Source organism: Emys orbicularis, chromosome 4 (assembly GCF_028017835.1).
Source record: "Emys orbicularis isolate rEmyOrb1 chromosome 4, rEmyOrb1.hap1, whole genome shotgun sequence".
Classification (NCBI taxonomy): Eukaryota; Metazoa; Chordata; order Testudines; family Emydidae; genus Emys; species Emys orbicularis.
Window position 1 is genome coordinate 6,828,094 of NC_088686.1, and position 144,179 is coordinate 6,972,272.

The 144,179-nt window shown below is 41.4% G+C and overlaps 4 protein-coding genes across 4 annotated transcripts in view; 2 read left to right on the forward strand and 2 right to left on the reverse strand.

The window, feature by feature from the left end:
• Positions 1-3,805: 3,805 nt before the first annotated feature.
• On the reverse strand, positions 3,806-28,980 carry POLE2 (DNA polymerase epsilon 2, accessory subunit). The gene is made up of 19 exons (XM_065403616.1): positions 28,913-28,980; positions 26,081-26,181; positions 24,803-24,878; positions 23,170-23,247; positions 21,915-22,008; positions 19,841-19,915; positions 18,549-18,632; positions 16,858-16,914; positions 16,376-16,424; positions 15,457-15,529; positions 13,935-14,107; positions 11,811-11,900; positions 11,566-11,620; positions 9,866-9,925; positions 9,691-9,768; positions 9,039-9,147; positions 6,443-6,619; positions 6,136-6,203; positions 3,806-4,452 (listed from the first exon to the last, which is right to left on the reverse strand). The coding sequence occupies exons 1-19, from the start codon at positions 28,978-28,980 to the stop codon at positions 4,434-4,436; spliced, it is 1,584 nt and encodes a 527-aa protein (XP_065259688.1). The 3' UTR covers positions 3,806-4,433.
• Positions 28,981-30,606: 1,626 nt separating this feature from the next.
• Positions 30,607-93,204, forward strand: KLHDC1 (kelch domain containing 1). Its single transcript, XM_065404141.1, has 13 exons — positions 30,607-30,955; positions 45,884-45,954; positions 47,076-47,193; positions 48,205-48,323; positions 50,008-50,086; positions 60,768-60,851; positions 62,782-62,865; positions 72,815-72,873; positions 83,655-83,767; positions 87,171-87,243; positions 91,041-91,125; positions 92,650-92,702; positions 93,030-93,204. The coding sequence occupies exons 1-13, from the start codon at positions 30,848-30,850 to the stop codon at positions 93,202-93,204; spliced, it is 1,221 nt and encodes a 406-aa protein (XP_065260213.1). The 5' UTR covers positions 30,607-30,847.
• Positions 93,205-101,452: 8,248 nt separating this feature from the next.
• On the forward strand, positions 101,453-115,241 carry KLHDC2 (kelch domain containing 2). The gene is made up of 14 exons (XM_065403227.1): positions 101,453-101,526; positions 102,185-102,358; positions 103,465-103,544; positions 105,835-105,952; positions 107,327-107,442; positions 107,803-107,884; positions 108,002-108,085; positions 108,791-108,871; positions 108,955-109,013; positions 109,508-109,617; positions 111,127-111,199; positions 113,225-113,312; positions 113,599-113,651; positions 113,990-115,241. Exons 2-14 carry the CDS (start codon positions 102,203-102,205, stop codon positions 114,111-114,113), a joined length of 1,224 nt encoding a protein of 407 aa, XP_065259299.1. The 5' UTR covers positions 101,453-101,526; positions 102,185-102,202; the 3' UTR covers positions 114,114-115,241.
• A 665-nt stretch (positions 115,242-115,906) lies between these two features.
• Positions 115,907-144,179, reverse strand: part of NEMF (nuclear export mediator factor) — a 37,628-nt gene continuing 9,355 nt past the window's right edge. The window contains exons 9-33 of the mRNA XM_065402698.1: positions 138,831-138,901; positions 138,665-138,740; positions 137,402-137,464; positions 136,406-136,483; positions 135,831-136,039; positions 133,316-133,501; positions 132,738-132,801; positions 132,098-132,186; positions 131,272-131,375; positions 130,178-130,240; positions 129,735-129,847; positions 126,977-127,034; positions 126,784-126,842; positions 125,636-125,756; positions 125,205-125,490; positions 122,504-122,555; positions 122,361-122,410; positions 120,955-121,102; positions 120,497-120,574; positions 120,211-120,408; positions 119,512-119,544; positions 118,158-118,264; positions 117,995-118,038; positions 117,823-117,902; positions 115,907-116,249 (exon numbers count right to left, since the gene is read on the reverse strand). Of these exons, the coding sequence (XP_065258770.1) occupies positions 116,172-116,249; positions 117,823-117,902; positions 117,995-118,038; positions 118,158-118,264; positions 119,512-119,544; positions 120,211-120,408; positions 120,497-120,574; positions 120,955-121,102; positions 122,361-122,410; positions 122,504-122,555; positions 125,205-125,490; positions 125,636-125,756; positions 126,784-126,842; positions 126,977-127,034; positions 129,735-129,847; positions 130,178-130,240; positions 131,272-131,375; positions 132,098-132,186; positions 132,738-132,801; positions 133,316-133,501; positions 135,831-136,039; positions 136,406-136,483; positions 137,402-137,464; positions 138,665-138,740; positions 138,831-138,901 (2,508 nt within the window). The 3' untranslated portion in view covers positions 115,907-116,171. The remainder of the gene's footprint in view (positions 116,250-117,822; positions 117,903-117,994; positions 118,039-118,157; positions 118,265-119,511; positions 119,545-120,210; positions 120,409-120,496; positions 120,575-120,954; positions 121,103-122,360; positions 122,411-122,503; positions 122,556-125,204; positions 125,491-125,635; positions 125,757-126,783; positions 126,843-126,976; positions 127,035-129,734; positions 129,848-130,177; positions 130,241-131,271; positions 131,376-132,097; positions 132,187-132,737; positions 132,802-133,315; positions 133,502-135,830; positions 136,040-136,405; positions 136,484-137,401; positions 137,465-138,664; positions 138,741-138,830; positions 138,902-144,179) is intronic.

Sequence of the window (144,179 nt, forward strand, 5' to 3'; positions counted from 1 at the left end):
CTTGGATTTATATAGTGCAATTATGATATTTGCTGTCTATCCCTTTCCTAATGGTTCCTAACATTGTGCTAGTTTTTTTGACTGCCGCTGCACATCGAGTGGGATGTTTTCAGAGAACTAGCCACAATGACTCCAAGATCCCTTTCTTGAGTGGTAACAGCTAATTTAGAACCTATCATTTTGTATGTATAGTTAGGATGTTTTTCAATGTGTATTACTTTCCATGTATCAACATTGAATTTCATGTCTTTTTGCCGCCCAGCCACCCAGATGTATGAGATCCCTATGTAACTCTTTAGTTAGCTTTGGACTTGAGTATCTTGAGTAATTTTTTATCAACTGCAGACTTGCCACCTTACTGTTTACCTCTTTGTCCAGATAATTTATTAATATGTTTAACGTAACAGGTCCCAGTACAGATTTGAGGGATCCCATTGTTTACCACATTCCATTATGAAAACTGACCATTCCTCTCCTTCGCTTCCTATCTTTCAGCCAGTTATTGATCCAAGAGAGAACCTTCCCTCTTATCCCATGACTGCTTACTTTGCTTAAGAGCCTTTGGTGTGGAACTTTGTCAAAGGCTTTCTGAAGGTCCATGCACCCTATATCAACTGCTTCACTCTTGTCCACATGGTTGTTGACACTCTCAAAGAATTCTAATAGATTGGTGAGGCATGAGTTCCCTTTACAAAAGCCATGTTGATCCTTCCCCAACATATCGTATCCATCTTTGGGTCTGATACTTCTGTTCTTTACTATTGTGTGAACCACTTTGCCTGGTACAGCAGTTAGGCTTACCAGCCTGTAATTACCAAGATCGCCTCTGGAGCTTTTTCTTAAAAACGGTGTCACGTGACATTAGCTATCCTCCAGTCATCTGGTACTGAGGCTGATTTAAACAAACAGTTACATACCGTTAGTAGTTCTGCAGTTTCATATTTGAGTTCCTTCAGAACTCAGGTGAATACCATCTGGTCCTGGTTACTTATTACTGTTTAAATTATCCATTTGTTCCAAAATCTCCTCTACAGCCACCTCAATCTGGGACATGTCCTCAGATTTGTAACCTAAAAAAAAAAAAAAAAAAGTTAATGTGTGGGAATCTCCCTCACATCCTCTGCAGTAAAGACCAGTGCAAATAATTCATTTAGCTTCTTGGCAACAGCCTTGTCTTGGTTGAGTGCTTCTTTGGCACCTTGATCATCCAGGTGCCCCACTGATGGGCAGGCTTCCTGCTTCTCATGTACTTAAAATTTTTTTGCTCGCTTCAAATTCTTTTTTGGCCTCCATCATATTACCTTTACACTTGACTTGCTAGAATTTGGGCTCCTTTCTATTCTCCTCAGTAGGATTTGACTTCCAATTTTTAAAGGATGCATTTTTGTCTCTGTCTGCCTCTTTATGTGGTCTAGCTACGGCATTTTTTTGGCCCTCTTACTGATTTGTTTGGTTTTTTTAATTTGAGGTATACATTCAGTCCGAGGGCAATTCTACACTAGAAACGCTACATTGGCGCAGCTGCACTGGGTCTGGTGAAGACTGTCTATGCCAACAGGAGAGCACTCTTCCATCAGCATAATTACTTCACCTCCATGAGAGGCAGAAGCTATGTCGGTGGGAGAGTATCTTCCGCCGACATAGTACCAGTGTGGACAGCACTTGGGTTGCTGTAACTTGCATTGCACAGGAGAGGGTGTCTTTTCCTAGGCAACGTTAGTTAGATCAGCTTAAGCAGTAGTGTAGTCCTGCCCCAAGCCTCTGTTTTGGTGTTGCCTGCAAGTTTCATGGAAACTATTTAACATGTCACTCCTGTGACTATTTCTTTTAATTTCCATTTAACTAGCTCTCATTTTTTGGTAATTCGCCTTTTTGAAGCTAAATGCTACTGTGGTGGGTTTCTTTGGTATTTCCCCCCCTACAAGGATGTTAAATTTAATTACATTATAGTTGCTATTACTGAGTGACTCAGCTATATTCACCTCTTGGGCCAGATCCTGTGCTCCACTTAGGACTAAATCAAGAATTGCCTCTTCTCTTGTGGGTTCCAGGATTAGCTGCTCCAAGAAGCAGTCCTTAATGGTGTCCAGACATTTTATCTCTGCATCCCATCCCGAGGTACGTTTTTGTAGCCTCTACTCTCCCTGAGCATTTCACAGTCACTGTCACCATCCTGGTCATGTGGTTGGTAATGTATTCCTACTACTATACTCTTACTAACTATTCAAGCAGGGAACTTCTGTCCATAGAGATTCTATGGTACTGTTTGATTCATCTAAGATTTTTACTATATGTGACTATGCCTTCTTTCACACACTGTGCCACTTACCCACCAACGCAACCTACTCTGTCATTTTTGTCTTTTGTACCCTGTATAAGCGTGTTCCACTGAGTTTCTGTGATGCCTGTTGTATGAACATCCTCCTTTAATACCAAACACTTAAGTTCACCCATCTCAGTCAGTATTTAGACTTCTAGCATTTGTATACAAGCACATATAAAATGTGTCAGTATTTAGTTGTCTGCATTCATGTGATGTAATTGAATGGGACTCTTTCGTTTGACTGTTTCTGCCTCTCCTCTTCACTAGGATATAGGGAGGATTTATTAAAGGGAATACTCTAAGGCAGTGGTTCTCAACCAGGGATGTGTGTACCTCTGGGGGTACTCAGAGGTCTTCCAGGAGGTACTCATCTAGATGAGTGTTTCTAGATGGGGGGGTTGCAGCCCCAAGGGGGTCACAGGATGGGTTTGGGGGAGTTGCAAGGCCGGCATTAGGGGATGGCAAGCAGGGCAGTTGCCTGCCATACCTTAGGGGGCGCCACAAAGCTCAGTTACATGGTTCAGCCCCGGGCGGTGGGGCTTTGCCTTCGGACAAAACTCGTAAGGGAAAAACAGGCTCAAGTATCACACTGAAATGTAAATACAATATTTATATTCCAATAGATTTATTTTATAATTATATGGTAAAAATGAAAGTCAGCCATTTTTCAGTAATACTGTGCTGTGACACTTGTATTTTTATGTCTGATTTTGTAAGCAAGTAGTTTTTAAGTGAGGTGAAACTTGGGGTACACAGACAAATCACACTCTTGAAAGGGGTATGGTAGTCTAGAAAGGTTAAGAACCACTGCTCTAAGGGATGTCTCTGTCCAAACCGTGTGCTCTTCCACAATTGTTGGCTTTCCCCTAGTTCTTAGTTTAAAAAGTCCTCTATGACCTTTTAATTCTGCATGCCAGCAATCTGGTTCCGTTTTGGTTTAGGTCCTTCCTGTACAGGCTCCTCCTTTCCCAAAAGGTTCCCCAGTTTCTAATAAACCGAAATCCCTCTTCCCAACACTGTCGTCTCATCCACGCATTGAGCCTCTGCCTTTCTGCCTGTCTAACTGGCCCTGCGTGTGGGACTGGAAGCATTTCAGAGAATGCTACTAAATTTGGCCTCCAGAACCTGTCTCCTACCTTTCCCTATGTCCTTGGTACCTACCAAAACAAGGTCAAGCAGTTAGATACTTTAATGTTCCTGCTTGTTTCCAAGGTGTCTTTATTGGATCAGGTGCAAGAATGGTGTTAGTGCAGAAATGTCAACATTACTACAGTTTAAAATATTTTTGCAGCTGCTCTTCAAAGAAGATTCTGCCTCACACAAATAATTTTGTCTATCATGTGATTCAGTGTCTGTCCAAATGCCTCTAACACTTACATTTCAAAGATTTTTCTAATTCTGTACAGACACTATGGCATAAAATACTTCAGTGAGGAAACGTTTTATGTCACACTCTTTTGCAGCCAAGCTCAAATCTTTCTGTGTATGCCAAAGGAAGCCTTTGATTGCCAGTACTTTTTCCCCTCACTGGTATTTCACTGGATTTCATCAAACACGGCAATATAGCCAAGACAAGGTGCAGGCTACTCTGTGCTGGTTTCAAAGGAGACTAAGCAAATATTTAAGGCACATACTTATTTTTAAACTGTCAAATCAAGTGTAGAATAAATCATACAAAACTGCTCAAGAAAGAGGTCTTCTATATCTGTGTGTCAGAAGTAAATCCTGACTTAAAAAAGACTAGCACAAGGTTAAAAAACAAAATTCTCGGAAGAGGCACACAATTTTGAATACGTACTTAATGTTTAAATATAAAATATATCCAGTTTGAGTATCTGTTTTAATTGCATCCCCACTTCTAGTTTTCGATCTTGCAGGTTAACTCAAACACACAGTATATTATGAATCCTTCATTCTTCTAAGAAACTAACACTGACATTTTTTTCCTGTAAAATTTATTTACAAAATTTCAGTCTTTTGCATTGACATTTAAATATGAATAATCTAACACACAATAAAATAAATCCATAACCATATGAAACAATCTAAAATTAGTTCTGCAATATGTTGGAACAGAATATTTGACTTCTTCATGCAGTCTTTCAGAAATTCAGAGATCTTGAAGTTTGCTGAAAATATTAAAAACAATATTTAGTTTTTATAACATGCATCATTGTTTCTTGAAACTAATTCACTTACTATCATTATGCTCTTTCATACCTGAAAGGTTTAATAAAGTCTCAAATATTTGAACAGATTTACTGCCTTTTAGTGGGGTATTTTCTACATTCTGGTCAAAGTTGTCTGAACATTTCTATTATAGACTCCCGTATTTTTAAGGGTTTATACCAGCCATTTAAAAAAAAAAAAAAATCTAGACAGACTTATTAACTGAATCACAGAGCTCTATCTAATACAAGAAATATTTTTCACATTTCTCCTAAGCTTCTATTGTAATTGATTCAAAATGAAGCAGATCTCATCACAACAGTAAACCTACTATACGAAGCTTTCTCTTTCCAGTACATTCTGACTGGCCTTTTTTCCAATCACTGTCTGGACCAGATGAAGTTTACAGGTGTAAAATACTGGAAATCTAAAACTAACCCACAACCACTTGTTGACTAGATCTAGGCACAATACAGCACCACCTCCACTGAGGTTGCCAGATGTCCGTTTTTTTAACCAGAAAATCCAGTCGAAAGGGGACGTGTAGTGTCTTGATTGGACACCAAAAGTCCAGTTATTGGGGGGGGGGGGGGAGAGAGAGAGAGAGAGAGAGCGAGGAGCACCCGGTCATCAACCTGCGCCAGACCCTGCTCAACCAGGGCGGACTCCTACCTGCATCTCGTGGGCAGGCAGGCTCCCCATCAGGGGCTGCAGTTCTCTGCCAGCGCAGGAGCAGAGGGAGCCCAGGTGGGGGCAGAGGATTGAGGGATGATGAGGGGGGAGAGCAGGGGGTTGGGCATGGGAGAAGAGGCAGGACAGGGGGAGGTTCCGGCACCCCTGCGGTAGTGTCTGGTTTTCAGAAATTAGAAAGTTGGCAACCCTAACCTCCATAAGTTAATTACTTACTTTCAGCATCGCCATTGGGCTTGAGGTACTGAAAAGTATAAGGTACTTTTTTTGTGTGTTAAACTTACTGATTTTACTATTTTATCACCTAAATTTTTACTATAATTTGCAAATTTATGGTTTGTTTTGTAGGGATTCAGGACCCTGAATACACATATACACGTCTACCCCAATATAACGCGACCCGATATAACACAAATTCGGATATAAAGCAGTGCTCCGGGGGAGCAGGGCTGCGCTCTCCGGTGGATCAAAGCAAGTCCGATATAATGCGGTTTCACCTATAACGCGGTAAGATTTTTTGGCTCCCGAGGACAGCGTTATATCGAGGTAGAGGTGTATTTATGTATAAAGTATAAGTAAAAAATTATGTGTTAGTTATTGGAACATTTGATTTGCGTCCAGCTACTGTTAAGATATTGTTGCATTTAAAAAATAAATAAGCAAATACAAATTCATGTTAGTGGAAAATGGCCTGTTCCTGCCCTGAGGTTTGTGTACTTCACTCCCATTAGCTTCAATGGGAGCTGCATGTTTGTTTCTGAAGACAAAATCTGGCCTTCGCTTCACTGTCCCCAAGAACGCTATGTATGGGTACAAGTAGACCCCTGTGGGGTAACCAGAGATTATGTTCTTTTGTCTATATCATTAAATATTCCTGTTCATTCTGAGAAGAAAGCAAGCAGAAAGTGGTTGTTAATCATTTGTTAATAACATCAGGTCCTGAAGCTATTTACCTGTCTTCTACTGTTTTGTTGGAGGGATAGAACACTTTGAATGAAAATCCACTTCTTGGAAAAGAACCCTATAATGAAAAATACACCAAACTTGTGTCAGCATTTGTACTGTTATTGTGCAAAGAACAAAGTGTAACTGCTTTCTTTTTGTCTGTTAACCATACAATAGTTTCCCTGCTATATTTGGCCTACTAAGAATACTTAAAATAATTTCATTGAATAAATTCAATTTTAAAGATATCATACAATTCTCTGCTTATTGGCGATGTACAGTCCTTATTTTGGTAAAGCATAAAGAAAATCTTACAGGATTTATGCAAAGGCAGTCAGTATTAGTAACGGTGAAAGGATCATATTTATCTGCAGTGACGATCAGATCTGGCACAGGGTACACTCTCAAGGTGTAATCATATGCCCAAAATACAGGGCTGACAAAAAGTGGAAGTGGAGTCAGATGTCCTTGTGATAATATAGTCTTTACAAACTGCAAGACAAAAAGAAAAGAAAATCAAAATGAAATGTTCAATCAACCAAAATTCATGTTTGCCATAATTAGTTACCAATTCTCCATCTTAAAAGCAACTCAGAGATGCTTATAGTTTTCATGTATTTCTCCTCTCTTGTTTATTAATCAGTGACACTTGAAGAAAGGCACATGTGTTTGTGAAAAGAGCATCTATTTCTGCTTATGTCTCACTAGAAATCCTAATCCTTCTGCACCACAACTCCATAACAACTAAGTGTGAGGTCTCAGTTACAATCTCAAGTAATGAACAGTAAGATTAATAGACACATATATATAGTCAAATCAGAATTATTCCATGGATCATACTGTGTTTGAAGAACCACCAACCACTGTTAATGGAAACATTACATACATGTGACTCTATGGTTCCACTGATATTAATGAAGACCTGAATATGCCATAAAGTCAATATGATGGCAAGGTTTTCCCCGCCCATTAAATTGCTTTAATGCCGCAGACTGAAAAGGAGGAGGGCACTATGGGTACAACGCAATGCAGCTCTCAGAGGGAAAATGCTGTGGAGTCATGCAGAAAGCATCCTTGCTGACAAATACAATAGGAGGGAGAAAGGTGTTTTTGTCATTAATATAGAAAGTAAAGATTTGTGGCATGCATGCACACACAATGAAGATTTCTAAATTTTGTTTTTGACTGGGTTGCTCTTGACACAAAAAGGCTCCACTGTTGTGTGATCCAGTAAGGGAAGGAAACCTCAGAGACAAATACGTGCCAAGTTGTGCAAGCCTTGGGTACCCACAAACAAAACTATATAAACTCAGCCACCATTCTGACCCCTGGAATATCAAGGCACAACAGGATATATTGTGCTAAACCTTTCATTAAGAAGTCAGAATTTCTTGGCACAATGGCTATTACTGGCAACATACACACCCAGAACACTAGCTGCTAGAAAGTTCCAAACTTGTGCACATAGGTGCCTGGACCCCAGCAATGGGATCCAGAGAGACAAGGACTCAAAGAACTCTGAATGCTGCCAGTTTGTGTTAGATCTTCAGTTATTTTACTATAGAACTTGCTTCTGAAGTAGTAACATACGCACTGAACTCTTTTTACAATACTGTCCTCGGTCATCAAACATTCTGACTATTATGAGGTTTTGTTATACTGAGGTCAGTGATATGGAACTAAAAGGTACATAAATCTTGTATAAAACACTGTAAATCAAGGAGAACTTAACAAGAAATGTTGGGCATTGTAGCCAATGATTATTTTTAGTATTCATATATCATGTGATGCGATAATCAGTATGTTATATGATATATATTCATTATATGTTAATTAGAGTTGATTTGTAGGATGATAAAAGTATAAGATTAATCAGTATTTAGAGGAACCAAGTATTAGACATGAGTAAGACAAGCTGAAATGCAAGACCTGTAGGCCGAAGCCTGCAAGACTTTAGCTTAGCTATTTTAGGCTTTGGAGACAAGAAATTATTGCGCAAGACAATGACTGAGAAATAACTCAAGAGATGATGGGAAAGAGGGATTAATCAGTAACATTGCGAAAGTACAGCTGGGAAGATTAAAATTAAATAATAAAATGCTGAAACAACAAATATTGCTTCTTAACACGTGCCCTAACCGCAGACAAAGGTGGTACGTCAATGTTGACAAGAACCTACCCAGCCTATAGAATTTGGGGTCCCTTGTGTTTCCAGGGGACACAAATCAATAAGAAAGAGAGGGTTGACACTTTTATGGACATACGCAGAATGTGGGTATAGATCAGTGGTTCTCAAACTTTTGTACTAGTGACCCCTTTCACATATCAAGCCTCTAAGTGCGACCCCCCCTTATAAATTAAAAACACTTTATGTATTTAACACCATTGTAAATGCTGAATGCAAAGCAGGGTTTGGGCTGCAGGCTGACAGCTCATGACCCCCCATATAATAACCTCAACCCCCTGAGGGGTCCCGACCCCCAGTTTGAGAACCCCTGGTATAGACAGACTCTCAGTATAAAAGGGGTGCCCAGAGCAGGAAAATTGGGCTTCCTATGGGAAACTCCAGCAGGAACCACTCTTGTATTGATAGTCCAATCCATGAGAGGGCCATCAGACTCTAATACCATCTAGGAGGATGCGAGTATGTCTGTAGGTATAACTAGTTCATTATACGCGTCTATAGGAACTGTATATGTTGTGACGTTTACAGCTTTGTTGGTAACTTTAATAAAACTACTAAAAGATAGATGCTCTTGTTGTTATTTGCCTATGGTTTCATGTGTTCCTATGAACTCTAATTCTAGAACTAACAGAGGTGACTCTGTGGAATTTGAGCCGCAGAGCTGAACCCACTGAGGGATAATTAACATTGAATAGAATAAAAGGCTACAGCATACTCTTAACTTACATGGTTAGGAATATCCAAGTTGGTGCTTGGAAAGCGGACGCAATTTCTGCACATTTTATTTACTAAGTCTTCACGAAAGATGATGATTTCTTGTGTGCAGTATTGAACCCTGAATAGAAAATACTGAATGAAATTTTAATTTTCCTGGCATTGGAATGAAGTAATACATGTTAAGAAAGCCTGGAAAAATATTTCAATGTCAATCTCTTCCCTATTGTTTATACCTACAAAAATTAAAGATAAATTGCAATTAAAACCACTTTCTCCAAATCCTGACATCACATCTCCCTTCCTTTCAAATATAGAAAAGTAAACACATTGGATCTGAGCTGTCTTTGTTTATATTTCTGCAACTGAACTTTTAGGTGAGGGAAGAATACAAGATAATTGCACACTATGTATAGATACTAATTTTAAAGGATACATAGACTTCTTTATTCCTCAATAAATAACAAGTAGAAAAGGTTTCAAGGTAAAATGTACCTTTTACTGCTAATGTTTAAAACTAATTTCCCTCTAATATATTTATTGTAGCTATCACACATTTTAAGAATGTTACTTCTACACACAAACTGGTCACTCATTAAAACAATATGAAAAATAGCAATAAGTGTTTGGCATTCTCTAGTTACTATAAAAGTCACACATTTACCTGCAAGGATTTGTAGTGAAAACTGAAAATGGCACCTGCTGTCTGAATTCACTAGTGATGTTTTCGGCTAGTGGTGGCCTACAACAAAGAGTAACATTGCAGAAGATTTGTATGCTCTTTAGCAATATTGTACTAGAAAGTTCTTAAAATTAGAAAAACCATGTAGCAAACTTGCCTTGGCAAAATTGGACCAGGACCAGGATCTTCAGGACCAGGAACAAACACAAATCGACTGCTATAAACAATTTAATGCATAACTTATGTTTAATATAGTCATAACTGCAATTATCTAAATTTAAGCTACATATTATTAATCAAACTACACAGACGCTTAAGTAATGTTACTCTATGGGTACCCACTTTGGGGACCAGCTCCAGTAAATTGAGTGCTGTTATTACAAATTCAGAGCATCAGAAGATGGAGAGGATGAGCTTGGCTATCCCTGCCTTGCCCTCCATACCCTCAAATCCATGTAGTAGTATTATTTATTTGTATGACCATAGTCACAGACCAGGGCCCCATTGTGTTAGGTGCTGTACAAACACAAAACAAAACGAATCCGTGCTCAAAGAGCTTACGTCGAAGTATAAGATGAAACAACAGATGAACAAACAGACAAGTGAGCACAAGGAAACAACGAGAATATGGGTCAGCATGATTGGCAATGGTGTCAGCAAAGCAATGGCCTAACCACTGTCAAGTTTTTTGTAGGCATCACAGCAAAGATGAGTTTTAAAGAGGGTTTTGTGGGGAGCGTCAGCCCCACAGCCATGGAAGGAGGCTTTGAAAGACCAGAGAAACAGGAACAACCAAGTGTAGGGAGATCATTTACAGGAGCTTGCCTTCTACTACATTGCTCCTAAAATAATGGCTGTGGAAAGCTGTTTGGGGGAGAGGAGGAAAGGAAGTGGGTCTGTATCAAGCCAATATTTCTGATGAAGCTTTCTGGGGCTTGCACAGCTTGAAGGCCTGCAGTTGCTTCCAGCAGTGTAAGATCTTACATTTGAATTTATAAAATCCAACTTAGGCCCTGATCGTGCAGCAAGCTTTGCATGGGCAGACCCCCCACTGGGCACCAGGCAGGCACAGAAGGTCACCTGAATATCACTCTGGCAAGATCAGGGGCTATAACTAGTATACATGAAAACAGTTCCAGAGCTGGAGAATTGGTCTAACCTTTGTTCAACAAACTAGCTCACATTACAGAGCTATCACAGGCTGGATCCAAACCTTACACACCTCCCAAAATAAAATTTTTATTAAGATGATGTTAAAAAAAATAGTGAACAGAGTTTGAGCATAGAAGTTTCTGGTTATCAGGGAATAACATACAGATTATTGGGGGTGCAAAGTTTGGTTTAAGATAAGGTGGCATGAGGAATACATAATCTGCAATATCCCCGATTGGGGGTAAAAGGTTGATGGATCAAAGTACAGACATTGAGATATGAGGGTATGAAGTTCATAAAGTGGCTATGTTCGGGTGTGGATAATAATGAGTGGATATGATGATGAGGATGGATTGACCATCATTTGGTGAGATTTAATGTTCAGGGAGTTTATGGTTCCAGTTCATATGATCCAACGGAGAAGGTCACTTAGTCCCTTTCTTGTAATGGGAGAACGATGTCACTCTGGCTCACAGCTCCTGGTACTGTCGGTGGCCGGTGATGTGCTCGATGTAGATGTCCCTGGACCATCGGATGTAATATGACCTTGTTTCAACACTGTGGCATGGTACTGTGAACAGCTACACAATCATAGCTGACCCATAGTAATTATGGAAGTATTTAAAAGTCATTAGCACAACTATTCTGTTAACTTTTTCACATAATAAACATAACATTACCATTATGTAGCATTTTGATACATACCTTTTATGAATGCTGGGGTATTCACATATTATGTCAGCAAGAGCCTTGAGGGAATCTGAAGTCAGAAAAAAATGCATTTAAGGATTTCTTATGACACTATCTGTTTGGACACGTTTTAATATGTCTAAAATACAGTCTCTCCTAAAACATTCAAAATGTAATACAAGTGAAAAAGTATATATTTTAATCAATATTTGTTGCCCATTTAATGTACAATAAATATCCGACTACAAAGACTTTCATACCTTTTAGGGATTGAATTTGATTTTTTCCATATGGTGCAGATGAAAAATTTCCACAAAAGAAAAAGCAAGTTGGAGGCACAGAGGAGTAACCTGGGAAAGATACATGGACATTACACTCAGTATTACTTTGTACTTTAGTATTCTTCACTGATGAACAGTTCACCCTCCAGTCTGTTTCATTAGGATCAGAAGCTGGGGCAGTGCTTCCAGCTTTATCACTGTTAACGTGGCCAAGCAATTATTTTAAAGCAGGAATTTAGGAGACAGCTTGCTTATTTATTTATAACTATTTAGAGGGGAACGGGATTGAGATGCACCACCTCATTTACAGGGAATCCTCTGTTCTCTGCAGCAACAACAACACAGGGTCTGGCTCCAGCTCCAGACTTCAGTAGGAGCAGATTAGGCCAATAGTTAGTATTTCTACACAAAAGCAATCAAATCACACCAGATTTATTCAAAATAAATACACTAATTTTAAAAATGCCTACTTTCCCTTTACAATAGTAAAAAGGACAGATACGCTTACAGTATCTGTAAGATGTGTGTATATATATGTTCCAAAGTTTGAGTGCGCGAACACACGCCTCTCTCTCTCTCCACTAAAAGGTAATTCCAACATACTACAGTGTACTTATTCTTTCTTTAGATTGTTAATTAGAGGTACCTCTCTAAACAGTCTAAGTCTCTCTGACAAATATTTTAAATTCAACAAATCACAAAAAGAAACAGCAACCTGATAACACAAAATACTAGTAAGTAATCCAACAAATTAAAATAACCAAAATAAACCAAATTACCAATAAAAATTAACAAGAACAAGTACTGAGGCTTTCTTATATATCTCTAATTTACATCCCAATTTTTTAAATTATTCTATTCCAGGCTCAAGTTTTGTTCCACTGGCTTAAAATTCAATTGATAAATGAAGCATCTAACAAAAGGTTTTATGTCAAGAAAAATTTAACTCCTAACCAATGTCTCTATTCTGACATTTCTCCCAAATATTACTGTATGTTTTTAAAAAGTATGCCATATTTATTTATCTATAAATAAAACTCTTATTTGACCTAATTTTTGAAATAGTAAATCTATTACATGCATCCTAAAAAGTAGGATACTTAACTGATCAAGATCCCTTTATTACTTTATCATATGCAGTCTTACACCAGTTTAATTATTTTGACAAATGTTGACAAGAAGTGACTTAATTGGTTTCCATAATGTCTGATACTAGGATAGAGTTTGATAATTTGTCTCCAATTATCAATAAATTAACAGTAATTTCCCACCTATGATTTTGTTTTTTCCACCTCCAAACATTTGCATTCTATCCAAGGCAGAGAATACATTTTGTTCCAAAAGTATTTTGGAACACCAAGAGGCAACTCATGGATCACTCAGACATTTGCTATACAAGACCTGTCAACACTACTAATGTAATGATGTGTGTGTGGGGGCGGGGGGGGAAAGAAGAAACAGTGCATATTTTAAGAATAAATCATAGCATGTTCTTACTGCTAAAACCAGCAAGGGCACAAGAGGCAGTATTAGATTCCATAAAGGAAAAGGTTTCTTAAAAAAAAAAAAAAAAAAGGCCAAGGAAGAAACAAGGCAAACATTCTTGTCACATCACATAACATGTCTACAACTCAAAATAATATTGTTACTAAAGGAAATATAGAGAACTCTCTGAGCTCACAACTTTTTGCAAAAACACAATGCAGATCAATTTTAAAAACTGTTAGAGAGGGGTCCAAATAAGAAAAATAATACAAGCCATGAAGCAGAGCTGCAACCACTTAAAGAAAGATCGACTTTTCATCAGAACTGGGTATAGATTTGGCAGGGTTCTACGTAACTCTCTCTAAAAATGTAAGGTTATCCAGTCATGTGTTCATGTTGACAGTGGCATGTGGCTAGTGACTATTATGCTGCTGCCCCAGCTTTTCTCAGCATCTGCTTAACAGTGACAGATTAGTTGTCATATCACAACTTGACGAAAAAACACCACAACTCCTTTTTTGGCAAAAGAACCTATTTAAAGTCATAAAGCCAAACCAAACTGCTGAAACATTCTTCAACATAAGGGTCAGCTAAAAAAGCAAACAACACTGCACGTACCTGAAAACATAGTGTGAAGCTTTTCTAACACTTCCACTTGGTCCAGCCAAACATCAGAAACAAAAACAAACATGGCATCTTCATTTTCATCCTCCAGTTGTTTCAGTTTTGCAGAAGCTTTTACTGAAGTTGAAGAAGGCCCTCCAAAAAAGTTTATGTTCCCAAAATATGCCCTACATAATTAAAAACAATATTTTGTCATTCTTCAGGTTTTTATTTATTTTAACATGTTTACTGCCGTAGTAATTAAGGGCCACTCAAGAGTGGGACCCCACTGTGGTAGGCATTGTACAGAGTAGTAGATGGTCCCTGGCCTTAAGAGCTTACAATCTAAATATAGCAGGCAGACACAGGACGGGAAAGGGGTAGAACATACGAGCAGAGTGAACAATGTGGTAGCAGCAAACAGCATCTTGGTTCCACAATTTAATTAAATAAATTTATTTATTTTGGGTGAGTTTACCTTAGGAGGGGATCAGCTAAATAGAAAGAAATGGGAAGGGGAGAAGAGGATAATGGGCAGGTGTGGAGTGAAGAGACTGTGAAGGAGGAGTCGGGGGAATGGAAGGGTCGGAGCAAAGAGCTAATCAGCACAGGGCAGAGAAAGTACCGTCAAACTGTAGAAAGTTCTTTGAATGTCCAGAGATCTAAAAGGTCTCTGCTTTGGCTTCTTCCACCCCTGCCAGCTTGAATCTCTAGCTGGCTCCTCTTGCAGTCCACATGGGGGCACCACCTGGATCCTGAGACCTAATGCCTGCCAGAGTAGGGGGGTTCTACACTGCACAGTTCTGGATTCAGAAGGCTGCTGGGGGAAAGGGTGGCCCCAGCTGATTGCCATTTTACCCCTTACTTCCCCCTCCACTCCCTCCTACTGTGCAGCAGTCCCTGGTTTGGCTGCTTCTGCCTCTACTTGGTGGAGTTTCTGCCTGAAGTCTCTGGTTAACCCCTTCTTCTTCCCAAATCATTTTTGGCTTCTGGCTATGACCCATTTTCCTGATTAATATAAACTTTTATTATGAAAAATCTTTGCTAATTGAAAATTAGACAAGATGACATTCAGTATCTATATGGGGGGGAAATCAAAGGGTGAAGACAGAAAAGGCAGTCATCCAGACATTAAGCTTGGGCTTTGACTTGCTAAACTTTAACACGTTCTCATTGGTGTCTTGGTCCTGGGTTCTCTTTCACATTCATCCTCAGAGCAATCCTTGCATCCCATTTCCTCATTCCCATGCAGTAGTTTCCCAATCTCTATCTAGCAAGGGCTTATATCATTATCAATATTAATGCACAAAAGGCCCGATCCAAAGCCCCTTAACCACTGGGACTCTTTCCACTGACACAATGGCGCTTGGATCAGGCTCAAATGGACCAGCAAGATATAAAAGTCAATGCAACATTTTTAAGAAAGAAAGGAAAGCACACCGTTGATGTTCTACAAATAACAAACAATAGCAGTACTTTGAAAGGTATAACAAAATATGAGAAGTCAGAATGAAGTAATTAAAAGTCATTTTTATACCTAGTGGTAGCAGAAGGCTCAGTAGGTGGAAATCCAAAAGCATTCACATGAAATACTTGATCCTCATACCAGCCTAGGAAGTTTAATCCCCGCCCCACAGAAATACATTTTAGTAAATTGAACATATCTTTAACACTGTATTTTATACTAACATTGTTTCAATTTAATAAAAAGCAAAAGCTCAAAAATATGAAAATGACACTACTTCCACCCTTTCTTATTTATTTTCCATTTAGTTAATTATGAAATCTTTAAAACATTATATATCATAAAATAAGAAATTGTTGATATTATGTAGATTATATTATGCATGTTGAAATTATTTATGTTTTATAAAGTAAAGTGCTACCAATAAGAAAAGTTGTCCACCTGAATTTATGCCAACATAGACACCAAAAGCCCCAATTCTGCACTTAGACACACGTGCTCAAATTTACTACTGTGTGTAGTCCCACCACAGTGTTTGCAGGATTAGGGCATTACTAACAAGATAAAGCATTTTGCAATATGAAAATACTGTATTTGCCTCATTAAATTATTTTCTAGTCCACACCGACGTTGCCACTATTTTCTTTCCCCAGTTTAATTCATTTTTTCTTCATGCACATCCTCTCCACACAAACTGAACATCCAGTCTTGAGAGGTGCTAAGCACTGTTGGGTCCCACTGATTTCACTGGAAAAAGAGTACTCAGAACCTCTCGGGGTTGAACCCCATAAGACAGCGATTGGCTGTGAAAGATCCAAGCTCAGGGGCAAGAGTTTCAATCACCCTCTCAGTTCACAGACAAACCTCATTAGCATAAATACTGACTTAAATCATTGGCTTCTTTATCCACCTCAAGAGAGTATATTGTTATAATAATGGTCCGAAGAGAAAGGATAATATTTTAAAAGTTAGCAAAAAATTTTTGTTTTACCTTCTGCCAAAACAAAGCATGACTCAGTATATAAGCCACTGTGGAACTGGTGCAAAGCTGTTAAGGACAATGTTCTTGTTAGATGGGGATACTGAAAGAAAATCTATTTTACAGGTGGTGTAGAGTAAGGCTGGTTGGGGGCAGTGAAATGCATTACATGCTGAATGAGAGTAAGGTGATCAACCTGGTAGTTGGCTGCATGGATAGCATGTGAACAGGAACATCCCCTAACTCCAGACAGGTTTCCAAGAGGCAGAATACAAACCCCACTGCAACAAGCCCAACTCTATTACAACAACCCCTTTTTATGTCTTTGAGCTGAGGCAAACTCAGTTATTATCATGGAAAAAAGTGGAGGACTGCAGTTGTGTATGTGTACTTTTAAAATGTAATTGTTCGCCTTTTTAAAGTGTGAAATGATACAGTTTTACAGTAATTTTTCTGAAAACCTCTTAAATCCCTAAGTTGCATAGAAAGGATATTGCTTTACTAAGGTCTAGCTGAACAACTCCTGTAGGATCTTCCAAGAAAAATTTCCCCTAAAAAGTAAAATTAAAAAAAAAAAGCATATCAAAACAATGTATACCTCTTGATCAATGGAGATTATGCTATCACACTCCAGAGAGAAGCAAAGAGTCCACACTATTATCAGGGACCCTTTTGACCCCCAAATCAGAGCTGATAACAGGGTAAAAGCATCTCATTTCCCCATCTTCAGCAAGTGCTGCATGTGGCTGCATACTGGGGAAGACATTATGGGAAAATGGGTTAACCCTTTTTCCTATATTTGTTAGGCACCTACTTATTCTTAGACACTGGTTCAGAGAATTCATGACTCCAATGGCAATCACCCTTTGCTAGAATGTTGGCCAAAGGAGATCTCACACAAACTCCCAAACCATTCTCACAAAACGGATTACTCAGGCACCAACAGAACCTATTGCTGGATTCTTCATAACAAAAACAAAGATTTTCATTGTGCTAGTCCATGCCAAACAAACCAATTTCCAAAACCAACCCTCAACCTAACCACCTCTGATTTTAGCCAACAACTTACATCAGTGACGGAACCAGATTATCATTAGGCACACTGCATATTTTTGGCTTCAATCTTGATTTTTAACAAGTTTCAGGACATATAAAGGGAAAGCATTTGATACACTTATTCAAGAAAAATCATGTCAGATGTTTAAATTTAGAGACTATGTCGTTTTACCTTTCCTAGATACTTGAAACATACCATATTGCAAAAAATGCTTCTAGTTTATGAATCTAGCAATGACTTAAGCAAATGTTTTTATTTCAAACATTGCAACCTTAGAGAATTAAAAACAATCATCTGATAAAGGATGAAATTGTAAAATATTTTATCTGCAGAAGTTGTTTTGATTTTTATATCCTTCTTTATCGCAAGAGGTATAAAAAATGCACTGGCAAGTTCAGACATAACATTTCAGGATTTCAGTGGTTGAAGTTGGAACTCTCTAGAAACTGTCTGACTAAGGCCTGGTCTACACTACGACTTTAATTCGGATTTAGCTGCTTTAATTCGAATTAACGCTTGACCCGTCCACACAACGAAGCCATTTAATTCGAATTAAAGAGCCCTTTAATTCGATTTCTGTACTCCTCCTCGACGAGAGGAGTAGCGTCAAAATCGGTATTGTTAATCCGAATTAAGGTTAGTGTGGCCGCAATTCGATGTTATTGGCAATTAGAGGTTATTGGCTACCCACAATGCAACGCTCTGGAAATCGATGCTACTACGGTAGCTTGGACGCACACCACCGAATTAATGGTGCCTAGTGTGGCCGAATACATTCGAATTTATAAAATCGGTTTCCTAAATTCGAATTATATAAATTCGGATTAATCCTGTAGTGTAGACATACCCTAACAGTCCAGATTTACAGGAAGTTGAAGTGCTACAAAATTCTGTCCTTTGAAGAGAAAAATGCAGTTACCCTTATGTGTAAGTTATTGACTGTTCCTAAGAAAGCATTCCGTATAAAAGATTTTTCCTGCATCATTTAAGTCAATGGGGGTTTTGCCATCGACTTAAATAGAAGCAGGATCAGGCCATAATTGAGATATTTAAGCCATATAATTTTTTAAAATATTGTATTGCTGAAAGCATGACAACTAAAAGACTCCACAATAAAATGTATCCTACCTCTTTTAGCTGTGTTATCATCCCAAGAACAATCACTTCCCCAACTTTAGCTGTATTGCCCAACAGAGTTTCTATTGTTTTAAGCTGGAATCAAAGAGTGAAGTAGGTGAGATTTAAATTACACCTTCTATAAGTCTGTTCTTAAGTAAGCAAGTTAAGTACTGCATAGTACATGCTATAGTTTGTATACATAAATTAGTTATAATATGATTCAGTTTTACTGGTAACTTGAGGATACATTTGTGTGTCATATGCACCAGTGTTTAGGGAGAAAAAGTTGTTAATAATGGCTACTATCTTAAAATTGTTCAGTGGGTGAAACAAAAATGGCAAAAATATGAGAAGTTTAATTTACAAATGGATTAAAATTAAACATATGGGGCCAAATTTCTGCCCTAGAATAAATTTTGTCAATGATAGCAACATACATTTATCAGCAGAACAGAATTTGAATCACAGAGCTAGCCCACGAGTCATTTGGTAACACCAGTCGCTTTTAGTTAAGAGTCATGGTTAGAAGAACTCAAGACAACACCTGATTCTCCAGAGTTCTGGAAATGTGACACAGCTGATACCAAAAGTCCTGTGCAAGGAAGGTGCAGTCTATATCACTACCGAGAAACCGTATTTTGTTGGGCCAGATTGGCATTATACTCTAATCAGAAGAAGCAACCTTCTTAGTGTCAGCATACACATTATGCATGCTCCTGGTGACGGGGGAGACGTAGCAGTCAAGAAAGTAATATACTAGTATAGAATTAAGAGGGATTTATTCCAACTCAATTTAGATCTATTTATTTTGCTCTTTCAAAGCCCTTGCAGCGCTTTCGATATGGAGAAAAAGGAAGGGTCAGGACAGTGGATAACTGAAAGGCTACAATTTGGTACCTGAAGCTCCCAACCCACAGAAAAAGAGAGCGAGCTTATTGGTAGTAGGCTGATGACTTTATTAGCTCTAAATTTGTGAATTTAGTGCTTATGAAAGTGAGGGATGGGGAAAATATCTCAAGCTTAATGGAAGCAGTGTGGGAAGGTTCTCTGCCAATGCACCTCATCCAGACCTCTCTTCCAGTTAAAAGTTGTTTTTGAGCAGCCTGCTCCTCATGTTGAATTGAGCCAGATACAAAGATTTTGTGAAGTAGAAAGAGACTAAGACAATAGCAAATATCTCATGTTCATTGGGTACAAAAGTCAGGATTAACACCTGGGTATCAAGTGGGGAAATATTAATGAATTAAACCACACTGAGCATACACTTCTCCCCCACCCCAAGAAAATACTAATATTTTTACCTGGAATTTACTCCTGCTGTCATCAGGATGAGCACCAATCGCTGAAGGAGTAAACAACTCATGTCTATGAGTCCTCTAGAAAAACCGAGATTAATGTGATCTGGTTAAAAATGATCACCACCACCCAAAAAAAGGAAAAGTCGACTCACTACATACACACTATATGAAATGCTATTTTTAAATTCTCTTATTCAGTTTCAGCCAACATCTTGTGATTTGGAAACCACAATATTTTTTAACAAGAATTTACTTCCAAATAATAAAGCATAAATAATACCTGCAATAAAACAGAAGTTTGAGAGGTAACTTTTTAAAGACATGCAAGATGTCTTGTTATATATTATTTATAACAACATTAGTACCTTGGCAGGGAAGAGGTCCCAGTGATGGACCTATTGTACGAAATGCTGTATACAAACATATAGTAAAGAGGCAGTCCCTGCCCTAAAGAGCTTACAATCTAAAAAGTTAAGCTCCTGCATTAATCTTTGAATGATGGGGCCTACGTTTACCAGGCAATGCTTTAAAAGTGAATGGCAAAGAGAATGAAGAAAAGTTTTCAGCTTTACAATGGTATTTGTTTCTTTTAATGGCTTTTATGCACCCACTAACATGGCACTTGAACACCTGACCCAAAAATAAATGCAACAACAAATAAAACTGAATTCCAATCGGCAACTCAAACTGCTCTAACCCCAGACCATCCCAGCATAGTGCAGCAAGCAATAACCCAACAAGGTCCACAGGCTAATAAATCCCTGACCAAAACAAAATGTGATTGGCACCTCTAGTTTAAGATTAAAAAATCCCAGCCTTCTGGAGAACCAAAAAGAGTGAGTTACATAACCAAAGCCCCCTCTATTGAAAATGCCCTGCCTCCAGCAATCAGGAATGCACATCTAAAGCTCTCAGAAGAAGTGCCTCAGTTTATCACAGATACCATGATATTGCATAGGAAAAGAGGAGGCATCTATGGTAGTCAGATTCCACATGATCTGGAACTTCACAGATCAGAACCTACACCTTGAATTGCACCTAGTACACTTCATGGAACCCAGGGATCATGTGTTCAGATCAACAAATTCTACTAATCAGATAGATGGCTGCATCTGCACCAAATAAAGCTTCCAAGTGGTCTTCTAAGGGGTATCTCCCAATAGAGCGCATAGCACAAATCTAACCAGGCTATGACAAACATATGGATGGCTGTGAGGAGATTCTCCATCCAAAGGAAGAAAGCCAGAGCCTGGAATAGTACATTTTGTAAATTAAAAGATGACTAAATAAAATATCTTGGCAAACAAGAATGCCTCAAATATTAAAGAAAGTATGGGGTTTTTCGTCTTTTAACCTGCCAGAGTCCCAGCCCACACTATACTAATGACATTACACTCAGTGAAACATGGAGCCAGCCTACGTGAGAATTAAAGAGTCACACACATTCCTCCCTCACAAAAATACATTTCAATTTTTAATGGTTTCTATTAAAAAAAGTCAGAGAAAAGTTTGGTGCATGCTACTAGTTTGCAAAGTTTTTATTGTACCCATAAGGTACATAGGCTTTTCTATTAATAGTCTTACTTTCCAAACCTGCACAATATAAATTTATTAAGGAACAAATTCCATCTCCACTTCCCACCCTAAACCTTCCCCCCCGCCATCTCCAAACTCTAGCAGTTTCCATTATGCATGTGATGTTGCCAGTGCAGCACTGCCTGCAACATCGCTTGAAGCAGTAGCTTGTAGTCCACAGTTTCAGTGGACCTTAAATTTTAAGGCTAAGATAGAATCTGTTTGGTGCATTCAGCATATAGTTCAAAAGTTGGTATGTGATTCTTAATGTTATTCACAGATCACCTTTCAAACACAGTAACAGATACCAAAACACATCAGAATCCATAATGCCATATAATTTCATAGGATAGTCAATTCAACCTGTAACATCCTGATTTTATAAGTTTACAACTGTGGCTCATACTAGCTGCTCCACTATAAATGCCTTACTATACATATATGTCTCTCTCAGAACATGAGATGATAGCATTAAACAAATCAAAACCTTTCTTTCGCTCACCTGCTGCAAGATGGTGTAGCGTTCACGAAACAACTCTGCTTTATCCCTGGCAGTTCCAAATAAATTTGGTGCAGGATGATTGGTCATTGATAGACTGGAAGAAAGTTAGTCATGATTTATTTATTTGTTTATTTTTTTTAAAACAAAGACCCAATGATATTTTAATCTAAATCTCTATATAAGTAGGAAGCTACAAAGTCTTCAATGCTATTGCATATTTTATTTGGTCAGTGAGGGAGTTTTCTGCTAGGAATCCCATTTATTTATATATACACTGAAGATTGCACTCATTTTCTCCCCTTTAACACCAGCACTTCTTTGTCACATCTTTCCATCTGAGCAGCACTGGACACAACTCTGTTTCTTAAATGAATAAAGATATTATCCTTGTTCTGGCTTAGCAGCACATCTTCACAGAACTCCCAGCTCCTGCCAACCTTGGAAGCTACAGAGTGGGATTCAGAATTAAAAATCTACAGCAACCATGCAGGATGCTTTCAGTAGGCCAGCAGAATCATGAACAAAAGTTAAGAAAGGATTCTACTCTAAAGGAAAATAGGTGTAAATTCCTTCACACATATCAGTTAGCTATGAATAGATTTCTGTGTGCTACAACATAAGCAACTTGTCTATAGAGTTTACTACAAAATCAGACAAATAGGAAAAAAACACACACACTTTGTGAGGCATGAAAGCCATCTCATCGAAGGGGATGGATTAAGTGCTATATGGACTTCTTCTGTCCCTCATCAAATAGCATATAACAAAATGTTCAAACCAAAAAACTGATAGACAAATACATACAACTTAGGGCCAATATCATCACCAGCAGTACTGCATATATTGTACCAATCATCACAGAACAAAGATTACCTATTTTGACTCCATGCTACTGAAAGAGAAAGACTTGACCCATGGCCCAGTTGTAAATATATTTACCTGCCATTATTTACCATGACCTTTAAAACAGAGTAACCTAATGAGTTCAACTAATTTTGTATAGAAGTAAACCCTATTTAACAACAAAAAAACCTCTCTCAAAAAGAGTTTGTTATAATCAGTTTTCTAAAGGCAGCGTGTCCACAACATATTCACTCTTGAATCACATATCATCCATCTTGAGACCAGCACACAATCCAAGAGTGAAAGTTTGTAGATGGCAATGTTAACTATACAATAATAAAGGCTTTGATACATGGACAATTAGTAATGTCAGAAAAATAGCAGCTGAGACTTAAGAAATGGAAAGACTTACGGTAGAAACTTCTTCCTTTCTGAATTATAAACATAACGTGGAACGTCAAAGGCCCCGATAATATTGAAAATGTGTTCTCTGAAACCACAATACATTTAAAGCTTTATTTGAGAAAAGAACTATTCCAAGGAAACAGCTAACTTCAGTGCTCCACAGAAACCTCGTTTTGAGTAAAAGAATGTTAACACATCCCTTTTGTTAACTCTTTCAGTCTTTTCCTTTCCAGTCCCCTCCCCCGACCACTGACCATTGTATCTGCATCTTATTTACAGAAAATATTGTTTTTAAATTCTGAATGGAAATTAAAGAGAAAATAAATTGTGTGCTCCTTTTTCTTTCTGTCTTTAATTAACAAAAATTGCCAAAATTTTCAAACAGAATTTGTCAAGATTATTTATTAATATGCACTGGTACCTAGTTGAAATAAAATAGTTTTGGTACGGTTAAGATAATTTTTAAAAAGTGGCTACTACATATGCATGCTACTTTTCATACCATTTCATGGAAGGGTTGTATGCCACTGAATTTATTGTTGATTCCCTTCCAACAATTAATCTAAGTTTTTAATCCTTTTATTATAATTGTATCAGCTTCAGAGTTGATAAAAATTACAGCATTGACTTGTAATGTCAGGACGTATTGAATCTTACAGGCAGAAAACATCCATGGTTGCCTAAGGGAGAAAATGCCTTTGTTATGGAACAACATGGCTCTCTGACGGATGCTTTGTCTTTGAGTTTATCACAACAGAATTCAAGAGATACAGGAAGGGAGACTCTTTGGTCCACAGAGCTCTATTGACTTCAGAGGTACTCTGCACCAGGATCTACCCACACAGATTTCTCTTCAGGATTGAGACCTAAATATGTAAGAGCAAGTATGTGAAACAAACTACTTATGTTGTTACAGTTCTAATAAACTGGCAAAAGAGAAAGTATTCCAAGTCAAATGGGGATATGCCCTCATATCTCGGAACTATGGAGTTACACCACCTTATTGACTTTCTTAATCATTTATCTGCTTTAGTCAGTTTGTATTACAATCCCAATAAACACAATTTTAAATAAATCCTTTCATATTATCTATAGCTATGTGTGTGTATCACACAAACACACATAATACTCTCAACAGCCCCAACAATGGGTCACAGTTTTCAAAATTCAGTAACAGTCTAGTAAAAGCAAAACTGAGTAGAAAAGAGCATCATTAAATGTTTCAAGAACAAAAGATATTGTAAGAAATGCCAAAAAAAATAATTTTGATGAGTAATAATGGAAAAGAGAAAGTTCAACTGAAAATGCACAAAAATAAAGTTCATTCTCAAAAATGTTTATTTCTATTTTTGTTGGTAGATATTCAATATATACTATGTATAACAAAAACCTATAGCATTTTAATTTCAGAATGTTAGAATCATATCACAATCCCTACAGATCTATACTTGGGAAGAAAATTTCCTAAGAAAGAATATTACTCAGTTTTAAATTAAATATCAGGAGACAAAAAACACAGAGCAATTACTGTGTTATTAGCATTGCAGAAAACATCTGACATTTATTCCCCAAGAAGAAATCAGTGAATGCACACTATATAGCCATAAATTTAAAATAAAAATAAATGTGTATCACCGTACATAGTTTCATCTAATGACTGGCTACATTCCTGGACTGCGGCTTCCACTGTGGCCCGTTCAATCATATTAGATGACACTGAAAAGAACATTTCAAAAGATTAAAATTACAGCCTATGGAAAATGACAAGTATCAAATTAAATACACCTCTACCCCGATATAACGCTGTCCTCGGGAGCCAAAAAAATCTTACTGCGTTATAGGTGAAACCGCATTATATCGAACTTGCTTTGATCCACCGGAGCACGCAGCCCCCCCCGGAGCGATGCTTTACCGCGTTATATCCGAATCCGTGTTATATCGGGTCGCGTTATATTGGAGTAGAGGTGTATGTTTCAAATATTTTACAAAAATGGTTCAATATCCTCCTTCACAGTGTCTCTTAAATATTCTTTACAAATCATTATATTTTCAGTAAGTTACATATGGTACCCTAAATTTTCTATGGCAAATTTCTAAAGGCAGTTCATTAAATATATTTGCCAGAAAGCTACATCTCTACACAAATCTTCATACTGTTATCTGTAGTTAATTCACTCAGAATTTAGAACAAGATCATTATAGTTAGTCCCTGTCAGCCTGCCAGAATAGCCTACAGAAGTTTCATATACTGCAGGTTCATTGTTTCAGAAGCTTTTTATACAGGTTCACATAATCTGGGCATTCAACAAACTGTAGTCTTCACTGTGTCCAACTGAGATATTTTTATATTTTTGAAGTTAAATTCTATCACTAGTGATAGTGCTGTCACTTTAAGAGTGGTACCTTCCTTGTAGGAAAAAGTGCATAGTTTTACTGGGTCCCAAAGAAAGCACAAAATTCCTAAAGGATTTTTCAGACAGCATTAATCCCTGAGGCTGCTTAAAGGTTTAAAAATTGTATTTTCAATTGCACAGACACATGTACACACGCACATACATAGGCAGTACTTAAACATGAAGAAAATTTAAAATTTAGTTTTCAAAGCTTTAAAATTGATAAAGTTTTTGTTCTAAATCCAAGATGGAAGCCATGACCTGGAATTAAATAATTTCACTACTACTGGGACAGTCAGGAGAAGCAGGGCTGCCAGACTTCTGAAGTGGCAAAATTACATTGGTTTTTGATGAAGTGATAAACCTTAATATTTAGCAAAACAGGAAGTCAACAGTAAATATATGTAACATGCATCTATGTTCAAACAGCTTGACTAGAACAAACACCTTAGTGAGCTGTCAGTAGGTTTTTCTTTTTACAGATAACATAAAGGCAGGATTGGTTTAGAAAAAAAAGTTACTTACAAGGCTGTTTTTCAACAGCATCAATGATGTTTTCTATTACATCTTCAAGCTCTAATTCATTGACAGACTGAAGAGCTTCAATAAGGTATTTATTAGCTTCACTAATTGGAATGAAAAAATAAGTTAGCCAAGATAAGAAATTAATATTCAATAAATAAATTATATGCTTTATAGCCACTATTATAATATTGGCACGTGCACACACAACTGCTATAAGGCTTGTGGTTATTAGCGAGAAAGAGCATAGAAATAATTATCCTGATCCCATCTAAATCAAAGATGCTCTGAAATTAAAAAAGCTCCAAGAATAGAAAAATTAAGTATAAAGCAGCAGGCATTGGTGATCTCAATAGATCCTAAAGGCAGGATGCTCACTGAACAATCTAATGTCCTACCCTACTATGTAGGCTTTTAAGGAGAAGGCAACACAAAGTCTGATCTATCCTAGCGACATCATCATCTTTGGGAAGGCTTATTATCTTGACACAGTGGAAGTATGATGCTCTGAATACTATCCATGGAAACGTTAAAAATAAAAGGGAGAGAAGACAGACATATAAAAGGGAAGGGAATGAAGGAAGAAAGGAGAGAAAACACAGGGAAAAATATTCCTTCCACTTGGACCAGAAACTCAAATTATTATATTCAAAATACCACTGACTCGTTCCCACAGTTCTGGAGTTCCCACTCATCTGAAGGAAGTATTGAAAAGGAAGGATAGAAGCTCTCTTCTTACAAAAAAAAAAAATTGACAATCATAGTTCTAAGATGTGTATCTATAGACAGGGCTGTCAGATGCCTCACACTGCCAGTATAACTATTATTTTGCAATAGAAAGGGGGGGGGGAATCAATATAAGAGCTATTTTAAAAAGCAATATATAATTCCACTTAAAGTAAGATTTTTTCATCTGCAGTCCTTCCCTAAAACTCATACTAAAGGCCAGTATTTAAAGAAAAGCAATTCTGTGATTAATGTCATCTAACAGCTGATCAAAAATTCCATTTTTGTCAACAGTATGAACTTCAAAATATTTCACAACATTTAACCCCTGGGTCCCAGGAGCTCTGAACTTAGAATCCTCAGAAATCTCAGTAATGAAATAACTGTAGGACACTGTCCAAAATAATTGTATTTAAAAAATGTTTTTAAAAAAAAGTAATGCCCTGCATAACTGAATCCCCTGTCCAAGCCAAAAGGAAAAGAGAATCACTATTGTAATAAGTTCTCTAGACAAACAAATATGAGCAACAGAACCACATTATTGTAAATAATTGAGCACTGAAACGAGGATATTAGTGGTTGGGTGTAAGTCTCCTGTTAGGCTTTGTCTATAGTGGAACCTGAACGACAAAACTTTTGTTGTTCAGGGGTGGGGGGAAAAAACACACCCTGAACGACAAAAGTTTTGCAGACAAAAAGCGCCCGTGTGAAAAGCACTTTGTCAGCGGGAGAGCTCTCCTGCTGACAAAGCTACCGCCGCTCATTGGAGGTGGAAGTTTTTTGACGGCGGGAGAACTCTCTCCTGCCGACAAACAGCGGCTACACTGCGCGCCTTTTAGCGGCAGGGCTGTAGTGGCACAGCTGTGTCGCTAAAAGGTGCATAGGGTAGACATAGCCTTAGATTCTTTCTAGACTAACCCTAGGCCTGCCCTCAGATCAGGCTACCAATGGTGTTGAGATGCATAGAATGCTCTACACAGCCATGTTAATTTCCATGAGGAACCTACTTGAAAATAAACTCATTTCCTTTGCAACCATAGGCCCTAATCCTGAAAAAAAATTAGGTACATGAATGACTTTATGCACTGTGAACCCCATGGGACTACTCACAGTGTGCAAACTAAGCATCTGCCTAAGTCTTTGTAGGGCCTAATTATTTGAGATTTAAACCATAGTTAATACATTTTATACTCATGTAAAGGGAGATCATAGGTCATAAATCTCACACACAAAGTTTATGATGAACACTAATCTGTAGCATGAACCTACTCCTATTCTCAAGGCTTTTATTCAGTAAGCCACAAGTAAGTACTCTATTATTTCTGTTTACAATACTTCTAAGTGCAAGAGAAATAAAAGTCTGCCAGCTGGGTTGCAGGAACAGAAGTGACACCAGATAGTATAAAGCTTATGCACCCCAAGCACGTCTGGTGAGTGATAGCTGGACTAGTGGTTCCATACTGAGGACTGTATTTAAAATGACAAAGGATTCCTTCAACCACTAGCAGGAGGAGTTTTACTTCTGTTCCAGTATAACACCAAGATTAAGGCCCAGATCCTCACAGGTACTTAGGCTCCTAACTTCCACTGATTTCAATGGAAGTCAGGAGCCTAAATACCTGTGCAGCTCTGGGCTGAAGCCCATAAGATCTGTACCAAGTATTCTCATTATTGGGCAGAAAAGACATTACACGTTAAAGTGCCTAACTGCTGCTGTCTCTAGCCTGGAAGGACGTATTTTCCACCTCCCAGATTTTTATATGGGCCCATTATCGTGGTCTGGGAACACCACTGAGGAGTATGGTTCTGAGTATCAGTGTCTCCCACTGGTGATGGAGGACGGTGGGTCACTCGCGGGCGGGCCAGGCTCTCCCCACTTGGGGCTACCACGGTCGGGAGGAGGAACAGAGTGGCCTTGGGACGGGGTCGGAGTCGCTGTTATCAGACGCTCCCCGCCCCCCTGGCACGGGAAGGGGGCGCTGCATGTCCCCGCCTCTCCCCCCTGGGGGACTGCCACTCCCCACGCTCGCTCTGTGCCACGCCGAGCCGAGCCGGGCCCGGCCGCGGGCGGAGAGCGGGCCCCGAGCCTCTAACGGGCCGGCTACTCACGCTCGGAGCAGCAAACCGTGCATCTTGAAGGCAGAGCCCACTTTGCTCCTCAGCTTCTCTGCAGCCATCTTGAACAGTTGGCGCCACCGGGCGACGGCCCCGCCTCTAGGGGCTGGGCCGGGCCTGTCCCCTGCCAATGAGGCGGGGCGGCGGACGCAACGGCTCCCGTGGACGTCGGCAAGCGGGTCTCAAGCTTTGCTCTAAGTTCCCCTCAGCTGGGGCAGGCGCCGGGCATTGGTCAGCTCGGATGGGCAGGGCAGTGCTTGTTGGGAGGGTCATGCCAGAGACCTGTATCCCCTGCCATCAGCATCTTTGTTACAATCGCCTCCGTTCCCAGTAGCAGCAGACCCAGGCCTTGGTCCTATTCGGGGGGGCATTCCTACACATCATCTCTGATATTGAGCCATGGGAAGGGGGAGCATTTTTTTTCCTCCTCAAAACTCAAAAAAGCAGAATCAATATATTGAATTCATTGCAGTTTTAAGGCACATAATATTTATCAGAGCCAGTACACATCTGAGAGGTTTTTACACTCCCCTGTAGATTCTACACTATCTTTTTTGGTCATATAAGTGAAACATTTCAGCAGGTCTTTTCACAATGATGATCTAAGAGTTGGAATTAAACTTATTTCTCTTTTTGGAGTTCATGGAGGGTAGGGTCCAAAAGTTAGTCTGGCCTTCTAAATGTCACCATCTGGAAACTGCAGGGGTGCCAAAAGAATTTGTCAACCTCTGGACAGTTCTGTGCCTGCCATTGTTTCAGTTTCCCTCCTTCATTTCCTCTTCTGTACCTGAAATTAAACATAATTTAAAAACTTCAAGTGTTTTCAGGCTGGTTTATGCAAGTAGGAACCTTCCTGTCCCTCTGTGGGTCTGTATTTCCTTTCTTTTCATCTAGGCCCCAGTCTTTTGCTCTGTGCAGCAATGTAAGTAGCACCTGCGGAGAAGGGAACATGGATGAAAATAAATTCAACAGGACAAGCTGTGTCACTGGAATAGCATAATCAGTGCTCTCAGTTCTTGGCAGGATAAAGTAGAGCTCCAAGTTTATGGCTCTCAACCTGTTAAAGCCCATAACTGACGAGTGATCTACTAAATGTGTGAATTAAATTAAAAATAGAAGACAACAAAAATTAGAGGAGAAAATTTAAATGGTGTGTAATTAAAGAGCATTTATAATATTTCCTGTGATTTTAGTTTCATTATGTAGCACTAATGCCTTTCAAATATGCTGCCACTGGTTTGAAGACACAAGCCCTATGTATTTATACCACTCCAATTATTATAATATGCAAGTAACTTATCAGAGGTGCTGGGGCATCCCCAAATGTACTCTTAAGATTTCCAAGGGTTTGAAATTATTCTTTCTAGATCTTGTGCACCACAGGATTTTACTATTCCATGGGGTTTGTCTACATTACATGTTATTTGCAAGGCTATAAACATCAGCATTTAAACCAATCTCTAATAAGGATTAGGATAAACCTATAATGGGGCACGGATTATCCCATATCTGCCCAGTGTGGGGTTTCTTGCACCTTTCTCTGAAAACATTTGATGTTGGCAAACCAGCACAGCAGGGGGCCCTGCACCTACATGAGGTGCAAACTCCACCCACTTCGACCTGCTACCAGTGACCGGCCCACTTGAGAAGCAGATGGAGGGAGCCGAGACAGAGCCGTGTACCTGGCCCCGAATCCCCTCGCTGATCCCGCAGCCCCCCCACTTCCTCCCACGTGAGCGCCTGATTTGGGGCGGGGGGAGAGAAGGAGGCGCTGCTGTGCTGCTCGTTCCGCGACTCCCCATAGTTTGGACCCTCTCCGCTTCCCGTCCGCCTGAGGGTGACCGAGCGGCAGAGAGCAGGTGGCGCTCCAGAAGGTGGTGGCGGGGCACGGTCGTTGCGGCACCCGCCTCCCTTCCTCCCCTTCATAAGATGGCGGCGTGTCCTCCTCCTTCTCAGCAGTTCTGCGTGGCCGAGGAACGGAGCGGCCACTGCGCCGTGGTGGATGGGAACTTTCTCTATGTGTGGGGGGGATACGTGGTAAGCAGGGAGGAGGCGGCCTGGGGCATCGGGGTGGGGTGGGCTTTGTTGCTACATGGCAGGGCCAACGCGCTGTGCCCTACGGCACCCTGGGCTGGGCGGGAGCAGCGGTTAATAGCACCCGGGTTCCTCCGCTGCCCCCAGAGGAGCTACTGCTAACTGCGGATTAAGTCTTGTTCCTCGTGACAGGGCTGCAACCGCCACACGGACGGGGGGAAGGGGCGTGCACGTTCTTTACGTAAATTCGGTCGCTGATTGGTGGGGCGGGACATGCCGCGCGGGAAGGGAGCGGGTGTTTCAAATCTCAGCTGTCGAACGCTCGTGTTGCTGCGCTCGATTCTCAACGACTATAACGGCCGCCTCGCCGAGGTGAAGGGGCGCGTGGGTGGTGCCTCCAGGGAGCCCAAGGCTAGGAAATGAGCGTGCGGACTTCACTCCTGTCCCAGATACACTTCCCATGAGCTCCAGTGGGGTGTCCTGATAAAGATCGCACACACCCCTGTGCCCTATTCACATTTCCCGTCTGCTCCAGAGGGGTGTCCTGATAAAGATGGCACACACCCGTGCCCTATTCACATTTCCCGTCTGCTCCAGTGGGGAGTCCTGATAAAGATCGCACACACCCCTGTGCCCTATTCACATTTCCCATCTGCTCCTGTCGGGAGTGGTTTTCTGAATAAAACACACACCCACACCTGTCTGGCCCCCTTCCTGTTTCCCATCTGCTCAGGGAAGGGTTCCTTAGCAAAAATGCTTCCATTTGTACCTATGTGCTGTCCACCCAGTCACATTTACCAGCTGCTTTGGGAGGGGACCCCAAGTAGGGAGTGGACTCTTGTCATACGCACCTGTCCCCAGCCACCTTTTCTGTCAATGGTACCTAATGTGATTGTTCACTAAGCATGGAAAGTGTGACACAAATAAACCACCCTGACACTTTAATACACCAGACTGATAGGGTGTTAACTGTCACCAGAACAGAGGCAGCTAACAGGAGTTTTGGAGGGTATAGTTGTGGAGTCTGTGCTTGGAGGTAGCAGGACTTGATGAGTCGTGCATTTGATCTGGCTGTGGGTTCTTTGGCTGTTTGCTCTCTGTGTAGAGGCTGCACCGCTGGACCATAGGTACCTGAGTAAGCAGCTGAAATGGATCTGTTTGATCAGCATAGCTGTTTGAATTCTCTGAGTAGTTAATCGCTCCCTGGTGGTGAGGGGCAGAGTTGAACTGAGCTAAGCAGGGAGACTTGGTCACTTGCTAGGCAAACTCAAGAGCCCTGAACAGTGGGCAGCTAATAGAGTTTCAGAGGGAATTAAGAGAAAGATTGTAAGAGGTTTTCCTTCCAGATTTGGTTCTACATGCGATTTCAAGATGGCCAGCAATGAACAGTGATGGTGACCTGTAACAGAGGTCTTTTTTTCTTTTCTTTACTGCATGAAGCCAGAAGCGACTTCTTGTTAATGAAATGCAAATTGGTGGCCATGCTGCAGGATTGGAGGGGCAAATAAAGATAGTATTGAGAAGCTGAGGCATTCCTAGACAGTCAGGTTCAGGAAACATTGGTACCCCAGATTCAAGGAAGAACAGAGCTGGCCACCAAGAAGTCAGAAAGGAAGTCCGAGATGCAGCCTGGTTGTTTGTAATGACCAGAAGCAAGAAATATGCTGGAAATAGACGAGGATGGTCAGGCTGTGGCCCTCAGAGAGAAGAGGACTAGGAAGAATTCCACGCAGCCAGTAGTTTCCATTCAATACCAGGTCCTGTTTGGAAACAAAATCCAGCTGGTGCAAGGGAATGGAGAGATGTACAGGACACACCTCTTGATGTCAGCTTGGTCCAACCTGTAAGAAAATCAAGCTTTCCCACAAAGAGTTCTACAACTGTCCAAAGAAGACAGATGATCCTTGTTGGGGATTCAGTTCTCAGAAGAATTGAAAGAACATTCTGCAAGGGGCAGGTGGACATCAGGATGGTGTGCTGTCTTCCTGGAGCCAAGACATGAGACATTAATCCAAGATTGGATGGGCTTTTGAAGTTGACGGGAAAGGATCCATTGATGATGGTTCACATTGGCACCAATGACAGTGTGTTACAGGATATCTCTCAGAAGAGTGCTGAAGATGAATGTCCAGATGATCTTCTCTGAAATCGTTCCTGTCCCATGAGCAAAGGAAGACAGAAGTGAACCACTAGCTAGATAAGGGGTGGAGGGTTTTGGTTTTGTGGAACATTGGTTTGGTCCACCTTCTGTGGGAAAAGGTGGACCAAACCAATATGTATAGTATGTCTTCTCTGGCACAAGCTGGCTAGAGTAGTCAGGAGGGATTTCAACTAATAACAAAAGGAAATGGTAAAAAGAGGGAAGATATAAGCACTCACCACAAAATTGAAATGTTGAGAACAAAATTAATCAAGGAGCCAAAGGACCTGAAGAAAATAAATTATTTAATTGTCTATACACCAATGCTAGGACCCTGGTTAACAAACAAAAGGAATTGGAATTGCTCATTTAGAGCATAAATGTGATCTAATTGGTATTACTGAAACCTGGTACGATGATTCCCATGATGGGAATGTTAAAATCAATGGTTCTAACCTATTTAGGAAGGAGTGAGTTGGCAAAAGGGCACAGGCAGTGGCACTCTATGTCAAAAATGACATTACCTGTTTCCAGGTCACAGATAATTTTCTTCTAAGATATCTTGAATGCTTCTGGTTACATGTCCTAACAGATAAAGCCCAAGATGGGGTACTAGTTGGTGTCTAGTACAGACCACCAAATCACATTAAGGAACAGGATGACTGGCTCCTTATGTACCTATCTATAATGTGTAGGGTAAAAAAGCTGCATGATCATAGACAACTTTAAATTTGAGTGACACATGCTGGAGATCTACTGCTTCCAGTACTAAAACATTCTTGAACATAAGAATGGCCAGACTGGGTCAGACCAGTGGTCCACCTAGCCCAGTATCCCTGTCTTCTGACAGTGGCCCAATGCAAGGTGCTTCAGAGGGAATGAACAGAATAGGTAATCATCAAGTGATCCATCCCCTCTCGCCCATTCCCAGCTTCCGGCAAACTGAAGTTAGGGACACTTCAGAGCATGGTTTTGCATACTTATCCATCCTGGCTAATAGCCACTGATGAAACCTATCCTCCATGAACTTACCTAGTTCTTTTTTGAACCCTTCTATAATCTTGGCCTTCACAACATCCTCTGGCAAAGAGTTCCATAGGTTGACTGTGCGTTATGTCAAATATTTCCTTTTGTTTGTGTTTAATAGGCAGCAGATTAATTTCATGTGGTGACCTCCTAGTTCTTGTCTTATGAGAAGAAGTAAATCTTTCTTATATACGTTCTCCATACCACTCATGATTTTATAGATCTCTATCATATCCTCCCTTACTTGTCTCTTTTCCAAGCTGAAAAGTCCCAATCTTATTAATCTGTCCTCATATGGAAGCTGTTTCATACCCCCCAATCATTTTTGTTGCCCTTTTCTGTATCTTTTCCAATTCCAAAATATCTTTTTTGAGATGGGATGACCAGATCTGAGTGCAGTATTCAAGATGTGCGCATACCATGGATTTATAAATTTTATAAGTGACAATTTCCTAACTCAAAAGTGTTGAATCCAACTGTAAGGATATTTCAGGAGCACCAATCAGGCCCACAGATTACTTTACAAGCCTAGCAAAGCAGACAATCACTGTTTGCTGTAGCAGACAAATGCCACTGTAATTCCAAATTCAAATCCAAGGAACAGGTTTATTTTAGCATAGGCACAGAATGCCACACCCTAGTACAGTGGTTTTCAAACTTTTTTTCTGGCGACCCAGTTGAAGAAAATTGTTGATGCCCGCGACCCAGTGGAGCTGGGAATGAGGGGTTTGGGGTGTGGGAGGGGCTCAGGACAGAGAGTTGGGGTGTGGGGTTGAGGGCTGCGGGGTGGGGCTGGGAATGAGGGGGTCAGGGTGTGGGAGGGGGTCATGACTCTGTGCTGGGGGTGCAGGCTCTGGGGTGGGGATGAGGGGTTTGGGGTGAAGGAGGGGGAATCTGGGTTGGGGGGGGGCTCAGGGCTGGGGCAGGGGATTGGGACACGGGCTTACCTCAGGTGGGTCCCGGTCAGCAATGTAGTGGGGGTGTAAGGTAGGCTTCCTGTCTGTCCTGGCACTGTGGACCGTGCTCTGCCCCGAAAGCGGCCAGCAGCAGTTCTGGCTCCTAGGCGGAGGCGCGCGGCTTTTGCCTGCAGGCACTGCCCCCCCCAGCTCCCTTTGGTTGATAAAGGTTTGATATATTGAGACTTCTTAAGGCATTTGACATGGTACCGCACAAAATTTTGATTAAATTACTACAAACATATAAAATTAACATGGCATATATTTAAATGTGTTAAAAACTGGCTAACTGAGAGGTTTCAAAATATAACTGTAAATGGGGAATCATCATAAAATGAGTGTATGTCTAGTGGGATCCTGCAAGGTTTTTGGCCCTACGCTATTTAAATTTTTTATCAATGATGTGGAAGAAAACAAAATCCTTGATAAAATTGCAAATGGCACAAAAATTGGGGGAGTGGTCAGTAATGAAGCGGACAAGTCACTGATGTAGAGCAATCTGAATCACTTGGTAAGCTGGGTGCAAGCAAACAATGCATTTTAATATGGGTAAATGTATACATCCAGGAACAAAGAATGTAGGCCATAGTTACAGGATGGGATACTTTAGCCTGGTAAGTAGTGACTCTGAAAAAGATTTGGGGGGTATGGTGGATAATCAGCTGAATATGAAGTCCCAGTGTGATGCTGTGGCCAAAAAGACTAATGCAATACTTGGATGCATAAACAGTGGAATCCCAAGTAAGATTAGAGAGGTTATTTTACCTCCGTCTTCGGTATTGGTCCGACCGCTGCTGGAATATTGTGTCCAGTTCTGGTGTCCACGCTTAAAGAAGGATGTTGATAAATTGGAGAAGTTTCAGAGAAGATCCACAAGAATGATTAAAGGATTAGAAAACATGCCTGATAGTGATAGACTCAAGAAGCTCAATCAGTTTATTTTAACAAAGAGAAGGTTAAGGGGTGATTTGATTACAATCACATGGGGAACAAATATTTAATAATGGGTTCTTCAGAGTAGTAGAGAAAGGTATAATATGATCCAGTGGCTAGAAATTGAATCTAGACAAATTCAGACTGGAAATAAGGGCTGTAATTTTTAGGGCTGTCAACACTGGTCTACAATTTTTGAGAAGTCGTCTGCTTCAGAGATAAAATGTGCTATTTATTATGTATTTTGATGTGCTGAATTCAAATATGACAATTAAAACAACTGATTGGCTACTGTTTCTAAGATATTTAAGTTTTTACATTTTATGTCTATGTATATTGTGTAGATAGTAGAGTTTTAATCATAAATTGTAAACCTAGGTCTTTTCATGTGTTTATGGTTGCTTTACATGATAATATTTCACCTGTCCTGTTTATGTAACACTTTAAAAATCAGCAAAAGGGTTATATAAATAAAATTTCTTATGAAACAAAAGGCAAAAAACTATTATGTACATAGTTTAGTCCTATTCAGTGTCTACTCGGCGCTTCTTGGCTTGTCTCTTGTATTCATTCAATGGAGCAGCTCTTGTCACTGTCCAGCAATAGTCTGCAAGCATTGATGGGCTCCATTTGCCCTGATAGCGTTTCTCCATTGTTGCAATGTCCTGGTGAAATCGCTCGCCGTGCTCGTCGCTCACTGCTCCGCAGTTCGGTGGAAAAAAATCTAGATGAGAGTGCCAAAAATGTATCTTTAGTGACATGTTGCAACCAAGGCTTTTGTATGCCTTGAGGAGGTTTTCCACCAACAACCTGTAGTTGTCTGCCTTGTTGTTTCCGAGAAAATTTATTGCCACTAACTGGAAGGCTTTCCATGCCGTCTTTTCCTTGCCACGCAGTGCATGGTCAAATGCATCATCTCGAAGAAGTTCACGAATCTGAGGACCAACAAAGACACCTTCCTTTATCTTAGCTTCACTTAACCTTGGAAATTTTCCACGGAGGTACTTGAAAGCTGCTTGTGTTTTGTCAATGGTCTTGACAAAGTTCTTCATCAGACCCAGCTTGATGTGTAAGGGTGGTAACAAAATCTTCCTTGATTCAACAAGTGGTGGATGCTGAACACTTTTCCTCCCAGGCTCCAATGACTGTCGGAGTAGCCAATCTTTCTTGATGTAGTGGGAATCTCTTGCACGACTATCCCATTCGCAGAGAAAACAGCAGTACTTTGTGTATCCAGTCTGCAGACCAAGCAAGAGAGCAACAACCTTCAAATCGCCACAAAGCTGCCACTGATGTTGGTCATAGTTTATGCACCTCAAAAGTTGTTTCATGTTGTCATAGGTTTCCTTCATATGGACTGCATGACCAACTGGAATTGATGGCAAAACATTGCCATTATGCAGTAAAACAGCTTTAAGACTCGTCTTCAATGAATCAATGAACAGTCTTCACTCATCTGGATCGTGAACGATGTTGAGGGCTGCCATCACACCATCGATATTGTTGCAGGCTACAAGATCACCTTCCATGAAGAAGAATGGGACAAGATCCTTTTGACGGTCACGGAACATGGAAACCCTAACATCACCTGCCAGGAGAGTCCACTGCTGTAGTCTGGAGCCCAACAGCTCTGCCTTACTCTTGGGTAGTTCCAAATCCCTGACAAGATCATTCAGTTCACCTTGTGTTATGAGGTGTGGTTCAGAGGAGGAGGATGGGAGAAAATGTGGGTCCTGTGACATTGATGGTTCAGGACTAGAAGTTTCATCCTCTTCCTCGTCTGACTCAAGTGAGAATGATTCTGGTGCATCAGGAACCGGCAGTCCTTCTCCGTGGGGTACTGGGCGTATAGCTGATGGAATGTTTGGATAATGCACAGTCCACTTTTTCTTCTTTGACACATCTTTCCCAACTGGAGGCACCATGCAGAAGTAACAATTGCTGGTATGATCTGTTGGCTCTCTCCAAATCATTGGCACTGCAAAAGGCATAGATTTCCTTTTCCTGTTCAACCACTGGCGAAGATTTGTTGCACAAGTGTTGCAGCATATGTGTGGGGCCCACCTCTTGTCCTGATCTCCAATTTTGCAGCCAAAATAAAGGTGATAGGCTTTCTTAACCATAGTGGTTATACTGCGCTTTTGTGATGCAAAAGTCACTTCACCACAAACATAGCAGAAGTTATCTGCACTGTTCACACAAGTACGAGGCATCTCTGCTCACTTTGGCTAAACAGAAATGTGTCCCTTTGCAAAATCAAACACTAACAAATAAGAGAGCATGACACTGTATGATTTCTAGAGCTGATCTAGGGCAATTTGTTCAGCAGAGTGATGTAAGCTTCGTTATGATTGCATCATCCATGACTTCTAGGAATAACATGATGCAATTCATATCATGTATGATGCAATACCAGCTTCAGATTGCATCATTCATTGTTTTGCCTAAAAAGCAAGTACTGTCCAAACCCAGTCATAGATTTATTCATAGATCCAGTCAAAGATGTATTTTAGTCATTTCTGGTTTAAATTGAGATCCCTTCCCTTTATAACTCACTTATCCTCCGTCATTCCCAAGTCAAGGGTCGTATATACTGCCCCAATAGCATATCTTGAAAACTAGAGCCAATCAACAATTTTAAGCATCATTTTCGTTCTCAGTGACCCAGAATTAGTAAAGTTTGACTACATTTATTTCAGAAGCATTTTGGCTGTAGAGCAGTGCAATTAATCGCAGTTAACTCATGCAATTAACTCAAAAAAATTAATCGTGATTTAAAAAATTAATCGCAGTTTTAATTGCATTGTTAAACAATACAATACCAATTGAAATGTATTAAATATTTTGGATGTTTTTCTACATTTTCAAATATAATGATTTCAGTTACAACACAGAATACAAAGTGTACATTGCTCACTTTATACAGGTCTGTCGCATCTGATGCGCATTTAACATGCACGATTTCAGCTTTACGCGGTCAGCAAAAAAAAAAAAAAGACAGAGAAATAACAATTTTAATACTGTACCTGTAGTGCGGGCGATTCCGCCCGCCATTCATCTCAATGTAATTTTGACTATACGCGGTTTTCACTTTACGCGCTAACCGCGGAACGGAACCCCCACGTAAGATGAGACTCGCCTGTATTACTTTTGATTACAAATATTTGCATTGTAAAAATGACAAACAAAAGAAATGGTATTTTTCAGTTCACCTCATACAAGTACTGTAGTGCAATCTCTATCGTGAAAGTGCAACTTACAAATGTAGATTTTTTTTTGTTACATAACTGCACTCAATAACAAAACAATGTAAAACTTTAGATCCTACAAGTCCACTCAATCCTACTTCTTGTCCAGCCAATTGCTAAGAGAAATAAGTGTGTTTACATTTACGGGAGATAATGCTGCCCGCTTCTTATTTACAATGTCACCTGAAAGTGAGAAAAGGCAGTCGCATGGCACTTTTGTAGCCATCATTGCAAGGTATTTACGTGCCAGATATGCTAAACATTCGTATGTTTCTTCATGCTTTGGCCCCCATTCCAGAGGACATGCTTCCATGCTGATGATGCTTGCTTAAAAAAATGCGTTAATTAAATTTGTGACTGAACTCCTTGGAGGAGAATTGTATGTCTCCTGCTCCATGGCTTTACCCGCATTCTGCCATATACACCTCTACCCCGATATAACGCGACCCGATATAACACGAATTCGGATATAACGCGGTAAAGCAGCGCTCCAGGGGGGTGGGGCTGCGCACTCCGGTGGATCAAAGCAAGTTCGATATAACGCGGTTTCACCTATAACGCGGTATGATTTTTTGGCTCCCGAGGACAGCATCATGTCGGGGTAGAAGTGTATTTTGTATTATGGTAGTCTAGAATGACGACCCAGCATATGTTGTTTGATTTAAGAACACTTTCGCTGCAGATTTGACAAAACACAAAGAAGGTTCCAATATCAGATTTCTAAAGATAGCTACAACACTCAACCCAAGGTTTAAGAATCTGAAGTGCCTTCCAAAATCTGAGGGAGGAGGTGTGGAGTATACTTTCAGAAGTCTTAAAAGAGCAACATTCTGATGCAGAAACTACAGAACCTGAACCACCAACAAATAAAATCAACCTTCTGTTTGTGGCATCTGACTCAGATGATGAAAATGAATATGTGTCGGTCCACACTGCTTGGGATTGTTATCAAGCAGAATTTGTCATCAGCATGGACGCATGTCCTCTGGAATGGTGGTTGACACATGAAGGGACATAAGAGTCTTTAGCACATCTGGCACGTAAATATCTTGCGACGTCGGCTACAACAATGCCATGCAACGCCTGTTCTCACTTTCAGGTGACATTGTAAGCAAGAAGCAGGCAGCATTATCTCCTGCAAATGTAAACAAACTTGTTTGTCTGAGTGATTGGCTGAACAAGAAGTAGGACTGAGTGGACTTGTAGGCTCTAAAGTTTTACATTGTTTTTTTTTTTTGAATGCAGTTACTTTTTTTACATAATTCTACATTTGTAAGTTCAACTTTCACAATGAAGAGATTGCACTACATTATTTGTATTAGCTGAATTGAAAAATACTATTTCTTTTGTTTTTTCCAGTGCAAAGATTTGTAATAAAAAATATAAAGTGAGCACTATCCACTTTGTAGTCTGTGTTTTTAATTGAAATTAATATATTTGAAAATGTAGAAAACATCCACAAATATTTAAATAAATGGTATTCTATTATTGACCGCATTTTTAATCATGCGATTAATCGTGATTTTTTTTTATCACATGACAGCCCTAGTAATTTTTTACCAGTAAAAGTAATTAACAATTGAAACAATTTACTAAGGCTTATGGTGGATTCTCCATCCCTGCCAATTTTTAAACCAAGATTGGATATTTTTCTAAAATATATGCTCTAGGAATTATTTTGGGGAAGTTCTATGGCCTGTGTAATACAGAAGGTCAGATTCGATGATCACAGTGGTCCCTTCTGGCCATGGAATCTATGAATCTGTGAATTATGTGCCATAATTTGCCATCCGTCCAGAGTTCCTCATATGTAGCTCATGTTCCTGCTTCAGATTCACAACCCCTGATATTTTAAGTAAAACTGTTATTTATGTAAAGATCTTTCTTCCTCGCCCCCTCAAAAAAAATCCATTAATTGTAATGCAAGTCAGTAGTAAGGTGATAAGATGTGTCCAAAGTTTTCCATCAGTGGGCCATATTCAGTTCTGGTGTAAACAAGTGCAATACCACTGAAGTCACTGGAATCTCTCTAATTTAACCATGTCTGAATTTTGTCTGAAATGTCCTTAATAGCCTTCTGTGACCGGAGTCCCAAGGGAGCCAACTGAGGTCACTCAATTAGGGTGAACTGCAAAGAATGGGGCAGACAATCCCCAAAACTGGTGGATATTCCAACACTTAGATTTACTATGCCAGCACAAAACAGATTCTATAATATCTTACTGGTTATCCAGAAGCTAACAACACAGTTCCCTGAAAATAACCCAGCCTCAGGCCTCCCCTAGATACCCAAGTCAAATATGATGAAGATTGCTGAAAATCTTATTCATCACATAAAAAAGTTCTACCAGTCCCAAAGGATCGGACACATTACTTCCCAGGTTAATGAATATTTCAGTTCTTACCCAAATACACGCTTACAGCCAATTCTTATTAACTAAACTAAAATTTATTAAAAAAGAAAAGCTAGAGAGTATGGTTAAAAGATCAGTATACATACAGACTTGAGTACAATCTTGAAATTCAAATTCATAGCAGAGATGGAGAGCTTTGTAAATGCAGAGTTCTTTCAGAAATAGTTCATAGGTTATAGTCCAATGTTTATATTCAGGGCCGTCCAGTCAGGACTGGGATCTCAGTCCTTATGGCTTAGGCTTCCCCTGCATGAAGCCTCAAACAGATCTGAGATAAACAGGATCAGGACCCCAACCATTTTTTATACAGTTTCAGGCCTTCTTTGACAGCTTGAAGTCCTTTGGCAAACAATAGGCATTCATGGGAACTTTGAAGTGGACCCATTTCCTAAGCGTCGCCGGTAATTACCCACACAGATTAATATCAGGCAATTGCCTGTTTTTCCACCATTCACAGATGATTTGCTATACATTTCTAGGAGATGAATACAGCGATATCCTATGTTTACAATTCATTTAAATGTGAAGATGTCCTTTTGATCTCTGAATTAACAGAATACAGCATAGACAGGGACTGTTTGATTACATTGTTGATCACTACCAATATATATGTAAATACACAAAAACACAAACATTATCTCCCCATATGTCCTTAAGAGTTGAATTTGAGTTATTTATTTTGCAGGATGCTTAACCCTTTCCAGTCATGCGTCACATCTTCAAACACTGGCATCTATGCCCCACACAAACACAAGCATGCAGTTCATTCCACTGAAAGTTTTAATGAAGATTGATGGCAAAATATGGAGAACCACTGTCTCCCTTTCTGTTAGTCTCCTGCCTGTACAAGGTGGTAACATGTTTCAGATAGCACAAGCAGTATTTTGTATTTTCATTTATATTCTACTAAATAATCAAGCCTAAGTAAATATCCAAATTCCACTAGTTTTATGTCTAAGAATTCTTTATCATAGGGCTAAGCACAGAATAGACAGCTGGGAAATCCTCAGTTTTAATACTACCTCTGCCAGTGGCTGGCTGGATATCCTTGGGCAAACACATTTTCAGAGGTGTTTACTAATTTTGTGTACCCTAATTCTCTGTTCACTGACTTTGGGAGACCACCTTGAGACAACTAGTGTCTGATTTTCAAGGCTTTTCCCATGAAGAGCTGTGAGGTTCTCAGCACCAACAAAAGTCATGCACAATGGCCCAGATTCCCAGTCTGTCTCAAATTGGGCACATAAAATTAGTGAACACTCCTGAAAATGTGAGCTTTGACCTCTGTCTGCGTCTCAGTTTGCCCTTATTACTTCACAAGGGTGTTGTGAGGATTAGGTCACTATTTTAACAGTTCTTTAAAGATATAACGTGCTTTATTAATACTAGCATGACACTTTGCAGTTGACCAGCATTCAGTGAAATCAGCATTTTTATTCTTAACACCAATTATATTAATTCAGGGCTTGTTCATATAAATAAATGCTTGGCTTCCCACCACAGGAGCCCCCAAATCCATTTGCACATGGTCTTACACATCATGTGGTCTTATACATTGTGAAAGCTGCAAACTGTACATCTGAGAACAGAACCTAACAGGTGCTTTCAAAAGTCTGGTTCCGTAGATAACCAAAGGTGGTAGTTATACTTTCAGAATACAGTACCCAAATTTGGAAGGAAATAATTATAAGGCATCAGTTATAGTACAGATGTTAATGTAAGCAACTATTGCACAGGCTTACTACCTTGGAGTTAACTTTGATTCTTCTCTCTCTTCTCTCCTTTCATCCAGACTTTTTTCTAGATCCTTCTGCTTCTTCCTCTGCTATGTTCCTATATTTTTTCCCTTGCTCTCAATTCCTACTACCTTTTGGTGTTTCCCCAACACTTTGTTCCCCAAGAATTCAGTCTGATTCCAATCTCATCACTCAGGTTCCTTTATTTGGCATACAGCAAAGCTACTCTGAGTTGATCAGACTTAAGCATAGGGGGTGGGTACAGTGCATACCACATATCAAAAGTTACACCCAAACCTCTTCCTTTATATACATTTACACATTACATTGCATTTACTATACTTTGTAACAGACATTTTGGAATTGTCTTGTTCACTTTGTAGGAACCAGTCCCTATGCGGCATGCTCTGCCCATGTACTGTCCATGTATGACTTACTCTACCTCATCTTATGTTCCATGCTTATCTTATCCATTTTATCTTGTCCATTGCAAGTGATTCCCTAGATGATTCCCCCTTATCTTAGCTAGTGCATATGTTCTGTTTCCAGCCTGCTAATCTCCCTAATCCTGTCTTCCAAGAAATGAGGCCTCACCCATGTCCAGTTACTCATATCAAGTCAAGCCTACACTGTAAAGACACTGATTCATATTATAATTATCACCAACCTTAATATTGCAACCTCCTTCTCTCTGACTTCCTATCTCTTCCCTCCATTCATTCAAACCATTGTTGCCAAAATAATTTTCCTTTCCCAACCATTCTCCCCTATTTGAAAACCTTCCCAGGTTTTCAATCTCCGGCATTAAATTTAAGCTTCACCTCTTCTTTATGGCATTCCATAGCTTAAGATCTTATATCTCTGCCTTCTTCTTTTCCTATACTCTTCCACTCTCCCCCTACCACCACACACAACCTCTTTCACTCATATCTGTCATCAGACCTTCTCAATTATGCCTGGAAAATCCTCCCAATTAAAGATGGCTTGCAAAGCAAACAAAAAGTGATCTTGTGCCTTTCTTTATTTTATGATATAAAAAGAAGCCCTTCGTTTTTTAAGTGGTTTTTTTTATTTTTTTTATTTGGTGGTTTGTTTGTTTATCCAAAATTTAAAATCTGGCCTCTCATTTGCAATATGTCATTATTGGAGGACACAGACATGTTGATTGGGAGATCTGAGTCCTCAACTGAAGGGCCCAAGGTTTTGAAATCCCATTTTAAAAAAAAAGTTTTCTTTCAACTCTTTATTCAAGTATTTGAGTGAAAGTGGTGTTTTAAAAAATAAAGTCTTAAAATAAATCCCAGCCCCTCTCAATTAATAAGGTTTCACTTCATGATTTTACTGCTATCATCTTACCAGTTGTCTAGCCATCCATAGAGACTTTCAGGAAACACAGGTGAGACAAGACCTGAATTGCTATTGGGGGAAAATAAAAACATAAAAACCCTTTAAAAAAAAGTATTTAAGGCCATATCACAAAGAAGCAAAAGGGGACAAACCTAATTATTTATTCCTTTGCAGGTCTTCTTCAACATTATATAGGTGTATTTGGGTAGCAAAGATTACAATACAATTAAAACTGGTTAAAGTAACCACTCAAGGGAAGATCAGTTATTTAATTACACTTATCAGTAGTATTCTAATAAAAGCAGATAGCTGTTCTCTATTCTGTTCTCTAGACTGATTCTTGCCTGTATATTTATACCTGCCTCTGGAAACTTCCACTACATGCATCTGATGAAGTGGGTATTCACCCACGAACGCTTATGCTCCAATACGTCTGTTAGTCTATAAGGTGTCATAGGACTCTTTGTCGCTTTTTACTCTATTTTGGAGATATTTTGGGGTAGTCTCTTAAAAAAGAAGCTTGCCTAAGGGTGGTTTCTTGTACTGGTTGTGCTGTGCTTTGCTTCATGTTGCAACTACAATGCAAAATGTACTGGCTTTTAGTCATAATTACTATATTTCTTGACTGCACTTAATCATTTTCCTGAGTTGCTACTGCTTTTTACATTTTCTGCAAGATGTCCACTGTGCATTAAACTGATATTGCTAGTTGAATATGGAACTACTCCCCTCCCTCTCTCTCTCATTTCCTGCAAAGCCAAACTTGTTTTTTTTCCAGTCTACCCATGTGAAAGTGAGTGAGTAGAACTGGTATTAAGCAATTAATAAAACTTTTGCATAGCGACACCATTCTGCATATATGCTTTATTTTTTATAATGCTTCAAAAATAAAAATAAAAACCTGTTTTGAACTTACAATGTTAAATATAAAATACTAGCGCTATTGAGCTGTTCCAGTTAAAATTATCATGGAGCACACATTGAGCATAAAAATTGTATGCAGTCTTTGTGAATTGTCTCACTAAAAAATTGTGAAATGTTCCTAACTAGCATGTAATTTGATGATTTTTGAATTGTAATGATGTATGATACATAACTGATGAAATATTTTGCATATTTGTTTTCTTTTAGTCAATTGAAGAGAATGAAGTGTATTTGCCTAATGATGAGCTTTGGCTCTATGAAATTGATAGTGGGTTATGGTAAGCCATTTTATTTATATTTAATGAATTTGCAAAATGTGCTATTTACACCTGAGTATTATTACCTATGGTAAAAAGACTATTATTTCAGATACATAAATGTGGTCTGTTTCATGTCTCTTGCTTAAATAGCCTGCATTCATTTAGTGTAAAAATTTAATATCTGATGTATATTTTGGAATAATGTCTTCAGATAAGAAAATACCTATGTAAGCACAGTAATTTTTTTCAATGGGATGTTTCCAATGTTAACTTTTTAAACATAGTTTAAGACTTGTTAAATGTAAAGAGCCACTTATGTATTTATACTGGCTAAATGAACTTTTATGTTAAAATGAATATTAAATACAACAAGATTAGAGTGCTTGATCCATTTAGGATTACTTTCTTTTTGTTGTTATTACTTAATCATATCAGAAATATGTTTGCATAGATAATATATTTTAAACATTTAAATCAGATTAAAATCTTACACATCACTAGCAATATAATATTTAAGTTGTACATCAAATTGTATTTACGCATTTTGGGGAGGTGGGTCTAGTAGCGATACCAATTATTAAGATTGCCTGATACTTCCCATTATCAGACCCTATTTTTAGTTGCATGTAATTTTGCCAAACTTTAGCCATGTGGGATGAAATTTTCCATGCTGGGTGTCTGTGATATAATATAATATTTTAAATTTCAGCCAAAATGGGTTGAGCTGTTTAAGAATGAGGCTAGGGAAAAATATGCTGTTTTGCCCAAGTTAAAAAGTTATTGAGCCCTTATCTTTGAAATGCTCCATGCTTTGGTGCAGGGACTTGAAATTTGGCAGGGGATGGCTTTTGCCATAACATCCATCCAAGTTTGGCCAATTTATAAGCATTTGAAAAATTGCAGTTTGCACATGCTCAGTAGAGACTTGCTAGAGCTAACAGCAAAAAGTCTCAAAAAAGATTCTGTCCTCTTTGAGCACACCTGTTAGTGCTGACCAGACTGCTAATATGCCCTCCTCCCAGAGCAACTGTGTGTTCCCCATCCTGTTATATCTCCTACTAGTACTGCTTTGCTTTTGATGTATTTTGGTTTGTTTGGGAGCAAAATTATGAGATTTTAATATATTTACTAAATGGCAGGACAATGCACCTAATGGAAGGAGAGCTACCTACTTCTATGTCAGGAAGTTGTGGAGCTTGCATTAATGGGAAGCTGTATATATTTGGCGGATTTGATGATAAAGGATACAGTAATCGGGTATTGTAATCTTTTAATTCTGGAGTGTATTTTAATCGAATGACTACTAATGCAGAACTTCATTTAACAAAGCATTTAACCTTGCATTTAACTAGAGGGAAAAATCTAAGGGTGAGATTTTGGTTTTATTTTAGAAAAGGTGCACTTTAAAATACTTTAAATTGTAGATCTGATTCTTTAATCCCTCTGCATCTGTACATCTCCTATTGACTGCACTGTGAGTTTTGGCTGGGTTAAGACTGCAAGATAATGCCCAGTATGTTTTGTTTTTTATTTTGATTTCTCAAGTTTGCTAGTATTTCCAAAATTAATTGTATTTCTATGAGAAAAATTTATTTGCAAGCATAATTAGACTTACCTCACATTTGTTGCTTTTTCTTTGCTCTTTAGTGGGCAAGTGGCATTTGCTTTTCTAGGATTGTCAGATAATAACTAGTTAATATTAACATATGACTGCTAATTTCCCTGTTGATTGCAGGTAATTAAATACTAATAAGGAATGAAATGGGGAAAATAGGTTATTCAATGGATTAATGTAATGGAAACCAGAATTTCAGTGTAGATTAGAAAACAAGTGAAATGAGTTTGATAGTTCAACTAATCTGCAGCACTTCTGCACCTAGTTAGGTTCTGTGTACACTGAATTTATAATCAATACTGCTTGTGGACAGAGCATTAGACTGAGACTAACAGGTGAAATAGTGGTGCCATTGAAGTCAATGGCAAAATTCTTACTGACTTCAGCAGGGCCAGGATTTCACCCAAAGGGCATTATCAAAACTGAGAGGGGGAGATTTTGCTGCTTCTTCCTGCATTTTACTTGTAATTAGTCAGTGAACCAATCTCTTACTATCATAAGCATTATAATTTGTCAATTGCACTCAGATTTCTTTTTTTATATAAGAAAATGATTGTTCTTTTGCTCTTTGTAATCACATCTATTGCTGATTTGTGCTTGATTCTTCAAAATCATTTATTTTATACTTAAAATATTATAATTTTTCTTTTAAGCTGTATTATGTTAATTTGCGAACAAGAAATGGAACCTATAAATGGAAAAAAATTACAGACTTTAAAGGTCAACCTCCTACACCACGTGACAAGCTTTCCTGTTGGGTGTATAAGGACAGGTAATACATCAAGAGTATTTTTAATCCCTACTAATCAAAGGGAAGAAGTGTTATATTATAGGTAGAACACAAAACTGGAAGTCCAATTCAGACTGTGACTTACTCTCTGACCTTGGACAAATCTCTTAACATCTCTGTCTCTCAGTTTTACCACCTGTAAAATAGGAATAATCATACTTACCAACCCTAATTTATGGAGATGTTGTGAGATTTAATTATTTTTAAAGTGCTTTGAGATCCTTGGGTGCAAGACACTATTCAGGTGCTAAATATTACTTTTTATTTAGCTGATGACTTATTAAACTGGTGTTAAAGTTCATTTACTGAATTTTTAATTGCTCATGAAATTACAAAGATTATGCTATAAAACATTGTTATATTTGGTATAATTTAAAATTATATTTGTTTGCAAAAATATTGACAATAAGAAAGGGTATTTCAATGAATAACTCCCTGCTACAAAGAGCAAAGTTGAGAATACAAGTTAGGTATTTGTATTGTAAATGCTTCTTAGCATATTTAGCCAACTTGGTTGTAAAAGTTCTTTAAATTATTTGAACATATTAAACTAAAAAACAAATGTGTAGAATTTCTTTAGATTTTATATTAACCATTAAAGGTAGCTATGGTGGTAGAATTGGTCACAGAGAAATAAATCAATTGTATATAAGGGCTATTTGCTGTAAAAGCTATTGTAAACAAATAAGAGTTACATGATATGTAATGAACAAAATAAACAATTCATTCATTTATTGATTTCTAGACTCTAGGTCCTCCAGGGTGTGACAAAAAAACAAAAAAAAAACCCCCAAACCCAACACATTTAGTACTTAGTACTGCATTTTGGTTTTCAAACTCTGAATTAGCTGCAAGATGTATAAAGATGTATGCAGCCATGCATCACTTTTTAGCTGTTGATACCAGGGTGTTCAAGAGCATGAATTAATTTATTCAAAGTAAAGTTTAATTTATGTACAGAATGAAGATCCACCCATTTCAGGTGGAAGTATGTGACTAACTCAACACTTTTGTTAAATGTACGTATTTGGGGGCAAACTACGGTCCATTTTGAAAATTTGCCATCAGTCCTCAGAAGAGGTGAATCTGAAGAGGAGTATTCCTTAGAAGCTTGCACAATACTGGGAAATAACTAGAGAGCTGCTGTAACTCTGCTTACTTAGGGGTGCCAGCCTTCCATCATCCCTTGTAACCTCTCTTCTGTACAAAATCCTCATCAAACTGCCACCTCCCAAAACAACCCACTACAACACCAAATGTTCACAACCACTAGTGGTGAAAAAAATATAATCTGGTAAAGGTGTGTGTGCAGAAGGGTGAAATGGGGGCAGAGTTAAGCCTTGTTCTGTGGTGTGTAGTAGTTCTGGCAATGCTGAGGTGTGATAAACTTGTGCGTGGAAGAGTAGAGCATGTAGCTTAACTTCATTTCCTTGGTTTTGTGGGTTTGTATCAGGCATGTTTATGTGTGTAGCAACACAAAGTTGTGTAGTAATTATATACAGTATGTAATATTTTTCTTTGTTTACACATTTAAACATCAATAGTAGAGATAATTGAAATTTCTGATAAAATTAAATATAATAGCTTATCAAAATATCAAATTGAACATTAATTTAAAACATGAAATTCAAGTTCAATAGATTTTTTTTTTTTTTTGTTCTTCTAGATTAATATATTTTGGTGGTTATGGATGTAGGAAACACAATGAACTGAGTGATTGTTTTGATGTTCATGATGCATTTTGGGTAAGATTTTTTTACTGTTTAAAATAAATAGTGCCTTCTGATTGTTGAAAAGTTTTATTAAACACATGACTATTATTAAATGAACCACAGCTACTAAAACAAGGGGCCAGATTCAGTCCTGGAGTAAGTAGAGTTAACTCCATTGAAAGAGAGATCTCAGGAGAGTATGGTGTATATATTGGGTTTAACAACACCTATATAGGGTATACACAATAGAAGCTGATCTCTTTCCTCTGTGTAGCAGGTAGAGTGGGCAATATTGTGAGGGTGAATGGGGTACAGTGGAGGTCCTCTTCAGGGGAGTGATGAACAGTGATTTAAGTTAATGGAACTGTACCTGCTTGCACCAGGATTGGATTTAGGAAAACTCTGGGCTATACTCCATTTTTTTTTTTTTTAAACTAGGGTGTGAAATTCTTGCCTCATGGAAGTGGATGTCAAATTTCCCATTGACTTTGATGGGGCTAGAATTTCACCCTGAGATGATTATTTAGAGATACTTCATAATGAAAATGTTTTGGCATATTAATGTTGATTTACTTTTGTTCGAATATTTTTCTCTCTTCAGAGGAATCCTCTCCTATTAGTGGAGCAAAGTTTCCAATATCTGTTATTATGGAGCTATAATAATGACTCCATAGGTGAGCAAAATGGAGCATAAAATGGAAAGTAGACTGTAAAATGCTTTCCATTTTATGCTCAATTTTGCTCACCTCAAGAAACTTCCACAAAAGGTCCTTTTGGCTTTATATATATGTTTTAGGTCATTGGAGATTTTTTTTTAATGTATAAGGTTAATGATACAAGCTGTTTTAAATTTATGGATAATTGAAAAAGTGGTATTTCACTTTTTGAAAACTGTTCTAATTTTTGTTGTTGTGTGCTCATAAATTCAAACTAGATTTACCATACTTCCACATCTACACATTACAATAATCTCAGCAGACGTAAAATAATCACATTGTACTGCAGCCATTTGATATTAGACTGTTCCTTCATTAGTTTGTTTCTATTAGATTGCATCAACAGTAATACAGAATTGAATCTTGAAAAATTAATTGTGATTTCAATTTATAATTTATTGAGAGTACCCACGCCTGGACTCCCCTAGATAAAGTAAAAGCAAAGTGCTGTTAAAGTAGAAAAAGTGAAATAGCTCTATTCCAATTAGATGCTTCCATTTACAGAAAATGCTAGTATTGAGCTCTTTGAAGTAATGGCAGGGAATTTATAGCCTCACAGCTTTATCTGTCCACAAATACCTTCCCTTAATTTATTATCCAAAGTAAATACCTTTACCATAAGATGCCTGGAACAAAGTACCACTTAGGCCTGGTCTACACTAGGAGTTTATGTCGAATTTAGCACCGTTACATCGAATTAACTCTGCACCCGTCCACACCACGAAGCTATTTAGTTCGACATAGAGGTCTCTTAAATTCAACTTCTGTACTCCTCCCCAACGAGGGGAGTAGCGCTAAATTCGACATGGCCATGTCGAATTAGGCTAGGTGTGGATGGAAATCGACGGTAATAGCTCCGGGAGCTATCCCACAGTGCACCACTCTGTTGACGCTCTGGACAGCAGTCCGAGCTCGGATGCTCTGACCAGCCACACAGGAAAAGCCCCGGGAAAATTTGAATTCCTTTTCCTGTCTGGCCAGTTTGAATCTCATTTCCTGTTTGGACATCGTGGCGAGCTCAGCAGCACTGGCAACGATGCAGAGCTCTCCAGCAGAGATGGCCATGCAATCTCAGAATAGAAAGAGGGCCCCAGCATGGACTGATCGGGAAGTCTTGGATCTGATCGCTGTGTGGGGCGATGAGTCCGTGCTTTCCGAGCTGCGATCGAAAAGACGGAATGCAAAGATCTATGAGAAGATCTCTAAAGCCATGGCAGAGAGAGGATACAGCCGGGATGCAACGCAGTGCCGCATGAAAATCAAGGAGCTGAGACAAGGCTACCAGAAGACCAAAGAGGCAAACGGACGCTCCGGATCCCAGCCCCAGACATCCCGTTTCTACGAGGCACTGCATTCCATCCTAGGTGCGGCTGCCACCACTACCCCACCACTGACCGTGGACTCTGAGGATGGGATATTGTCGACGGCCGGTTCCTCGGACATGTTAGCGGACGGGGAAGATGAGGAAGGAGATGAGGAGGACGAGGCAGTCGACAGCGCTTACAACACTGATTTCCCCGACAGCCAGGATCTCTTCATCACCCTTACAGAGATCCCCTACCAACCGTCCCCAGGCGTTAACCCGGACACAGAATCAGGGGAAGGATCAGTCAGTAAGTGTTTTAAACATGTAAACATTTATTTTTAACAGAACAGGAATATTAACAATATTAACAATGGGTTTTTCATGATTACTTTGCCCTAGGCGCTTCACGTTTCAGTCCTTGGCAGTGCAACTATTGAAAAAAAATCTAACAATGTCCGGTTTAGCATGATTGTTTTGCCCTAGGCGCTCTACTGTTTAGTCCCTGCCAGTGCAGCTACAGTAAAATCCGGTCTATATGTCCGGGGATAGAGCAGAAATCCTCCTGGGACATCTCCACGAAGCTCTCCTGGAGGTAATTGGAAAGCCTTTGCATCAGGTTCCTGGGAAGAGCGGCCTTATTGGGTCCTCCGTGGTAGGAAACGTTTCCGCGCCAGGAGACAAGCAAGTACTCGGGGATCATAGCCTTGCAGAGCATGGCGGCATACGGCCCTGGACTTTGCAGGCTTTCCCGAAGCATCCGTTCTTTCTCCGTCTCTGAAATCCTCATCAGAGTGATGTCGCTCATGGTGACCTGCTTTGAATTAGGTAGGGGAATGTTAGTATTGGGACTGCTTGCCTGTTCCTTTACAGAACTGTAACCGGCGGTTTAGAGCCACGCGGTGGAGGCGGGAGAGGAGCAGCATACAGGGATCTTTCCCTGGGACAGCCGCGAGGGGGTGGGACAGGGGCAGAGTTCATGCTTGCCGGATTGCTGGCAGCAGGGACTGGCATTGCTTTGAACGTGAAAGGAGGCCGGTGCTATTATTAAAGTTTTAAGCAGCCACAAGTCTACGGCTCACCATGTCAGCCTGTTACCCAAATTCCGCTGTCCTGTCCCGCTTGTCTGATCTGCACTGCAAGACCCCAGGCACTGAATGCGAAGGCCGAAAATTCGACCTTGTCCTGAGTGCGCATGTGATAGGTGCTGTGCATGGTCTTGTTCACAGAGAAAGACTATGTTCTTTGTTCAACCAAAAATTTATCTTTCTGAGGAATTCACTCCCTTTTTCCCATCCCACAGCTGCGACTGTCTCCCGAAATACCCTGGCATCACAGTCCCAGAGGCTAGCGCAGATTAGGCGTAGGAAGAAGAGGACACGGGAGGACATGTTTTCGGAACTTATGGGCTGCTCCCGAGCCCAGGCAGCCCAGCAGACCCAGTGGAGGGAGAACTTGTCCCAAATGCACCGATCACACATGGAACGGGAGGAGAGGTGGCGGCAGGAAGACCAGCAGGCGACTCAAACGCTGCTTGGACTAATGAGGGAGCAAACAGACACGCTCCGGCGCCTTGTGGATGTTCTGCAGGACCGGAGGCAGGAGGACAGAGCCCCGCTGCAGTCTATTGTGGGGATGTAAAGTTCCATGAGAGGGTAGGGGTCACGATGGGACACTTGCCTGGCAATAAATCATGGCCTTATGTAAGGCCCCCTGGTGGTTATATAAGATGAGGCCTTTTGTAAGGCCCCCTGATGGTTATATAAGATGAGGCCTTATGTAAGGCCCCCTGGTGGTTATATAAGATGAGGCCTTATGTAAGGCCCCCTGGTGGTTATATAAGATGAGGCCTTATGTAAGGAACAATTGAACCAATCGGTGTGGGGCTATACATGTGATAAACACATGATTCTCCTTCTTGTCCAATCAGTAGATGTGTAATTATAGCCTAATTGTGTTATGTAATGTTGAGAAAGACTATAAAAGAAAGCTTGTAATAAACGGAGTCAGCTTGAGTCAGCTTGCAACCACATTGGTCGTGTGTTTTATCCGCCCCGCATGGGACCCTACAAATGGTGACCCCGACGTGATTCGGCTTGGACATCGAGGCAGCCGATTAAAGCCTAAGAAAGAAAAGGAAGGTACTGAAGATGGAAAATGAGGAAACTTCCAAAAGCAATAATGCAGAAGATGAAAATGAGGAAACTTCCAAAAGCAATAATGCAGAGAGGAAGAAGAAGAAGAAGAAAAAGCATGAGAGGAATAATACAGCTCGGGTGGAAAGAAATGGAAATGGTAATCATAATGAAGAAGAAAAACAAACACATATAAAGAAACAAAAACGTAAACATACAGAAGAACCTTACACCAGAACAAAAAGAATGACATATATAAAAACATCTGAAAAGTGAGGATGCAGCCATGGAAACTGAAGAAATTGGGGATGCAGATAAAGACTGTCCAAATTCTCCTATCACGTATGCAAACACAGCCGACTGAAGCGTTCGGTGAGAAAAGGCGGAGGTGGCAGCCGCGGCAGGAGGTACCAGAGGATACCGGCTCCTGGTCGTCCGAGAGAGACGTTCGTGAGCTCACAGGTGAGCGGCTGCATTCGATGACAGCCGCGGCAGGAGGTACCGGAGGATACCGGCTCCTGGTCGTCCGAGAGAGACGTTCGTGAGCTCACAGGTGAGCGGCTGCATTCCATAAAATGGGCTCTGCTTTGTCTGCAGAGGAGGAGACGGTGCATGATTTTATTACGCATCGCTGAAAAAAAAAAAAGGGAGAGAAGCTTCCCTCTGATGCGTTGTCCCGTTTGCTGAAATGGGGACAAAGACGCGGGGTTTTTGTTATACCAGCAACTTCAATAGAAAATTTTAATGAAGTGTATCTTGTGACAAATTTAATGGGTGCTGACTTGAATAACATTGTAAAGTGCCAGAAGCTAACAGATGACCATATACAGTTTCATCCGATGTTTCCACCCTGCGACATGCTTCGAACAATATCCCGGGCGGCTCGGGCCCCCCGGACCCCGTAAGGCATTGGCACGGACTTATTAGGGAAGCCCATATAGATGGGGAATTTGCGCCCGAGGCTTATCCAGTAGTGACACCGGACCTGCACTTATTGTTTGTCACAGCCTAGACACCTGATAATGCTGTACTTCCTTATTTAAGAAAAAGGGGGGAGATGTGGGGATGTAAAGTTCCATGAGAGGGTAGGGGTCACGATGGGACACTTGCCTGGCAATAAATCATGGCCTTATGTAAGGCCCCCTGGTGGTTATATAAGATGAGGCCTTATGTAAGGCCCCCTGGTGGTTATATAAGATGAGGCCTTATGTAAGGCCCCCTGGTGGTTATATAAGATGAGGCCTTATGTAAGGAACAATTGAACCAATCGGTGTGGGGCTATACATGTGATAAACACATGATTCTCCTTCTTGTCCAATCGGTAGATGTGTAATTATAGCCTAATTGTGTTATGTAATGTTGAGAAAGACTATAAAAGAAAGCTTGTAATAAATGGAGTCAGCTTGAGTCAGCTTGCAACCACATTGGTCGTGTGTTTTATCCGCTCCGAATGGAACCCCACAGTCTATCTCTAACCGCCCTCCCCCGCCACAAAGTCCCCTACCCCCCTCACCCAAAGTCCCAAGAAGGAGGGGCGGCAGAGTCCGTGAAAACTCTCACTCCACCCCTGCAGACTGCTCAAGTACCAGAAGGCTCTCATTCCCCAAAATTTGATAAGTCCTTTCCTTCCCGCCTCACCCAAGCCCCCGTCCCAGTTTCATCCCCCAGTTTCATGTGTAGTTGCTAATAAAAAATAGTTTCTGTTAATTACTGTTTCCATCATGTTCTTTTAGAGGCGAGTCTGTTTGAAGGGGGGGAAGGGGGTTGGTAATTGGACAGGACAGTCACCTTTACCAGGGTACAGACGCGGGGGCAGGTTCAGCGGCAGGGCACACACACATTGCATTCACTAGTTACCCTGGTCAGTCTGGGAGGTGGTTTTCATGTTCTGGGGGGGGGGGGGGGGGGGGGGGGGGGGGGGGAAGGAGGCTATGTGACTTTGTGGCGGGGGAGGGCGGTTAGAGATCTTATGCAGCGGTCCTTATCCTGGATCACACAGCCACGCAGCAGGGGATCTGTAACCGTCCTCCCCCTGCCACAAAGTCACATAGCCCCCACACACAGAGTCCCGAACAGGAGGGGTGGCAGGCTCCGTTGAAACAACCAGTCCACCAGTGCGGAGCCTGTCATTCCTGGAGTTTAGAAGCGTCCTTTGCATCACTACACTACACCCGCTCCCCACCACAGTCTGCGTCCCAGGTTCAACACTTTCCCGCAAAAACAGTAATAAAGAAAACGGTGTTCATTAACAAATTTCAAGTGATTTTATTTTTAAACGTGTGTTGGAAGGGGGGGAACGGGGTGAACGGGGTATGTAACTGGAGAGGATAGTGAACATTTACTGGGTAAAGAAACGGGGGCAGGTTCAGCTTCTCTGTAAACAAACTTAATAGTCACAGGTTACCCTGCTCACTCAGGAACCTAGCTTTCAAAGCCTCCCGGATGCACAGCGCGTCCCGCTGGGCTCTTCTAATCGCCCGGCTGTCTGACTGGGCGTAATCAGCAGCCAGGCTATTTGCCTCAACCTCCCACCCCGCCATAAAGGTCTCCCCCTTGCTCTCACAGAGATTGTGGAGCACACAGCAAGCTGCAATAACAATGGGGATATTGGTTTCGCTGAGATCAGAGCGAGTCAGTAAGGTTCTCCATCTCCCCTTGAGACGTCCAAAAGCACACTCCACCACCATTCTGCACTTGCTCAGCCGGTAGTTGAAGAGTTCTTTTTCAGTGTCCAGGGCGCCTGTATAGGGCTTCATGAGCCAGGGCATTAGCGGGTAGGCTGGGTCCCCGAGGATGACTATAGGCATCTCCACATCCCCAAGAGTTATTTTGTGGTCCGGGAAGTAAATACCTTCCTGCAGCCGTCTAAACAGACCTGAGTTCCTGAAAACACGAGCGTCATGAGCCTTGCCTGGCCATCCCACGTTGATGTTTGTAAAACGTCCCCTATGGTCCACCAGTGCTTGCAGCACCATTGAAAAGTAGCCCTTTCGGTTAATGTACTGGCTGGTCTGGTTGTCCGGTCCCAGGATAGGGATGTGAGTTCCATCTATAGCCCTACCGCAGTTTGGGAATCCCATCGCGGCGAAGCCATCTATGATGACCTCCACGTTTCCCAGGTCACTACCTTTGAGAGCAGTAGCTCAATGATTGCGTTGGCTACTTGCATCACAACAACCCCCACGGTAGATTTGCCCATGCCAAAGTGGTTCGCGACTGACCGGTAGCTGTCCGGCGTTGCAAGCTTCCAGAGGGCTATGGCCACTCGCTTCTGGACAGTCAGGGCTGCTCGCATCCGGGTGTCCTTGCGCTTCAGGGCAGGGGACAGCAACTCACAAAGTTCAAGGAAAGTTCCCTTACGCATGCGAAAGTTTCGCAGCCACTGTGATTCATCCCAGACCTGCAGCACTATGCGGTCCCACCAGTCCGTGCTTGTTTCCCGGGCCCAGAATCGCCGTTCCACAACATCAACATGACCCATTGCCACCATGATGTCCTCGGCGCGGGGTCCCGTGCTTTGTGACAGGTCTGTGCCACTCTCAGACTTCAGGTCCTCACCGCGCTGCCGTAGCCTCCTCGCCCGATTTCTCAGCATCTGCCTCTGGGAAAGGTGGATGATAAGCTGCGAGGTGTTGACAACGGCCATAACTGCAGCGATGGTCGCAGCGGGCTCCATGCTCGCAGTGCTGTGGCATTCGGGCTGTCACTGACCAGAAAAGTGCGCGAACTGATTTCCCGCCGGCGCTTTCAGGGAGGGAGGGCGGTGGTGACGGTTGGATGACGACAGTTACCCAAAACCACCCTCGACACATTTTTTTCCCCAGAAGGCATTGGGGGCTCGACCCAGAATTCCAATGGGCAGCGGGGACTGCGGGAACTGTGGGATAGCTGCCCACAGTGCACCGCTTCCAATGTCAACGCTTGCCCCGTTAGTGTGGACTCACAAAGTCGAATTACTGTCCTTAGTGTGGACACACACGTTCAACTTTGTAATATCGATTCCACATATTCGATTTAAGTAAAATCGAACTACTCTCGTAGTGTAGACATACCCTAAGTTTCCCATAGTGAATTGTTACAATCAGGGCCATCCCTACAGGAGTGCGGGGCCCAGGTTATAGGTGCCAAGTTTCTAATCTGCCGAGGGGTGCTCCCCCAGACCCCGCCCCCACTCCACCCCTTCCCCCAAGGCTCCGCCCCTGCCCTGTTTCTTCCCACCCCTGCTCCGCCCCCACCCCGCCTCTTCCCACCCCTGCCTCACCTCACCTCTTCCTCACCCAGTTCCGCCTCCTCCCCTGAGTACGCTGCGCCCTCGCTCCTCTCCCCTCCCCCCGAGCACCTCCTGACACCATGAAACATCTGATCCACAGTAGGTGCTGAGAGGGAGGGGGAGGCGCTGATCGGCGGGCAGGAGGCGCTGGGGGGAGGTTTTGGTAGGGGGGCTGCCGGTGGCCGCCGCTCTCCTCCTCGCCCCCCCCCGCTCGCCCGCTGCTCTCCTCCTCGCCGTCCGCCTGCCGCTCGCCTGCCGCTCGCCTCCTCACCCTGCTCGCCCGCCTCCTGCCCCACCTCCCTGCCCAGCTCTTCATGATTTTATTGAAGCACAGGGCCCCCCAAAACACAGAATCCATGGCAGTCGCCCCGATTCACCATACCTAAGGGATGGCTCTGGTTACAATATTCATAATTAGAAAATGACATAGTCTGTTTAATCATTATGCATGTTCAACTGTTGTTGCCATTAATGAGAGTTAGATACATCAAGGAGAGAACAGACCCCTTTCATCAAATGTTAGTATTAATCTATAATAAAAATGTCTTACTAATGAATAAACCTTTGTTTATACAAAGCATATCCTACTAAATGTTTGAAGGGAATATTTTCTAAAGTGCCTAAATGATTTAGGAGCCTACACCCCATTCTCAAAAGAACAGAATTATCAGACACATAGATGAACATGATTTGTTGGGGAAGAGGCAATGTAATTTTTGTAAAGGGAAATCATGCCTCACCAGTCTACTAGAATTCTCTGAGGGGGTCGACAATGGTGATTCAGTGGATATAGTGTACTTAGATTTTGAGAGAACATGTGACCCTCACCAAAGGCTCTTAAGCAAAGTAAGATGCCATGGGATAAGAAGGCAGGTCTTCTCATGGATCAGTAACTGGTTAAAAGATAGGAAACAAAGGGTAGGAATAAATGGGTGAGTTTTCAGAATGGAGAGAGGTAAATAGTGGTGTCCCCCAATGGTCTGTACTGGGACCAGTACTATTAAACATATTCATAAGTGATCTGGAAAAAGGGGTAAACAGTGAGGTGGCAAAATTTGCAGATGACACAGAACTACTCAAAATAGTTAAGTCTCAAGCAGACTGCGAAGAGCTCCAAAAGGATCTCACAAAACTGGGTGACTGGGCAACAAAATGGCAGATGAAATTCAATGTTGATAGATGCAAAGTAATGCACATTGGAAAACATAATCCCAACTATACTTATAAAATGATGGGGTCTAAATTAGCTGTTACCACTCAAGAAAGAGATCTTGGAGTCATTGTGGATACTTCTCTGAAAACATCCACTTAATGTGCAGCGGCAGTCAAAAAAAGCGACCAAAATGTTGGGAATCATTAAGAAAGGGATAGATATATTTTCTGTCTTATTGCCTCTATATAAATTCATGGTACACCCACATCTTGAATACTTCATGCAGATCTGGTTGCCCCATCTCAAAAAATATAGATTGGAATTGGAAAAGGTTCAGAAAAGGGCAACAAAAATGATTAGGGGTACGGAACAGCTTCCATATAGAGAGAGAATAATAAGACTGGGACTTTTCAGCTTGAAAAAGAGACGACTAAGTGGGGATATGATAGAGGTCTATAAACTCATGACTGATGTGGAGAAAGTAAATAAGGAAGTGTTCTTTACTCCCTAGGGGTCACCAAATGAAACTAATAGGCAGCAGGTTTAAAACAAACAAAAGGAAGTATTTCTTCACACAATGCACAGTCAACCTGTGGAACTCTTTGCCAGATGTTGTGAAGGCCAAAACTATAACAGGGTTCAAAAAAGAACTAGATACATTCATGGAGGATAGGTCCATCAATGGTTATTAGCCAGGATGGGCAGGGATGGTGTCCCTAGCCTCTGTTTGCCAGAAGCTGGGAATGGGCGACTGGGGATGGATCACTCCATGATGACCTGTAATGTTCATTCCCTCTGAAGCACCTGGCATTGGTGACTGTCAGAAGACAGGATACTGGGCTAGATGGACCTTTGGTCTGACCCAGTATGGCCATTTTTAAAAGTGCCTTTGGCACTAGGGGGCCTAAATCCCATTGACATTCAATGAGACTTAGGCACCTAAATGTTTGTCACTTTTGAAAATTTTACCCAATGTGTATTTTTAAAATAAAAATTAGTGCATGCCTGTACTTACTCTGATTAAATACAGAAAATAATTTGTCACTTTTATGCCTAAACCCTTTTGATAAAACAAAAGGATTATGAGATGAAGTAAATGAAAAAATATAATTTTAGATATTTTACTCTTCTTTTTAGGAAGGGCAGATATTTTGGGGATGGCATAACGATGTTCATGCTTTTGATACAAACACACAAACTTGGTTTCAACCAACAATTAGAGTGAGTATTTTTTAAATCTTTAATCATTCTGTACATTTTTGTAACTCCACCCCATATTGAATAATAACTGTACTCTAGAGACTGATGTCAGGGAGAACTATTTTGAACATGTTTGACATTTCTCAGGCTTATAACATGAGTGCATTTTTATGTTCTCTCTATCTCATAACACAAGAGAAAGGGAACATTAAATGAAACTAAAAAGTGGCAAATTCAAAGCCGTTTTTCCACCCTGGAAGTAATTGCTACTGGATGTTGTTGATGCCAGGAACATAGTAAAATTCAAAGAGGGACTGGATAACAAGAATATCCAGAGTTAGAGTAGTTAATACTGACAAAAAGAGTATTGGAAGGGAGATGAACCCTGAAATGAGGGTTTAAGCCAATCTAACTATCAAGGATTAGGATCACCACATATCTACCTACCTGCATTTTCCTCTGAGTCATCTGATGTTGGAAACAGGATGCTGGACAAGATGGACCACAAGCATGATCCATTATGGCCATTCCTATGATCTTGCAATCAGATCCATGTTAATGGACTCCTGAACTCATGTTGCGTTCCATTGACTTCAGTGGGGGATCCAGCAGGCACAGGTTCCATCCATGCAGATCCAATTGCAAAATTGGGTCTCTAGTCATTAGAGTACTTCTTCAGCCTTCTGATATTTGTGAAAAAAAATTGTTTAATATTGAAGGGATATATACACTTGAATGAATACTGTGCAGATGCAGTTGCTGTGTTTCATAACTCTGTTGCATCAAGGGTTTAATGCTGAGAAAGACTAACATTTATTTTAACAGTGTGAACAGGAGCAGTAACTGATGTCTTGCATATAGGAAATTCTTTTATATTAATATTGTTCCAATGATGGCATATATTCTCAGTCAGCTCTCAATAAAACTGTAATGCGAACATTTTTATATATTAATATTATAGCATAATGTAGAGCCTCATAAAATTCTGGTAAGATTACACAGACTCCATTAAGATCTCAGTGGAAGAATTATAACATAATAAGATTGTTTGACACTTTCATGTTTCTTTTATGTGACTTCTTATGATTCTATAAAATTCTTAAACCAAACATCAAGTGAAAAGTTCCATTAAAAACTAAGGCCCCGTTCTTGCAATCTCTATTTTTTCTTTACATGGGGAGAACTCCCGCTGGCATCAGGTGATTGGATACTACATACAAAGTTTAAGAGTCTGATTTTTGTAAAGCAGTGAAAATTTATGAATGAAGCGCATTATGTAAGAGCTAGGTATTCATTATTATTATTTCTCAATATTACATCATGGGGATATTTCTTTTCAAACAAATAACCTTCACAACATACAGGATCTTTAAGCATAAGAAGGGGAAGCTACTGTCTAAAATTTATCCCCAGGAGTCACCATAAATCCTGACCACAAACCAACTCCATAGGTTTGAGTAGTCAAAGTTTTGTTAAACCCTCTGCAAAATTCTTGCATTTTAAGTGCTACTGCTTCCCCCCACTCCCAGAGGTGACCACATTTGGTACTTTGCACCTCTGAAAAACAGGCCCTAGAGGACTTTTCCACCAGTATTACTGTAGTTTTACATTGACGAAACTCTAGAAATCAGTGGAGTTCACTGGTGTAAAACTGGAATGAAGCATTGGTAAATCAGGTGCTGAGAGAATAAATTGAACACCAAAATGCATGGGAATTTAGTTAAGTCTGAACTGTACTATACCATGCGTCATCTAATGCCTTGGGAGTTTTGGGTGTTCCCTCAAATTGTTTTGCACATTTGCAATTTTGCCTTCATATTAGAAGATACTGGAAGATATGGGGTACATTTCAACGTTACCATTGCATTTCATGTTTTATTGACTTGCAGTTAGACATTTACTGACATGGTATAGATTAATGTTCTAAAAAATCTTGTATTGGTACTTTCAGGGTGGAGTTCCACCTCAGCCTCGAGCAGCTCATACGTGTGCTGTGCTAGGAAATAAGGGTTACATCTTTGGAGGACGAGTGCTGGTTAGTAGTTATTTAATGAATATTTTATTGGCAACAATATTATTTTTTGCTAATTACTTACTGAAAGCAGTTTATTTATGCAGTACCAATAGAGCCCAAAATGTCTTTGCTCCTAACTCATATGTTCAGGGAGAGAAGTCCCAATATGTCTCTTTACCTTCTTGTGCACCTGCAAATAGGCTATGGACAATCTGCTTCTTTTGTGCAACCCTAAGGGTTTAAGCACAAATTGCCCAACAAAGAGCAGGCAAGTGGTAGGCCCTGGTCATATAACACTCCACACAAGTCTACAAAGATGGCTGGCCATAGAGTGGGGGCACACCCAGAGAAGCATGTAGTATACTTTTAGGTCATTGTGACTGTTAGGTCTGCACTACTTCCTGCTTAGAGTTGTGGCTAACTGCCATAATTTAGCCCTAAATTATGTTCATTTCTGTTTCAATGGAATCTTTTGTCTTTAGCTCATAAAGTATTTTTTCTGTGTTTTGCATATTTATTAGTAAATTCAAGGAAGAATCCAACCAAAGAGCCTTTTGTACATATGTATTGAAACAGTATAACAAAGCTAGAGCTAAAACACCACATGGCAATTAGTCAAACTAAATATTTTAAAAAGTCTCAAATTCAAGCAATAATGTTACTTTCAGCAGTAATGTAAGTGTCACATATTGGGAGACTAACTCAGTCCATTGACATTGTGCAAATGGCATTGATCACATCTTCAGATGAATCCAGGACACAAGGCATTTCAAAGGTAATGACAAAAATATGTATTTGTCGTCTTATAAGGATAGATAGATAAGGTATCCATAAAATGGTCATAAACCCAATAAAATTGGCAAGCTGTGTGTAAGCTCCATTAGCTTTGCTTTCAAAGAAGTCCTGCTAAAGTATGATTTACGGTAGGTAAGCTTCAGATAAGTGGCAGAATGTTTGTATTCTGTGCTAAACACACCTTGAAGGGCTTATATGATCGAACCACTTATTTTTTCTATTTCAGTGAATGAAATAATAGCAAGTGGTACATTTTAATTTAGTGGTTTTTATGTGCTGTCTCATCTAAACAAAGAAGAAATATAGGATATTACCAATTGCTCTCTCCCCTTTCTTCTCTCTCTCTTCCCCCAATATAATGCATTCCAGGACATTCCAGAAAGCAGGAGTCAGCAAGTGCCATATTTTTAAAGGTATTTTGGCACCTTAAATCTGGGCCTAAATAGATAGTAAATCAATAGATCTGGCCAAAATGAGAAAAAAAAAAAAGTAAAATTAAATTATACGCAGAATGCTACCCACATTGTAACACTTACTACAGCTATTATGGATAATACTTAAATATTTTTTTTAAATAATAAACTTAAAACACTGCTCAAAGAAGTAGGAAACTGGCCCCATATTGCTATTGTCATAAAACTTTCTAGGAAGGAGGCAAGTGTCAGCAGTTTATTTTCAAATAGACTCTTTTTACAAAAGATAAGAAATGCTTCTTCTTCAAGTAGTATCCCATATGGGTGCTCCACTTTAGGTGAGTCTACATCCCTGTGCCTGTGATCAGAGATTTTTGGTAGCTGTGCCCGTTTGGGCTGCACATGCCGCATTTCGTGCCGCTTTTGGTGGCTATATAGCACTGTGTGGCCAAAGTGCCTTCAGTTCCTTCTTTCTCTACTGCCTTTGGCCTGAGACAGAGTTCCAGCAGAGCCTATTTAGTATTGTTCTTTAGTGTTGTTATTGTTGTAGTGATAGAGTTAGTTAGAATTATGCTCTTCCCTCATTTACTTATTTCTTGTTTTTAAAAAAAAAAATTCTGCTAAGAATCTGTTATCTGTAGAGTAGTGTGTAGAGTAGTGTGTAGAGTAGTTTTCTCCGCAATGCTCCTTCCCGTTAGGGAAAGATACCAGGAAAGAGGGACATGCCCGGATACTCCAAATTCAGACAGTGTCTCTCTTGCCGGGAGGCTGTCCCCATCAGCGATGGGTGCTCTTGATGCATCTGCTGTCTAGGAGAGGCACGCACACCACAAAAGTATATACATTGCCTCAACCTCAAGGTATGCAGCAGAAAAGTCAAAGTGTTCAAGTTAAAATTTACCATGATGGAGAGCTCGCTGCGTCCAGCTTCCAACCCGGGCCCAGAGACTCCCTCTGAGCACTGGTCCCCGTTGACCCCAATGACCGGTTCAGAGAAACATTCCCTGCTTCCCTCACAGAGGAAACTGCTGCAATCCTCACAAAAGGCCACCAAGAAGAGGACAACAACCTCTTCTACCAGGGAACATGCTAAAAAGAAAAGATCCCCAGCGTGCTTGATGACATGGGTACTGGCCAGAGCAAGGTTGAACACCTTTGAGTCGGTGGGATCCTCAAGTATCGCTGGTACCGTTAACGCCAAGGACCCTAAGAGGGTGGACTCAGAAAGGAGTGGCAGCGATAAGCCTAGCTCTTCCATGCTGGTATTGACTGAGCCACTCAGACATGCAGCACCAAGCAGATTGGCACCGCAACAATTTACCAATCCCTCAGCGGAGCACAGAGCCCCATTGGCACTGACAACCACTTCAACTAGAGTGGTACTACTGCTAATGTCTCCCTGTGGTACCACAAGAATTCTGTTTTCAGAAGGACTTTATAGCCAATTCGTTCATTTTATCATTCATGTATTGTGTTATGTTATGATTAACATGCTATGTCATATATAATCATTGTATTCTCAATAGATTTAAATTGTAGGATTATAGAAATATAAGACTGATTGGTAGCCAGAAGGGATAAGTATATATTATGTATCTAAGTAAGTAGGGCTGAAACACAAGGCGTACAGGCTGAGGCCTGTAGGATTTTAGCTTAGCCATACTAGGCTACAAGATTACAGGAAAAGATGTGTGTATGGGTGGTATTGCAAAAAATTAACAGTAAGAGTAATTTTTTGCTTACAAGATACCTGGTAGTCACATTTTTCTAACACATGCCCTAATCACAGGGTGCCCTATATCCATAAATGCTAATGAGGTATAGTCAGAATCACATTATAAAAAGAGGGTGCCCAGATTGGGAAAGTTGAGTTCCTTATGGGAAAACTCCAGCAGGAACCATCCCTCTACTGATGATCAATTGGCAAGGCAGCCATCAGGGCTTAAGAATATCGTTAAGGATGTATATTTGTAACTTGGGCATAGGTCTTTATAGGATTTCTGTATGCTTGGGTAATCATAACTTTAATAAAACTTGAAACACAGACTAAACCTTGTACTTGTAAATGTATGAGTGTCACTATCCTTGGTCTTTGTGTTCCTAGAGACTCTAAGTCTAAAACAAGTAGCAGAGGTGACTTTCACTCTGAGCTTGAAACTGTAGCCACCAGAGCCGAACCCAGGGTGTTGTAATACCACATTACAAAATTCACTTGAAATAAAATAAAAGGCTACAACTTACTGGTATCTGAAATACTGGAATCTCCTCAGTACCGATATTGCTCTGGTACACATCACATCCCCAGTGTGCTCGGCACGGTCACATTCAACACCACCATCCAGATCTTCTCCCTTATCTAGTGAGGAGGACGATGATGAGGAAAAGGATATTTACTTCTTTCTCATCAATACTCCTCTCCCCACCTCAGACAACTACTAGACCAGACCCATTGGTAAAGACCAGATATCAGCCTGAGGGTTATGCACATAGATGGTACAGACATACATGGATGTCACGCATGCCATTCCGACAACAATGGCCTTACTGGGATCCATGGGCTTACATACAGGCAACAATTTTCCAGGCCTCCTAGCACCCATAGAGAGCTCAAGACGCTCCCCATCAGCCTCGTTAAGTAGACCCCACTTCCCCCCCCCCCAACCTCAGGACAAGACTTTTGAGGACCAGGAGGAGAGGCTGGATCAGGAAGCCACCCCACCAACCAGCCTTGTCCGGAGAGGATAAGAAAATACTATCATGCCTTCTCCACCGACAGCCAATGATTTTAATCAGTTCCAAGAACTATTTGAGAGAATTGCAGACTCACTACACATATCTTTGGAAGAAGTTATAGACTCTCAACATAAGTTACTGGATATACTCCAAACATCAACTTCATCAAAAATTGCACTCCCCATAAATGAGGCTCTGATGGACCCAGTTCAGGCTGTCTAGCAGACACCTGCCACAGTACCACCCACCTGCAAAAGAACAGACAAAAAGTATTATGTCCCCTCTAAGGACATGGAGTTTCTATTTTCACATCCCTCTCCAAATTAGTTGGTGGTCAAGGCAGTGAATGAGTGGAGCAGGCAACATGCATACTAGAAGTACCCCATATGATAAAGATTGGAAATGGTTAGACCATTTTGGGTGCAAGGCCTACTTATCAGCGACTCTGCAATTTTAAATTGCCAATTATGAAGCACTGATGGCCAAATTCAGTTACACCAACTATTCAAATATGACTCAATAAATTTAGTCATCTTTGGGGGGTGGGAAACCCAACAATTCTAGGCAATTATCTCGAAGGTCACCTTCTGGCTAGGATGGCCTTACAAGCTTCCTTAGACACAGCCGACCCAGCTGCCCAATAGATGTCTCCAGTTGTAGTCATGCGAAGGGCGTCATGGCTTCACCTCTCAGGATTTCCTGAAGAGATACAATCTATGGTTGAAGATCTTCCCTTCAAAGAATCGAAACTGTGGACAAGATGGATGAATCCCTTCATTCCTTAAAGGATTCAGTCTTTACGTATCTACATGCCTGCGCAAAAGAGAAGCCCAAATACATATAATTCTGCACAGTGATAGAGACCTGCTCCATACATTCCTCTGCAGAGACCATATGATTTGCAAAGACAGAGGGTTACGAAATGTAGGCCACCTCCATCTCACCTCCACTGCTTTCCCCAGTCCCATCTGCTGCAACCACCATCAGTTTGGAGACTGCCTGACCCCATTCTACCCAATATGGCATCACCTCAGATAAGTGGATGTTAGAAATTATCAGCACCAGATACTCAGTTCAATTTATTTCCCTCCCTCCTTCCCGCCCTCTCCCCATCCTACTTCAGGGACCTTTCTCATTAGAACCTTTTATGGAAGGAAATAAACCACCTCCTGCCCTTGGGTGCTGTTGAACCTGTTTCGATACAACACAGAGGGGTGGGCTTTTATTCCAACTATTTCTTAATCTCGAGAAAGAACGGTCAGTGGAGACCCATTCTAGATTTGAGAAACTCATCAAAGTACACTAATTCAGAATGGTCACATTAGCAACAATAATCCTAGCACTGGAACGGGGGATTGGTTCTTAACCCTCAACCTCCAATATGCATATTTCCACATCACCATACATCCATCAAACAGGAGATTCCTCAGATTCGTTCTGGAGCAGGATCACTACCAGTACAAGGTACTTCTGTTTGGCCTTTCTGTGGCACCCAGAGTGTTCTCCATGCACTTCTGCAAACAGGGAATTATGATATTCCCATACTTGAATGATTTGTTTATTCAAAGCCCCCTCTCGAGAAGATGCCATAGCAGCAACACAAAGGACAATGGCCCTTTCCTCACAAGTAGGCCTCCAACCAAACATTCAAAAATCAATACTGATACCTGTACAGCACCTAGAATTTATTGGGGCCTACCTCAATGTAGAGGCCAAAACCTCATTGCCAACTGTAACAGGGTGGCACTCACCTCTCGCAAGCACCCCCCTTGGCAGAGTGCGTGTGCCCACCCTTTCTATATGCCTTGCAGTGAGTCTTCAGCAACTGAGCCCTCCAGCCAAGTCACACATAGTCTGTATTTGAAATAAAAAGCAAACCCCTTCCGGTGTACAAGTCCAACAGGGGCCTCTCTCAGTGCCCTCTGTAACATCTCTTTACCTGCAGCCCTATCCTTGGGCTTGCTCTTCAATCAGTCCAGCAGGGCTTATCATAGTACTCTGGTTCAAACGGTCTCTCAGCCCCTTCTCAAATTGTCCCTGCTCTGGCATAGAACTGTGCCCCAAGGCTCCCTCCCTGGAGACAACGTTTTCGCCCTCTTGGGGCCCTTCTGGACCCAGCTCTCCTGCTGGGCCACTAAAAGAATTCAGTTCCCCCTTCTGGGGTGCATCAAAAGTCCAGGCCACTTCCCCAATGGCTAATGGTGGTGGCAGGGGGAACATGCGGGCCCACCCACTACTCCAAATCCCAGCCTAGGGACCTTATAGATAGCAGCCATCCACTGCATTCCTTTAAATAAACTGCATCACTGCTACAATTCCCTGGGCCACTTTCCCTGGCCCCAGCACATTCTTCACCATTATCTCAGGGCCTTGTCCTGGTTGAGTCCCAGCAGCCAGCCCAGAACGCCGTCTTGCTCCCCTCCCCCATCTCTGCTAGCACTGCTCTGTTCAAGGTCCTGTAGTTCCCTCAGCCAGCCAGGCATACCACCCACACTCCTCCAACTCCAGGAACTGAACTCACTCTGACCCTGCAGCTCTTTTTATACTAGCCTGCTGGGCCCTGATTGGCTGCTCCCTGCAGCCCCTTCTGTTTGGCTGCGTCCCACACAGCCATTCTAGGCAGTTTGGAGGACTCTCTCCACTGCCCTTTTCAGGGTGGGGGGAGATGTGGCAGGACCGTGAGGCCTCCAACAGGAGGCCTCAGGGCCTAGTCCCCCCCGTCACACTAACTCACAGATTTACCCCCCCCAATCAATTTGATCTCTACAGTGCAAACCAGCCCACAGGTATCAGCCAGAACATGCTTACAACTAGGACATATGGCAGTGACCACCTTTGTTGTAAGACATGCCAGACTACATATGCGCTGCCTTCACGAGTGGCTCAGGACAGTATACAGTACGCACAGACACAATTTGAACAAGTGTCTTTCAATGACAGTCACAGTCAAAAGCTTACTAGACTGGTGGACAAAGCCCCACAAAGTATGTTTGTCACAGAACCACCTCTGTCACTAATACTGACAACAGACACGTCTCTGTTGGGTTGAGGAGCACGTTTGCAAAATTACAGAGTACACGTCAACTTCAGAGTCAACTTTATACATCACCCTACTGCAACTCCAAGAAGTCCGGAATGCATGTTCACAATTTTTATCACTGGTCAGAAACAAGGACATAAGGATAATGACCGACAACATTGCTTCCATATTTTACATAAACCGTCAAGGGGGAGCAAAGTCATAATCTTTGTGTGTTGAAGCCCTGAAATTATGAAATTGATGCATTCACCACAACATCAACATCTCAGTGACTTACCTACCGGGCGATTACAACACCACAGTATACACACTAAGCAAAAAATTCTCACAGGAACACGAGTGGGAGATAGATACTATGATCCTATACAAGCTATTCAGATGTTGGGGATTCCCAAGTACAGACCTTTTTGCCACACCCGAGAACATCAAATGCCCACATTTCTGTTCAAGAGCAGGACTGAGCTACTGTTCTCTGGGGGTTGCCTTCCTCATCAAATGGGACACACATCTGCTGTACGCCTTTCCACCGATCCCCTTAATACCCAAAGTAATATGCAAAATAAAAGAGGAACAAGCCAGAGTCATCTTAATAACCCCAACATGGTTCAGACAAACATGGGTCCCTTATCTTGTACGGATGACAGTATGCCCACCAGTCATTCTTCACCCTGTTTCACATCCCCTGTCTCAGGATGCAGGCCAGACTCGCCACCCAAACCTAGGGATCCTCCACCTGAAGGCATGGCTCCTGCATGGTTCCAGAATACTGAGATGACCTGTTCTGAAGACATAAAGGAGATACTATTAAATAGCAGAGAAGATTGACTATGCGGTCTACTTACCTGCACAAATGGAAGAGATTCCACATTTGGTGCGCCAGCAGACACACGTTGGCTATCACTTCACCCTTGCCACTGATACTGGACTATATCTAGGGCCCTACCAAATTCACGGTCTATTTTGGTCAATTTCATGGTCATAGGGTTTTTAAAATAATAAATGTCATGATTTCAGGTATTTAAATCTGAAATATCACAGTGTTGTAATTGTAGGGATCCTGACCCAAAAAGGAGTTGGGGGGGGGTTGCAAGGATATTGTAAGGGGGAGTTGTGGTACTGCTACCCTTACTTCTGCGCTGCTGCTGGCGGCGGCACTGCCTTCAGTGGGCAGCTGAAGAGCGGCAGCTGCTGGCTGGGATTCCAGCTCTAAAGGCAGAGCCACCAGCAGCAGCAGTGCAGAAGTAAGGGTGGCACGGTATGGAATTGCCACCCTTCTGCAATGCTGCTGGTGGGGCGCTGCCTTCAGAGCTTGGGGCCCGTGAACAGCCACCGCTCTCTGGCTACCCAGCTCTGAAGACAGCGCAGAAGTAAGGGTGGCAATACTGCAATCTCCCTAAAATAACCTTGCAACCCCCTTGTAATTCCCTTTTGGGTCAGGACCCCCAATTTGAGAAACACTGGTCTCCTCGTGAAATCTATATAGTATAGGGTAAAAGCACACAAAAGACCAGATTTCCTGGGGGGCGACCAGATTTCACAGTCCATGACACATTTTTCAGGGCCGTAAATTTGGTAGGGCCCTAACTATATCCTAGGACTAAAAAAATCAGGACTATCCTCAAGTTCAATTAGAGTTCATCTCACTGCTGTTATGGCTTTCCACCGCAAGATTAGCGGACATTCAGTATTTACCCAGCCTGTAACAAAACGGTTCCTCACAAGTGTTTGGAATCTCTACCCTTGACAAGATCCCACTCCACCTTGGGACCTTAATCTGGTGCTACGATGCCTTACTGTTTGAGCCCATGGCAACCTGCTCACTCATACATCTATCTATGAAGATAACCTTTCTCATAGCTGTCACATCCACTTGAAGAGTGGGGGAAATAGTGGCTCTCATGATGTACCCGCTATATACAATTTTCTTCAAAGATAAAGATATATTATGATCACATGCAAAGTTCCTACCTAAAATACCTTCCTCATTCCACTTGAATCAGGCTATTTACCTCCCATCATTCTTCCCCAAGCCACATGGGAATAAAAAGGAGTCCATGCTCCACATGTTAGACTTATATGCCAAAATTATTCCCTTCTGAAAGATCAAAAGGTTCAGCTATATCTAAACAAAGGCTTTCAAAATGGATTTCCAGTTGCATTCACCTCTGCTATAGTCAATATGATTTGCAAACCCTCCCCCTGCCCAGGAACTCGAACACACTCCACGAGATCAATTTCCACCTCTATAGCCTTCCTGAACAATGTACCAATTACAGAAATGTGTAAAGCAGCCACTTGGGCATCAGCCCATACATTCACAGAGCACTATGCAATTGTGCAGGACTCGACATCGGATGCTCTCTTATGACTGACTGTCTTATCATTGCTCACGAATCCAACTCCAAAACCCCATCCTTCCAATGAGGGGCACAGCTCTCCAGTCACCTAAAGTGGAGCACCCATATGGGACACTACTTGAAGAAGAAAGGGGTATTCACCCTGTGCAGTAACTGAGTTCTTCAAGATGTGTCCCCCTATGGGTGTTCCACTATTCACCCTCCTCCCCATTACTTCGGAGTTCAGACATGGACTATGCGGTAGAGAAGAAACTGAAGGTGGTTTGGCTGCAGAGTGCTATATAATCTCCAAAAGCAGCGCGAGATGGGGAAGTGCGTGTGCGGTCCAAATGGGCACTGCTACTGAAAATCTCCGATCACAGGCGCAGAGAAGCAGACTCACATAAAGTGGAGCACCGACAGGGACACACATCTCAAAGAACCTCAGTTACTGCACAGGGTGAGTAACCCTCTCTTCTGATCTGGGGAATTTTCAGACTGTTGTGCTGAGCTACATGGGTACAAATTTCTTTTCATACTATGTGTTTAAGTAACATTCTATCTAGGAAGATCTCTGAAATACTCTACTTTATCATATGCCTAATTTAAAACACCTGTTTTTGAGCAGTTTTTTGTTTGTTGTTTTGTTTTAGCAAACTAGAATGAGTGATTTGCACTGTCTGAATTTAGACACTTGGATTTGGTCTGGAAGGTAAGTTTGGCCATGTGCCACTTAGTTATACATAACAGATTGGAACTATTTAACAGTAGGTTTTAATGCTATTATAGTAGCTTTTCTGGGAAGAGAATGGGAGTTTTTGAACTATTTCAACAGCTGTTACATTATTATTTCAATTTAATTTAATTTGTAGTGGTTACTAAACTGTTCTCTGTTGTGCTCCAAGGACCACTGATGCTATCAGGCAAATTTTTAGCACTGCTTTTAGTGATTTAGTTGCCTCATTTTCAGATATGGGCAAATTACCACAGATTATACTGAAATTTTACTTTCATATGTCTTTTTAACATTACAGTCTCTATAGGTCTTATGTTATGTAGATAAGACTCTTCTTTATAGTCTAGATTGGGGAAAGGTTTTAATGTATATCATATCGAGACAAACATTTAAGAACACCCCCAAAGAGGAGAATTTACAAGGGAAGAATCTTTCATAAATATTTACTTTTTGATAAAGTTTGTCAAATTATTTTTTTGCTTCCTATTATTACGCTTGGTAGGGAGCATTTATGATAGAACCCACTAGAGAAGAGGAGTCACTGTTTATATATTGATTTTCATGTAGCTGTTTTAGACAAATAGGAACTGACGTTTGATGGCCATTGTGTCTGTTCTTCCCTACGTTGCCTAACTGTCATTTCATGCAAGGCAGGGGAATATAGTGTCTTCGAGTGTGTGTCCATGTGGATCCCACTCTAAGTGCACGTGTCTTTTGCACAAGATCAGAATCTTTGAACAACAGTGTCCTTTGGGCCACTCCTGCACCTGCATGGTCTTGCTCCCCTCACCACCATCCAATGTAGAGCGGCCATGATCACCCCCTCAGTTCCTTGTTGTCCATTGCAGCGAGACAAAACAACCAGTGTCTGCTGCTACCACTTAGTGGAAATTTCTTCTCCTTTGATATTTGTCATCTAGTTAGTCAGTTAGGGTTAATTTCCCAGTCAAATCATCTTTTTTCTTTAATTTTTTTTTAAACATTTAATTTTTCTCTGGTGCTTTGCACCACTATTGTAACCTACAGTGGCAGATTCTAAGCCTTTGGGCTTCTTGTGATGGACTCATTCCTCTTACAGTCAGCCATAACCACTACCTTTTTGTCTTAACAAGAACTGGGTGCCAGACCACTGTTCAGTTTGCCATTCTTTTTTTTACCAGAACAAGGAAATCCAAGGACACTTGGTTAAAGTTGTATCTTCTTGAGATCTCAGTGAGAGAAATTTCAGACCTTGAAAAAAGGGTATTAACATCTAAAATGGGATCGGTCACTTCTAAGTCACAGCTAGGCAGTGCCCCTATTAGCTGGCATGCAATACTTAACTTCCAAAGAAAAAAGGGGGTCTTTGTCCTATCCTATATCTGAGAAGAGTGAACAAATATATACACCGTCTAAGATTCAGAATGGTAACATTCTCCATCATCCCTTTTTTTTTTTTTTTTTTTAAATGGAGATATCCCATCTCCTAGAACTGGAAGGGACCTTGAAAGATCATCGAGTCCAGCCCCCTGCCTTCACTAGCAGGACCAAGTACAGATTTTGCCCCAGATCCCTAAGTGGCCCCCTCAAGGATTGAACTCACAACCCTGGGTTTAGCAGGCCAATGCTCAAACCACTGAGCTATCCCTCCCCCCTTCTCTTCAGGCTGAAGACTGGTTTGTGGCTCTTGATCTTCAAGACATGTACTTCCATACTGCAATCCATCCAGCCCACAGGAATTATCTTTGATATACAGTAGAGCCCAGTCATTACCAATATAAGATTGTACTATTCAGCCTGTCCACAACATCGAGAGTCTTCACAAAATGCCTAGCTGTTGTGGTGGCCCATCTGAGGAGACATGCCATTCACGTCTATCCATATCTAGACAATTGGCTGATCAAAGGCAAGTCTCATCAGGAAGTTGTCACAGCCCTGAACTATGTCTTTCACTTCTTCAGATAGCTGGGCCTCGTGATGAATTACAAAAAATCCTCCCTCAACCCATTATGGACAGTAGAGTTTACAGAAGCCTTAATCAAATCCATATTTACAAAAGCATACTGTCATAGGGGGACTGGCCCCTTTAAGAGGCAGCAGGCCCATCCACCTGTGCCTGGTAAATTGCCTTCTAATGGGACTGAAGAGAAGACACCAGTCATATATAAAGGGTCAGGCAGCAATCGGGAAGGGGGAGACAAGAAGGGGCAGTTTGGATTTGGTGGAAGGTCCCAAGAGAGAGCAAGCTGCTGGAATTCTTCCAGAGAGCAATAGTGGAGAGTTGTTGCAGGAAGAGAGTTGGTAAAAGCACAGAGCCAGGACAGCAGCAGAGGAAGTTTGCCCACTGACCTCTTTTGAACCAACGGAGAAGGAATATCCAGGTAAACAATCATATGGGCTGGTGTTCCAGACAAGTAACAGGGAGCTGGGAAGAACCCAGGATAACCTAAGAGCTTAAGAGTCGAGAAAGCTCAGAATCAGGACAGCAGTGGAGGGAAGTTTGCCGGCTGACATCTTTGAGCTTGTCTCCTTCAGGGAGAAGGAAGTCCAAGAGAATAATTTTGATCTGTAGGAGAACCCAGGAAGGACTAAGAACATAAGCCCAGTGTGGGCAGACCTTGGTTACTTTTGCATTTTTGCTAAACGCAAGGCAGGCAGACTCTCTGTTTATTTTGCACTTTTCATTTGGGCTTCGAGTTTGGCTAGGGTACACCTGCAAGAAATTTTGGTACCCGCCAATCTGATTAAAAAAGGGAGACTGAAGAAGAGATTGGCTTTTGTATTATGATGATGGACTATACGTTGGGGGGTTATTTTGAAGCATTTATGTTAATAAATTAGCCCATAGTAAAGGCATTATTGAACAAAAACCTGAAGATGGAGTTTATGAAGCCCTGTATGTTGGAGCACTGAGGCTGTGGCACCTCTAGCCAGAGGGGACACTCCAGGAGGACCTGCCTTGTTACACATACCTTTCTGAGTACAGATTTCACCCTCACTAGATGACCACCAGCATCAAAATGAATCCACCAACCACAATAAGAACCTGCCTCAGACTCCTAAATCACATGTCAGTATGCATGTATGTGACACCAGTAGCCAAACTTAATCTACATGCAATACAAGATTGGCTAAGGTTCGTGTTTCACTCTTTGGATCATCAAATGAGCGTGCACATTGTGATTCCCACTCACATTCTGTCATTGAATTGTTGGTCCGACCCAAGAATGCTCAGAATGGAGTCCCCTTCTCTACACTGCCTCCTTAAAAGACACTGATACAGATCCATCAGGAACAGGTTGGGGCATACCCCTGGACCGTCTCCAAATACAAGGAATTTGGGTTCAAAAGAACATGATCCTACACATAAATATTCTAGAATTACAAGCGATCAGATTAATTTGCACAGCATTCCTACCTGTTTTAAAGAATTCTGCTATGCAGGATCTCACGGACAACACATCTGAAATGTTTTATGTAAATAAGCAAGTAGGTGCCCACTCACCACCCCTTTGCCAGCACAGAATCAAGTTGTGGACATGGTGTCAAAAACATGGGATAACCCCAATAAATCTCCATCTCACAGGAGCCAACAATGATTTAGCAGACTTTGTAAGTAGACAATCTGTCATCAACCCTGAATAGTATCATGCCAATATCCGAGATGCCAACCCTTCCTAATTTTTCATAATCCTCCTGATTTTTATATGTAATTACAAAATTACTAATTCAGGCTTAAATCTACTATTTTGCAAGCACACACACATTATACACATACACACAAATATCTGTTTGTCACTTTCAACCACTCAATTCCGACAAACACAGCAAATAGCGCCTCGGCCACAGGGAGCATTTTTCTCCACCATCTCTATGGCATATGCACAGAGTAAACAGTGAGGTTCTGATGGGAGGCAAGCTGTGGCGATTTTGAATGTGTTGGGGTGCTGGTGGATTCACTGTCCAGACCACAGGCTGCATATTGCGTTCTGACTACCCCATGTGGACCCTGATGGACTATGTTAATACACTGTAGGTGTGACAGATAAGGCAATTCCTGCCATATCCATTAGAGACCTTATTGAATTAAGTTTAAGTAGCTTTGGGGGGTCCACTGTATTAAATGAATAGCTTATATACATTATTGTGAGCTGGGATTGTATGTAACATTTCTAGGGGGAGGTGAATGCAAATTTTCTTCCTCTGGTTATGCAGAATCTCAGCCTTTTGAAGCTACTCCCGGAGGGGAGGACCACTGTCTACTAATTATCTGTTTCCGGAATCTGAAGACCAAAGGCCCAAAGCTATTCATGGGGATGCTTGTTCTGAGCTAAGGCTGTTATGAACTTGTAACCACAGGGAAACCCCTTTGTGGAGTTTGAAGGACAGACTCCTACAAGAGCTCTTGTTGGAGTTGGGGGTGATCTCTGGTAAGCTTTTTAGCATGTTTGTAGGTTCTTTTATTGCTTTAATATGGTTTCTCTGTAATGCTTTCACTTTAAGAATAATGTGCTGGCTTATAAAGAGCTGTTTGGTAACTTATAACTGCTAGCAATTATCCTAGATTCAGGCTTAAATCTAGAAAATAAAGCACAGACTGGCCTGGTTGGTCAATCTGGCTTGCTGGAGCTATCACAATGTACCCGGGGAACTGTGCAGCCTGGAAAAACCCTGGTCGGGAGGGAGAGAGGTGCAGGTGTCTGTCAAAGAGAAGTGATGGCTGAGGAGCCAGGAGCCTAGAGTGGGTGCCTTCAGGGGACCATAGAAGGGGAATACAGGTGCAGTTGCCCTGAACTATGATGCTAAGTATGTAGAGTGCACCAGCAGGGTCTACACAGGATAGGTGTAGCTCAACATGCAGCTTGGGCAGTGAATCCAGCGCCCCAGACCTCACTGACAGTTGCCACGGCTTGCCGTCTGTTAGACCCTCACTGCGCAGTCTGTGGGGAAGGAGAAGCCAGAGGCGCAAATGAAGGCAGCAGTGGAGGTGGAGAGAGGGAATGCAACAGAAGAGGTAGAAGAGAAGGAGGATCATCCTGGGAAGGACATCCAGGCCTGGGACTGACCAAGCCCTAAACTTCATAGGAGGGCAGCTTTCCTAGGGCCAATCCTCCCCTTCTTCCTCTTTGGGGGATGGGGCTCAAGGACACAATGAGGGTGGGGCCCAGGGGCTAAGATCCCTCTAAGCTGCGCAGCTGTGAAGCAGGCTGTAAGGGGCGCGCAGCAGGCTATAAAGGGCCACGCAGCCACAGGGGCCTGGAGAGGAGAGAGGTAGGGCATGGGCGGGGCATGGGGAGAGGAGCAAGTTGGGGCTTGCAGGGCTGCTGCGGGCCCCTCCCCCAGAGCACTGTGCTGCCAGCGGGGAGGGAGAGAGGGGAGGGGCCCGTCTCCCAGAGCTCCGTGCTGCTGGTGGGGAGAGGCCAGGGGCCCTTCCCCCGGAGCTCCATGCTGCCAGCGGGGAGAAGGCTGCGGGGAGTCCTCTGGCCCCGGCCCTGGGGCAGCTTGCACCCCAAACTCCTCATCCCCGGCCCCAACCCAGAGCCCACACCCCAACCCCCTGACCCAGCCCAGAGCCCCCTCCCGCACTCTGAACTCCTCATCCCCGCCCCCACCCCAGAGCCTTCACCCCCAGCTGGAGCCCTCACCCCCTGCATCCCAACCCTCTGCCCCAAGCCTCAGCCCCCTTTCACACTCCAAACCCCTCATCCCCAGCCCCACCCCAGAGCCCACACCCCCAGCCCAGAGCCCGCTCTCCAACCCTCTGCCCCAGCCCTGAGCCCCCTCCCACTCTCCGAACCCCTTGGCCAAACCCCTGCCACACATCACCTCTATATTGGTGCACATAACAAAATTCATTCTGCACATGCACTTAAAAAATTAGAGGGAACACTGCCCAAGGGTCCAACTCTGTCCCTTCTTGGTTTCTCCACAGGGAGAGGAGAGGATGAGGAGAGAGAGAGCGGTTCCAGTTTCTGAGAAGAGAGGGAAAGGGGGAGGGAGAGGTCCAAGCAACCTCCCTAATGTCCCAAAAAGTCTCCGAGCAAGGTTGGCCAAATCTCAGTGTGACTCTTCCACCTCCTCCAGAAAAAGCTTGGATTGGCAGGGAGTTGGTGCCAGCGCATGCGATGGCACGGGTTTGTCTAATCCTTCCCCCGCACCAAGTGCAGAGGTTAGAAACCCCATACAATTGACTCTGGTTCCATCCTCCAGGTGTGCATTGAGTCCGGTGCTGACAAGAGAGATGCTGGCACTGACTGGTTTCCATGTCGGCCGTGTACCAGGCAGCTACAGATCTTCTCTGTCTGTCCTGTTGATTGAATGAGCTGCTGAAGCCTTGGGTCTGTTGGCATTGCACCCCAATGTTCCCCTTCCACAGGAAGCAGGGCCAGTATCAGGATCAGTACAAGGGACCTCTGTACTGGGAATCTCGTCGGCACCGCAAATGCTTCGGTGGCAGCTTTCTGTGCCCTTAACATCGGTATAGCCAGACACTCTGGTACTGCTTTCTGGTACTGCTGTTGACTTTGGGACTGACACTGCTTCCGGCATTAGCATACTTGGTACCAACGGTACAGCTTCCCTTGGCAGCACCGCTTCCTGCCTCGTTCTGGGCAAAGAAAGAGTCAGACCAGTTACTCCCTCCCTCTGGTCTCGCTCTGTCTTTATCTCCTGGATCCCGAGATTCCTCAGCATCTGAGTTGGGGTTGTTATCCTCCCACTCTCAAATGCTTGACCAGCATCAGGGACCACTGGTGGACCATTACCAAGATTGGCGCTCATCTCCTGGTCAGGATGGAGGCCCCTGACCCGGTGCCTACTGGTCACCAATGCCTAATCCATGTCAGGCCTCCATAGAATCTGTCGGATGCTCCCACTCTTCATCTCGCTCGAAGGTCAGATTGCCAACCAGGTCTGCAGTGGTGACCACAGGCACCGGCGGTCCTTCTGTCCGCACTGGAACAGTATCTTGCTTTCGCTCAGTTAAGGGCCTCGTCTTTGTCTCCAGACAGTTCTGTGCTGCCTGGCTCATCCTTCCCTTCGGTACCAGATAAATTTAAGATGTACCAAGACCTCCTGCAGTGTGTAGCTTGCTTCCCTCAGTATCCCAGTGGTGTTCTCTTGCACAAATTAGTGGATATCCTGCAGCCATCTGCCCCTGGGAGAGTCACCCTCCCTATCAGTGATGTGCTCCTTGAACTGACTACAGCCCTGTGGAGCACACTGGCTTCGGTACTGCCTGCAGCTGAGGTGCAGATCTAGAGAGAAAGTTCTTACTCACGTTGGCACCACGCTGCTTTTGCTCAAGCACCTGGGTCTCAGCCTAAACACTGGGAAGTCAACCTTGGCTCCCAGTCAAAAAATCGAGTTCAGTCGGACCCTGTTAGATTCCACAACATTGAAAGCATTTCTGCTGACTGACCGTTTTCAGACTATTGCCTCAGTCTGCAGTCTCAGCTTTCCATGGCAGTTCAGATGTGTCTGAGGCTCTTGGGCCACATGTCTACTTGCATGCAGGTGGTGCAGTTTGCAAGGTTGTGCCTTCTCCCCCCTTCAAATGTGGCTCAAGATGATTTACCATCCTACTCTTCACCCTCTAGACAGACTGGTTCATCTGTCTCCTCTGAACTCCTTGCAGCAGTGAATGCATCCAGAGAACATTTGGCAACATGTTTCCTTTGTCTGGTCCTCCCCAACCAGGTCAATTGTTACTGATGCCTCCCTGATGGGATGGGGGGCACACTTGGGGTCACTGAAAGTGTAGGGACTGTGGTAGGAGCAGGAGGCCTTACTCCATATCAATATGCTGGAGCTTCAGGCCATCTACAATGAATGTCACACTTTTCAGGACCATATCAGAGACTCAGTGGTTCACATACTTACCAACAATACCACCGTGATGTATTATGTGAACGAACAAAGGGAAGCACACTCCAGATTGCTCTGCCTAGAAACAATCAGGCTTTGGCAGTTCTGCATTGAGGAAACCATTATTCTGATAGCTATTCACTTATCCAAGGTTCATAATCATCTCATGGCCCATCTCAGCGGGTATTTTTCCCTGAGTCACAAATGGTCCCTGAAGACAAGTGTCCTCTGGGTCACCTTCACAGCTTGGGGCATCCCAACGATCGACCTGTTTGTTACAAGGGACAACAGGAAATGTCGTCTGTTCTGCTGTCGAGGGGGCGTCAGTCCAGGCTCTCTATCCAAGGCTTTCCACCTCAGCTGGCAGTGGGCTCTCCTCTATGCCTATCCGCTGGTCCCAATCATCCCTCAGGTCATCCTTGGATCCTTGCACTCACTCCTTGTATCTCACAGTATGGCTGCTGCATGGCTGAATGAGGAGGAAGAACTGTGTTCAGTGACTGTCCAACAAGTCCTCCTTAACAATAGAAAACCCTCCACCAGGATGTCCCTATTCAACTCAATGAAAGTGATTTTTGGTGTGGTCATTAGCCCATGGAATCCAACCAACACTGGTCTCTATCCAGGACATTTTGGAGTATCTGCTGCACCTTCAGGTGTTGGTGCTTGTGTTTAGTTCACTGGAAGTGTATTTGGCAGCATTATCGGCACTTCATCTCCCCATTCCAGGAAGATCAATCTTCTCCAGTGCCATGGTAGCAAGATTCTTAAAAGGGCTCCTTCATCTACATCCCCCAGACTGAGAGCTTGTTCCCATGTGGGGCTTTAACTCAGTCCTAATGGTCTGAATGGAACCTCCATTCAAGCCCCTGGCATTTGTCCCTTTCCGCTTTTGTGTCAGAAAACTGCATTCCGCAAGGAGAGCGTGTGAGTTGCAGGCTCTGATGGCAGAGCCTCCTTATACACAATTCTCCAGAGACAAAGTGACCTTACAACGGCATCCAAAATTTTTGTCTAAAGTGGTTTCTCAGTTTCATTTGAACCAGGTGGTACCTGTGTTCTTTCCTAAGCCGCATTCATCTCCAGAGGAACGGTATCTCTGTACCTTAGAAGTCAGGCGATGACTGGACAGGACTAAACTGTTTTATGCTTTGCCTCGTTTGTTTGTGTCATATGCAGATCGCATGAAGGGTCAAACAGTCTTTTCACAGACAGTCTCCAAATGGATAACATCCTGCATCAAGACTGCATATGAAATAGCTCTGGCTAAGCTCCCTCAGTGAGTGCGAGCTCTTTGTACGAGGGTGCAAGCAACGTCCATAGCATTCCTCAGTGACATTTCCATATTGGACATTTGCAGGGCTGCTACGTAGTCATTGATACATACATTCACAAACCATTATGCCATAACTGCATATTCCAGGGTGGATGCACCCTTTGATGGAGTGGTCCTGCAGGCCTTGTTTAAGCAGGCGCCAAGCCCTGTGTCCTGGGGGAGTTACTGCTTGTGAGTCACCTAAATAGAATACACATCTGCATCTACTCGAAGAAGAAGAAATGGTTATTTACTTTAACTGGTTCTTCGAGATGTGATGCAGACGAGTATTCCACAACCCACCCTCCGTCCCCTCAGCACACGTGTATTCCACGACCCCACCCTCCGTCCCCTCTGCATCAGAGTCTCGTTCCTGGGTGTTCAGTGCGAATGAACTGAGGGAGGGTTGGGGAAGCAGCACCTCATGTAACTAGGTGAGGGGCTATGGCCACCAGGCATGAGTGCCACCTCTCTATGGATACTGCTAGGCAAATTTCTCCGGCTCTGGTGTGCTGGGTGTGCACACATCTAAGTGGAATACATGTCTGCATCACAAATTGAAGAACCACAGTTCCAGTAAATAACCGTTTCTTCTCTGAAATGTTGTCATCTGGGGGATCACACGACCTGCCCTCCGTCCCCACTTTTTTTTAGTGAGGAAACTGAGGGATAGTTGCGGCCACTCTGCCATTTATGCCCTAGGGTGGGGAAGTATGAGGATATGCACAGCACAACGGACACTGCTATTCAGCGATTCCTATCTCACATGCATGAGGCATATGCACATCTAGAATCAGATCTACATGGACAACATGTTGAAGAACACGATTAATATAAAGTAAGTAACTGGGTTTTTTTTCAATAAGTATCACAGAACTTGTTCTGTGATTCTCTCAGGTCTCACAAGCTAAGCATCAAGTTCTTGGGAGAGTCCCCAGAAGCACCTAGCTGTTGCAGGAAATAGTTAAAAGGGCTCAGATGATGTGTAAAGTGGCTCAGAAGGTGGCACTCTTCACCCAAAGTCTGTATGCACCTGTGTCCTGCCATTCTGTTAGAGAGCACTGTGTCTGTGGAAGTGTGGTATCTTGAGGATAAGAAGTAAAGCCAATCTCCCAGCCATTTGTAGTCATTAAAGATCTATTTCTTTTCTCATATCCTGGTTACATTTTAGCTTGAGCAACTGCAATCTATCTACTTAAATACTCTATTCAGTTTCAATTGGACACATTATTCTTCACTTCCCATCCTAAAGTTGTTCTTGCGTGTTAAATAATCACTTCAGTGGTTTAAAAAAGCTGTCCCTGTGTTTCGTACATAAGTTTAAGATTTGTAAAATATCTTGGGGGATGAAAACATGCTATATAAGTGTAAGATCATTATCATAAGGGCTATTTTCAAAGAGCAGTTATAAGAAATTTCTTGTTTCAGTTTTGAACACCTGTGTTATTGAGTGCAGCTGAGGTTTGCTCTGATTACACTGTAGCCTGTTTAATCAGGACAGAGCCCCTTCTTATTCTAGAAAATGATGAGCTGCGAATCCAGTTCAGTTTAAGCATTCTTCTTAACTTGTTCTCTTCTTATTTTTTGTTTTACCAAGAATTCATATTAGTGGAGAGAAACCAAAAGATCGATCATGGCACACTTTGACTCCTATAGCAGATGATAAACTTTTCCTATTTGGTGGACTGAGTTCAGATAATGTTCCTCTAAGTAAGTAATTCAAAAGATACAGAGTCCATCGTACATTTTAGTGCTAACCATGATGTTATATACATTCAACTTCATCATGAAGATGTTTGGTCCAGATCTTGTTATATGACTCTCACTCTATGTGAATATTTATTCAGACACTTTTTATTATTGTTGTTTTATATAGCACTGTTGATGGACATAGCACAGTACAATGAGTATATGTGTTGAACAAATCGTCTCTTCACCAAACAGCTTACCATCTGATAAAATAAGAGCTAGAGTCTCACTCATGCCAGTCTAAATCAGGAATAACTCCATCAAGACAATAAAATTGCACCAGTGCAAAACTAGTAACAAAATATAATTCCAACACAATATGTGAATAAACATAACATTAATCACATTCTGCTCCAATCTGATCTACAAAACCTTCAAGTAAAAAGTGAGAGAACCTGCAACAAAGCTCTTTTTCTAATAAAGGTAGCCTGTATAACTGATAAAATGCACAGTTGGTGGTAATGGTGGAGTTTCAGGTTTCACAAATATTCAGGGCCAGATTTTCAAAGGTGCCTTGACCTATCATCTGAATGTATTTAATGTGTGTGCACATATAATGTACACATATACAAAATACATAGTTAAATGGCTGATTACTTGATTTACTTATGCAAATGGAAGGGCATATCAAATGTCCCGCAGGGATCAGTACTGGGTCCAGTTCTATTCAGTATCTTCATCAATGATTTAGATAATAACATATAGAGAGTACACATGAAGTTTGTAGATGATACCAAGCTGGGAAGCGTTGCAAGTGCTTTGGAGGGTAGGATTAAAATTCAAAATGATCTGGACAAAGTGGAGAAATGGTCTGAAGTAAATAGGATGAGATTCAAGAAGGACAAATGCAAAGTACTCCACATAAGGAGGAACAATCAGTTGCACACATGCAAAATGGAAAATGACTGTGCCTAGGAAGGGGTACTGTGGAAAGAGATCTGGGGGTCATAGTGGTTCACAAGTGAAATATGAGTCAACAGTGTAACACTGTTGCAAATAAAAGCGAACATCATTCTGGGATGTATTAGCAGGAGTGTTGTAAGCAAGACGCAAGAAGTAATTCTTCTGCTCTACTTGGCACTGATTAGGCCTGAACTGGAGTATTGTGTCCAGTTCTGGGCGCTACATTTCAGGAAAGATGTGGACAAATTGGAGAAAGTCCAGAGAAGAGCAACAAAAATGATTAAAGGTCTAGAAAACATGACATATGAGGGAAGATTGGAAAAAAATGGGTTTGTTTAGTCTGGAGAAGAGAAGACTAAAAGGGGACATAACAGTTTTCACGTACATAAACGGTTGTTACAAGGAGGGAGAAACATTGTTCTTGTTAACCTCTGAGGATAGGACAAGAAGCAATGGGCTTAAATTGCAGCAAGGGTGGTTTAGGTTGGATATTAGGAAAAACTTCCTAACTGTCAGGCTAGTTAAGCACAGGAATAAATTGCCTAGGGAAGTTGTGGATTCTCCATCATCAGAGATTTTTAAGAGCAGGTTGGACAAACACCTGTCAGGGATGGTCTAGAATCTAGATTCTAGATCGGGGTGGGCAAACTGCCGGATCTGGCCCCTCAGGGCTTTGGATCCGGCCCGTGGGATTGCCACTCTCAGAAGCAGCCGGCACCACGTCCCTGCGGCCCCCGGGTGTGGGGACAGAGGGCTCTGTGCATTGCCTTTGCCTCCAGGCACCGCCACCCACAGCTCCCATTGGCCGGGAACGGGGAACCGTGGCTAATGGGAGCTTCGGGAGAGGTACCTGGAGGCGTGGCAAGAGCACGCACGCAGAGCCCTCCACCCTCCCTCCCACAGGGTCCGCAGCGCTTCCTGGAGCGGCGCGGGGCCGGGGCCAGGGCAGGCATGCAGGGAGCCTGCCCTGGCCCCGGTGCGTGCCACTGCCACCCCGGAGCCGCTTTAGATAAGCGGCACCAGGCCAGAGCCCGAACCCCTCCTGCACCCTGCCCCCCAACTCCCTGCCCTATGCCCCCTGCCTGTACCTCGCATCCCTCCTGCACCCCAACTCCCTGCCCTGAGCCCCCTCGTACACCCTGTACCCCAACCCCCTGCCCTGAGCCCCCTCCTATACTCCAACCCCCTGCCCTGAGCCCCCTCCCGCAGTCCGCACCCCTCCTGCACCCCTGCTGTGAGCCCCCTCCTGCACTCCGCATCCCTCCTACACCCCAACCCCCTGCCCTGAGCCCCCTCCCGCAGTCCACACCCCTTCTGTTCCCCTGCCCTGAGCCCCCTCCTGCACTCCTTACCCCTTCTGTACCCCAACCCCCTTCCCTGAGCCCCCTCATACACTCCGCACCCCTTCTCTGCCCCAATCCCTTGCCCTGAGCCCCTTCCTGCACACCACACCTCCTCCCACACCCCATACTCCCCCCCAACCCCCTGCCCCAGACCTACATACGGTTTCCCCACCCAGATGTGGCCCTCGGCTCAAAAAGTTTGCCCACCCCTGCTCTAGATAGTACTTAGTCCTGCCATGATTAAAGGGGATTGGACTAGATGACCTCTTGAGGTCCCTTCCAGTCTTACGATTCTATGATTTGCACAGACAAATTCTGGATCTGACACTGCACTCTTTTATTCAGACAACGCTCCCATTCATTTTAAGAGTTTTGCCTGGATAATGATTTGGACTGTAAGATTGCGTCTTCTGTCTTTTACAGATATGAGTGATTGTCCATGTAATCACTTTTTAGCAACCATTTTTAAAAAGTCTGTCACTTAACATCTATTTTGCATTAATCAAATAATCAAAAAATTACTACTGTCCTTGCAAATTAAGGAATTTTATTTGTATTAAGGTATAAGATCATTTATATATTTAATTATGGAAATCATGGTTGTAGTCAGTGTTACTCTTGCTGTTGCTGCATGAAAATATCTACTATGCAAAATAAAGTCCTTAATTCCTTCTTCATTGTCTGGCACCTTGGAGATCAAGCAAAAAGGAGACTTGAAAGAAGGAGGAAGAGAAAAAAAGAAAGAAAGAAAATGAGATAAAGAAAGTGAGGGAATATTGTGGGAATACTTTAAGATTTGTAGAGTCCCTGGGACACAGCAGTCTTCATTCTGATGAATATAGTCCTGTCATTTCAAAATAGTCTCTGATTTGACTTGTATATTTCATATTGTGTTTTTAACTCCAGATTTCAGTGTAGTTAACTTTTTCTTTTGTGACAGAAAAGAACTCACAAGTTAAGTCATGAAGACTCTGAAATTATAGTAGTTAATTCATTAACATGGTAGCCATTCTTTTTATGTTAGACATTTTAGACTGTAGAGCTCTTTGTACAAAACAAAAGGTAGTATCTTATTCACCAAGAAAGAATTCTAAGATACATATTTTCCTTATTTGCAGGTGATGGTTGGATTCATAGTGTCACAACAAATGGATGGAAACAACTTACCCACTTACCTAAGAGTAGGCCTAGGTATAAAAAAATAAGACAGCATTTGCTGAAATTTTTGAATATTTTGAAATATGATTAATTAAGGCATTAAATCAGAACACTTGCCTTTAAAATAATGTATTAAAATATTTTACAAAATGAGCTCAATATAATTGAACAGTTTGCTTTATATAAGTAGTTTTATTCTTTTTCATTATTAGGCATAGTCTTTTTTATTTTCAAGATTTATTATTTAAAATGCTTGCTGGCACTGAAAGGGGTGCAGACTAAATTCACTTGATGTTTTACTTCCAAATAAGTAGATATAAGAAATATGTAAAAGTAAAATGTGCAACACCTTTACTAATTAACATTAGAAGTATTTAATAATATACAACTACAGGAACCATGAAAGTTCATTATTTTTAGAAGAGACAGAACCAGGGAAATGATGTTGCACTCTTTTAGGATTCAAAGGACGTTTAAATAATAGTTCTTTCTGTTTTTTTTCCTGAACAGAAATAGCTTAATGACACTTACTGTTTTGTATAAATTAATTTAATACATAACAACAGTGATTGGGTTTAAATTGCAGTATTTTGAAAGACTATAATTTTTTTAGTAGACTTAATTACTGACCAAAAAGGGCCCAGTTCAAACATCCAGTGTCTACATATTTTAGATTTGCACAAGTATACTTTTTTCAGAGCTTGTGTAGAACAAAAACATAATTTAATTTTATGGCACTAAGAGCAAAGGAAATGTGTGATTCTTTCTATGTCTGACTGAAGGAAGTAAGTCTCATGTTCTGAACATGGACGTTATACAGATAGTGCCATTGAAAATGGGTACTTACTGCATCAGGGTACACTTTTTACCAACATTAGCAGCATTCCCTATATTTAGAATCCAAAATACTGTAAATACCTAGGTAAATTTAATTACTGCAGGTGGTACATAACCAGTTTTTAAAAGGATTTTATATGTTCACCGGGGTGTTTCCAGGTTTCTTCCTGAATTATTTACCACCGCACTATATCTGCTATATTTAGTTTAATTATAATAGGATTGTTATACCAGATCTGTTTGAAATTTAGGAAAACACCTTAAAGCACAAGTATTAATAATCATACTTAGCTTTCGACATCACTTTCCATCTATAGATCTCAAAGTGAGATCTATAGGCAAGAAGGTGAGTATCATTATCCATGTTTTACTGATGAGGAAACTGAGGCACAGAGAGATGGAGTGACTTGTCCTGGGTAACATAACAAGTCAGTAGCAGAGTCAGAATTAAAACAGTTGTCCTCTGACTACCAGTACAGTCCCCTCTCTACATTACCTCACATAAAGTAACTGCTGGGCCACACTGCCTCCCATAGAGTAATCAAGCTGTGGATGAGTGTCCAGTGTGAGAACAGATGGGCAGGCCAAAGGGCTACAGCACAGTTACCGTTCCAGACTGTAGGTTAGAATAGTATCTGTGGCCCCTGTGCACAGGTTCTTGGCCAGTAGATCTATATGGGACTGATGCAGAACTTGTTGAAATCAAAGGAAGTTTTTCTGTTGACTTCAATGGGCTTTGCATCAGGCCATATAAACACAGATCTACTGGCCTCTAATCTGGCCCACTCTGGAAACCCCCTTACATGCTGCCCTTTTTGGAGTTGGTTCAGAGCACATTTTTATTTCTGTATCTGTGCCCTATCTCCTCATATATGCATAGGGTTATTTCACGGCCTTCAGAACACAGGTGGCTTTATGCAGGCCTTCTGCAGTGGGATGAATTTGAGAACAGGGTCTTAAAATTAGGGTTGCCAACTCTGACTGAAGCTATTCCAGGAGATTTTTTTTCCCAACATGACATAATGTCATTTTCTTAAAATATCCTGTTAAAATCTCCTGCATTGCTTTCAATAGTCATCAGGAGATGGATGCCGTTTCCAGGTGACTCCAGGCCAATCCTGGAGGTTGGCAACCGTGTGCTTAAAATGTGTTGGCAAAAAAATGTATACATGTATATATCCCTATATAAATATATAGTTTATATCACATGCATAAGTGCATTAATGTATTTTCTTGAGTTTTCTACAAAACTTTTTTATTTATGACAATCCCCCAAAATCATTTATGTAAGAGAGTGTTTTTCTGTTTCCAGTTATGCATAATAAACTGTCACTCTGATTATAGACTTACAGTATTGAATTAACCTTGTGTGTCTTGCTGGAAAAGTGTTTTGTTTTTGTTTTTTAATTGCACCTAGGCTAAGACTTTGCATGCCAAGTTTCTTTCCAGCATGAATTTTTTGTTTGTTATAAACTCCCAGTGTTTAACTAAAGGATAAACTATGTCATCGCTATAATTCTAGGTAGAGAGTCTGTGTAAAAAGGCTACATTAATTCAGCTTATGTACTATGTAAATAACATGCTTTATTAGAATGTTTAGGTGATAAGTTAGAGCAGCTGTGAGAGGACATAAACTCTATCAGTCTATAGAAAAAAGCATCAGGTTTCAAGCTAGAATGTCAAGAAAGTCAAGGCAGGAAAGGCTTTCCAGTGTTCTTCGATGATCAAGTCCAGGCCAGAGTTTTCCTAATGCAGATAGGACAGAGACAGATCTATCTACAGGTATGAGGAAGAGAAAAGGTGGGATAGTTTAGTGTAAGGAGAACAGTGAATAATTGCTGAAATGAATGACGTAAGAAAATGTGAGTGAATTTAGTTTTGCATGAAAATTCCATTTATGCATACTTTTTAGTAGTTAAAACATAACAGAAGGGGCCAAATTCTACATTGACTTACACCCAATGCTATCCTGTTTACCTGAGTGGGATTACACTTGGCACAAGACAGTGCAGAATTCGGTCAGTTAATTCTAATAAATAATAACAATAATTAAATGCAGTACAGTGAAAACTTACTTATATGAATCGTTGATAAAATAATAAGTTTATAAGAATGAGGCAGAAAAAGGATGGATGGGAACTGACAGAGAAGAACCTGTGTTCTAAGACTCAATCCTAAAGTTCAGGAATAAGAGTCAACACAAAAAAGCTCACAATCCCAATTTGCTAGTACTTGTTAATTAAAAAATAAAAGTGGAAAACTGATATAAAAATAAAATACTTATTATATGTAAACATTTACCAAGATACTTATGAGTTTTCCATTGTAGTGTTCTGTGTAAAATAATGATAGGTAAGCCAGTATATATATGTATGTGTGTGTGTGTATATAAATATATATATATATATAAATTTATATATATATATATAAAATAAAAAACTATACTACAGATCAGCCAGACAGCCACATTAATATGTCGGTCTGTAAGTTCTCTTAAGGTAAAATGGCTACTCATATTGCTTTCCATTACTTTTTAATCCTCTCATACAAGTATCGAAGTGAATAATTTGATCTTTCAGGCATGGTTCCTGAGTGTTGAAGCCTCCTGAAATATTTTTTATACAATAAGAGTTTAATAAAATTTCTCTTGGTAAGTAGTGTAAGACCAGCAAGAATTCAATTTGTCTGTTCGTAAGTAATGGATTCATAGCATTTATAAAACTGACTGCTCCATTTAACCAAAGTTATCATGTCATTATTCAATTTTCTTTTCAAATGAATCTTTTGAGATATGAGAAATGAGGGGGAAATCATGTGATGTGGATGAGGTTATAGTCATTCAGGTAAAGGTTCTGCTTCCCTGAATCCTATATTAAAACATTTAAAATTAGCTAATTTAGATTTGTTTATCTGATAATATGCAAATAAACCATTATATTATTATTATTTATTTATTATTAAGCTATTCATTTTATTTATAATTTTGTTTGTAGGTTGTGGCACACAGCCTGTCTTGGCACAGAAGGAGAAGTGATGATCTTTGGTGGGAGCAAAGATGACTTGCATTTCTTGGACACAGTCAGTAAATTTAATAATGAAGTCTTAGTATAATTTAATTAAAAAAACATTAATTCAGCATTATTGCTGAGAATTTAAATGCATGAAGATCAGGACATTCAAGGCCAACTGTTCAGCTGGTATAAATCAGTATAATGTCTTTGACTTAGATTCCTAGATTCTGTGGCCAAAAGGGATCATTGTGACCATCTAGTCTGACCCCCTGTATAGCACAGGCCATAACTTCCCCAAAATAATTCATAGAGCAAAATAATTCGTAGAGCAGATCTTTTAGAAAAATCTTGATTTTAAAAATTGTAAGGGATGGAGAATCCACCACAACCCTTGGTAAATTATTCCAATGGTTAATTACTCGTACCATTAAAAGTATATGCCTTATTTCCAGTCTGAATTTCTCTAACTTAGACTTTGAGCCATTGCCTCCTGTTATACCTTTTTCTGCTAGATTAAAGAGCCCTTTTGTAAGTACCTACATGGGAAACAAATATTTACTTGGACTATAATCAAGTCACCCCTTAACTTTCTCTTTGATAAGCTAAATAGATTGAGCTCCTTAAGTCTGTCATTATAAAGCATGTTTTCTAATCGTTTAATCATTCTTGTGACTCCCCTCTTCAGTGGAGCAATTTTGATTTAAACTATAAAGTTTTGGTTCCTACAAGAACTACAATTCATCATCATTCATGGATTGTTTGGTATTACTATATAGTGTGTTAATTTTTGTGCCTTAATGCCTATAACCAGAGCATAGCACCTGGCCCAATTAGTGGGACTGGGTGCTTTGTAGATGTGCAGGGGAAAAGCCAGAGAGGCACACTCCTTACCCCAACCCTCCAAATGCATGGAACAACTCTGCTGAGCCTGCTTCAGCCACTGACACTAAAGCATCTGCATAGCTACAGATCACCCACTCCCTATGCTGCTATATAGGGGCATCTGTAGATCTGAGTTCCACGCAGTTTCTCTCCCCATAGAAGTCCTACCTCACATCGGGCTGGAAGGCCATCAAAGCTCTTCTGTTGTGCAGAGACCAGAGGTGGGTCCCTGAAGGTGCCAAATGGCACATACTCCATTGATCCACAGTACAACATATATTCTGCCATCACTGTTGTCCAGGGCTGTGAAGATGCCACTAGGGTCTGCCCATTACCTAAACCCCTTCTTACCACTTTCCCACATCTTTCCAATTCAAAAATTCACCTCCCAGCCCCACAAGGCAGTTCTCAGGGGCACTTGATGCTGTAAAGATGTGGCTCTTCAATGTTGCTGAGAGGGGAGGTTGAAGAAGACATGTCCCCAAAGTCCTGCCTCTGTAGGCATGTAGGTGGGGGCTCAGAAGTATTCATTTAGCTATTTTTAATCTTGATAATTGTTAATCTAAATATTCATAGACTTTAATTATATTTATGGTAATACATTTTATATCATCCTGTTGAAACAAATATAAAGGTATTCCTGGGATAACTTTTAAATTAACAGTTAATCTTGATCATCCTCCTGATTGTTGCTGTTCTTCTTCATTAGGGTCACTGCAGTGATTTATTGATTTTTCAAACTCAACCTTACTCACTTCTCAGGTGAGTTTAGATTATATAGTGCCACAAAGAGTCTAGCACAGATAATTACGGTACTACTTTTTATAACTGAATAGTTTTTTTTAACATAAGGCACTTTGAACTATTCTTACCTGGATCAGTAGGTAAGAAACAAAATTATTAATCTAGTTAATGATGCTGTGTAAATATGTTTCAAAACAGTTTTAAAGCATTGGTATTATTATGGAATGGACTATACATAAATTATATATATTTTTAATTTAACATTTTTTGTAAAAGTTTGTTTGCTGTTTCATGTGTTTTATCTTTTGGTTATAAGACCTTAGTTAATTCTGACATTCTTTTTAGATTGTGCCTTGACTGCATTGGTAAAAATGCCAGCCTTTTAAAGAATCAAATATCCTGGTTACCATCCAAAATTTTGCCACAAGTGTTGAAAAAAATAACCTTTTGGGCTGCAGCTAACCATCGGCAAGAGAAAAAAGCTGAAATTGAAAGACAAGAGCAAATAAATGTCACCTGAACAAGGACAAAAAAGATATTGACCACTATATGTATTTATAGTGTACAGCAAAGATTTTTGTTAGCGATTGTTTACTAGCAGTACACATAAGGTATTTGGTAGGCTGAGTTTCTACAAAAAAAGCCTTTTTGTTTCCTGAGGTATTGAAAAGAGTGAAAACTAAATATTCTATGTTGTAATAACACCACTTGAGGTTGCAGAAATTAACTTCTGCTCTTATGGTCTTGGTAAGCGACTTCATAAAAAGTACTCTTTTGGAAAGTAACAGAAGACACAGAACTTTTTCAGATGCATAAAAATTTCTCTTTCTGATCTAAAATCTTATTTCCAGTTTTGTCACATCAGCACTTGCTGATGAAGACAAAATGAGTTTGACACAGTATCCCTGTTCATTTAACTCTTGTTAATATGATTATAATTGCAAATCCTTTTGTTTGATTTATTTTATTTAACAGTAGCATATGAAAGTTTGATTATTGATACTGGGAGGTAACCATCCTACACAAAAGCAGAAAAATCAACACACTGGCTAACTGTGGAACTTTAAAAGTAAAAAAAAATAAAGATATTAAGCTAAATAATTTTGTATGTGAAAATTCAAATGCAGTTCATAACATTGTTTTACTGTAATTCTCTAATCAATGACATTTTTTCAAAATAGATTTTATATATATTTTTTATTTTGAATGTGTAAAGTTTATATTTAATTTTGGTTCAAAATATTTTGTTTATTTATTGTAAAAAGCTTATATAGAATTACTATTTTCCTATCTGTTTCAGGTATTTAGTTAGTTGGGACCCAGTCATTAAATTTTTATGTAAACAGTATATTTGAATGTAGACCTATTCTGATTAGTTTTTACCATCTGATTACAAAATCCTATGTAATTAGGAAAGGAGATTCTGTAGTGAATGTATATCTTAGAAGAAAATATATTATGACTGAGTATCACAGTTGAGCCATATTTTCCTATTTTCTTCAACTAAGGAGACATTTGATATTAGCAAAAAAATTGTGAAGAAGTGGGAATGTAAATTGTCCAGGTATGTGGCCTTTATGTTAAAAGGGATTCCCCCACACAAGGAAATGGTTCAAATGATTAAACTGGCCCCAAAGACTGTAAAATTTTCTTAGGTAAAGCATCCACTCCTTCCACTTCTTAAAATATAGCTGGATTTGCAGCTCTTATTCTGCAGAACAAGGGGCAGTTTCAAATACATCCTACCACAATGCGTATATTAATTACTTAGAATTTGTTATGACCCTCATCTTGCAAAGACTTTATATGCATGCTTGACTTCAAGCACATGAATAGTCCCATTGAGTTCAGTGGGATTACTCAAATGCTTAAAGTTATGCACATATATTAGTCTTTGAAGGATCAGGGCCTGTAAGAGCTCTTTAGACCATCATTTGAACTGATCTGATCAAATTTGAAGATATCACCTCCAGGCTCCACCTCCATCCTCCAGCTTTTATGACGGAGTTCAGAAGTGTTGAAAGTCCTTTTAAAATTGTTTTTTCACATATGTAATTATATTTTTCTCAGATAGGAGTTACGGTTAAGGATAGATAATATCATTTTGGAATTCATTATAAATCCTTAAAAGACAGCTTTTTCCATGAGTATCTATTTTAATGATACTAGGGACAATTCCCCCTCAGATCCACATGATAGTACTCAAGTCTGGTGTTCTGCTTCCCCATATGTACAGAATTCACAATGACATCATTGAGAGATCTACATGCATAGAGGAATACTGAAGTACTATTCCTACTGTACAGATGTGAGAGGAGAATTTTGTCCATTAACTTACAGAGGAAATAGAATCAAAATGTTTTGTGGCAATATGTAATCCTTAATCCGTTTGCTATAGTTTTGCCACTGCACATATGCTGCTGTCAACATTTAAAATCAGTGGAATGTTAGATGTACGTGGGACATTCAACAGAACAGCAAGTGCACTTTATAGGAATGTTCCTGGGGAACATTTAGCTCTATGAGAAGTCAAAATGATTAATTTCAGACTGTATGCAGCAGTGGAAAATTTGTGTTAATTATCTTAATACAAGCAATTTTGTTATTATTACACTTGGGTAAATGTTCTTATGTAAAGAAGTTAGTATAAAAAAAGAGGTAAAATACCAGCAATTTTTTGTATGGAGACTGTGTTCAGATTCAGTTACAGATATTATCAAAAGTGCCTTTAGCACCATGTTATGTTTTCATTAATGTTTCAGAATATCTGCAGTTACTTTTTTGTTTACTGTTATAAATTAGAATAAAAATGTGTGTTTTTGACAGACTATATTGTAAGTCAGTTATGATCAGAGACTGCAAAATATTTTACAATTCTATCATAAGGAACATGTTTCCATTAAAATATGTGACTGTGCCACACTTTAAAGTACTATCTGTAATATTTAATTTCTAAAAGCATAATATTTTAGGACAAAAGGATCCTTACACTCCCATTGACATCAGTGTGTCCCATATTTTGAATTAGTTGTACCAGTACAGGAACTCCTCACTTAATGTTGTAGTTCTGTTCCTGAAAAATGCGACTTTAAGCGAAACGATGTTAAGCAAATCCAATTTCCCCATAAGAATTAATGTAAATGAGGGGGTTAGGTTCCAGGGAAATTTTTTTCACCAGACAAAACAAACAATTTAGTACTGGTACATAGTGATGATGATTGTGAAGCTTGGTTGAGGTGGAGGAGTCAGAGGGTGGGATATTTCCCAGGGAATGCCTTACTGCTAAATGAACTAGCAATTGACTGAGCCCTCAAGGGTTAACTCTCACAACACTCTACAAGGCAGCAGGAAAGGAGGGAGGGCAGACAGAGACACACATCCTGCGTGTGAGAGAAAAAATGCGCATTTCCCCTTAAGTAGCTGACCCCAGGCTTAAGTACACTGCCTTGTTAATTAAATCAGCTTGCTGAGACCTGAGAGGGCAGCTACTTTCTAGAAGCTCCCTCCCTCCATCGTGTGTCCCCCCTGCTCTATGGAAGATGGGGTAAGGGGTGCAGGGGGGAGGGGGAGACACCCTGACATTAGCCCCCCTTTTCCCCCCTGTACAGCAAGCAGGAGTCTCTGGGAGCAGCTCCAAGGTAGAGGGCAGGAGAAGCACATGGCAGTGTGGGGAGGGACAGCTGCTGCACAGGGAATTTAGGGGAGTGGGGAGCTGATAGGGGGGCTGCTGGTCCACCCTGGTTCCAAGCCCCCACCAGCTAGCTGCAATGGGCTGCTCTTCCTGCAAGCAGCGGACAAAACAGGCGGCTGCTATTTTGAAGGGAACATTTCACAACTTTAAACGAGCATGTTCCCTAATTGATCAGCAACTTAACATCGAAACAATGTTAACCGGGACGACTTTAAGTGAGGAGTTCCTGTATTTCACAATTTTCTTCCACCCACTACTTCTAACTTCTGTCTAAAACTTTGCTAATTCTTCTTCAAGTAATTGCACATGTCCATTCTACTGTAGGTGTGTGTGCACCTCAAAGTTTTTTCTTTTAGCAGTACTGGTGGGGGAAGCATGAGCGCCCTCTGGTGCCTTGCATCACTGCATGCAGGTATAAAGGGCTGCACTGCTCCCGACTCCCCTCAGTTCCTTCCTACTGCCAGTGACAGTTATTGTTGCAGATACAGTCTTTGTTTCTTCATATCTTCCCTCCTTTAGTGTAAATAGTACCTCTAGTGTTTGTTTTTAGTCTTGTACAGAATATCTGTAAATAGTTAGTATTCTAAATTTATTCCTGAAGCTATCTTTTTAGTGTATGGCTACCATTGGCTTGGTTGGGTTCCAGGGTCGGTACCGGACTGATGCCCCATTTACATGGCTTCAAGGCCTGTCCGTTGATGTAACAGGTCTGTGCCAGTGAGCAACCCAAACTCCATCTGCCTTAAGTGTCTGGGAAGGCACATGTGACAAACACCACACTTGTAGAGGGTTCAAACCCTGTTCGAAAAAGGTCACAAACTTGCCAGATTCAAGTACATGCTCATGGAGTCTGCACTTCATTCGCTGTCAGAACGAGTACTGAGAAGTCCAAGTCTGTTAGGTGTGCCCCTCATGTTCTAATAGAATCCTAAGAAGAGGCTGTGTTAAGTCTCTTAAAGCCTCGGTACCGGACTCTCCAAGAAGAAGGCACCAAGTGTTTGTAAGGACTCAGTAGGGCACTCAAAAAAAGGCACACCCCCAGGAGCAATCTGTGAGCCAGGAGGGATTGTTGACTCCAGAACCCAGGAAGGGTCCATTCAGACCAATCCCTGAAGGATCAGCGCACCTCTTGGTACTGCAGTTTCAGGAGCCCTTTCTGGTACTGCTGACAGCTGAGGCTTTTGAGGCAGCTAGAGAGTTGCTTAGGTTGTTGGTACCAGCTTCTCCCACGATTCAAGAGTCTTACACAGTACCAATACTGGAACCACATGCTCCTGTGTCCCAATTTCAGCCCCAGAGCACCACTCAGTCCTGGCCACTTCTACTCTTGTGGCACCTCTATGTAGGATTGCACCTAGAGGCAAATCAGCAATGATTTCAGTTATCCCCTTCTCCAGACCCAGAACCTCTCTCCCCAGTATCGATGGGTTCAGCTCCCTCATGGTCGGAGGAAATGGATTCCTCATCGGACTTGGAAGTCGGGTCCTTTGTGTCCCAACCTGAGCATGCCCAATAGCCCCAGTGGGGTGCCTGCCCACCATGGTTCTGTTCACAGCCTCAGCATTCTAAGAGCTAGTGTCCCTAAACACAGCTCGCTCCCACCTCTGTACCAATGGCCCTTCTGGATCCCTTGGGGTTTCCTTTGACGTTCCAGAACCTCTCTGCTCCCTTTACACACTTCTATGTCAGCCAGATGCCAGGAGCATCTGCAGGAAGGTCACTATTTTTCTTCCCACAGTATCAGGATTGGTACCGGGCAGCGGAGCCGCATGCTCAGGACTCTCCTATAGAGGAATTAGAGGGACCTCCTCAACATTTAGCCACCTCTTCTTCGTCACCTCAGACGCAGAGGCAGCAGTGACTGAATCTACATCAAGAGCTCATCAAGACTTGTTGAGGAGGATGGCTACAGTTCTAGGTATACAACCAGAAGAGGTACAAGAAAAGTCACAAAGGCTTGTGGACATTTTAGCCTCTATAGGACACTTTAGGGCAGCTCTCCCTATTAATGAGGGTATCCTGGAGCCTGTCAAGATTTTGACAGACTCCTTCTTCTCTGCTTCCCAATGCCAAAATGATAGAGTAGAGATATTATGTCCCTTCACAAAAACGAGATTTGTTCCACAGGAAACTTTTGGATTTACAGCTCAGGATTGCGAACCAGCAAGCTTTGCTGGTTTGATACAATTTCAACCTATGGGATAATAGCCTGAAGTTCAAAGATAAGCTTCCTGATGAGGCAAAGCAGGAGTTCTCTGCTTTGGTGGAGAAAGGTAAATTAGTTGTCAGAACTGCACTGCAGGCAAGCTTGGATGCGTCAGACTCTGCGGCTCAAGCTATGGCTTTCTGCCATCATGATGCGACATTCATCTTGGCTTCTGGCATCAGGCCTCCCACCAGAGTTACAACAAACAATTTAAGACCTCCCATGTGAAGGCCTCTTGCTGTTTTCCAGTAAAACTGATGAGAGGCTTCATAGCCTTAAGGATTCAAGGGCGACCCTTAAGTCTCTGGAGATCTGTATGCTGGCGGCAAAAAGAAAGCCATTCCAACCACAGCATTCCCAGCAGTTTAAAGTCCTGCTTGCTGCATTCCCAGGACATGTCCAAAAAGAAAGGCAGGGGTTGCAAGAGGTGTCCTCCTCCACCGCCCTCCTCTGCAGCTGCCAGCTCTTCTAGGCAACCTGGATCATCTAAGAAATCCTTTTGACCTGTTGGGCAAGAACAGTATACCAATTCCCATAATGTCATCTTTCTCTACCCCTATTTTTGCCAACTGCCTATTCCACTTCCTAAGTGCTTGGACCCGCATCACCACACATCAATGGGTCTTAAGTATGGTGGAACTGGGATACACCTTTCAATTTATTTCTACCCCACCTTCCCTATCCCTCTTCAGGGATCACTCTTACGAGAGCGTGCTACTTCAGGAGGTCCAGTCTCTGCTCCACATTGGAGCCATACAGGAAGTTCCCATACAAGAAGTTCCCATGTCATTCAAAGGGGAGGTATTTTATTCCTGCTGCTTCCTAATCCCAAGGCAAACATGGGCAGTGTCGGGCCTATTTTAGATCTAAGGCAATTAAACAAGTACCTAAAGAAAAGGAAATCCCGGATGGTCACTCTAGCATCTATTGTCTCTTCCTTAGATCCTGGGGACTGATATGCTACTATTGACTTAAAAGATGCTTATTTTCACATGGTAATTCACCAGAGCCACCAAAAATTTCTCAGGTTCATGGGCAATGGATTCCACTACCAATTCACAGCGCTGCCTTTTGGACTGTCAGCAACCCCTCGCGTTTTCACAAAATGCATGGCTGTAGAAGCAGCATTCCTGCGAAAGTCCTTTTCCTTACCTGGACAGCTAGCTAGTAAGAGGCCAGTCCAGGTCTCAGATACTCCCCAGCATAGCCACTTTTTGGTCCACTTTTGACACACTGGGGCTACTAATCAGAATGGAGAAATCCATCCTCTCTTTTGTTCAAAGAACAGAATTCACTGGAGCAGTCCTTGGCTCTACAAAGGCTAGGGTTTCCCTACCAAGAAGAGGTTCCAAACAAGGCAGCTTATTGCTCTAGATCTAAAGATGTACCCTGTCACCACAGTTCAGAACTGCCTCTAACTTCTAGGACAAATGGCAGCATGCACCTACGTGGTGCTGCATGCCAGACTACCCCTCAGAAATTTACAGGGTTGGATAGCTTCGGTGTACTCACCAGCCTATCACATTATATAGTACTCCTGGGGGAATTCTGCACCAAAAAATTAAAAATTCTGCACATACTATTTTAAAATTCATCTTTTTCCTTCCCCGGGTGTCCAGCTCCTCAAAGGAACCACCATATGTATGCGCAAGGGAGGATGTGCCCTTTGGTTGATGTGGCTTTTGGGCAATTTTCTGTTTACTCCTATTGGTCACGGGTCTAGAGACCTGAGACCAGATGGTAACTTCCTGTGTAGTCTCCAGGGATGTTACTGCTTCAAGAGCTTTGCTTCTGGATTTCCAACTCCATTTTTATCCCTTGATCTGCCACATGGCTTCACTCTAACCTTTCTTTGAAGTCACTCTAGAAAAATCACAATTGCTTCTATTGCTGCCCACGTAGTTTATTCAGTATATAGTAACTCAAAAATAATTGTCTTGATTCTAAGGGCCATTTTTCCCCTTTGACTTGAGCACTGCCATGTGTGTTGGTATCTTTGAAAAGACCAGAAAAGACAATGTAAGGCCCCAGTCCTGCAAATGACTCTGCAGGGATAGACCTATTCTTGTATAGGACCACACTGAAGCCAATGGGCTACATGTAGACACAAGTGTCTGTTTGAATAGAATCAACTGCTGGGTCAAGGTCTAAATTAAGTGTCCTAAAGGTCAGTATGTGACCCCCAACCACCATGAAGTCCAAGTCAGCGTGGAGAACAGGGGGTAGGTAGTGAATAATTTAATATTGTAATCTTGGGGCAGAGACCCTATTTCTGTTCTGTGCTCGCATGAGGGTTGCCACCTCTGCATACAAAAAATATGGGGCATCTGCCCTCTGAGGTGCAAAAAAACAGGACATCCACCTGCCCCCTACCTTCTACCATATACACCTGGCCTCCTCCCCCGGCACTGTCTCCCTATCCCATCCCTGGGGGATGGCACCTGCTGCCAGGGCTGCCCTGGCCACTGACCTTGGCAAACAGGATATGGCACCAGCTGATCCATAGTACCCTCACCTGGCGGTGACCCCACTGCCAGTACCTGCTCTGCCTGTTCCACTTGCTGCTCCCATTTCCCAAATACTCCGGAGCTAGAGCATCCGGTGCGCAGGCACTGCTGCCCTCAGCCTCCCAATAGGGGAGTGCCTGACAAAACCCGGGACTTTTACTGCGCTGGGAAGACGTCCAGATGCCAGGACAGCGGGCAGCCCTACTTTGTACAGCGCCTAGCGCAGGGGTAATAGCAACACATCCTCAGAACCAGCCAAGCTGCTACCCTGCGGCCTGGCGGCAACGCCTGCCCCTCCCCCCTCGGGTTTTCGCGGGGGCGCGCGCGACGGTCTCTGGGGGCGGAGCCGGCGCTGGGCGCGGAGGCTGCCGGGAGCGGAAGTCGGCCGCGGCGGATGTTGACAGTGGTGACCCACAACAGGCTGGGTGGCCCGCTGAGGTGAGTCAGGGGGTGGCGCGAGCCGCCTGCCCCCGCCCTGCGGCGGCGTTGGGGGAGGGGCCCGGCGGGTTCAGTGCCCGGGGCAGCCCTGGGGGGCCTGTCCCCTGCGCGCGAGGGGCCGGGCGGCGAGTGCCAGGGTCGGGGGCCCCCGCCAGGCGGCGGCTGTCCCTCCGGTACCGAGCGCGGGCGCTGCTCGCGCCGCTCCCTGGCGGGGGACCCGGGGACGGGGTGGGCGGGGCCCGGCCCCTGGCTGTCAGTGAGCAGCGCCCCCCCCCCCCGCCCCCCTGCGGGGCACGTCGCGCCTGGCCTTGTCTCCAGCAGGTTTTGCTCCCCCGTTGCTGGTGTGGACGCGCTGCGGTAGCAGCCACTTGTGCCAAGAGTCCTGAAGCAAGGCCTTGAAACCCCGCGGTGGGTTTGTGACCTGTGGTCCTCCAGAAATGCAGTGACACACGAGAAACGCCCAGCGGAGACTTCTGCTCCCAGCGGCAACCCAACGCAGTGTAGTGCACAAGGAAACTCCGGCACACCCGTGGGGCTCTCGCTCTCGCTCTTGTTTCCATTTTGCATATTTCACCTGTGTGAAGGAAGCGGCTCTGTGGCGTTTCTGTACTCATTGTTTCACCCAGCGGTTATTAAAAGTCCCACATGTCTGTTTTAGGAATAGCCCTGTATCAAAATGGCTGATGATAATGAAGAGCTGCAGGCAGATGAAGAGCTCCCAGCTCCCGCTGAGGACAACTTTGAGCAGCTGGAGAACAGCAGCCCCGCAGAGCGCAGTGGGCATGTAGCAGTCACTGATGGGCACTGCATGTTTGTTTGGGGAGGCTATAAGGTACCATTCTCAAACTGTTATTCTTTTAAAATATTACTACAGCTAAGACCTCCTTATCTGACAAAACAGCTTCTCTCTGCACTGACCCAGGCATCTGTCATTGGGGATGCTTTCAAGGTTGACTGGCCTCACTCAGTATTTCAACAAGACTCTAACTACATAATATAACCACTCAAAAAAAAGTTTGACATGCCAAGTACTGAACTATAACTTTAAGATGACATATAAGTAGTTAGAAATGGTGTGACCCTTGTAAAATGATGTTAAATAAATGCTCTGAAGACTAATCAATGGCTATTTGTAGGAGATGGGGTTTCTGTTCTCTCTTTCTTGCAAGATATTTAATCCTCTGGAAGATAAGGAAATACTGTTAGTTGGTTGACCAAGACATGGCGCAGATCGGCACTTAACAATGTTATCCACACAGCTTTTCCAGCACACCCCTACTCGGCGATACATTAGAGTTCAGAGTTCCTGAGTAGTCTGCTAATCATGCTGGCATATGTGTAGTTTAAACAAAAAAGTAAAACCATATTATGATCTAGTTCTTGTTTGTCCAAGTCACAAGGGTAAGGTCACCAAATTTATTTTCATTTGACAGCAAACTAAATTTTTTGCAGATATCTGGAAACAAGGTGCCTAGTGTATTCCACTAACATCTGGCAACATCCTTTAAAATAAATAAATAAATAAATAAGTCTGGGCGCAGATCCTCATGCTAGAGCTTTAGTGTGCCAGAGGGAGGAGGCTGCAAAGGTGGCTTTAACCCATGTTAATACTCTTCTGATTCTGGAGTCTGCTGTGAGCTGGTGCAGTTCCCAACACAAGCTAAAGTAGCCCTGAGACTGCTTAAATTTGTCACAGTGTGTAACTGCTCCCTGAGGGCTGTTACACAAGTGAGAGTCACTGAAGTGCAGCCTGCACTGGTCACACTACTTATCCCTCCTCTGATTCCTGATGTATTTTCTGTTTCATAAACACTTAAAAATAGGTTGACTTGTTTCTGAGGGGGAAGGAGGGCAGGCCTGAAAACATTTGACTGTACATGATATAAAATGTCGAGCCTTTTGTAATAGTGCCTTTTCTCTTCTCTGCTCTCCCTGCAGAATGCTCAAGTTAGGGGATTTTATGACTTCTATCTGCCTAGAGATGAAATATGGATCTACAGCATGGAAACTGGAAGATGGTACAGTACATGAGTGACTTTAAAATAAAGACTCTGGCTTAAGAAAGGAAAAATAAAGAGGTTCTCAAACTGATCTATAAATCATACTGATGATCCATGGAGGAATTGCTGGTGACCTGCAGAAAACTGTCTGGTCAACATGGCACTGCCTTTCCTCCTTTCCAGATGACAAACTGCCACACCAGGATCCTTTGATTTAAATATAAGCAATTTAAATCACTGACTTTAATCAGCAAGCAGGGAACTTTGATTTAAATCCATTTTAATCGTGTTTTGCATTTGTACCTTTTAGTTATTTTTCTAAAGAAAGGTTGATTTGATTTGCTAGTTAATATAGCCTGTACACTAAATTTGGTGGTACTTTTTGTTAACCAGGAGCATACACTATATCTATACACATTTATTTAAGCAGTTATACAGTTCCACATACACTTACTCAGATTCTTAATTTTTACCTTTTTTTTAATTTTAGAAAATGATGCATTTCTTATTTACTAGAGTATGATTATTTTTTACTTGTGATCTGTGTCAAGCTCTACTTGGATGGAAACATAAATTAAAAATGCACAAAAACAGCATTTTAATTTTTTAAAAATAAAACTATCCTAAATGTGCTGGAAACATAAGAAAAAAACATCAAAATATGTTTTGCATTCAAAACTAACTGGTTTATTAAACAAAGGCAGTATTAACTATAGTTAGTGAATTGAACTGAGGTTTCTGGTCACCATGTTCTTCATGAGTTTAGAACGAATAGATCTCATCCCCTGATCCCTGGTTTTTATTCTTAAACAGGAAGTGGAAAACAAGCTTTCTTGGTGTTTCAACTCCCAATTGGTTTCTTAACTTGGAATTAAATTAGTAACTGAGCTGAACTAGTTGAATAAATTGAAATGAAGAAAATATTTTCTCTGCATCTGCAGGAGAGGCTACTACTGTCAAAGGTTGGGTTAGCACTTCAACAGACTCTAGTTCAAGGAGCTTAGCCAGTGGCTTCCACCAGTTCATAGAATCATAGAATATCAGGGTTGGAAGGGACCTCAGGAGGTCATCTAGTCCAACCCCCTGCTCAAAGCAGGACCAATTCCCAACTAAATCATCCCAATTCAGTGGTTTGACCTTTAAAATTTGGCAGCAAATACTATATGTACTATTAGGTATTATTTTTTTGTATAGTTGAAATGATTTGAATAATTATTTAAACCTTAACATAGGTTGTCAATTTCAAATTTTTTAATTTTAAGTGCATTTATTTTTTAGAAATCCATATTTAATTAAAATTGAAACTGACTTCGTGGGGTTTTTTGTTTTTTTAAATCACTGATTTTTATTCACCCTGCAAACTGCATTATAAAAGTTAAATATTAAGTTTTCTTAATCTTATTTTTCCATGTAAGTGATTGCTGTAGTTGCCACAGGGACGTCACTTGCCCCTAAATGGGAGAGGAGGTGTCTCCCAAGACAGTTTCTCCATTAAGGTGTGACAAACACTGTGGAATATTTGAGAACCCCTGATATCAAATATAGTTTCTGTAGATTGTATATATTTGTAACATACTACAGCAAATAACCTAATGAAATAAACCTGTGTTCAGATAGAGTACCTTCACAACACGATGAAGGAAATACTATCTTTTTTTAAATTAAAAACATCTGTTTAGCTACATATACTATTTTTGCTTCCTTGTCCAACAAAAAAAAACCCTGAAAGTTGTTCAGAAGCTGCATACCTGCTGTTGGTAGTGGGGGTTATGTGTTGCTTCACCTCTCTAGACAACTAGGGACTTATCCTGCAAAGTGCCCTAAACTCTTTAAGGAGCAGTATTAACTGGTTCAGAAGGGAGTCCCGTCCAGTCTTACTTGGCAGTTGCTGTCCTTGTGGTCATGTGGAGCCTTGAGTTTGGAAATGCATCCTTGTGATTACAGCGCTTTGAAAACATTAAAAAAACCTCCTTTTTTTTTTTTTACCAAGATGTGTTTTTTAAAGGAGGATTCTCTGTGTCTGAGTATCTCCATTTCAAAAAGGCGGAGGAGGGGAGGAGGATCCTTAGTCCTCTGAATTGGACATAGAGAATCCCCCAAAAATATGTCTTTGTAAAAGGAGGGTTTTTCAGTGTGTTCGAAGTGCTGTTACTACAAAGATCCAAATGACTCAAAACTGGAGTCCTGAATATCCCACAAATACCTGTTGTAGTTAATAACTCAGCCAGTCAGATTGAATCCTTCGACTTCAGACATAATAATCTTTTCCTTTTTATCAGTTTTTAAATGCTTTTGTGTATCTTTCCAGGAATAAAAAAAAAACAGAAGGAGATGTTCCACCTTCCATGTCAGGCAGTTGTGCTGTGTGTGTAGACAAAGTATTGTATTTATTTGGAGGGCATCATGCACGTGGCAATACAAACAAGGTAAGTGTCTGAAGATTAATTATACCCTTTCTGTTAAAGAGGTTCCAATAGACACTATTTGTAGCCCCATTCTGTACTAAAGATCAGACTGACTTCTAAGCACATTAAAATATCACATTTCATAAACTACAAATGCTCTTCCTTCTGAACAGATATAGTATGTCTGCTGGACTGTGTTAACCAAGCCTTGATATTGTCATGTTAATGACTGGGGAATGCTGAACAGGTAGCAAGTCATTAGGTTCTTCACATCCTCTCCTACAACATACCTTCATCTTCTGTCTGTATGTTCATTGCTTGGAACAGAGAAACTAGTTTTCTTTCCTGCAATCACTTCCTCAAACTTGAAGTAATCCAAACAAATGTTACTTTTTTACACTTGCCAAAGAAGCAACAACTTACAATAGTAGTTTTACCACTCTGAGCTTTTCATCCAGATGGCTGACACAGTGACTTCCTCCAGTTCAATTTCCCTGTAACTGTATTGGCTGATACGGGTTTTGGGAATGGATCGGGTCCAGCCCTAGATAGTTTGGCATGACTGAAGGAGTAGATTGCAATGCTGTAAAACATCCTCCTCTCCAGTAGTTGTAGTTACTGCAAAATAAGTGGTGTTAATCCTAATGTACTGGTCAAATTCACCCTGTAGTCATATTACATAGATTCTTTGAGTCTACTTAATTTTGAAGGCTGGGAGCTTCAAAAATCCACTGAAATCTTAAACTTGCGAATGGATAGAAATGGTGATGAATTAAGCTGGTTTGTGGTAGTTTGGTGAAATGTTTCTTTCTTTCTTCCTTCCATCCGTCTCATGCTTGGAGAATCTAAGCTTTCACTTAAAAAAAGATACCCTTAAAACATAAACTCAGTGTAAACTGATGAAATGATGATGCAGACAGGCTGAAATAAAATAGCTCAGACATCTGACGAGCTTCATATTCATGTCACTGATAGACTTCATCATTCGCATAATGATAAGTTAAATTCAACATCAGCTGTCCCTCTGCACAGCAAAGTGTGCAAGAAAGGAGAGATGATTATATAAAAAATCTGCTGAGTGAACTATTTTACATTCAAATGGCTGGAGTTTGGGGGAGTACTACTGCTTTCCACCCTGGGATGGGAGTAGTAAACTAAGTTCAGCGCTAATACTCCTTTCACAGGTGTAGAACAGCATTAAGGGCCTACTTTGGGGGGTTGTTGGATCCTTACATGTGACCTCAGAATATTTCATCATAGTATTCTGAGCTTGGAAAAGAACTATATACTTTTCTGCTGGCGCATGCTAATCAATATATTGAAACATTTTTTAGTCTCTAGATGTATGCTAACTGTGTGGGTTTAAAAAAAACTCTTATTTTTATTGTCTTGTAGTTCTACATGTTAAACTCCAGATCCAAGGACAAAGTGTTGCAGTGGGTTAGAGTAGAATGTCAAGGTGTTCCCCCCTCATCAAAGGACAAACTTGGAGTTTGGGTTTATAAAAATAAGTAAGCAAGCATGAACAAAAGTTTTGCAGTTCTCTTTGTGACTTTTTTTTTAATAAGATTGTCATTCTTGTTGGTGTATTGTATCTAAGCTGAACAAAACTGGGAAGGGAATACATTTTATACATTGAATCTTGTGCTGGGTTTGATTCTAAATAAACATTTAAAAAGTGCTCAACCCTAAACATGTTTGAAAATAAGAAAAACCTTACTTGTAATTTGGTAACAAAGTCAAGGGAGCATAGTGAGTTTTCCCATATGCTGTGTGTGAAAAGCCTTTACTGAGCATTACGTTGTAATAGTAGAGATTGCCGTACAATGGTACTTGCTTTTGATAATCTTGATGTAATTTCTGTTGAGCAGGCTAATATTTTTTGGAGGTTATGGTTATTCGCCTGAAGGGATACCAATAGGAACTTTTGAATTTGATGAAACCTCTTTTTGGGTAAGTAACCTTCTTTCTCCACCTAAGAGTAATTTTCAGCAGAAAACATTCTGTTGCTAGTGCATAATATGTTAGTTAAAATGGAAATGTAATCGTTTTTTCATCAATTTTCTAAAGAACTCAGGTCAGCCTAGAGGATGGAATGATCACGTACATGTTCTGGATACTGAAACCTTTTCTTGGAGCCAGCCCATAACCACGGTAATTTTTAAAAGAATTTTGACACTGAGTAAAACATAACTCTTCAGCAGAAATGGCAGCTTTTTCTAGGATTGACACTAGAAGGGACATGAAGATAAAGAGTAGCAATACTATGCAAAGTATCCTCACTTGCTAGGCCTGTTTTTTTTTTTTTTTAGTTTTGTTCTGATACTCATTAAGAAAGAGGAAGTCTACAGATCAAAAGGCTGCTCTACATAGGTGCCTCCATGGGCTTCCAGCAGTGACTTGCCTCAGTAGCAGTGGCTTTGAGCAATTGACTTTTATTGAAGTACCACTTCTATATTGTAGTCATATAATTTCAGTAGTTATTTTATTGGCAGATCTGCCTGTCTTTCTCCCTTATTCCCCTCTCCCCCCCCCCCCCCCAAACAAGTAAAACTTGGGTCTCTTGGGCCTCCCTTACATAGATGAATGCAACTCCATTTTCTCCCCTGTCCCCACCTGCTGCCGGTCACCTTAAATCAGACTGTTAATCCACAGTTTCTGCCCCCTTAGCTGATCATGAGTTTCTGGAGGGAAATGGTATTTAGTTTTATCTTGAATATAACATCTGTGTAATTATGGAGCTGTTAAAGATCTCTGACCAGATTTCCTTTCTTAGTTTCCAGCCTCTGCTCAATACCGTTATCTGAATAACACTATCAAACAAGTCTTCCTTCGAATTTTAATATTTTCTTCTCTCAGGGTAAATCCCCCTCACCCCGAGCAGCCCATGCCTGCGCTACAGTTGGGAACAGAGGCTATGTGTTTGGAGGCAGATACCGAGTAAGTGTAAGAACAGTTTTACAATGTTGCTGCTGAATCTCTAAAGTGAATAGTTCATTCAACTTTTATCTATTTTATTTTAGGATTCTAGAATGAATGATCTTTATCATCTTAATTTGGACACATGGGAGTGGAATGAAATGTAGGTATCAAAGCTCTTTAGTCTTCCTTTTTTTTTAAGGCAGTACATAATTGTATTTGTAGATGTGCTTTTTCACCTGCAAATCATTCTGACAGAACTTCAAAGTATTTACCATCAAATGCATTGCTTTTAGAGAGGTATGACTAAACGTTTATGTCCTAGTACCTTGTTTCACTGGCCATCACTAATTTTAAAGTGTCTGGAGATGAGTAAAAGGCCTTCTGCCTTTCAGACGGCCATTATTTGAGACTATTCTGTCTTCATTGGATTAGTCTGTCTGCAATAACTCTTTCCAGGAAGTCTGACTTCTAATCGTTGAGAAATGAACTGTGCCTTCCTCAACAAGAAACTGAATTGTTGCTAATAGTTGGTCAAAGTTAGCATCCAGTACTTAACTGTATGGATTTAATATCTGAAAAATCATTGGACCCAAAAAAGTCTGCACTGTGTTTTAGCTGGTCTGTAACTTGGGGTGCTTTTTTGTTTAAATGCAGAATTACACAAGGCATTTGCCCAGTAGGCCGATCTTGGCATTCCTTAACTCCTGTTTCATCAGATCACCTATTTCTCTTTGGAGGGTTTACCACCGATAAGCAGCCACTGAGTAAGTAATTCTAAGGAACCTTTACACTCTTCAAATTCTATACAATTGCATGCTCAAGTGTCTGTTTAACCGTAAACTATTTACTAACATTGTCTCAGTAATACCTAGTGCTTTCCAACCATAGAACTCAAAGTGCTTTATAAAGGTCAGTATCACGGTCTCCATTTTACAGATGGGGAAACTGAGGCACAGGTTAAGTGAATTGCATCTAGCAAATTCACTTAAGGTCATCTAGCAAACCAGTGGCAGACCTGGGAATTGAACCTAGGTCTCCTGAGTCCCTCTCTAGTGTCCTAGCCATTGACTATTCCCGTGAGTAACATTTTGCAGTGCTCGTTCACGTCTCATAGCAGCAATGGCATTTTTTAAAAATAGAGCATTCCAAGTCCAATCAGAAGCTGAGAGCTCATTTCTTAATCTTTTCAGCAATGTGAAAATCTGTGGTTAGGTGACCTGCTGTAGACTTGTTCAGCCTTGTCAGTACTGAAAATATTAGGCTTATCTTTGAAAAGTGCTATTTGATTATAGTCAACTACCTTGTGTGGTGTAAAATCCATTCAGACGAATGGAATGTGATGGCAGACTACTCCCAGAGTGGTAAGATGGCTATACCAGTCCCCCAAACTGTATGAGTTACACTATCTAGCCCCAGGGGAAAACAAGAATTGCATCATCAACAGACTGGCCATCATGTGACTGATTTCTTATGATTATTAAAAAAGCAACACTACTCTTGTCTAATTCAACATGTAATCAGCTTTGTTTTGTAAACTTTATCAAGATCAAATGCACATTTAGAGAGGCTTATGAAAACTTCATTAATAATATTACATCATATGAAATGACATCTAGTTTTCATAGGTAAGCTGTTTTCTGCAAGGAAAAGCATTCCATCATTTCAGTGTGGTCTGTTGTGTTTTAGAAGGAATTTAAAATGACAAGACATTTATCTCTTCCTTCCGTAGAGAGGACTATATACCTACACACGTGTACACAATGTATAATTTAACTTGGTGATTGAAGGACTTAACAGCACGTATATAAAAAAACATAAATAAGGATTTCAGTGTTTGTGTGTAATGGCCTCCTGTACATGCAGTCATGTGGAGTGGGACCCAGAGAGGAGGAGGAGATGATTAGTAATTTATGTTCAACTTTCTGGCTGTATTTTTCTTTTTCTACAAAACCACTACACTCCCAGCTCTGAATGAGAAGTAACAGTTTACAATTTTTGAAGTTCGTGTAGATTTAGATTTCATTCCCGAATGAAAGTTTGCTACTGGTATGGACAAGGGATAAAAGCATAGGTTCCCCACCTGCCTCTTTTCTCTGTCCTAGCCACAGAAAACCACCAGTGAGAGCAAGTTTTCACACAGCTAGCCACAAATTGCAAATTTCAGTCCTGAAGAATTTGGGACACACATGGTTAAACACTGTATTCTTATGTTATACCAGAACATGCTTGTTCTGGCAACAGTGACAAGGGTTAATATATCTTTGTATTTATAGGTGATGCTTGGATTTATTGTATCAGTAAGAATGAGTGGAAACAGTTTGAGCATAATTATTCTGAAAAACCAAGGTAAGGTGTACATACATTCTTGGAAATGTATAAAAACCAGTAATAGTGTCTAGGAAATCTTAGGGGGCAGTCTGTAGCATTGATATGGCACACAGGTCTTGGATCACTTTTTCACTAATACTGCATCTTTTTTTAACGTTAAAGTAGTGATAAATCAGATTGGTTGCTCTTACCCAACCATGATAATACATCCTGTTTTATGAAGGTGCAGGATTAAGGTAGCTATATGTCTGTGTGCTGATACAGACTCCTGCAGATCTCTCTGTGATTACATTGTTTGGAACTCAAAACTATATTACTGTTCTGCGTAACTATTAGCCTATAAAATGGCAGAGAACGAACTAGAATGTCCATTTTAGTGGTGTTAGTACACAAAGCTCTAGTACTCTACAGGCAGAGTAGACCTTAACATGTCAGACTTGGAAATCCATACTCAGTCTACTAACAGAATGTTTGTTTAAAACTGCTGCTCTGGACATAAGGGGAATCACAAAGCTTTGATTGCCCTGGCTGACAGCTGGCTCTGCCTCAGAGTACTTTGCTTGATGGACTTTGTCTAAATAGAGACCATTGTCTTTTACATGGCTGAAGTCATAACAGTGTTAGTTAGGGTGCATAAAAATGGGATGGAAAACATTGTAATGTCACCATAAATCATCTTTGCTTGGAATACTGTTAAGTTCTGGTCACCCAATCTCAAGCCGTAATAGAGGGAGTTCAGAGATGTTTGTCAAAAAATAATTAAAGGAATGAAAAGATTCACACAATTGGGACTGTTTAGAGAAAGATATAAGATAACAATATAGGGAAGGCATAGGGGTACTCTTACACTTTATTGTACTAAAAACAAAGGGACATTGAATAGAAGTGAAAGGTAACAAACTTAGAAAAGGAAAGACTCTTTTGCATAAGTGGTCTATGGAACTTGTTGGTACAAGTTGCAACTGAGACAGAGATCCAAGGATTGCACTCATGGATTAGACTAAGCACAGTCACATTCGATAAAATGTTTTAGAATGATGATGAACGTCAGTGCCTCTGGGCATAAGCCAGTCCCAACTGATGGACAGGTATAGGATAACCTGCTTAGTATGGCACTACTTGTACCTTTTACTGAAGTGTCTAGTACTGACCACAGCTGCAAGATACCAGACTGAATGGACCACTGGTCTGATTCAGTATCATAATTCTTATGTGGTGGTCAGCCCTGAGCATACTATAGCTAGTTAACTGAAGGCTAATCTTTTAGAAAAGGCAATATGGGAAAGTACTCGTTCCTTATTGTGCAAAATTCTGTAGTAAGATTGTAGTAATCTACTAGAGCTAAACTTTGTCCTACCCCAAGCACCTTTCTTACAATTGATCTTCCTGCAGGGTTCAGAAACCTGCCTTAAATAGTATGTTGAAATTTAAATAGTATTTTTCAGATGCTTAATAAAAACACTGAAATTTGATGTATCGGTAATAACGTGTTAGACAACAGGTGGAATGTGACAGTGTGGATGGTGAGGGTTCACCTTGTCTCATTGTTTGGATAATCTTGTTGTAACTGGTTCGTTCAGCTCTCAAAAACTGGAAGCCTCTGATATGATTGGCTTGACTGAAAAAAATAGAATGCTCTACCATCAAACAATATTTCTTCACAAATCCTTCAGCTACCAAAACTAGGATTACCGTAAATTTTAGTTTACCTTCAAAAGATGAACTTCACAAGTGCCCATTATCAGACTATAGAACCACTCAGAACATCAGAACCACTCGGCCCTCCTTTGCTTTCCCACCCAAACAGCTTACAAAGTGGATATCTGTAATATGGTTTGTGTACAGGGAATGATAACTCTTATCCACTGAAGTCATTCTTTACTGTTGCTAGAAATTATTACATGCTGAAGCTAACCTGTCTGCATCGACCTTGCATATAAATATTACATCTTATCTCACAGCACTTCTCTGTAATGGTATTGATGCGGTACTTGGACTCTTTCTCTTTGTACTTAATACATGTGTGGCTTGTTCATTTTCTAGGCTGTGGCATACAGCTTGTGCAAGTGAAGAAGGAGAGGTGATTGTTTTTGGTGGCTGTGCCAACAACTTGCTTGCCCATCACAAAGCAGTAAGTCTGTTTTTAAGAATTTCACCTATGTAGTATGTACCTTCTAGTGCAGCTATGTGGAAAAACAAGTTTTTTAAAAAGTGAGACCTCCCCCACCCGCCCTTAGCATCTGTCACTTCAACTGCAACTCTGAAATGCCTTTTTCTGCCATCAGTGACTAAGATTTTCAACGCCACAGGAAAATTTCGCTGTTTAAGAGAGAAACTTTTGCTGCTTTTTAAGGAATAAACTTATCAATGCATTTAACAATAAGGCTTCAAATATTAATTAACATCTCTCTTTCCAGGCGCATAGTAATGAGATACTTGTGTTTTCTCTACAACCAAAATCTCTCGTAAGGTAAAAAAAAAAAATACACTTTTGAATCTTACACCCCTATTCTTCCTTTCTCATTTACTAATACCTTGTACTTTAGTACTGGATCATGGTGCCTAGGCATACTTGGGAGACTGAGGTAATAACATTCCCCTAGGAAAGCTGAAATAGCATTCAGTGATGGAAGGAGTCTTGCTGCTTCCATTCTTTTGTAAAGACTTCATAATCCTTTGACAATGAAAACAGCTAATACTTTGGGGGGAACAAGTCAACTAAACAGCTTTAAGAAACAGAATTCTTACCTTTGGTGCTATTTCACTTATGTTTTTAATAGTAACTGAGATATTCATTATTTTTCTAAGGCTGTGCCTAGAAGCAGTCATTTGCTTCAAAGAGATATTAGCCAACTCATGGACCTGCCTCCCAAAGCACTTGCTTCACAGTGTCAATCAGCGGTTTGGAAGTAACAATACATCTGGCTCTTAAGACTTCTGCTATCAGTTACTTCTGTGAACGACCTCTGCATGGATGAGCAATTCTAAAAGATGTAATAATTTTACCAACCACGTGTGGCAGATGTGAGACTTGTATAAATATCTGCATTGTTGTTGGTAGTAGCTTGTTGGTTGTAAGTTGCATGTGAATGGCTTAGAGAGAACCTATTTTTGTGTAAAGATGTTTGCAATAAATGTATTTAATGCAAGTTGAAATGTATCAGTGCCTAAGCTAAGTTAAACCAGTAATGGTTTGTTCAACTTAATGCCACTCACTTCATTACGTGATGATAGAGTAGTTTTCCTATCCTAAATTACTTCAGAGTGTGTCAATGCAGGGAGAAACACTGTTTAAGGAGTTACCATTCAAGGATTTGTGGGTAGTTGCTGAATTTCTGGGTCTTAGTTTGGCAAATGCTAGAAGTATTTTCAGGCACTAATGTTCTTTAGGACACCATTAATAGGAAAGAACAATGACTCTTTAGCATTAGTCAACATGATAGAGTAGTTTTAGTCTGTATTAGCATCTCACAGATAGGAATAAGACAGGTTCCTAACATGTTTGACCACATGAGTTTACGGTCAGAGAAACTGCTATTTTAATTTAGTGCTAGGAATAGCTCACCAGCTTAAGGTTTAGAACTTTTAAAAAGTTTGAGTTGTTTAGACACAAATGTAGAGGGATGGTGACAAAGTGTCATGTTGTTATGGGGTTATTTAAGAGCTGTAAGTGTGAGTGATAAGTAGACATTGTATTCTGTCTTAATCCTGTAGTGAGTGTGAAAATGCTTTAGTCAATCAGTAGTTAAGTGTCAAAACTAGACCAGGCATGTCTAGGAGTAGCCAAAAGCACAAACTGCCAGTTTGCCAGGAATGGCTTGATTATTAATGTCTTCAGCAGCTTCCATATTCAGAGCTTTGTGCATATTGTGAAGCTGATGACTAACAGCTGCCAGGCTCTGTTCAGCTTCACTAGTTTAAAAACTACTGAAAGTACATCGTATGTGAGCAGCAACCAGCACTAGAGTCCTTCTGGCTCTGCTTTGTCTCCCAGGAATCAGGAGGCATAGGCCACCACTGATCCAGTGGAGGGGTTGAGAAACTAATAAATGGCTTGTGATTTAAATATTGGAACAAAGTGACTTCAGCACTCCATTTACTGTCTCATTTCTTTTCATAATACTAAACTGTAATTCAATTAGCTGTCTTATATACGCTCCATTAGGGTGAACAGTATTGGGGCATTTTATGAGATCTGTGCTTTTTAAGCTACAGCTCACCATTCATCTGTTTTACTCTGGCCTTTGTTTTTTGTCTGCTCACAGGGAGAGTACATATAAGTCCAAATATAAAATCCCCACACTATGAGCGAAGTATTATACTATCTCCCATTCATTCATAATGTTGTTGTGCTCCCACAGCCAGTAAGTGACTGCAGCTGACTAGTCAGAAGCAAGACTTGGATTTATGTCCTTGCAGGACTTTTCTTAGCAATGACAGATAGATTTGACTGTACAGGCTTTTGGTAAACATTATCTAGCTTCATTCCCAAACATGATACTGTTAAGTGGGAGCAGATTAATACAGTCAATGTCCTGACTAGAAAGAGGGCTCCAAACAGGGTCGTATGTTTAAATCCCAGCCTTTGCCAAAGGAGAGCTGGAAAGAACAAGCAGCAGGACTTTGCTACAGCATAAGCTAGAGCAGGAAGTAATGAGAGAATGGACTGGGTCTGTGCCAGTCCTCTCAGTATTAAAGAGGATCAGTCCAAAATCAGTCTTGCCTTTGACAACTAAGGCCAGTAGTACTTTACTTGTGCACTTTAGAGGAGTCACATGCTACATGTAATTTAAAGTCCATACAAATAGATCTAGGCCAGGGTCAGATGCAGGAAACAGTTCATCTCTGCCTCTTAAATTTAGTCCAAGTGATTATAGCTATTTTACTTTATTAGCAAAATTTGAAGAGGTCCAGGTGGCAGGTTTGTCACTGTCCTCTTCTGAAGTAGTAGTGGCAGTTCAAACATGTATGCATGATTTATGACCAACGCTCACTTCTTTTTCATGTTCAGGAGCTTAGGTGCAGACACTTTCACTTTACCAGGAATATTTCTTGATAAATCAGTATCCTACAAAACAAAATCAAGGGTCAAAATCAAGTAGGAAGTGTTCAACAATCACTCCTTCCCAGCCTCCCAAGTCCTCTCTGAATACCAGCTGCAAAGTAGTAATGCCATATGAACCAGTGATAACAGTGTGTCACTGTCACTCCATTACAGCATCTCTCTGCCTGTTTCTCCAAAGAAAGTGGCCGTGTGACAGTTCAGCAAATGATGGATGAAAATGCAGTGTGCTCAGACCTTCCCCTTCCCCTTGTTTTTAATGAATAAAGAACTACTAACACTTACTGCACCTCCCACTCATTCCATGGGAAACAATGGATCATCAGATCATATATATGCTCAACACTCCAGCTATCTAGCTGAACATAACTAGTTTGTTCAGTAGTATTCGCTATAAATAGTTGTTAACAAGGAATCATCACAGGGGTGCATTCCTAATAAGATTCCACCACAACTTGCGGTAGGCCAGATTATTCAACATTTTTATCAGGGATCTAGAAGTAAATAAGATAACTGATAAAATTTGCAGAATGGTAAATGAGGACAGGGCAGTTAGTGTGATCTGGATCACTTGGTACATGTATTTTAATATAGCAAAATGCAAGGTCATACATCTAGGAACAAATAATGCAGGCCATGCAGACAGAATAGGAGACTTCGCTTGGAACGCAGTCACTCAGAAGAGGATTTAGGGATCACAGACAAACTGAACATGAGCCCCAGTGTGACTGCCAAAAGGGCAATGCGATCCCTAGCTATATAAACAAGGATAGCAAGCATGAGCAGGAAGGTGATTTTACCTCTGTACAGGGCCTTGGTGAGACACTAGAATACTGTGTACAGTTTGGATGTTGAAAAATTGGAGACAATACATGGAAGAGCCACAACAATGATTTGTGGTCTGGAGCAAGTGCCTTACAGTGAGACTCTAAACTCAGTCTGTAGTTTATCAAAAATAAGACTGAGAGGTGACTTGATGACAGTGTGTCTGTACCTTCATGTACAGAAAATACCCAGTTCTAAAGCATTCTTGAATCTAGCAGAGAAAGGCAGAAAAAGAACTAATGGCTGGAATCAGACAAATTCGAAACACAGCACAAAACTCTAACAGTGATTAACCACTGGAAAGGAAGTGGTGGATTCTCCAGCTCTTGCTGTCTTCAAATCAAGACTGGATGATTTTCTGGAAGGTATACTTAGTCAAATACAAGTTATTGGGCTCAAGACAGGGGTAACTGAGTAAATCTTGCTGGCATGTGATGAGGGGGTTGGGACTAGATGATTTAATGGTCCCTTCTGGCCTTAAAAGTCTATTAATCTATGCCAATAAGGAGAAACAAGGTGTGGGTGAGATATCTTTTACTGGACCAACTTCTGTTGGAGAGAGAGACAAACTTTCCCAGAGCTCTTCCTCATGTCTGGGAAAGGTACTCAATGTCACAGCTAAATACAAGATTGAAGAGATAATTTAGCGTAAGTAGTTAGTAATGCAAGGACAAAACTGAAAGCAATAGCACTAAAGGCTGCTTTCATTCTTGCTGTAGTACAGTTTGAACAAGCCAAGGAGATGGCTCTTTACCTTCACACTGCGAAATAAATCTTTTTCTCTTGCTGTAGCTTCTTTGTAATGCATGAAATTATGCAAAGCAGTCTTGGCAGCTGTAAAAAGTACATGAAAGAAGATGTTAAATGGCATGTGCCAGCTTCAAAAGCTGCTGGGTTGAGAAGGACTACTATGCTGTATACAGTACCTTTTCCTTTCTTCTGGGTGCCTGGAGTGAGCTTCACTTTATATCTTTCAAAAGAAAAAGAAAAATCACACCATTTACACAGGTGTTAAGTAACTAACTCAATGTGCTGCTAATCTGTCAAATTAAAGTTCATTACTTCTTCAGATAAATCGCTGCAACTTACTTATAGTTTGTCATGGTAGTGTAAGGTGCACATATTGGTATAGCAAAGAGGAGGATATCCTCCAAGTGAGGCTGGCCTGTCAAAGAATTTAGCAGTCTCTCTCCTTCCTAAAATAGCAAAGACAATCCTTGTGAAACTAGAAAACAACATTTAAACAAAAAGCAACAATTAAAGCAATAAAAATAAACCCATCTTTTACTACCGAAGAGGTTGGAATTTGGTCCTTCTCCCTCACAGCCCAAGTGCAGAGAAGTCATAATCCCCATGCGTATATCATACCATAATCTGTTGTCACAGTATTACTGAAATGTACTCAGTATATCAAGAGATGATGGGCTATTGGAGAAACCCTAGTTTAAAAAAAATCTGATAAGTAAAATCTGAAGGTCCAAGATTATATGGCTTTTAGTTTTAAATGAGGTAAAGGGGAGTTTCCAAATTTGGTTTATATTTTAGCATAGTCAATTAAGACTTGTTATTACATAAAGAAAGTACATACTTTTCCTCTTAGAGAATTTGAAGAAATGGATTTATCTAAGTGTGGAATACATCTACTGAAAGCTTTTGAGAAAATATATGCTTGGTACATTGAATATAAAGTGCTTTTTAAAGAGTCCAGTAAACAATTTTGTAAAGTAAACTGGAACTTTTAGTCTAAAGAACTATTTTCATCACAGTTAGATTTTACATAAGTGATCTCTCTCCTGCCATCCATCTCCATCCTCTGATTACTTATTGTGTCAGCCTATAGGGGATATGGGATCATCCACTATTCTGAGGTCTTGATGGAGTTAATCAGGTGAAGACAAAGGGAAAACTACTTGATGGGTTTGTCAAATCCTTGTTATTTTAACCAAGTTTTGTTGGAACTTGTGTATTTATTACCTTAACACTATGCACTAATACAGCCATACAACTGAGAGACTAGGAAGGTCACATTTAAGCTCTCCACTAGAAAAACGTTAACTGATTTGATCCTTATAATAAAGAAACATTAATACCTGGATTGACAATTCACATCCTAACTGTGACTGAAAAAGCCAAGTTATAATGCAGTGATGATACGTCTGAACTCATGGGGTCTGTACCAAAACCACGATCAATAAACCTCAGCTGTCATTACGTATAGTGACTAGCGCCCTTCTGGAAGGCCAAGTGCTTCACCTTTGTGACATGCCCAATCTCCTCCAAGTTAGGAATTGTAAGCCTCACTGACACTCCTCAAACTGGGTTAGCAGATAGGACCTTGGGGTCCAGGCCATTGGCAGTGTTGAGCAGAGAGACTTTTAAAAACTTTTTCTAAGCACTTTTATTCTAGCACTTTATTAGAAGTGTTGAAGGTGATAAAACTTACCTCATTTTCCTGTTGATCTTGATCCTGTTCCTCCTGCACCACAGATGTAAATAAAAGGAAACATTAAGACTTGTAGAACATCAGAATACTTCTCCCAGAAAGGTCACATTCCCAGCAAATAGAAAGTCATGGGTGGGTACAGTCTCCTCAATGCGTATGGAACACCATTTTAAGGGAGAGCTAAGTTAAGTATGTTTGGTACTGCTGCATTTTTATATAGGGTTTTTCTTTCTATCCCCAAACTTCCTTGGCACATGCAAAGGTGGAAGGAGACAGATTTGGGTGGAAATACTGAAATTCAAGCTGCCAATCTACAAAACCCTTTATTGTTTTTTAACTGCATAATTGATACAATATGACATTAAGAGATCCTCAACACAGCTGGGCCACACCCCGTCCCCCTCAGACTTCTAGTTTTGGCAGGTCTGTGCTCCAGCGAAGGCCAGGGAGCACTCTCCTGGTTTCTTGGGTTGGTGCCTCTTACAGCTATTAAAAATTAGTCCTGACATTATATACACTGTTCTCAAAAAACACTGATCTAAGAAAAGTGGCAACTACACAAACGCAGTAGAGTAAACAGTTCTGCAAGCACTACACGGACTCAGTTTAATATTTATAGTACAATAAAGTAATGATTTAACAGCCTGAGCAGCAAGATGCTGCAAAGTGTGGGGAATGAAACGGGTCTACAGTGTTTACCTTCTCCTCCTGCTGATCTTCCAGAGCCATGTCCTGGAACTCATGTGTTAATACTTCTACCGGGGGGGTTTCTTCTTTACGACCTGCATCAACCTGATGGCCACTCTTTGGTTTCTGGGCTTGTTTCTTTACTGATTCTTCTTTTATTTTTCCTTTTTTACCTTTCTTCACTTTTTCTTCTTTGCTTGACCCTGCAGACTAGATTTCACATATGAAAATGATTTAAACCTACACTCAAGCACAGAACAAACAATTCAAAGGAAAAGCCATAGTTATTTTGGCTTACACCCAATAGCTTCATTATGAGCTCTCTATCTTCTTCATCCTGGTCCTTGTACTTCTCTTTCATTTTTTTCATTTTACTCTGCAGAGAAGAAAAATGAGGGTTAATAGTTTAGCAAATAACAAAAAGGAATTTCTGCAAATATCGACATAGAGCTCAATTCTTCACTGGCATATGGTCTCTCTCTATTCTTTTTAGTTTAAGCACTGTGTTAACCCAACAGATGTCATTTCTATTCAGAGAAATAAAAAGTGCTGAATGTTAGTCAATCAACAATTGTTATTAAACACAGACAACTATTCAAGTGAGTCTAAATTTGTCAGATGCCTGGAGATTTTCGAATATGCAAATTGGAATATTAGGCAAATGCAAAAAAAAAAATTAAACATATGATGTGTGTCTTTAAGAGGGCCCTTTTCATTGGGTAAATCTAATCAATTCTGCAGCTTCATCCATTCTACCTTCTGTCCTCGTTTCATGGGCTGAGGGGCTGACATGCTCTTGTTTGAAACAGGAGAAGATGGGGGCTGCGTGCTGGTCTCTCTTTCCTTTCCTTCAGGTGGTTCTAAATCCTCTATATCATGTTGCTGCTTCTTTTTCTTCATTTCCCTAAAAGAAAAATAATCATTGGGATATGCCCTCCTACAGGGTTCTGTGGTATGAAACGACAATGATCTTACATTAACATAGCACCTGTCTTCCCAAAGGATACATCTCTACAAGTTCAGTCAATAGACCAATTAAGAACAAGAACACGGGAAAATAAGTCACATCTATAATAAAAAATTCAAAATTTAAACATAGAAGCCAATGATAAAGTGATTCAGCACCACATGAGAAACTGCTGACTTGCCACTACTGGTCCCGGAAGATATACACTGGGATACAAGGCTACTTCTGGGTCTGTGTTCCCAGAGGAGACCAAGGTAGGAACTCGCCAAGCTCAAAGCTCTTGGTTTCCCCTCCCCCCGGACCATGGAACTGCAGGCAGCCCTGCTGCTTCAGCCAGCGTCTTTCATTTTTATCAAAATAAGTAATGTTTTGTCCAAAAAAACCACAGAACTCTTCTTTCTGAGGGGAGGCCCATCTTTCCCCAGAGAACAGAATCCACTAAGCAGTGAGCACCTCCTGGCACACTGGAAAGCTGGCACCTGTAGCTCCAGCCCCAGAGCCGGTGCCTATACAAGGAGTCGCATATTAACTTCTGAAGAGCCACAGGCTGGCCACCCCTGACCTAAAGGTTCCTGGTTCAAGCCTTGGCTTTGACCAGTGTAACCAGAGTGAAAGGGAGGATGCCTAGAAGAAGACATGGTCAGATTAGCTGATGCCAACGTGGGTCAGGCAGCCACCTAGCTGGAAACTGGGAAGCTCTTTAAGCAACCACATCCAGAAAGGAAATTGGTGCCCCTTTGGCTCCAACTCCTATGTTCCACCTCAAGGGCTGGCAAGAGAGGCTGCTGGGCTTAGAACTGAGTTTGGATTCAGTTCCTGCCTTGTTCGCACACAGAAGCATGGGACCATTACCACAGCATCTTTGGGGGAAATAGTATTCTGTGGCATAGAAACCTCAACTAGATCACAAGCCCTTACAAATACATTTCCACAGTGCATAAGCTATCTTTTATATTCTGAACCAGACCTTTGAAATTACCCAGTATCCCATCAAAAAAATCCAATTCTTCCAGCTAATAAAAACCAGCTCCTTTGTGTTCACAGTGTCTGTTATATCCATATCGTTAATTTCAAGTGGCAAGAAACACACTGCAAGTGACTTCCTCAGAAAAGGTTAACTCCTCCTTAAGAAATGAGGACTTTCATACATGGAGATATTTAGATCTTTCCTTCCCTAAAATGAAGACATTCTTACCTTCTCTCCTTGGCTGACAAGTGTCTTCGCCCATGTGACTTACTGTCACTCTAAAAATGTGAAATAAAGTTATATTTCATTATTTCCTCTCATAAAAATCACACGCTGTGCTACTTGTTTGAAGATCTTATCAGGGAGCTTACCAGGTTAGATGCTTCCTCTTTTGTAACCATTTTCTGGTGGGATCTGTGAAGACTGAAAGGTGCAGCATGTCGTTAGAGAAATAACAGTCTGATAACACAGTCCTGACAGAGGAACTGCTGCCACAACTGGGACAAACTAATTCAGACTTATCTATTGGGCATCACGTCCAGGAAAGATCATTTCCTTTTCTGAACAGGTAAGTGGCGTCGGCACTATGTTGCAGCCGGGGGATTATAAACAAGTGTGCTTTTGCACACCACCCCAATGTACCCTCTATAATGGGTAATGAAGTCTCTTGGTTTAGTGACCAGACACATTTAACCTAGCATTAAATCCAAATCTCTTGAGTTTGGATTTTCAAAGGAGCCTAAGGAAACTGAGTGCCTCTGAAAGCTTCACTGAAAGCCCCAGCTTTGATAAATGAAATAAGTGCCAGAGAAACTGTGAAGCAGGCTCTCAGAGATCTTCCCCAGTTAGGTCTTTGGGTACGTCTATACTTACTTCCTGGTCCGGATGTAAGCGATCGATCTTCTGGGATCGATTTATCGCGTCTTGTCTAGACGCGATAAATCGATCCCGAATCGATCCCGGAAGTGCTCGCCGTCGACGCCGGTACTCCAGCTCAGCGAGAGGAGTACGCGGCATCGACGGGGGAGCCTGCCTGCAGCGTCTGGACCCGCGGTAAGTTCGGACTAAGGTACTTCGAATTCAGCTACGTTATTAACGTAGCTGAATTTGCGTACCTTAGTCCGAAGTGGGGGGGTAGTGTGGACCAGGCCTTTATTGCACATACTCAAATCCCCCACACACAAAGCATTGTTTTTACAGCTGTAATACCTATTAAATAAACCCCAACTGAATGAATTGGAAACTGAAGTCCGATTTCTTGGGAGGACGGGTTGCAGTTTTCCCCGACTCACTCCTAAGTGCCTCAATGTCTAGGGTGAGAGCAGTTCATTCTTATGCCCATTCATTTCTTGCCCGTGAAGCTGCTAAGTAGTGAGGACAGGGGGTAAGTGGTAGGAAGATTAGTCACTGGCACGAATTGGAGATCACCATCTCATTTCAGGTGGCAATAATTTTCAGTCACTACCATCTTGAATAAGAACAGAAGTGATCTTAGGCTTCCCATTTCCTAGGTCCTGGTAGACCACTTGAATGGAAGAAGGTTGGTCTCCCCGAGGAGGAAAAATTGTAAAATGCCCTGTGCTTGAAGCGCCCCTAGCAGCCAATATATCTTGATTTTTTATAGAGTACCACATGGCATTCTCATAAGCAAACTAGGGAAATGTGGTCTAGATGAAGTTACTATAAGGTGGGTGCACAACTGGTTGAAAGACCGTACTCAGAGAGCAGTGATCAATGGTTTACTGTCAAACTGGGCGGGTGTATCTAGTGGGGTCCCGCAGAGGTCAGTCTTGGGTCTGGTACTATTCACTATCTTCATTAATGACTTGAATAACGAGTGAGAGTATGCTTATTACATTTGCAGATGATGCTAAGCTGGGAGGGGTTGCAAGCACTTTAGAGGACAGGATTAGAATTCAAAATGACCTCAGCAAATTGAAGAATTGGGCTGAATTCAACAAGATGAAATTCAATAAAGATAAGTGAAGTACTCTGCACTTAGGAAGGAAAAATCAAATACACAACTACAAAATGGGGAATAACTAGTTAGGCGGTAGTGCTGCTGAAACGGATCTGGGGGCTATTGTAGATCACAAATTGAATGAGAGTCCACAATGTGATGCAGTTGCGAAAATGGCTAATTTCATTCTGGGGGTGTATTAACAGGAGTGTTGTATGTAAGACACAGGAAGTAACTGTCCCACTCCACTCGGCACTAGTGAGGCCTCAGCTGGAGTACTGTGTCCAATGCTGAGCCCCACGGTTTAGGGAAGATGTGGACAAATTGGAGAGACTCTAGAGGAGAGCAACAAAAACAATACAAGGTTTAGAAAACTTGACCTATGAGGAAAGGTTAAAAAAACCTGGGCATGTTTAGTCTTGAGAAAATAAGATTGAGGAGGGACCTGGTAAGTCTTCAAGTATGTTAAGGGCTGTTATAAAGAGGACTGTGATCAGTTGTTCTCCATGTTCACTGAAGATAGGAGAAGTAGTAATGGGCTTAATCTGCAACAAGGGAGATTTAGGTTAAATAGTAGGAAAAACTTTCTAACTCTAAGGGTAGTTAAGCTCTGGAACAGGCTTCCAAGGGAGGTCACGGAATTCCCATTGTTGAGATTTTTAAGAACCAGTTGGACACACACCTGTCAGAGATGGTCTAGGTTTACTTGGGTCCCGCCTCAGGGAAGGGGGCTGGACTTGATGACTTCAAGGTTCCATCCAGCCCTACATTTCTATGTTTCTATAATAGCATTGGCAATGGCCAGAATACCACATATGCCCCAGCCAGAGAATGCATTAGTGCAGTGATTGCTACAGTCAGGAGAAGGGGGAACAGGATAACCCAAAATGAAGAACTGTGTACCTGTGTAGAGAAGACCGTCTAGGAAGGGTGGGGCAGCACTACCAAACATGTATACATTTGTTTTACTTGTTATTCAGGCAGCCTGCACCTTTGAACACTAGGATTAGTCTCATGTACTCACTGCAATCCCTCTTATCACATAGTTTTAAAGCACTGACATTCTTAGAATGGCTCATATTGCTGACAAATGTGGAGGCTCTTTTGGTTACCTTTGTGGCTGAAGATGTGACAGGTCGATTGCAGTGTCTGGATAATTTATCTCCTCCTCCTTCACTTCACTCATCAGCTCCTGACCTTCAGCCTCTTCTTCAGATTCTATATCATCATCTTCAGAGGTTTCCTCTTGTGCTGGTGGCTTGTTTATTCCATCCTTGTCTGCGTGAGCAACATCCTCCTCGAGGTTACTGTCAGCCCTGACTTCAATACCATCAGGCATTTCTTGAGGCAGTGCCTTCTCATCATCAGTGCTGCTATCATCTCCTTCTGGTGCTTCTTCTAAATGAGTTAGGGGAAAAGACATTTCAATGTAAAGACACTTGACTAACACATTATTAATTCAGGGAGCTGAATGCACATCCCAATGTATTTTTAAGAGTTCCCAGTGTGCCCACAGTAAAATATATTAAACCCTGCATAATACCTAGTAGCTCCACTTCTTCTGACACCAGTTCATTGGTACTACTGGTCACAGACTCCATATCCTCATCCTGCATTTTGACCTTTCGTTCGTCTCTGTGTCTCCAAACACAAGATTCTTCCACCTAAATGACAGAAACAGCTCCTTTTTATTGAGCAAAAGGATTTCCAAGGAAACTGGCTTATACCAAACCCAATGAGAAACTGTAGTGAATGATCACCCTACTGATTCTTAGGAGCCCAACACCAATATTCATCATGGGCTCCATTCACCTACTGTTAAAGTCAATGGAAAGAATCTCACTGATTTCTGTGAGGACTGGATCTGGCCAAGAAATTGAAAACGACTATATTAATGCAAGCTCTTGTGTGGAAACCATTTGGCAAATCTTAGTGTCCCTTGTTTGTCTTGACATCATCTTCCTGTTTTTTCAGCATGCCCTTCAATCTCATTCCTCTCCAGAAACAACTTCTTCCTGTCCCTTGAACTCATCTACACATTCCTGAAACTGCCTTTCCTGGTGATTAATACCAGACCTTTACTACCCTTTACATACAGTAACTGACTTGCCTACTTCAATTTCTTTTCCTTATTTTTAGGTAAAGACTCCTAAGTTTTTGAGCTCCTTTACCAGGGGAGAGGCAAAGGGGGGAAAAAGTGTCAATTATCAAAACCTAATTTTGAAAGCATGTCCCTAAAAGATGAAGGCTAGTGGGAGCCCACTGTAGCTAGTCACACACCCATCCGACTGCACACAAAAAGGGAGCTTCAAGAACTCCTGCTGACACTTTAAACACGTTATTAAAAAAAATATCTGGAGGCACGGTGCTCACAGGGTTGGTTTGTTCTAAATAAATAATTAAAACAACAGGAATCCCCCTCCAAGGGGAAAAATATTGAAAGAGTGGCAGCTTCTTTGGTAAGCTTAGCCCATTGTACCCAGCTGGTTTCTTCAGTTGGCTGTTTCTGAGCTGCATGCCCACCCTCATGAATGAGATTAAAGGTTTCTCTTCCATTCAGAGCAAACAGAATGATAGTGACCTACTGGAAGGGAAGGTGCTTATGGGAATTGAGGATTGTTGTGAACGATTACAGTTTTATGTTTATGTAAGAAAAAAGAAGACAAATGTAACCAATGAATGGGACAGTACCTTAAATAAGAAGCTAAACCCCATCATAAGATATGAAGGTGGAAGAAAGTTTTTTTTCCCTGGGGGGGAAAAAAGGAAAACATAAGGTGGTTTAAATATATAAACATTTTTTGCCAACTTCTTGCAGTGATCCTTGTCACTGTAGAAGATACAGATTTTCCAGACAATTGTGGTTTACTCTTCAAGTTCTCACCTCTTATCATGAAGCTTCCTGTAGTCAGATATTCTCCAGTTGGTGCTGTTTTAGACACCTAAGAAAAGTACCACATATCATATACTTAATAAAGTACCGTAGAAAACTGTGCCTCACTATGTAATAACAGTAATAAAAATGAGCATTTAAGATATCTGCGTTTCTGATTTCTAAGGACAGCTTTGTAACTTCACAAAGTGAAGAGTATTATAGGGAGGATTGCTGAGGCACAACCTCCCATCACCTGAAGCCTTTAAATCATCACTGGATGTCTTTCTAGTCTGTCTGCTCTAGTTCAACCATAAGTTACTGGGCTCAATGTCGAAATCGCTGGATAACATTTTATAGACTGTGTTATGCAGGGGGATCAGATCTGAGCATAATAGTCGCCTATGGCCTTAAAAATCTATGAATCGGAGGGCTTGTTTTCACTACCGGGGTAAGTCGACCTAAGATACGCTACTCCAGCTACGTGACTAACATAGCTGGAGTTGATGTAGCTTAGCTTAGGTTGACTTACCCCGGTGTCTTCACTGCACTGTGTTGACGGGAGACACTCTCCGCTCGATTTACCTTAATCTTCTTGAGGAGCTGGAGTACAGGGATCAACCAGAGAGCGCTCTGCCATCAATTTAGCAGGTCTTCACTAGACCTGCTAAATCGACACCCGTAGCAGTGTTGTTCTCCCCAGTAGTGAAGACAAGCCCTCAGTTTCTCCCCAGAGCTGACTTAAGTGGGCTCTGCAATAGAAGACTCCCATTCCACTGCTCCCAGAGCAATACTGGTGCTCTGCTTGCAGGAGGTTCCTTTGAGACCAGCCTTCTTTGCCAGAGGGAAAGTCCTTAATCTGTCTTGAGATTAAAGGTTCAAAGCAAAGCAGAAAGAAATTGTTTTCCCGGTAGGGAAGCAATGAGAGATTCCAACAACTTTTTGGGAACCAGTCTTTCACTGTTAGGGCCCAAGACAGCAACCAAAACCACACACAGATACTTAAGTAGAGATACAACAAATATCTACATAAGCTAGCCTCAGTTACAATACAGTGCCATGAAGAAAGAACATACTGGAAAGGGTAAACCACAGCAAGCTTGGTGAAATTATGTCAAGTGACTGACTCTAGAAAACAGATCAGCTTTTCATGTTGCCTGCCCATTCTAATGTTCTAGGTGTTTTACAACAAAAACAAACCAACCCTTCTTTAATATGTGAGTTAAAGTTCTAACAGAAAATTAAAAACTGATTACACTTTTTAAAAATCATTCCCAAACAATATGACCTTGTGCTGGGGTGTACCACACCCTTTGAGGAAACCTGCTGGAGGCCTTGCAGTCCTACCACACCCCGCTCCAGAAAAGGCACAAAGGTAGGTCCTCCAGGCCTGCGCTGAAAGGCTGCAGGGGAGCAGCCAATCAGACCCTAGCAAGCTCAGTTAAAAAGAGCAGCAGGGCTACCTGAGCAAGTCAGTTCCTGACTGGGACTGAAAGGGATAAGACAGACTCTCCGGGCAAGGAGGCCTGGGCGAGACCCTGCGCAAACAAGGAACAAGAAAGTAGAACCCAAGGGCTATAACCTAAGGTAATGAGTGAAGGTGATGAGACCGAGTGGGAAGCCATCCAGGAATAGCAGCAGCAACCAAGTAGAGGAAACAGTATGTGGCTGCTGTCTTTAGGGTCCCTGGGTTGGGACCTGGAATAGTGGGTGGGCCCGGGTTCCCCCACCGGCCATAGGAGAAATGGCTTAAGCCTCAAGGAGGGGATAAGACTCTGCATTAAAAGCCCAAGAAAGGGGCTGGGAGTTTAAACAGGATCAGGGATGGGGCTGAAGACCCTGAAGAGGGCCAACCGTTCTTTCAACTTTGTTACCCCCAGAAGGGGACTGAAGTTAAGGAGTAAATTGGCTGGAGAGCCGGGATGCTAGAGAACTGCTGATGACAAAGTCTCCAGGGAGAATGCCTGGGCAGGGACAGACTGAAAGCTAGCCCAGAAGGGGCTGAGAACTGAGCCCAAAGGCGGGGCCACAGATACCAACATGGGCACAGTGATAGTCCGTGTTGGAACTTTGTCACCCGGAAGAGATTCTCTCATGCATTTAGACTATGGCTATGTCTACACTACAGCTTATGTTGGCATAACTTATATCTCCCAGGGGGGTGAATAAATCACCCGCCTGAGAGAGACAAGTTACGCCAACATAAGCGCTGGCGTGGACAGCACTATATCAGCAGAAGAGCTTCTCCCACGACATAGCTACTGCCACTCGTGGAAGCTGAAGTAGTTAAGACGACAGGAGAACGCTCTCCTGTTGGCTTAGAGCAGCTACACCAGTGCAGCTGCACCACGATAAACTCTGTAGGTGGCCATGCCCTATGTGTGACTTAGCCAGAGGGCTGAGCCACTGAAGACCCACCTGATGAGGGCAACAGCCGACGGGCACCGTGAGCTGAGAGTGTGCAGGTTTGCACCCAGCCCACCGGAGGCGCTCACAAGAGAGGAGTGCAGCGCATCGCAGACCTTTAACCTCTTTTTAAAAGATGCCGAACCCACAGCATTTCTTGGGTCATGGGCCCATTATACCAAAGATTCACAATCCAAGGCCACTGTGGTAGAGCCAGGGAGAACTTGTAAGGACCATCACATATTATACACAATTGTGTTTCTTTTAGTCTTTAATTTAATCTGTGGTGACATTTACATCTACAGTTCCGCACTCATTCTTTCAGAGATTAACTTCTCAAAACTAACAAGCAAGATCTCATTACCTGGTGATGATAGACCCACCAAGCACTAGTGATGATACGAGCATCCCAGGCAGCGCTGTAACATAATGCCATGGTGCCTGCCTCAGTCAGGGTACGGGGAGGGATCGGCTCACCTGTAATAGCAACACCACAACATTTGGGTTATCTGAGCACACGTTTAAAAAGTAACCAGACATTGTAAAAAAGGATCTCAGAGTGGGGATCTACAGAGGCAGTTCCTGAAAGCAATTTTCCTGCACAAAAAAGTACTGTGCTATTATGGCTTTATCACTGGGTTGCACATTAATAAGGAATGAATTCAGACTAAAACCTGTCAACCCAAAATCTGAAGTGAAATGGAGAGTGGACAAAGATGTAGCAGTACATTTTTACTAAAGTCAGTTTTATTTCAAATTGTTTGTTTTTAATAGATTATAAATCAGCGTCAACCACAGATGAATTACCTGTAGGATTCTTGATTACACAGCTAGTTGCACCATGTAGGTCAGCGTGCACATATATATCTCCTAGAACAGGAGAGAGAAGATTGGGACATGTCATTGAGCACACTTAGTTGCTGCACCGATCATTAAGAGAGGGTTCCAAGCTTTAATTAGAAACTGATTTACTTGGATCACTGCCAAAACATTCACATATTCAGGGAAAGTAATTATGTCTACTTGTCAATTATACCCCATACTAGTCATTATTTATTCTGACATCAATATCATGGTGAACTAAGACCTCTGGTATGCTAATATACTGCAGTACTTCTGAATTCTGTATTGTGCTGTAGACCAGGGGTTCTCAACTTTTTTCTTTCTGAGGGCCCCCTCGCAACATCCTATAAAAACTCCACAGCCCATGTGTGCCACAACAACTGTTTTTCTGCATATAAATGGCAGGACCCAGTGTTAGGGGGTATCAAGTAGGGCAACTGCCTGGGGCCCCACGTCACAGGGGGCCCTATGAAACAAAGTTGCTCAGGCTTCAGCACGCAGTGGCTGGTCTCAGGGCCCCAGGCAGCTGGTCTCAGGGCCCCAGGCTTCAAGCCCATGAAGTGGGGCTTCAGCTTTCTGCCCTGGGCCCCAACAAGTCTAATGCCAACCCTGCTTGGCAGCCCCCCAAAATCCACTCGCAGCCCCCCAAAGGGTCCGGGACCCTTAGTTGAGAAGCACTGCTGTAGGAAAATACTAGCTATAACTTATGTCCATGACTTATGCTCCTCCATGTGGAACGATGTACAACTGCAAAAGGTAAAGTCTGTTAGTTTGCTTTTTAACTCAGTTCAGGCAATTTCAAAACTATTGGGTGAAGAAGCTGCATTCCATATCACACCTCACACATGGACATAATTATAAAGCTCCAAAGAACTTCACAGTCTGAAATTCCAGACAATGTAGAAAAATGAGAATGCATACAAGCAAGCTGAATTTTATACACAAGCTAATAAAGATCTAACAGTGTTCCACAGTTTTGGATGTACAATACAAGCATTTATAACAATCAGCAAAGCAAACAAAAACTATGCTGACATGCTTGATTTAATCTTACTAACCTGATTTCAAATATCGCTTCACAATCATTTCATTCTGCTGTTGATCTCTTCCAGCTATAATGAGGTAATTTTCAGAGCTAATAAACCACAGGAACTTCTCAAACCTGTCAAATTACATCAAACCACGCTGTATAAAATAACTGGAACTGTTTGCCTATTACAGAAGGTATGTTTTTGCCAGGGTCTCAGTACTTTAATGTATTATAGGTGGAAAGACAGGTATTCTCAAAGATATTTCATTTTGTTGACCAGCTACAGTTTCATACATATGTATATGGCATAAATTCAAGGTATTGTACAAATGTAATTGTGCTGTCAATCATATTCTTTAAAAGGACACATCAAGCAAATTACAGTCTTTTTTTTTTTTTAACTGTAATTGCTACTTTTAAAACAGCTGTTTATAAAAAGGGAGAAAGTATTTCTTTTATTTTCCATGTTTACTCTGTGAGCACTTGATATAACTTTGTCTACAGTCAGTCTCCCCAGTTGTTTGTGTGGATCTTTTATATAGCAGAGAAGAGAAAATGTTTAAAATTTTAGGAAAACACGGCCTCAATCCCACAAGAGGATCCACACAGGCAAATCCGCATACCCATGCAGAGCAGTCTTGAAGGGGCCCACCTGTGTGGATCTACCGGCAGGACTGGGGCTTATAACTAAAACCACAACAACTGACAAGGGACGTAGGGGTGGGTGTAGTACCAAAACACTACTTTTAATTCTTTTTAGAAAAAAACAACAACAATTAGATTTCATGTCAACAACGTCCTTTTAAGCTTGCACAGAATCACACTGTGAGGGTAACTATCTAAAGTTTACTTGCCAATAAACTTTTCTTGCTTTCTGAATGGTGGTAACTGTTTGAACTTCTTTCAATGTTTGCTTTGTCTTCTTTTCTGCTGATTTGAATGCCTGTTTAGGAAATATGGACATTCCCAATTCTACAAATGCAGTAATCATACAAGCAATAACCAAACAATAAGACAATATGAAGAAAAATACTCCCAAAACGTAGTTTGAGACAGTACAGCCACTCATTTGGCACATATTCAATCAAAATTAGAGGCACGTCATTAAATGCAGTCTTAAAATCTTCATAATTTTGAAAAGGCATGTCTCCATTATCCTGTCATGTAGTTTCTCTAAAATGTGTGCTCTGAAAACAACATCAGCTACCTGATCATAATGGTTCCTGTTAATGCTGCCTCAGCTACTGGTCTGTCAGCATTTCCATTATAAACGCTTTTAAGTAGTTCAAAGTAAATGATTCAAGGTTGTGACTTGTCAGCCCTACATGTAGGTTAAATTGTTTTGGCGAGCTTGATGGGAGGAGGCTGAAACATTAAATCAGCATAACTGTATTATTTTTAACACAAAAAGGTACATTTGAAAGTTCGGTTTTAGGCTGTAGCAATAAAACAACATCTTTGCTTTTAACTAAATTCAAAACAAACCATAAATACCTTCTCTGCAGCTTCTACTGTCTTCTGTGTTTTTTTGGCAGCATGTCTCTTATGATCATAATATCTGTGAAACACAAATCCATTTACATCTCAGATCCCAGCATATTAATTCATTGTTATAGTTCTTTCTTCCCACAGTACTTCATGCCAGCAGTAAATACTCCATTCTGATAATGAAAATGTTTTGTTTGGCTTAGCTTTTTTGCTTATTGCTTGTCACTGTTCATCTGAAAATTGTATCAGTTGAAATTAAGTTACTAATTTATTATCCTCACTCGAAATGTAGAGCCCTGCCTTTATATTTGCTTTGCAGAGAAAATAGCCATTATGTCCTGTGTTTGTTTCTATGCTTGATGTAATTAACATTAAATTAAAATGGTTGTCAGAGACTGGTTAACACAGAAATGGCAAGACAGCATTCTGGGGCAGAGGAATGGACAGTCTATAACTAAGGTAAGGCCACACACGCTAAATATTTCTGTAGGAAAAAGACTAATTTTTTTGATAGTAGCAGAGTCTACTGAAATTAAGCTGATAAGGAGCAGACTACTAAAAAACACACACATTTTAAATCTTACTTTTTAGCATTGGCATATGCAGACAAACTGAGATCAACATCAACCAACAATGGCTTGTTTTTCTGAGGTTTCTTCAGCTGTTCATTCTTATGCTTTTTCTTCTTCCCCTTTGGTTCTTCAATTTCTTTCCAATGATCAGCTTCGTCATCTTCCTCCTCCTCCTCCTCTGATAATACATACGGGTTTCTACCAAAATATAAAAGTATATTGATCGTCTTTAAAAGTACTCCAGACTTTTTATTGTAAAAGTTAGCAAGATGCATTCCTCCTTCCATTAATTTTGTAAATAATATTACAAAAGATACACATTCTTTTTTTCAATCTGAAGAAGGCTCTATGGGTATGAATAAAGATAAATGTGTAATTATAACAGTTTTGATTATGCACTTTCAGACAGAAGGAGGAGGAGGAGGAGGAGAACAAAGATAGGACATTTTACCCTTCATCTTTGTGCAAAATGAAGAGTAGATTGTGGCTCATTATGTTTAATCAAAGCAAATGCAAGATAGGTAATGGTCTGAGATTTTGTGAAATATCTGATCCATTATTATGAAGCTATTCTGAGCATGTATTACTTTGAGTTGCCTTTGCTACTCATCAACAGAGTGAACTCTGCCTTCTATTGTGATGTTTGGCATGTGTAGCCTTAAGGAGGTAGACGCGCATACAGCATTATAATGTTTTCTCTGCATCACACAGCAAAGTATACTATTGTTTCCATTATCATCTGTAGATTCAACTATCTTTAGATGATGTGTATGATTAGCTGTGACCTTAATTCATATTGTGAAATAAACTGAAATAACAGAGAGACTGACAGATTCCAAGGCCAGAAGGGACCATTGTGATCATCTAGTCCAGTGGTACCCAAACTTTTCCTCTTGCACCACCCCTAACCAGTAATGGAATGTGTGCAAGCCCCCCGTGGGCCAGGGCCAGGAGCGGAATCGTGGCCAAGCTAGGGGCCAGGGCTGAGGAGTGGAGCTGTGGCTGGGAGCCAAGAGTAGGGACCGGAGGTGGAAAGGGGTCTGAACCACGGGAGCAGGAGTGTGGCCGGAGCTGAGTGGTCTGGGTGGTGCTCCCTCCTCACCGCCCCACAGGGGGTGGCCCAAGCCCCACTGCGCCCCTCTCCCCACGGACGTTCCTTCACACACCCCACAGTTTGGGGACCACTGATCTAGTCTGACCTCCTGCATAACATAGACCATAGAATTTCCTCAAAATAACACAGGAAGCAAATTGTGACAGTGAGCAGAAGCAAGATTATTTCAGCCCCACATTCTGCTCAGAAGCTGGAATATATATCTGGAAACCCATATATTCACTTTTTGCTTATCAGTACAGTTCTCATATCCTTCTTTTCCATACTGACTTAAGATATTTTCCACTATCAGTTTTTTACTCTCTACTAGGCTTCCTGATAGGGGTTCTCTATATATCAGCTCAAACGAAGATCTCTTATATTTGGTTTTAGGATCATGGGATTTCCAGTACATTTACACAGTTAAATATATTTCTAGTTTGCGTCTGATACCTGCAGGACACTTTTGTTTTGTACCTCATTTAGTTTTTTTATTTTTAAGTGTCCTCAAGGGCAAGGCACTGATCCAATATCAAGCTTCTTGTGATGATTTTCCTGCAGGGAGCAGAATCATCTAAATCACAGCTCATACCAGTTTGAATTTTGAACTCTAACTTGTTTACTGGGCCATCTTGTCCAGCCAGCCTGTAGCATGCTAAACTTCCAGCTAGATTCCCCTTTTTTGGCATCAAGGAATGTCAAGATTCTCTAAGTTACTGATTTTTTAAATGCATTTGTTTTGCATAATATGCTTGGTGTTGCCTGTTGCATCAAACCAAATGAGAGGCATGTTTCCCGGAATTGCCTAGGATGTGCAGGTAAAAGTGCTTTTGCTCACTACTGCCCTTTCCTCTTAGACATTTCCCACCACTTTCTAAATATGATCAGTTAGCTCTTGCTTTATATGCTTGAAGAGTTTCTTTCAGTTACTGAACTAAAGGAAAACCAAGAAAGGTGCATATTGAATCAGTGCCTCTCTGTCTGTTCACAAAGCCCTCACACTCACGCTTTAATGCTGCTATAACCCAGCACCATGAGTACATTTGACATCTATTAACTGACAAAATAATGTAAACTCAAATGAAGATGCTCTTTTAGACTCATAGACTCATAGACTTTAAGGTCAGAAGGGACCAATATGGTCATCTAGTCTGACCTCCCGCATGATGCAGGCCACAAAAGCTGACCCACCCACAACAGAATCTTCCAGCCTGCGACCCCTGCCCTATGCTGCGGAGGAAGGCGAAAAACCTCCAGGGCCTCTGCCAATCTACCCTGGAGGAAAATTCCTTCCCGACCCCAAATATGGCGATCAGCAGAACCCCGAGCATACAGGCAAGATTCTACAGCCGGACCTAGTTAACTTTTCCTAGTTAACTTGCTAGTTGTGGGATTAGTCCCTCTTAATGTCTTGTTCATCTACAACATACTTACTTTAGTAGCATTGTGATATGATTTGTCTGAAGCTTTAATTCTTTGATTGCACTCGCAACAGGGTCTCCCTGAGCCTGAGCTTCTTTTACAATTGCTCCAATTTCAGTCCAGTCTATCTGGTTGGCTAACGCACTGCGAACCACCTGGATAGCTCGGTCAACTATGTCCAGGTTCATTTCTACGAGTTCTCCTTTTACCTTATCAATTTCCTTCAGGAAAGAAAAAGCTTTCTTACAATTCAGACTAAAAACCAATTCAATTTTATAAAAATGATGATTAAAGAAACAAATCCATACAATTAATACAGCTGCACTAAAATTAAACACCACATTGTTCAAAAGGCGACCTCTTGCAAGGGCGTGCAAAGCATTGACAAGAAGCAGTGTATCACTACTACAGTTCACACTTCACCAAAACGGGAGAGAAGCTAGGGGGAACTTGTTAGTGAAAAAATACTCCAATTTGTTATCTCAAGTGAACACTAAGGAACACAACTTATGGTGGAGGTGATACTGCATGGAATATTAAAAATATTTTGTCTTTAAAACTTGTCTTATGAAAACACATAGTTCTACCTGAGCTTGATGAAGAGATTCTAGTCTATGCTCATGATCTTTACGAACGTTTTCCAGCTTCTTCAGTGCTTGTTTTTCCTTTCAACAGCCAAAGAGAAGAAAGGAAAAATATTATTAAAGGTAATGTTTAAAATCAAATGTACACAAATTAAGAAGGAAGGTACTGTACATCTGGGGTCAGGCTTGAGTTATGAGAGATTACAAGTATCAGTTACAAGGTTCACAAGATACATACATAGTACAAAACCAGCATAGACCCAGATTGGAGTGTGGGAGTTTTTAAAGCGTCAATGAATAAGTGATCTTGGGTATGCCACCCATAGAATGTATTTAGAGTCCAAGTCAGTATTGGTGTAGCGAATAGGTACATGGGTGGGGTGCGTCCCTTGGTTCGTCAGGGGAGGAAGTGGGTTATTTCCCTGACCAGCGGTCTTGGTTACTTGTCCTAGTACTGACGGTGTCCCATGGTGTGCTCCGTGTACATGTCTCTGGACCATCTAATGGTGTCGGACACCATGAGCTGTCTCATGAGCCAGGTGTAGCACCGATTAACTCCACATATTACAAATTTTACAGTGTTAGATATTCAACACCCAACTGCGTCCTATTACAGTACGGAGAAGAAAGAAGCGGAAACGGGATTCTGTTGAGCACTGTCATTCTGTTGAGCCACTGTAGCGAAAGCCACTTCAGGGATATTTGGACAGGCACTCCCTTGTTGATTAGCTATTCAACGCTGTGTGCGCACAGTTTAAGAGGAATCCACGGAAGCATTGTAACACTAATGATAGTAGCAGTCATAGTGATCGTAATTTCCCAACAAGAACTGCCCTGGTGCACACAGCTTCAGACCTGCCCCTACAAGCCAACCCATTATCTTTAATTGAACAAGACAGCACCCACCTGCCAAACTATAAAGAGTAAGGGCCCCTAAATCAGGCAAATGAAACTATAAAGGAGTTAGATCAGCTGTTCTGCTTGTGAATGAGACTGTACCTGTTGCAAAGCTTTCAAATCAATCTTCTGACCTTCTAGCTTGGAGTAAAATTCATCCACTGCCTTCAAGAGAAAAAGTCAGTTTAAAGAATCTCAAAAGATGCAGTAACCTAGATCAGGAAAGAGTAAGCAGACAGGGGGAGGTCCTGTTCCTAAGAGGAGACTGCAGAGATTGCATACAGGAGTTTGATCCTAAAATAGGTTTCAACAACTTCCCCAGCTCTACCTAGTCCAGGGCCAGTTCAGCAAGGTACTTAAGCACAGGCATAGTTTTAACCATGGGACTGAACTGGAGCCAAATTCTATATTAGCAAATGATGTAGTGAAGGAAGGAACACATTCCTTAATGTAAGCATGTATCTACTGTGAAACTACTGTACGTACAGCCGTCTCTGCAATGAGTCATCATAATAATCAACTGGTTAATAAGAACAGAATCTCCAAACCAAGCATATGAAGTTCAATACAGTTCTTTGTGGTTGGTTTCAATAGGCAGAAACTGCTTATAATAAAGTTTCTGAGTTTATTTATGCTATGGAAATCACCAGCGCTGTGAGGTAGGTGGTACAAACATGATGGGGAGGCATGGCAGGAGAGTGCAAAGTGGGGAATCTAGCAATCAGATTTAGTATAAAATAATCATCTATAGGTTATGTTAACCTTAGTTAACCAAGCACCAGAAAGGGCAAAGATTTCATTTTTAGTGAAAATCCATGTCAAACATTCACCATGTTTATATTTTTGCTATTATCCTCAGCTATAAACCAACTGTCTATAAACACCTATATAACCACCAGCAAAATATGTTTAAACAAGTGAAGACAGAGAGTAGCTAGTTTCTGAACACAAACATGTCTTTCGCCAATGCCACATGCTATATTTCAGCTACTGGACATTTGAGAGACAAGATGGGTGAGGAAATATCTTTTATTGGACCAACTTCTATTGGTGAGAGACTCAAACTTGGTCCAATAAAGATATTTCCTCATCCACCTAGTCTCTCGAATGTCCTGGGACCAATACAGTTACAACACCACAGTTACTGGACATGACAGACAAATTGGGAACATAAATGGGTCAACTGTAGTCAACAAGAAGTATTTTATTTAGCCTATATCTTTGTATGATATTTTCTGATTTTACACACCAAACTAACTAGTCATAAAGCATTAAAAGGTAATAGTTTCAGCATCATATTTTCTTTCATGTTTTTAGTATCAGTCATTTAAACTACTTAATACAGTATAAGCAAAACCACTGTACCTTATCAAATGATTCGAATTCCATGTACGGACACTTTAAATGTTGAGAAAACAAGAAAGGATGAAATTCCTCATATCTGTAAAATATACATTTGATAGTATTACTTGAGTGCTTAATATAAATTAGTTTTCTAGTAAGAAAGGGAGTTAATACTTCAAATATTTACGTGAGGATTTCTTCTGCGGGTTTATCTGGCTCCAGGCTTGGCTTTTTCTCACGTTTCTGGATGATATAACCCTTAAAAAAAAAAAAAAAAAACCATAAGACACCACATTCATACTCATTTCTTTCCAGGAATCTTAAATGTTATTTTTCCTTTCTTGCCCAGGGAGGAACAATTTAACACCTTGCAAACATCTGACACTAAATCCGTTGGTAAGAACTTTTTTTGTAGAGACTTTATGGTGCTAACTGACTTTGCAGGTAAAATTTTGGCCACTCATTTTTATTCCAAAATATTCCAAATGAAAGCTGAACTTCTATAACGAACCCAAGTCTACAATGCATCACACAAACTTTGTACCTTACATTTTAAACAACCCTTGTTTGTTTGGGATGCAATAATGGGCAAGTCAGAATCAGAATGAATTGCACCATAAACTGAGCAATCCTTTCCTCCTTGAAGTTAGAGAAGAACTTGTTATAAGGCAGCAGACTCAGAACATAGAAGAGAGAGGAGTGGATGGGCTGTAGCACAATTTTTCCACTGGAAATGAAAATGATCAGAAACACTGACACAGGACCACAGAGGATATTCAATGGTTATTATTGCAATAAATAAATACGTTTGAAAATTAGGACTACATTCCCAGGGTTAAAGAATTAACTCTATTACCTACTTGTAATTGGCAGTCTTTCTACTCAGGCCTTATTTCTGAGGCCTGGTCTACACTACGAGTTTAGGTCGACTTTAGCAGCGTTAAATCGAATGAAGCCTGGACACGTTCACACGACGAAGCCCTTTCTTTCGACTTAAAGGGCCCTTTAAACCGGTTTCTTTACTCCACCTCCAACGAGGGGATTAGCGATAAAATCGGCCTTGGCGGGTCGGAATTGGGGTAGTGTGGACGGAATTCGACGTTATTGGCCTCCGGGAGCTATCCCACAGTGCTTCATTGTGACCGCTCTGGACAGCACTCTCAACTCAGATGCACTGACCAGGTAGACAGGAAAAGCCCCGCGAACGTTTGAATTTCATTTCCTGTTTGCTCAGCGTGGAGAACACAGGTGACCACGCAGAGCTCATCAGCACAGGTAACCGTGATGGAGTCCCAGGATCGCAAAAGAGCTCCATCATGGACCGAACGGGAGGTACGGGATCTGCTCGCCATATGGGGAGATGAATCAGTGCTAGCTGAACTCCGTAGCAGTAAACGAAATGGCAAAATATTAGAAAAGGTCTCCAAGGCCATGAAGGACAGAGGCCATAACAGGGACGCACAGCAGTGCCGCGTGAAAATTAAGGAGCTAAGGCAAGCCTACCACAAAGCCAGAGAAGCAAACGGAAGGTCCGGGGCAGAGCCGCAAACATGCCGCTTCTACGGAAGTCAAATCCTAGTGAGGCAAATAGAAAGGAGCACAAACACTGCCAACTTAAGTGCAAGAGTGTAATAAGAAAAGCCAAAGAGGAGTTTGAAGAACGGCTAGCCAAAAACTCCAAAGGTAATAACAAAATGTTTTTTAAGTACATCAGAAGCAGGAAGCCTGCTAAACAACCAGTGGGGCCCCTTGACGATGAAAATACAAAAGGAGCGCTTAAAGATGATAAAGTCATTGCGGAGAAACTAAATGGATTCTTTGCTTCAGTCTTCACGGCTGAGGATGTTAGGGAGATTCCCAAACCTGAGCTGGCTTTTGTAGGTGACAAATCTGAGGAACTGTCACAGATTGAAGTATCACTAGAGGAGGTTTTGGAATTAATTGATAAACTCAACATTAACAAGTCACCGGGACCAGATGGCATTCACCCAAGAGTTCTGAAAGAACTCAAATGTGAAGTTGCGGAACTATTAACTAAGGTTTGTAACCTGTCCTTTAAATCGGCTTCGGTACCCAATGACTGGAAGTTAGCTAATGTAACGCCAATATTTAAAAAGGGCTCTAGGGGTGATCCCGGCAATTACAGACCGGTAAGTCTAACGTCGATACCGGGCAAATTAGTTGAAACAATAGTAAAGAACAAAATTGTCAGACACATAGAAAAACATAAACTCTTGAGCAATAGTCAACATGGTTTCTGTAAAGGGAAATCGTGTCTTACTAATCTATTAGAGTTCTTTGAAGGGGTCAACAAACATGTGGACAAGGGGGATCCGGTGGACATAGTGTACTTAGATTTCCAGAAAGCCTTTGACAAGGTCCCTCACCAAAGGCTCTTACGTAAATTAAGCTGTCATGGGATAAAAGGGAAGGTCCTTTCATGGATTGAGAACTGGTTAAAGGACAGGGAACAAAGGGTAGGAATTAATGGTAAATTCTCAGAATGGAGAGGGGTAACTAGTGGTGTTCCCCAAGGGTCAGTCCTAGGACCTATCCTATTCAATTTATTCATAAATGATCTGGAGAAAGGGGTAAACAGTGAGGTGGCAAAGTTTGCAGATGATACTAAACTACTCAAGATAGTTAAGACCAAAGCAGATTGTGAAGAACTTCAAAAAGATCTCACAAAACTAAGTGATTGGGCAACAAAATGGCAAATGAAATTTAATGTGGATAAATGTAAAGTAATGCACATTGGAAAAAATAACCCCAACTATACATACAACATGATGGGGGCTAATTTAGCTACAACGAGTCAGGAAAAAGATCTTGGCGTCATCGTGGATAGTTCTCTAAAGATGTCCACGCAGTGTGCAGAGGCGGTCAAAAAAGCAAACAGGATGTTAGGAATCATTAAAAAGGGGATAGAGAATAAGACTGAGAATATATTATTGCCCTTATATAAATCCATGGTTCGCCCACATCTCGAATACTGTGTACAGATGTGGTCTCCTCACCTCAAAAAAGATATTCTAGCACTAGAAAAGGTTCAGAAAAGAGCAACTAAAATGATTAAGGGTTTAGAGAGGGTCCCATATGAGGAAAGATTAAAGAGGCTAGGACTCTTCAGTTTGGAAAAGAGAAGACTAAGGGGGGACATGATAGAGGTATATAAAATCATGAGTGATGTTGAGAAAGTGGATAAGGAAAAGTTATTTACTTATTCCCATAATACAAGAACTAGGGGTCACCAAATGAAATTAATAGGCAGCAGGTTTAAAACAAATAAAAGGAAGTTCTTCTTCACGCAGCGCACAGTCAACTTGTGGAACTCCTTACCTGAGGAGGTTGTGAAGGCTAGGACTATAACAATGTTTAAAAGGGGACTGGATAAATTCATGGTGGCTAAGTCCATAAATGGCTATTAGCCAGGATGGGTAAGAATGGTGTCCCTAGCCTCTGTTCGTCAGAGGATGGAGATGGATGGCAGGAGAGAGATCACTTGATCATTGCCTGTTAGGTTCACTCCCTCTGGGGCACCTGGCATTGGCCACTGTCGGTAGACAGATACTGGGCTAGATGGACCTTTGGTCTGACCTAGTACGGCCTTTCTTATGTTCTTAGGTCTTTTTTAACCACCTCTCCCTTCTCCTCCACCAGCTGCAAATGTTTCTCCTTCACAGAGGCTAGTGAAGATTAGAAAGAGAAAACGGAGGACGCGGGACGATATGTTCACGGAACTCCAGATGTCCTCCCACGCTGACAGAGCACAGCAGAATGCGTGGAGGCAGTCAATGTCAGACTACAGAAAAGCACAGTATGAACGAGAGGAGGGGTGGCGGGCTGAATCGCGGGATGAACAGAGCAAGTGGCGGGCTGAAGAGGATAGGTGGCGTCAGCTTGCAGACAGAAGGCAAGAGTCGATGCTCCGGCTGCTGGAGCATCAAACTGATATGCTCCAGCGTATGGTTGAGCTGCAGGAAAGGCAGCAGGAGCAGATACCGCCGCTACAGCCCCTGTGTAACCAACAGCCCTCCTCCCCAAGTTCCATAGCCTCCTCACCCAGACGCCCAAGAACACGGTGGGGGGGCCTCCGGCCACCCAGTCACTCCACCCCAGATGATTGCCCGAGCATCAGAAGGCTGGCCTTCAATAAGAGTTAAAGTTTTAAACTGCAGTGTGTCCTTTTCCTTCCCTCCTCCCCCACCCATCCCGGGCTACCTTGGCAATTATCCCCCTAGTTGTGTGATGAATTAATAAAGAATGCATGAATGTGAAGTAACAATGACTTTATTGCCTCTGCAAGCGGTGCTCGAAGGGGGGAGGGGAGGGTGGGGTGTTTGGTGTACAGGGAAGTAGAGTGAACCGGGGGGGGGGGGGGGGCGGAGGGTTCATCAAGGAGAAACAAACAGAAGTTTCACACCGTAGCCTGGCCAGTCACAAAACTCGTTTTCAAAGCTTCTCTGATGCGCACCGCGCCCTGCTGTGCTCCTCTAACCGCCCTGGTGTCTGGCTGCGCGTAATCAGCGGCCAGGCGATTTGCCTCAACCTCCCACCCCGCCATAAATGTCTCCCCCTTACTCTCACAGATATTGTGGAGCACACAGCAAGCAGCAATAACAATGGGGATATTCTTTTCGCTGAGGTCTGAGCGAGTCAGTAAGCTGCGCCAGCGCGCTTTTAAACGTACAAATGCACATTCCACCACCATTCGGCACTTGCTCAGCCTGTAGTTGAACAGGTCCTGACTCCTGTCCAGGCTGCCTGTGTACGGCTTCATGAGCCATGGCATTAAGGGGTAGGCTGGGTCCCCAAGGATCACGATAGGCATGTCAACATCCCCAACGGTTATTTTCTGGTCCGGGAAGAAAGTCCCTTCCTCCAGCTTTCGAAACAGAGCAGAGTGCCTGAAGACGCGAGCATCATGTACCTTTCCCGGCCATCCCACGCTGATGTTGGTGAAACGTCCCTTGTGATCCACCAGGGCTTGCAGCAGCATTGAAAAGTACCCCTTGCGGTTTATGTACTCGGTGGCTTGGTGCTCCGGTGACAAGATAGGGATATGGGTTCCGTCTATGGCCCCACCACAGTTTGGGAATCCCATTGCAGCAAAGCCATCCACTATGGCTTGCACGTTTCCCAGAGTCACTACCCTTGATATCACCAGCTCTTTCATTGCCCTGGCAACTTGGATCACAGCAGCCCCCACAGTAGATTTGCCCACTCCAAATTGATTCCCGACTGACCGGTAGCTGTCTGGCGTTGCAAGCTTCCACAGGGCTATCGCCACTCGCTTCTCAACTGTGAGGGCTGCTCTCATCCTGGTATTCTGGCGCTTCAGGGCAGGGGAAAGCAAGTCAAAGTTCCATGAAAGTGCCCTTACGCATGCGAAAGTTTCGCAGCCACTGGGAATCATCCCACACCTGCAGCACGATGAGGTCCCACCAGTCTGTGCTTGTTTCCCGGGCCCAGAATCGGCGTTCCACGGCATGAACCTGCCCCAGTAACACCATGATTTCCACATTGCTGGGGCCTG

Excerpts from the sequence above, each read along its gene's own strand:
- KLHDC1 (XM_065404141.1), top strand. The coding sequence starts at position 30,848 with ATGGCGGCGTGTCCTCCTCCTTCTCAGCAGTTCTGCGTGGCCGAGGAA. Across the intron at positions 45,955-47,075 it reads GAAATTGATAGTGGGTTATG|GACAATGCACCTAATGGAAG; the intron begins GTAAGCCATTTT and ends ACTAAATGGCAG. Across the intron at positions 87,244-91,040 it reads TTACCTAAGAGTAGGCCTAG|GTTGTGGCACACAGCCTGTC; the intron begins GTATAAAAAAAT and ends TTTTGTTTGTAG.
- KLHDC2 (XM_065403227.1), top strand. The coding sequence starts at position 102,203 with ATGGCTGATGATAATGAAGAGCTGCAGGCAGATGAAGAGCTCCCAGCT. Across the intron at positions 107,443-107,802 it reads GTTTGGGTTTATAAAAATAA|GCTAATATTTTTTGGAGGTT; the intron begins GTAAGCAAGCAT and ends TCTGTTGAGCAG. Across the intron at positions 111,200-113,224 it reads AATTATTCTGAAAAACCAAG|GCTGTGGCATACAGCTTGTG; the intron begins GTAAGGTGTACA and ends TTCATTTTCTAG.
- POLE2 (XM_065403616.1), bottom strand. The coding sequence starts at position 28,980 with ATGGCTGCAGAGAAGCTGAGGAGCAAAGTGGGCTCTGCCTTCAAGATG. Across the intron at positions 11,901-13,934 it reads GCTTCACACTATGTTTTCAG|GTTACTCCTCTGTGCCTCCA; the intron begins GTACGTGCAGTG and ends TATCTTTCCCAG. Across the intron at positions 11,621-11,810 it reads TCAAATTCAATCCCTAAAAG|ATTCCCTCAAGGCTCTTGCT; the intron begins GTATGAAAGTCT and ends TTCTGACTTCAG.